The 144,179-nt window shown below is 43.2% G+C and overlaps 1 protein-coding gene across 1 annotated transcript; it reads right to left on the bottom strand.

Moving 5' to 3' along the window:
- Nucleotides 1-23,147: 23,147 nt before the first annotated feature.
- LOC147418579 (uncharacterized) lies at nt 23,148-93,026 on the bottom strand. The gene is made up of 10 exons (XM_086507360.1): nt 92,359-93,026; nt 92,183-92,261; nt 27,195-27,322; nt 26,960-27,045; nt 26,781-26,875; nt 26,574-26,670; nt 25,242-25,356; nt 25,002-25,156; nt 24,728-24,853; nt 23,148-24,443 (listed from the first exon to the last, which is right to left on the bottom strand). The coding sequence occupies exons 1-10, from the start codon at nt 92,468-92,470 to the stop codon at nt 24,216-24,218; spliced, it is 1,221 nt and encodes a 406-aa protein (XP_086363486.1). The 5' UTR covers nt 92,471-93,026; the 3' UTR covers nt 23,148-24,215.
- Between the last annotated feature and the right edge of the window lie 51,153 nt (nt 93,027-144,179).

The raw sequence follows: 144,179 nt of genomic DNA, 5'->3' as shown, positions 1-144,179 counted from the left end.
ACCGGGAAGGTCGGCTCAAGTTACTTCAACAATCACGTTTTCTCAAGGACACCAAGATCTGGATTGCAGAAGAACTCACTTCAACACAACTAAAACACAAAAGTGAAGAGCTCAAGAATGTATGCGTAGCTCGAGATCAACGCAAGTGGGCAGTTTATTGGGGGGGAAAGGCGATCATTCAGGAGTTTCGAACTTCCAAATCCTCTTATCCCCATTTGAACAATCCTCCCTAGCATCTAGGTTGTTTTCCTTTTTTTTCATGATGGACCCTCAGTCCTTAACTGAGATGTATCCACTTGTGACTCCCTCACTGGGAGGGAGGAGATGTTGTACTGTTTGCTCCGTGGACGATAATTGAATCTATCTATCTATCTATCTATCTATCTCTCTCACACGCACGCACGCACATTCGATGGTAGCTTAAAACTATGATTATGATAAAAGTATTCTTTACAAAATTACCTAGGTACCTTATATACTAAGGCTACCATAGGTTAAACCTAAAATAGAGTTCAAGGGATAAAATGGCTTTGTATGTACAATCTAGAAGTGCCATTGCACCCCGGCTTTTGCAACTAAACGGACTACTCATTACAAATGATGTTTATGACCATAATCCATAGTATTTCATAACTCTCAAAAAATAAGGCTTTGTTGAGTTATGTCATACTGTTGACCCTCGGGTCAACACTCCCCCCTTTGAATTCATGTCGTCCCTGACACGACCAGGTTGTCAATGTCAGTGCGGTCTTTGTTGTTGTTTTTGCTTTCTAGTGCTCCATTGCTTGTACTTTTGTCAAACCACAACAAGAACTGTGATCCATGAAAATCATAATTGATGACGAGCTTTTGTCCTTCACGTCCATGCCCCAAGATGCAACATATTCTCCTGTCATTATAGGGCTATCGCCATGTCTAAATTCAGAAAGAACCCAATATCGTTCAGCTTGACTCTTATCATCATGGATAGATAAAGTTCCATTCATGACTCACTCTAGGAACTCTGTCAGTTCTGAGTATTTGTGATTCTCAGAAACAAATTCTACAATTTGTAGGATTGAGTGATTGGCTTTCAGTTCTTGTGAGCCAATGACAATATTGTAATCATCTTGTAGAAATTGTCTAGCTAAATCTTCAACTTCTTTAGACCAAATTGCACTCCAATACAAAGTCTGTCTGTCATGCCAAATCTGGGAGATAATTTTTCTCATTTGAGGTTCAACACCCATGTCCAACATTTGATCCGCCTCATCAAGGACAAGAAATATAGCCCTACAAAGGTTGATTTATTGACCATTTGTGTCTGCGCTTCGTCGTTGGTGACTCCTTTGTTCCTGGATCAAGGTGATCAAAGTGGCATTTTCCACTGTTAGCTTTTGTGTGATGTCTAAATCATTATATTGCTTCTACTTGATACATGACTTAATTAAAGCCCAACAAACCCACCCCATTTAATTTCCCAAGTTAGTAACTTACCTCAAAAGGGCTTTATCCAACATCATTCATGATAGATGACCATCTATGAGCTATCATTGCTTATTTGTCTCCAAAGCTCATATACATGATGTACAGGGTATGTAAGTGGCTATCATCGCTTCAACTTTGAAAAAATTGCCTCTTTGGCTAGTTAGGGTTTTTTCTTATCTTAAAAAAAAACTCCTTAGCTTGTATTTTCTATTCATAGCCCCCTGACAAAGTTTGGCTTGATTTGGACTTGTATTTGGTACGTTTTTTGGATTTCTGTCTTGAAAATGATTAATGGCCATCTCTGGCACCTTCTGGCTAATAAAAATATGTAGAACCAATGATGATGACCAAAATTTGGCTTGACCATTGGTTGCTCCTGCAAACATCTATCCATTAGGAGAAAGTTTGACTCACTTTTGGGCCTTTCGGTTCTAGAGAGAGAGTGGCGCTCGACCAATGAGGAAGAGGCTAACGTTACGTTGAGAATCAACATTTTGGAGCCAAGCTCTTTTAGAAAAAAGGGAGAAAATATTACTTTTGTTCATCAAATTGCACAATTTCACGCTTTCAAGGCATAAATGCCACAAGTCATACTAACTCTGTACCGACGAATTTCAGAACTTTCATTGAAGACTCTATCTAGTATCTATGTTCCCGCCCAAATATGACTTTGAGTAGCTCTACTTCCCTCTCAAAACTTCTTTCCTTTTTAATATTTGCGCTAACCTTTCTGTGTATTCTAATGCACACCATGACTACTTCTCGAAGGCCTAGCCCTACCATTGACTTTGTTAGCATTTTTAACAATTATACTACAGATGATCAAGCATGGATACCATCTCGAATAATTATCAGAAGTTGGGTTCTACTCCAAACTAGGAGGAGGAAGAGGAGGCAATGCAATGATTTCGTGGAGGCTTTCAAGGGACAAGTTGAAGAGTTTAAAGTGTGTACACAAAGCAAGCGGGTGAAAGAGGTCCTCATACAACATGCTTTCCATGCAGACTTAAGGTTGCAAACATTTCCTCCAAGATTCCACGGCATCAACCCAACTATAAGTTATTTTGAGCATCTCACTTAGTGTATGATTATATTCAAAGGTTAAGTGGTGGATATCATCTTTGGTATGTTTCACATAATTATCCATCGAATAGGACAGATTGGTAACCAGTTGAAAGCATAGTTGGGATTTTTTATGCTTTCCATGCATTTATTGGTGAGCAAATGTACCGAGGAAGAAAACACAAGGAACTTGCAGTTAATGAAATATTCTTTTATGATATGTCATATTTGGAACCGAGAACTTTCTTTGGTTGGGATCGTATAGCTCCTTTATTACTTCCATCCTTTGACAGCAAGGATTGGTCTCTGCCAGCTTTGCAAACTAGTGAAAGCTTTAGGAATAGGTTATTTCAGGATATACAAAAGTCCCCCAAGTATTCAATTGCCACAAAAATAGTTCGGCTCGCACTATTTATGCCTCTTAAAGTGTTTTTAGATTTCTTCTTCGATGAGAAAATAAGAACTACCACAACAATGTTCATTTGCAAGTCTGAGGGTTGTTTGGACTTTTTAGATGATAATTGGGATAGGAATCAGTCACAGGGAAAAATCTGTATTTTGCAAAAGAAGTCCATAATTTGCAAGTTCATTATAAGCTCTCAAAATTTCATAGTGTCGTTTTACTATTTTAGATATCATCTTCTTAGTGGGCATGTTATTCCACTCGACCAAGATACAGAGTCTAGCCTCGAGAACAAACCTTTATCAATGGAGCTCTACTTTTGAGACAGCCTACTTACTATAATGGAGACAATGTCAAGCACAACTCTTGCACAGCTCATGGTAGATCTTACAATGTGAAGAACTTCCACTTTTGCCGGAATTATATGCATTCAGTCTCAACAATAGAAATGTGCTTACTAAATGGATCAATTTTGATTGTCTTTAATACATTAGGACATAGAATCTAACTCTTTCTTCTTCTCAGATTCCAAGATGCAAGGAGAAAACAACATTGTGCAAGGAGTCATTCTCAAATACACTTCACTTAATTGCTTCCACCGGAAGCTATGTAACATACCTTGTACACGCAATGAGCTTTGATGCCATGCAAACCATGATAGACTCTTCAAAATGACTAATACAGAGACATCTTGTGCCTCTCAAACAATGTTTAAAAATGTACACTTTTCATTGTCTCAAAACTTTACAAATTGTGTTGTTTTTGTCAAGATGTATACAAGTTATTGCTCCCTTTCCCTGCTCCTACTCCCCTGTCCTCTCCCCCGATTTGTGCCACTGGTCCCCTGTCCTCTCCCTCGGTTGGTTACCGCCACTGGTCCCTTGTACTCTCTCTTGGTTGCTGCTACTTTTGCCTCGGGGGACACTGGTCTCGGGCATCCATTTGCGTCGTTCGAAATCATGGGCCTCTTCCATGGCTTCCTATGCATCTTGCACCTGTGAAGCTTCCCTCTGTTCTTGCTCTTACCGCTGACGTGTAGCCCATTCCTCTACTTTTGTGGCGTCCGCATAATATTAATTTACTGCTTCTTGCATATTTCGAGCCTCCTCTTGAGTCTGATTGTAGCGCTACATCATTTTGTCAATGCGAGCCTGTTTGAACTCCTCAGCTCTCGCCCCTTCCTCTTTTGTACGTCTGTTTACCGAGATTATAAGATGTTGAATGACCATTACAAAAAAATGTCGCACATTATTGCAGGTGTAGTTATGTAATTGAAGTTCCTGTAGAAGCGTGATAATAGGAAAATAAGTAAAGATGTTGCTTCTTTTAATATAAACGTTGCAGCAAATAAACAATAAAATAGCACGATTACCTACGTTTGGTACATCCAAAATTTGATTGAGGAGAAATAAGTCATTCAAACAAGTTCGCCAGCCCACAGCTATAGTCATCAACCTGCGTGGGCACGGTTACCCGTTTGTGTTGGATGGTGGTTACCCGTTCGTGCCGGATGGTAGTCCCTAGATCATGTTCTAACAAAACATGCTCTACACAACATACAAGTTTTTTCGCGGCACTATATACGTAACCACTTGAGTCAGTAACACATTACAAAGAGACACTACTTTCAAATGTACCCAAATGTGCCTTACATTTTTACACGACCATGAAACAACTTGCTTTGCCCGGAGTTTGCGTAGTAGACAATATTATCTTCAATGTCAAATAACAACAGACTCCAATAATCACTACACCAAAACCATCAAAGATGAGGAGAAAGATCCTAAATCCAACATGGTTTTCACAAAGCAAGAAGAAACTCACGATTGATTGTATGCAGTGAGACCAGACAACGCGCTAGATCAAAATTGACTCTGCTAAACCAGTCCATCAGAGCCAAAAAGGAAACTCCGTTGTTCTACAGCATAGGCGAGATCAGCGGATCTATTACGTATATTTTGTTCTGAACCTCAGTGGGAAGAAGCGAGATAGCGTGCCTAACATGCATCAATGGAAGAGATTAGACTTAAGATATTTCAGCGGGTTGTCACTGCCACAAACCCATGAGTCAATACCGAGCAATTGGGGCAGCTATCGAATTCCATAGCCACTAACTCACTTGGTATTGACCCATGTCTTAGCGGTAGTGAGCCATCTAATGAACCAAGCGTGACTTATAAAGAAAAACTTGAAACATAACACATAGCAACGTTGGCTCACTTTTGCTAAGACATGGGTCAATACCAAGCGAGTGGTATCACTATCCAATCCCATAAGCCACTGACTCACTTGGTATTGACCCATGTCTTAGCAAAAGTGAGCCATTTAATGAACCAAGTGTGACTTATAAAGAGCTTGAGAAGTACCACAAAGCAATGTTGACGACCGCATCTGTTGCGTTGGAGTTGAAGAAACTACGCATGCACGGGAAGTCTTGTTGATCGAGGTTGAAAATGCAGGCCTCCTTTGACCTTTCAGGCAGCAGTATCTGTGCATGCAGAGGCGATGCACTGATCAAAACTTGCAACTCCTCTTCGTTCTCTTTGTTGATTTGCTCTAAAATAATCAACTCCTCTGATAAAGGCTCCCATTGGATGGCCCTTGCGAAGCAAAGCCTTTCCTATGCCTTTCTTGAGCTTTATCCGTGGCTACCTCATTCTCCTCCCTTAATGGCACACGCTCCTCCCTAATAAGTATAGGCTCCACCCTAACAGGCAAGGGCTCCTTCCTTACAGGCACAGGATCCTCCCTTACATGCACAAGCTTCGGATCCTCCATGCCTTGCTCATTTTCTTCATAGCTGGTTCCTCCATAGCTGTCTCTGTTTCTTCAATGACCACCTCAGGGTCCATCCTGGCCTACTCATGTCCCTCATCGACTGGCTCAGCCTGCCCATCTGTGTCATTCCTCTCGATCCGTGATCGTATCCTTCTGTTGTTTAATCCAGCCCTAGAAGGCTCTGTCTGTTGTGCACGAGGATGGAGAGGGGGGATGTTAAGAATATCCATGGTTCTACTATCCCGGATAGGTACTGGCTGAAGCAGCCCATCGTAGCAGAAGCGCAACCTCCGAAGAGTTTCAAAATCCCGTGGCATGATAGTAACGTGGTGTGCATGGGCAGCCAAGATATATCCATCGCTGAAGAATTCAACGAGGTGCAATTTCTTGGAGGCAGAGAAGTGCACTGCTGGCCCCATCACATGCCGACTCTCCACTGCTCGCAAATCTCTCGCACTACTTGCTAGAAAGAAAGATATGGAATGGCTGGTTGCATGTTCCGTTCAATCCTTCACAGCTCTTGCAGTACACCTCTGTGCGCCTCATATCGGCTTGAGCATTCAAAGAGTCACATGTTTCCCTTCTAGGCGTGGCCTTTGCAAAAGGCATCTCTACAAATAACATTATAGAAAACGACATGTCATTTGTTGCACAAGGGACTTAAGATTTCTAGAATCAGCACGAAGCAAAGAAGTGCACCAAATACGGTTGTATTGCCTCTACTCGCTTGGTACTGACCTCAAAAAAGTATAATAGCAAACATCATAAATAAAGACGATGGTCAGTACCAAGCGAATAGGTGCAACAAACAAAATTTACCTTCCCTCATTCGCTTAGTACTGACCTTAGAAAAGTGTAATAGCAAACATCATTTATATTTTTTGAGGTCAGTACCAAGCAAAAAGGTGTAATGAACAGAGTTTGCCTTCCTTATTCACTTGGTACTGACCTCAAAAAAGTGTAATAGCAAACATAATTTATATTTTCTGAGGTCAGTACCAAGCGAACAGGTGCAATGAGCAGAGTTTGCCTTCCCTTATTTGCTTGGTACTGACCTCAGAAAAGTGTAATAGCAAACATCATTTATATTTTTTGAGGTCAGTACCAAGCGAAAAGGTGCAACGAACAGAGTTTTCCTTTCCTTATTTGCTTGATACTAACGTCAGAAAAGTGTAATAGCAAACATCATTTATATTTTTTGAGGTCAGTACCAAGCGAACAAGTGCAACGAAACAGAGTTTGCCTTCCCTTATTCGCTTGGTACTGACCTCAAAAAAGTGTAATAGCAAACATCATTAATATTTTCTGAGGTCGGTACCAAGCAACAAGTGCAACGATCAGAGTTTGCCTTCCCTTATTCGCTTGGTACTGACCTCAAAAAAGTGTCATAGCAAACATCATTAATATTTTTTGAGGTCAGTACCAAGAGAACAGGTGCAACGAACAAAGTTTTCCTTCCTTTATTTGGTTGGTATTGACCTCAGAAAAGTGTAATAGAAAACATCATTAATAAAGACGATGATCAGTACCAAGCGAGCAGGTGCAAAAAACAGAGTTTGCCTTCCCTTATTCGTTTGGTATTGACCACACAAAATACAAGTGCACAAAAGTGTAGTAGCATACCTCTTCACTGTGTGTAGAGTTCTGCGTCACTAAAGCACTACAGAACAGGAGTAAAAGGAGAATGCGCAAAAAGGAAGAGCACTAGAGAGTAAGAGGAGATGCGCAAAAAGGGTTGGGAGCACAAAAGAGATGGTTTGCTTACCACGTAGCGTCGACGGGGGTAGAGTTAACATGCTGGGTAGTAGAGGATGCGAAAAGAGGTGGAAGCGCTCATCTGGGAGGGAGGGTATAGTTAAAATGTTTAGCGGGGATACTGCCTCTAAACTTACAATGCTTACCTCGACGAGGGTGACAACTTCACTTATGCGCATGATTACACCCGAGATTGTGGTTGGTAGATCGTACTGCATGGGAATCTGAGCCTGTTTGTTCTTTTTTCGAGTGACCGTTTAGAGTCAGACGCCGATCGTTGTTGCAGCCGCCATCTCCATCTCCAAGTAAAACAAACAGATCTCCCTTGCCTTCACCTTTTCTACGCTCTTCCCCTTGTCCACCTCTCGCGATACTGCGTTGAGCGACCTCCACTGGTTTGAGTCCTTTGCTACCGCGTTGCCATTGCCCTTGCCTTTGCCTTTTGTTCCTCTTCTTCCTGGCCACCTTCTGGTTCTTGCTCTCAATGACATGCGACATCACCATTCAACTCGACGCCATTGGATATTGCAGATACAGGTTCTTTCTCCCTCTCTCTCTCCCTCTCTCTCTCTCTCTCCCCCCCTGCATGTGTACTGTTAACTGTGTACGCACCGAAGCCATTGCGTTACAGGGTTAGAGCACAAGGGGAACAACACTCCAAGGGCCGAGAGTGGTCGTTAGGGTAAGATTAGAAGTCTCGCACCGCATGGTTGGAATAATTACTCCTTATGTGACCGTGCCTGAGTTGTTATTAAATGCTATGTTTGGGCATAGTGAGTGAGTAGGGCTATATATCTTTTATTGATAACATTAAATTCTCTGTTCCAATCCACCTTTTCCGAATGGACGTGGATACATTGTAAATTCAACTTGGGTCAGAACCAAGCGAATAGGGCCCTTCGGAGATTCTTGGGGACCCTATTTGCCTGGTTCTGACTCAAGTGACGTCACCTATTATAACATTAGCGCACGGGATAGTACTAAGTGAATAGAGACCTTGAGGGATACTCGAGGCTCAATATTCGCTTAGTTATGACACCAAATACCTACCAATTTTGAATAGTAGTTTTGGCTTGCTTTTTCTTTCAGTCATGGGGATCATAGTCTTAGATACAGACAATGTGGGCGAGGATACAGAGCATTTACTGATAACATTAAATGCTCTATTCCAATCCACTTGTTTCCAATGGACGTGGGTACAACGTAATGGGTCAGAACCAAGCGAATAGGGCCCTCGGAGATTCTTGGGGCCCCTATTCGCCTGGTTCTAACTCAAGTGACGTCACCTATAATGACATTAGCGCACGGGACAAAACCAAGCAAATAGAGACCTTGAGGAATACTCGAAGCTCAATATTCGCTTGGTTATGACACAAAATACATACCAATTTTGAATAGTAGTTTTGGCTTGCTTTTTCTTTCAGTCATGGGGATCATAGTCCTGGAGACAGACAATGTGGGCGAGGATACATGTGAAGAAAAACTATTCATGTTCTTATACAACGCCCGTGCTCATCACCGTGCACTAGAACTATCAAGAATGTTTAATGCAGAGTTTTCTATACAGAGGATCATATATTGTTCATTTGAGTACCTACAAACACATTTGCAACAGTATGAGGCAGTCATTTGTGACAATTGATTTCATGAGATATGTGCACCCAGCCGACCTTGACCCTGACAAGAGTGCTTCAAGGAGACTGAATCGCTGTCTAGAAAAGTGTCCCTCCAATGCACTGCTTGTACAAGACAAGTGTATGAAGCACTTAAAAATGTGTCGCTTAGTGAAATTCTACCACGGGTTTGTCTATTACTTGTACTTGCAGATGGATGGTGAGTCAAAGACTTCCCAGTCAAAAAATTTCCATAGTTGTCCATTGGCGCTGGAGGAAGAGGTAGAGGATGTGGAGGTGCAGTTTGACCTGAACAAGAGTGGGTAGAGGTATTAAAGGAAACATTTGATGCGAACTTAACTCTTGCTTCTCTTGCGGATGCAACATTAGGGTGCAAGCAAGAAAGCCCAAATAAGAAAGTGACTTTGCCTCTGAATTGCGCTTCCAGCTTGCTATGGCGGGCGACACCCACTACGTTCTGCTCACAACTATCATGCATGAGCTGAATATACGGATAACTACTTCCTAGCTACAATTGAAAATTTTTGTGAGGTAGACATGGGATTTGTGGATGATGATGGAGTGGACCAACATCTTATTGCTGACACAACTATCCACGACTCACAGTTTACTTCAAAGTGGTAACTGATCAAAGATACATTCAATGAAGCGAAGTCTAGAGAGGCCAATTTGCCAACAGATGAGCAGTTTCAATCGACAAAAAAACAACTCGGCTTGGGAAACATGATTAGGCCCGTGGCACCCAGAGCTCAGGTAATGAATAGTCAGTCTATTCACTTGTGGGAAAGGTCGATGATGGAAATGGACGAGAATCAGATGGTAATTTTTAAAGGCATTCAGATGGTATTGAAGATGGTCCAGTGATAAAATATAATGATCGATCTTTTTGTTGACAGGTGCTAGTGTATGACGATAGTTTCTTTAGAAGAGCAAGAGGCTCACGACAAGGGCTTGTCACTGGAGTACAAGGCAAGGATGCGGTGTTGTCTCACCACATCGTGCGTTTCAACCACAAAAAGGTTTGTAGAAATAATTCAAGTACTTGGCAATTGTACTCATCTCACTTACGGCCCATAAATGTTTTACTATTGTTTTGTAGATCATAATATACCACAAGGAATACTCCGAGGACAATGCAAAGTTTCCACTGTTTGCAATGAAAGTCATTAAAAGATTGTGTGGTGGGCACCCCCTCCCACTAAACGCAAAAAGACTAATTCTGATTGAGAAACAGTTTGCTCTACGCATCTTTTGGCATTGGGTATGGGTGCCAAGCACTTAGAACCCCCTATTTCATGTCCTACACAGTTCAGGCTCTAGCTGCAAGGATTGAAGACCCGGAGAGCTTAGATCCATACAACGAGCGGCTATTTTTTAGGGAAAGAAGATGCCTGATACCCATGGGGATGCTGCGATCAACAGAGGAACGAGCTCGTCTACAGAACTTGCACATCGAAGAGGTACAAAAGAGAAAGAAGGAGGTGCATCGAAGAGGATAAAAACGACGGGCTCAGGTCCATCTTCTCTTGCTCCTGACTCGTGACTGTCGCCACCTCACATGGCGCTCCCCCACATTTGAATTTCCCCAAGCCATTTGTTTCTTCTCTTTGCGGATGTGTTGTAAAGACCGTGTAATTTCTGAACTCTTAAGAAGCTCCTCTGCCTTGCTCTATGAATTAGTCGTCTATAAGTCCATTGGTGTAACTCTAATAAGCTATTGACCTTATCCTTTCCTCCCCCATGTCTAGTGTGCTTAAAGTAACATGTTCTTGCCATGTAGTGGGTTTTTTCCATGCCTTGTGTGGACCATATTGACAGTGAGCCATATGTCTTGGCAAAATATGGACCATGGTTGAACAGTATGTGCTGCATTGAAATAAAACAAAATGGTCAATAGAGTACAATTTTAAAAAAAAAATTGTATACGTAGAATAATAACCCACCATGTAATGTGTGATATGTTATCCACCCCACCCCAAATCCAGCAAGGCTGCTTGAAATGATGTGAGCTTACTTTGGTCCCAAGAATGCTGCTCAACATAGTGGAAATTTTTATCTAGTGATTTCCACACGTCCGCCTTGTGATTTTGGATTGTCTCACCACCAGCATTGTCTTTAACCACTTTATGTAATTGTTTTTATTTATTGAGCAGGTTTCTCCTCTCTTCTCTATCTGAATCTTTGAGGTTAAATCCAAAAAACCTTCTGGCCTTCACGTTGCCTATCGATGCTTTCCTAAGTACCTTGTAACGACTTTGAGACATCTTAGGGTCCTCTTCAATTTTGACATTGCCTCCATGCAAACCAATGTCTGAGAGCACTCCCTCTAATGCCTTGATCCTCTTTTCGACTCACTCTCTGGCTTTAATGTCCATGCAAAACATATGTACAAATGAATCACCTTTTCAATTACTCGACAGAGTGCATGATGTGTACAAACATGAACTCTACTCAGAGGAATATCAAGCACTGGCCTAAAAGTTTTATCTTGAAGATGTCTGTTGGGATCTCTATTCCATTGCACACTCTCAAGAGATTGTGCATCAGCCATGCAATATAAGCATGGATCTGCCACAGCTGCTCCGTGTGTTATGTTGTACATACGCTTAAGAGTCTTTAAGTCACCTACCATGTGCGATTCCACTGTATAGTCACCAAATCCTTCCACTGAAACAACGACTCCGTTTCTTTGTTCACTGATGATAGAAGGAATTTGGGTTTGACTAAAAACCCAATCGAGGATTTTAAAATTTTCCTTATCAACCTGCAGTAAAAAAAAAAAACACAAAATCAACAACCAAATAATCAATATTTTTGTTATTATAGAGTGAACTAAGTATACTTGAAATGATCCTAGAGTTAGAATGTTGTTTTCGGATTGCACGCTGAAGTATCGTGGATCCTCTTCGTTATTGATGGATCCAGAGCTCTGTTCATGAGGGTAATGGTGAGTCTCTCCAGCTTCTTGTTCTTCAGGACCTCGCACTTGTTGAGCTTCAAAAAAAACTTGAGAACCCGACAGCACTCCCCTCGACTGATGTCAAAGAAATGAACTGCATACCTTTGCAATGATTCAAGATCATCGAAGAGGCTGTTGTGCTCGTTAAACTGTACCTCTCTGCCGCCCTTGCCAAAGAATGTTGCTTCAATATGGAATGGTGACCCAAGTTTCTCAAACACCTCATCGTTTACGTGTTGAACGAGCAGCCTTTACATGTGATGGTTTTGGCAGCAATGATTCTCTCTGTAGTTTATTTTGAGGCTTTTTAGCTGATGCTTTGAAGAGTGCCATGTATCCCATCTGCGAGATGCCACTCTCATCAAGTATTGCTTGCACTTCCATTGGTTCCAACCGATTCTCGTTCATGAAGGAGGTAAGGAGCCTCCCTTTCAACTTATGAAATTTTTTCTGAGTTATCATCTCTCAACTACTTCTTTTGGAACTAGACGGCTGTAATGCACTCCGGCATTGAAGTCTACACCGTTCGAGTTTGGATGCAGTAAAGACCTGCCAAAAAAGCACCATGAGTTACGATCATGTATAGGAAAGTGTATCCGTTTCTTAGTGAAGCACATTGAAGATACAAAAGCAGAAACAAACTTCGAGTTACCTTAAAGCTCGTATTTGTTTTTTCAGGCCACCACTACCAATCTTCATGTTCTTAATGTTGCACAGATCTCGTTTTCTTTTCCGACTATCAAGCACGGTGTCTTTCTCTTGCAAACTTGTTCTCAAGGCCTTGGATTGTTTGGAACCCAAATTTGATTTGTGAAAGGTTGCGACTTTGTGATTTTCTTAGCCGCTCTTCCAAACTTTGATTGTTGTCCTTTTGGCATTGGGCCTTGTGATTTTTCATTAGAGATCTTCATCTTCTTGATCCATATCTGCTTTTGGCTTTGGTATCTAGATTTTCCAAAGTCAACAATACAAAAGGTTTGCTCGTATTCAATGCCACAAGAAGTATTCTCCAGTTCTCTTGTATGCATTACCTGCTAAAGAGGCTGAACTGCCTAGATTTTTTCCAGCCTTGTATCCTCATCATCCAAAACCAGTGGATCACCTCACTTACTTCAACATCACTAATGAACTTCAGGACTGGTATGAACGAGCCACTATGGAATGGAAAGCCTAGCAATCAGTGATCAATGACGCCCTCAAAATGGATATTGTCATGGATCTGCAGGGAGAAATGCAAAAGGTCAAACTTTGTATGAGACAGTGGAAGATGCAGATCCGTGGATTAACGAAGATCACAAATCAGTTACTTCAACTGACTGTGGAGTCTTCCAAGATTCCTGAAAATGATATCACTGCCAAATAAGGACTGGCACCACAATACAGAGAGATGGCTGAGATTCTCTTTGAAGCTAGAACTAAGACGAATCAGCCTCTTCCACAAGGATGGATCCACACAGCCTCGCATTGTCATAAATTTGCCAGAACCTATCTGACAAAGGGCAAACGCACTTTGTATGATCCGGACACCAAAACCTACAACGCCCTCACGCCTTATGAATTTGAGATGTCCATTGAAAGGCGGGATCAGCTTGAGCAGAGGCCATTTACAGACTTATCCAGAAGGACAATGCTAACACTGGGACTTCTGAGGCACTAACATAGAAGAAGGGCAAGAGGCAGCGGGTTCAGTGAAAGGATACTAGGTATTTCCATCTCACAATCAGACGGTGGATTTTCTCAATTAGGCATTGGAATCTCCTTGGCTGGACACCCTTGGAATTACAACTATAGGAGTTTCAAGCACTCAACAAGCATGAAGTATGGTATAAAGCTGGCAATATCGAAAGAGTACTATCAGAAAACCAGATGGTTTTCTTTGCACAAAATCAGAATCAGGCGGTGGATGTTTTTCAGAAATTTTGGAGTTATACCAAAATTCAAGAAAGGAGGGAAGGATGTAGAAGGCGAGGAAAGTCCCAGCAGGGAGAATTGTCCCTTGGGAGGCCGACCAGCGGGAACATCTACACTGACAGTAATTACCGCAGGTAGTTACTACAGTAACTCCTGAGAGTTATAAATAGGACCTGCTACACTGTAACTGTGCTTCTTGGCTTTTTGGCTTTTGGCTCTTTAAACACTTTTGGTTTACAAGCTCTTAACTTCTAGATTCACCCTGTAAACATTTACTTATGTAATCATCTGAGCTTAAATCCACTGTACACTGTATTGGTTATCTTTGAGCTATTAATATGAATCTGCAAATACCATTCCAGTCTTCCAATTTTGTCTTTATTTCAGAATATTTATCCAGTTCAGTTCTTTATTTCAATCCAATACTCTGTTCCAGTTATCATTAACTGAACTGCCGGCATAATCAGTAGCTTTGAACTCCACTCTAGAATAAGTTGTCTGAAGAGACCCTGACTCTATCACCGACACTGTTTTGTCACTTTGAGACTTTTCTATCACTGTTACTGGCTCTGGTACTGGTTGTACATGAAAGATGTTTAAAATGGTTGGGTCTGAAAGTCCCTGGTCATCAGTACCCAGAATACCAGTATCTTCTCCTCTAGAGGTCTCTTTTTCATTAGAATAATATAGCTTGATCTTGGCCCCATTGTAAACTCCTGGCAGCAGTAATCCGGATAAGTCCTTCAACCTTACTGTGCCATTGGAAAATACGCAATTGACTTCATATAGACCAGCCCAAGCTATCTTTAAATTTGGTTTCTTAGGGCCCAGTTTGGATTGATAAAGCGAAACTCCCTAACCTTGATTCTTCTATCATGCCAGTACTTTCTTCGTTGATGAACAATCTCCTATTCCAGCATGGCTCGTTGTCGTAAATCATCCAACTACACTAATTCTTCCAGTCTATGTTTAAGGTTATGATTAAAATCTAATCCATATTCCACCGCCATTTTGAGACTGGGAATCACGAATTCAATAGGCACTACAGCTTCAGTACCATACACCATTCTGAAAGGTTTCATTCCAGTGGTGACTTTATAAGTTGTTCTATAGGCCCACAGAGCAGTCTGGAGCTTAAGATCCCACTGGTGTGGCTCCTTCTGAACAATCTTGGTTAGAATATTCTTGATGGTTTTGTTACTGCTCTTTGCTTGACCATTGCACCTCGATAATACGGAGTTGATTTCATGTGCTTAACTGAGAGCATTTCCATCAGAATTTCCATGGTATCATTAATAAAATGTGTCCCTTGATCAGAAACAATCTCAATGGGGCATCCATAACGATAGATAATTTTTTCAAATAGGAACACAGCTGTGGACTTCGCAGTATTATCTGGAAGAGCCTTGGCCTCTACCCATTTAGTGACATAACAGGTAGCCATCAAGATATACCGGTTCTTCCTTGGAGTGACCTTCTTGAATGGTCCCATGAAGTCTAGACCCCATTTCATGAATACTCACAGTGGTTGAACTAGAGTAAGTGGAGTCATATCAGTTGTTGTTGATCTACCCATTCTCTGACATATATCACAAGTTTTGTAAAAACTTCCAACATTCGCTATCAGAGTTTGCCACCATAATCCAGCTTGCAAAATCTTCTTAAAAGTAATATCAATGGAGAAGTGGAAGTGTCCTTCAGAATCCCTATCGTATGCTTCAGAGATGACTTACGTCCTTCCTTCCATTGGCACACACCTTTGAAAAACACCATCTACACCCAGTCTATAGAGCAATCCTCCTATGATGGTGAACTTCAGACTCTTAATAATCAGAGCTTTCTTCTGATTCTAAGTCCAATTTTCTGGGAATCCTCCTTTTGAAAGGAACTTATATACATCATACCATTATGGATCTGTATTTTCCTCAGTTGTCACCTGAAACAGCTCTGCATCTACTAGCTCATCCCTCAAGGATATTTCAGAGTAGCCTTCAGTCTGGACAGAAAATCAGCACCCCAATGAGATTAACCGGGCTTATGGAATATGCGGAATTCAAACTCCATCAGGAACATCATCCATCTTATCAATCGTCCCTGGATAATAACTTTGTTAATAAAAAATAATAATGCCTGGTAATCCACATAGAAATGAAATAATTTGCCCAATAAATCATGTCGAAACTTGGTAGCACTGAAAACCATTCCTAAGGCTTCTCTCTCCGTGGTAGTATATCTTTGTTCAGCTTGATTGAATCTTCAACTGGCAAAATATACTGGATAATCAGTCCTCCCATCTGGTTGGGACCAGTATTGCTCCCATTGCCAGTCCCAAAGCATCGACATGCACGTGGAATATAACATTCTAGTCCGGTTGTCGGAGTACTAGCTTACTGATAATGTCATTTTTAAGACATTGGAAGCTTTCCTCACATTCAGAAGTTCATATGAACTTACTGTTTTTCTTGGTAAGCTTATATAAAGGTAATACCTTAGAAGCAAACATGTGGACAAATCTTCTATAAAAATTTATATATCCCAAGAATGAACTTAATTCAGATGTTGTGCAAGGTGCCTTGGCCTGCTGGACACACTAGATTTTATCATTGGATATCTCTACGCCATTCATGGACACTATATGCCCCAGTAATTGTCCCTTCCAAACAGAAAACAGATTTGAAAGGATTCAAACAGATCCTCTTCTCCTTACACCACTGGAAAACCATTTTCAAAAATAGTAGATGCTTCTCGTTGAGAATACAGTGAAGTCATCCATAAATATAGCTAAAAATCGGTGCAAGAATTCACTGAATATCTCCATCATGCAACGTTTGAATGTTATTGGAGCATTGCAATGACCAAATGGCATGACTAAATACATGAATACGTCCCATTCAGTAATAAAAGTGGTTTTACTACGATTTCAGAAGCAATCTTTAATAGATTATAACCACTGTAGCCATCCATAAAACTATACATATCATGCCCTGCAATCTCATCAAGAAGCATATCAGTAAAAGGTAATGGAAAATAATCTTTGGTGGTTTGAGCATTCAACTTTCGATAATCCACACAGACTCTGAGCTTTCCATTCTTCTTTGGTACTACCACACTAGGGAATAACCAGTCACTACTGGCAACTTCTATGATGAATTCAGCTTTCAGAAGGTTGTCAATTTCCTCTTTGACCTTCTTAGCATAGTTTGGATTCATTCTGTACCTTTGCAGACGCACTGGTTTGGTATCTGGCTCAGAGGTATTCTGTGTTAGCAAACCTCTGGATCTACACCTAGCAAACCTCTGGATCTACACTTTTAAATCAATATGTTCCCATGGAAATACGTCTTTGTATTTCTGGAACATAAGTCGGGCTTTTTCTTTCATTTTTGGATTTAGATGCTTATTCACTTTGATCAATCGAGGACTTTCTTCAGAACCCAGATTCCATTCTTCAATTTCTTGATCATCTGGAAGCAGCCAATTTGGCCCACCTCCCTTCCTTTTGGTTGACTCCTCAGCATAATCCCAGAACGGACCTATTAGTTCTGGACTTTCATTCTGAACTCCAGTAACTTCTTCAGAGTGCACCGCTTAATGGGTGTTGGTGTACTGGAATCTAAGCATTCTTCTTTGGAGTCAGCTGGTTTCTCTGGCCGTCGAGTTAACTGACTTGGTCTTTCTCCAGGATTCAGTTCAGTGAACTGATCTGGAAATTGCTTCCTCTGCTTTTCAGCTTGATCCTTGTCGAATAATACTGCATTCAAGTCTATTTCAGCCAATGGAAAAATATTCATTGCTACCAACATCCTCTCAATCTTCTTAACCCCATACTTCTAGCAAAGCTCTTCTAGTCGCAATGCCTTCTTTTAGCTTCTGGTGTTGTTTGTCTGGATCTAAATTCTCATACCGGTGCCTTGTATTGTCAAGGTCTTATTAACATAATCATGAACAGCCTGCGCCGTCCGCAACCATGGGCGTCCCAGTAGCATCCCATATGCTCCTTGAACATCCAGTACCAGAAAGCTAGTTTTTAATTTTTCTTTACCCACCCTTATCTACATATTCTCGATCATACCAGTTGCCTGAACAACTCTATGATCAGCCATACTAACCTTAAAGGGTGCTGGTTTCAAATCTGTGATACTCAGCCTTTGCTGAAAATGTGCCCCCGGGATATTTACACATGCCCCTCCATCCAGTATAACACCGGATAGTGGTTCCCATTGTTTCCTGATTTTGTAGTCTACTTAGATTACCGGCACTTCGTCATCTCTGACAGCTACCAAATCAACTACTCTGGCATTAGCTTCAGCCTTTCTTCGTTGTCTGATCAATTTTGCTGCTTCAGGCAAAGTCTTCCTGATATCTTCTAATTCAACTGTCAGTTTCTGAATTCTTTCATAGATTTTGACATGAATTTCTTCTCTCTCTTGGTCCGAATTGTTATCAAAACTCGAGGAATCAGGACTATCTTCACATTTCCAATCCCCTGTCCTGGTGTCTGCTTTCTCCAATTCAGTGTTTTCCTTTACAATCAAATCTGATTTGACGTTCCCTAGGTCTTCCACAGTCCTTGTACTGCAGCAAGCATAGTCTCAGAGATTCAAGATCCTGACTGATGTGGCTGCCTTTTTTTAGAAGACTGAGCTGGTATCTTCTGAATAACTCGAGCATCAGAACTCTCAGGCTACTCTGGTAGCTTCTTAGTTAGATCCTCTTTGATCTTAGCTGTCAATTCTCATTGTTCTTGCCATTCGTCGACTACCTTCTCCTTGCCCTTAGCCTTCCAGACTTCTCTCTATTGAGTCCATTTGCTAGTTTCAGGACTGACTGGTTTCACAGGCTCATTTGGGATTTCTTCAATGACTACCCCTTTATTGCGAGTGACTGCCCGTACTGGAACTGGTTCTGGGGCTTTCGCCTCAGTAGCCACAGTCTGAATTACCACGACCTCGGCCTCAGCCAGTACCCCCTTGGTATCTGCCGCGCCAATTACTAGTGCCAGTGGTACCTGATTTTTCCTCTTGAGGTACACTGGTCGTCTCTACCTTAGCTGGTTCAACATTGGTGAATGCCACTAGAGACAGATCCTTTCCCTTCTTAAAATGATGAATTCGAATGCCACAGTTCTTCCATAAATGTCCATTTGCTTTGCAGTAAGTACATTGTGGGCATTCATTGGAAACATGATCTTTAGATTTACATTTGGAACACTAGGTTTCCATTCTCCTAATCGGTTGTCTGATCTGGCTAATTTTAGCAATCTGCCTGGCCATTTCATCAAGCTTCCTGCACCAAGACCCTTTCTTAGCCTTATCCTTGCTCTTTTCATCTGAGTTGCTATCAGAGCTGTTGGAGGTCTCACTAGAATTGAAATTCTCAAGTAGAAGAATTGCTACTCCTAGATCTCCGCTTCTTATGGCTTCCCTCCTTCTTAGCTTGATGTTCAAGCTTCAAAGCTCTCTATACCAAGTCATTAAGCTTGTTTTTTGGTGGAGGTACCTCTTGTTCTCTCAGCTTTTTGCTACGGAACCCATTCAAAAACCATGCGCGTAGTCTTTTTTCTGAAGGTGGCTCCTGCAACCCCCCTGCAACTGCCTGGTTAACTCCTTGATCTTTTCAACATAACTTCTCACAGATAATTTTCCTTGTCTGATCTTGTCCAGCTCGCAAAGGATGTCTTCATCACCTCTGTTGTCTGAGTACTCAGTCTGAAAGCCTTGAGCAGTTTGTTGTATGACTTGAGCTGTCAAGCCGGATAATAGTAATACCATTTCCTTGCCGCATCCTTCAGTGTGTCTGAGGAAAATATTCTCCCCAATCATCTTCATCAATATTCTTCAACTCAGCATACTGCTCAAAAGCTTGAATGTGAACATCAGGGTCATCTTTCTTTCAGCCTTTGAACACATGAAACCAGACCTTTAATAAAGAAGTATATTTATGCCGGTCAACATCGTCTCTGCTTCTTCTGACCTTGGGAGCCTGACTGCGTCTAGAGGACTTCATGTAGCGATCCGTGTCAGCATCCCAGTTACCTTCCTCTTCAGTTTCAGTCTCTATCTCTTCTTTGGCTTTCCTGTTGGAACCGTGATGACTGCCCTTGCTGCCCTTGGCCTCAACTGCCTTGTGTGTGGACCGAGAACTCTTGGTTTTGCGTTCCTCACGCTCAGCCCTTCTCCTCCTTGAGTGATTGGAATGTTGAGAGTCTCTGGTCTCTTCAACATTATTGTGCTCCTTCTGAGCCTCAGTCTCACTCTCAGGGTCCTTCTTAGTATCAGACTCTCTTTCAGACACTTCAGAAATAGGGTCGACGCGGGTGGAATCCGTGCCCAACCGGGTTGACGGTTTGCGACCGCAAATGACTTTGGGCGGCATGTTTGTAGCTGAAAATTCTAACTGGGAGATAGAGTTCTCTGCTCGAAGAGCGATCAGCTCTAACCACCGTGATCGCCAAAATGGAATGGACGCTAGTCTCTTCAGACAGCTTATTCCAGAGTGAGTTCAAAGCTACTGATTATATCGGCAGTTCAGTTAATGAGAACTGGAACAGAGTACTGGACTAAAATAAAGAACTGAACCGGAATGATATTCTGAAATAAAAGACAGAGCTGGAAGACTGGAAATGATATTTGCAGATTCAGATTAATAGCTCAAGGATAACCAGTACAGTGTACAATGGGTTTAAGCTCAAATGGTTACAGGAGTAAATGTTTACAGGGTGAATCTAGAAGCTAAGAGCTCGTAAACCAAAAGTGTATAGAGAGCCAAAAGCCAAAAAGCAAAGAAGCCAGGTTACAGTGTAGCGAATCTTATTTATAGCTCTCAAGAGTTACTGCAATAACTGCCTGTGGTAATTACTGTCAATGTAGCTTTTTCCGTTGGTCGGCCTTCTAAGGAGCAGTTCCCGCCTGCTCCGACTGCCCTTGCCTTCTACATACGTACTGCCATGTCATCATCGTAAATTCCGACACAGATTTCGTCGCAAAATCCGGACAATCACGTCAGCACCCAATCAATTGTCCGTACTAGCTGACACGTCAGCGTCTGTGGGCACTGCCACGTCATCAATTTGTGATGCGTATGATGTCTCCTAATGAATTTTTGGCCAGAATTCATTCACAAGCATCCCCAAGTCTCTAGCACTAGTTTTCAAGCACTTCTACCAATTTTCATGCAAAAAGATGCTCAAAATCACAAGTTCCTTATTTTTCCATTTCCGACACTTCGTTTTTTGTCTTTTGGGTACCAAGAGTTGGTCAAAATTAGTGCAGTCAGATTTGTCAAATTTGGTCTCCAAATACCCCTTGAGACATCATACGTGTATGATGTCCACGTTTACAAAATTGTAATTTTTGTTCACAAAACCCTTGCACATGCCCTCTTATATGCACAACACCAATCAGTCGTACAAAAATGTCAACAGAAAGCTGTTTATTGTATTTTTTCCTCAAAAGCAGACTTTTTCGTGGAGTATATCAATGATGAATAACTCTAGATCAAAATCAGCATGTCCTACCTAAAGCTACTCCTACACATCATATGGGGTTTTGCATTTATGAGTAAAAAAAGGGTTCACTGCCACACACGAACTAGCAAACGCTTTTATCGCTTCACAAATCACTCAACCACCAAAAACTACTCCAATCTATAACTAATACTACACATTCTAACTAAATCTACCTAGTCACAGACCCTCGGCAAGACAGCCGCTTCTTGGCTATCCACTTGATCTCGGAATAACTTCTTCCAGATCCACTTAAGAAAAATGCTTTCTTTAGCCGAAACTAAAGCAAGCAACCATCACACAAGTGTTAGTAGGATTACCTACTCAAGTCCTTGCGTCCCCGCAACGGCGCCAATGTTATGAGAGCGAATCACACCACCTATAAAGTACATGCAACACAACCTAGATCAACATAAGTGCATGCAACACAACCTAGATCAACATAATGTCAATCAAGGACACAGATGACACGACAGGCGCACGGAGGCAATCTCTTTAGCTTGTCAAGCTGAGACCATCCCACACATACAACACTTTGGAAGGCCAACTAAACCACAATCTGGAATCTCACTCCTCTCAACTACACCACCCAACCCACATGCACACAAACGGAAGGAAACTCACTAAATCATACCAAAATCGTACGAAACTTAAGGAACACCATCCCCTCACTAGGATACACATGTCCCAAAGCCTCTACACTCAAAACCCTCACTTTAGACCCATCTGCAGAAAACACGTATGAAGACAGAGCCAAATTCTGAAAGTGCTCGAAACTGAAATCTATGAATACCTATGCGTAGCTTATGTCGCCACGATTCTAACGACTACTTGCATGCAAAAAACAGACAGTGTTTGATACACTTACGGCCACAAATAGCTCATAGATGCGTTAACGCTTGCTCCATTCCGCATGGAATGCTTGGCGTTGTTGCGTAGCTCTTGTCGAACCTAGCACAATCGTGTAGTCGAATCTCCATGTGATGAGCGAGCCGGGAGTTACGTCAGGATGAAGTTCACGCTCTCTCTCTCTCTCTCACACACACACAATCTCTCTCTCACGCTCTCTCTCTCTCACACACACACACAATCAATGGCAGCTTAAAACTATGGTTATGATAAAAGTCCTCTTTACAAAATGACCTAGGTACCTTATACACGAAGGCTACTGTAGGTTAAACCTAAAATAGAGTTCAAGAGATAAAATGGCTTTGTATGTACAATCTGGAAGTGCCATTGCACCCCGGCTTCTACAACTAAACTAACTACTCATTACAAATGATCTTTAAGATCATAATCCGCAGTATTCCATAACTCTCAAAAAATAAGGCTTTGTTCGTACTGTTGATCCACAGGTCAACAACATTTTTGTTGAATAGAGCCTCTTTTGGTGCGTGTGGCCAATTGACACTTGTATTTAGCCCCTTTTTGGCCTACATTAAGGCCTCAATAAAGCATAGACCTCTTGGGAGCAATTGTGAACCATTGGAAGCTTGCAAATTGGTGCCGCATGGAAAGTTGACGTAAGAGTGACATTGATTAAGCGTTGTCTTTTGTATATGTAAGCCATTGCGAGAGAGAGTCGACATTTGTTTTCTATTACAACAAGGAGAGGCATTGAGTAGTGGGTCACACACTTCTTGTGCGAGCTCCATGGTTAGCTAAGCTACTCACAAAAATATGAGGTGTCTTGAGTACGTATGTAGAAGAAACAATCTTCCCACATGGAATTCTCACATGCTCCAAGTTTGATGCAAGCCTCTGCAACAATCTTTCCATTACCCTTGAGTGCACATTATTCAAGTGCACATTTGCTAAGAAATGTTCTTCTGTTGTCATCCACATCACCCCTCGTGTTTCTTCCCACTCTCTCTTCCAAAGCCACTGAGGAAACTGAATAACCCTTCTATCAGCCAAGTGTGGTAGATTGGTTGTTCCAATTCCCTCTTGAATAACAGGTCTTGAGTGCAAGACTTGTCCAAGTCTCTTGGGATTGTTCCTATGACATTAAAACTTCATGCCAGTAGCAGTTAAAACACCAATACTTTTTAGAGATTTCCAAAATAGAATTCAAAATTCGTGTTCCAGCCAATGAGCATAGCTCAGTTGCATGAGCCTTCATGATTTACCCCAATGTTGACGGTTTGAGGCTCACAGGCTGCACTCTATGGGTGTTACCAACTTCCCCACTGGAAAAAGTCGTTCCCCCCTCATGCGTGTATTGTATATCGCAAGTCGGGATGTAAATACACAGATATGACTGCCTACTATCTTCCCCCATGATGATGGTTTTGTTTATTACCAAAAAAAAAAAAACTCAGATTCCATAACGATTGCTGTGAAATTTGAATGATGTGAGAGGCCCATGAATCATTCTGTTGGCCAAAATATTCACGCTTTAACGAATAACAGGTTAGGTGTCTTATGATGATGAAATGTAATATCAAACAGATAATCCAATGTAATAGCAGAAGAAGTGTAAATGTAGACTAAAAGAGTGACCATACCAGAGAGCTTGAAGCTCTGCAAAAGAAGAAAGAAAAGGGTGCTTGCCAATGGATTTGACAAAGATATGGAGGAAATGGGTTCTCAAATATGGCTGTCCGAACAGCACCTACTATTTGGATGGATGTGTCGATGATACACAGAAGAGATTTACAAATTGAACAATTTGGTTTGAAACAAAAAATCAAGGTAATTGAACATCCCACCTGATCCAAAGGAGTTGGACTGGTCATGACATCAAAATGAGCATGCCTGCCACGACTCTTTGGCGGATAAAAGAGTGGAAAAGTCTTTGCAAAATGCAACTCTCACATAGCGTCTTGTATAATCGTAATCGTCCTCAACAGACCCCTTCAGACCAAAACGGCCAGACTTATCAGCATGCCCAGTCTTATTGTGGAAAAACCCACAGCCCGGCACAATAGCAACACCTGCTTTCGCGATTAGTTCGGCAACATACCCCATCTGCGAAGAATACATCATTTGAATTACAAAAAACAACAGTGTCCATGAATCATACGAATAATAAAGCAGAAGAAGAAGAAGAAGAAGAGATTTTCAATGTTGCAGCAAACTATCCTAAGAGACCTCAAATATCAATCCAACGAGTCTTGAATTCAGGACCTGTTATTCAAAGAGGGCAATGGCATAACCGATCTAACACACCTGGATGATAGAACAGTTATACCATTTTCCTCTTCTTATTAACACACCCACACACACACACGAGGTGAAGAGAGGTTGCATACATCATCATTTTCGTAGGAGTCTGGCAACTCAGCAAAGACGAACACAGACCCCTGAGGCCTAAACTCAACTTTGAAACCCACATTTCTCAGCATTGAGCAGACAAGCTCTAGTCGCCTTCCATATACCTGGGGAGTTAGTGAAAGGAAGTAAGGACACCCAAGTGTCATTAACAGGAGGACTCTTCCTGGACAAAGCCATATTTTGTGAAATTCATGCTTGCATAAGCCGAGAAGAAGCAACAATACGAACAAATGCGGAGTCACAAATCGTCACCTGTCTTAAATTAGCAAAATAATTTGATGAACTTTGCAGCGCAATAACTGCAGCTTCTTGAAATGGGGCCGGTGCAGAATCTGTAAGTTTAACGTGGATATTGGAAACTGCAGGTGCAATATTAGGTGGAGATATTGCCCATCCCAGTCTCCAACCTGCACAGAGAATCGAAGCTCTAGTATTATTACTTTGTATTCCATCTGCCAATGAGACACTCTACAGCATGTTACTTTGCAGTACCTGTTACACTGTATGTCTTAGACAAAGAGGATGTTACAATGGTGCGGTCTAGCATTCCTGGCAAAGATGCCAGACTGATATGCTTAATTGATCCATACGTTATGTGTTCATACACCTGTAAGAGCAGCAGTGAAGGGTGAAAACATGTTAACATGACACTTTTTTAGTTATTTACCATATTCATCAGCCTAGCATAGTTTGAAAAACTTGGGCGTCCAGTAAAATCTTTACGAATAATATCAAAATTTCTCGGATTTTGTGCATTTGAATCCTTTGTTTCAAGAGCTTTCTATTGATATATAATACAACATAGACCTTGAAGATCTAGCTCATGTTATTGTGCAAGTTAGCAGTTACTGTGCACTGTCTGGGACAGCTTTTTTTGTGCATGTTACCATGCTACATACACACAAGCGGGCTGTCCATAGCTGCAATTATACAAACCTGTGCATCCTAAATAAATTTTTAAGTATTTTGCATAGAGGTGCACGCTACCTTTGATAGGTGAAAAACACAAGCAAACTACTCACACTTCTCAGACTTCAACTAAAACAAACAAAATACAAGCTAGTTACCACAACAACTGTCTGGCATATTGTAGAAGGCACTCGATGCATGATCACAACTTATAGTAGGGAGAATCAATTGTCCGATACAAAAGCATGATGAAATATGTGTCCTCTTCCTGCTATACAACTAGATCTTGAAATCTTAAAACTATCTATATAGATAGAAGAAACACCTCATTACTGGAACTTTCTGTTTCCGCATCAAACAGTTGACCAACTAAACTATATTTGCAACTAGTTGTCCAAATGGGACTGATTTTGCTGGAAAGTCTGGCCCTGTGCTACATACACCAGGCTTTAGTTGCCAGATACTAAATTAGCCAGCCATTATGATTTTCTTGACAATCCCTAGAATAAACACATCAGCCTTAAAATCAACCAAAAATAGAATAGTTAATTACTATATTCTGCTTCTATTCTACCCACCACCATATGCCTTTGCAGATGAGCTGAGACCCATGAATTGAAAATACAAAGGCACCATGTTGCTTCAAGCCTCTTTATGCAATCAGAAGTCAGAATGCAGTATAATACCTTGTAAGCCACGAAAAATGGTCCATTGAGCAGTATTTTAACTACTAAAAATTTCGCAATATTAACAATCAAAATGTTTGAATTGCTTTTGCTGTTAGTGCTTGGACTGCCAAGAGCTCAATTAGTCAAATTGGAACTCTTTACTATACAGTCATGAAATATTGCAAAAAAAGTCCTGAATTACACAGTAAACAGATTTTTTCACAATCATGCAAGCCTTCAGCTATACCTCATCTGTTATTGCCAATAAATTGTATTTCAGACAAATTGCTGCAATGTCTGACAGCTCCTGAATGCTAAAAACTTTGCCTGTTGGATTGTGTGGACTGCCCAAGAGAATCCATGTTAGAATCTACCTGTCCATAGAACATCACCATGCTTATAGTAGCCAATGCAAGGACACAATGAGAACATTTTTCATACGCAAAAAATTAACCTGTTTAACACTATGGCCTTCGTTCGAGAGCTGACACTTGCCTCCAGTTTGTTTATGTCGAGGCTCCAAGATGGGGGCTCCATCCTTACATAAACCTAGCCATAAACACACCATCATACATTTAGAAACTTCATACACTCTCTCACTACTCTTTCATGTCTTAAGACAGTGTGCTTAACTGGACAGCCTCCTGCCAAGGTTATGCAAGCTTCATATGTTTCATAGGCTGGATCCAATAATAATACCTCATCGCCCACATCCACAACTGATGTATAAAAAATTACTAAGTGAGTAGAGGCATTATTACATAGAAAATAACAAGAAGGTCGAAGAATCTTTCACTTCATGCTTTCACTGTGCCCTCAAAGAAGTTAAAGCTTTTGCTAATGAAATCCATATAGTAAATACATGTACCAGCCAACGCTGATGCAGCAAAAGCTTCAGATTGGCCGCAGCAAATTGTTATATTTGCAGGATCTATTTGCACTCCTTGGCTCTCACCAAAAAGTTCTGCCACCTTTTCACAAACAGATTGAACATGCCTGAAAATACATTGTTTTAAGCACGCAACATCAATTGCTCAGAATACAGTAGTTTGTTCATTGGATTTCACAAAGAAACATCCCACTCTTGTCGTACAGAAATTAAAGTATCATCAGGTCAAAAGAGGTTCTCCCTGTAAGTCTCATGAACTACTAGTAACTACTCTGAGAGGAGAATCGATCCTAGCCTCGGTAATCCTCTTGCTTATTGACACTATAATTATAGGATATGGTTAAATTATGTTGTGATGGAGGATTTTAAACCAACCTTTTTGCAACAGGCATCCAAATCCTGTCTTAGTAGACGCTAGATTTACAAAGATTTCTAATGTTCATGATTTTTCCCGAACTCGGCTGCAGTCTCACCCACAATAAAAGGATCTCGTTCATGAAGAAAGAGACCCTTTTGTGTCTCTCTTACAGAGGTCATTGTGCACAAGAAAACAAGGGAAAGTTCAGTCGGAATCCAGGAGTAGCAGAATAGAAGCCAATTCCTGCTGTAACTAGGAACAATAAAGTAAGTTCAATGGGCATCCAAAACAATTGAGCACCTTGAAACATAAAAACGGGAGGATCTCCCGAGTACCTGGACTGCCTATGGACACACAAACCACCCAACCATAGTGGATGTAGGCTAGCACTTGTAAGACCGAGCATCCCATACCACCCGGCCTCACACCCTCGGGGTGATCCATCAAGATAGTTCTTGGAGATGTATACAAGACCGCGTTCAAGACATCCTTCGGAAGGTATGAGTTTTTGGTGATGCCGTTTGGGTGGGCTTATTTATGCTCCTGCAACGTTTAACCAGAGGATGGGCTGGATTTTTCAAGAGCATAGGCAATATGGGGACACATTCTCTCCTAACTAGCGTTTTCAACTCACCCCTCAACAAAAGGCCGAGTATAGGGCTCAGGGGAGATGCTATAAGTGTGGATATCATGCACAAGACACACTTTCAGAGATTGTACCCAACACACCCACCCTACCCCACCCAATAGTATCCGTGTCAAGCGCCCGTATAGCTAGGACAGCAACAATGATAACAAGAAGCCTTGCCCTTCTATGGGATTGATTCCCGATCTCATAGGAGAGCCTGGACATGATACAGCAGGAGAACCTTGCAAAGCTTGGGGACGAACTCGTGACAAAGATGCGCTTATCTTCTTTGACGCAAGGTCTACCAAAAACTTCATTTCTACTGACATGGCCGCTCGACTAGGAATTGACAAATACGCAGAAGGCAACTCAATTGAAGCCTAGATGGCTAATGGTACTTACGGGTCTACTACACCTTTGGTGGGGTCATATGAGTCCATGTCCAAGGATTTCTAGATGCAGTTGATTTCTACGATATGGACTTAGCAGGAGGTGATGTTTTGTTGGGGATGCCTTGGTTCCACAAGTATGATGCTCTCCTTCACGCTTGCGATAGAGAGATCTTGCTCACCCATATAGATAAACATATCAAACTGGATGTGAAGTTTCAGGGTGAATCTATACCCCTTGTATCTACGTGTTCCGTCACGAGATTCATAAGACGACCTCTTTTTGCTTACATGATCTATGCACACTCTCACTCTCCCCGTGAATCTATCCCCTTGTCTTCTCTTGATCAAAGTCGACTTGATTTCTTATAATAGTACCCTGACTGTTTTGAGGAACCCCTATGATTTCTTATAATAGTGCCCTGACTGTTTTGGGGAAATTCCTATCCAAGGTATTACCACCCGTACGACCCGAAGATGATGAAATTCCACTCATCCCCTCCTAATAGACCAGTTTAAAGCACAACAAGATGACATTTTTAGCCAAGTCACTGAATTATTGAACAAGGGATATATACAACCAAGCTCCTCTCCTTATTGCTCCCTAACTCTTCTAGTACAGAAGAAGGATGGTTCATGGCGCATGTGTATTGATTACCGTGCCTTGAACAAGATCACCATTAAGAATCGCTTCCCTATACCACGAATCAATGACATCGTCTAATCGGCTTCAGGCCACTTCTTGTTTTAGTCATATCAACGTCAAGAGTGGTTACTATTAGATTTACATTCACCCAGCCTACATATCAAAGACATCCTTTCGAACCACTTTTGTGCTTTATGAATTTTTGGTCATGCCTTTTAAATTCACAAATGCCCCCGCCACCTTCAACCGAATGATGGGAGTATATTTTTAGAAAATACCGTGATTTTGTTGGCACTTTCTTATCTTCTCCAAGAATGAAGACGAACATCGACGACATCTACGCAACCATAAATTGGTTATCAACGGGAAGAAAAGTGAGTTCTTCATGAAACAGATTCACAATCTCAGACATATCATATCGGCAGAGGGGGTTAGAATGGATCCCGAAAAGGTAAAGGCGATATAAGAGTGGCCCCAGTTAACTTCCGTTCATGAGGCTCGTCCTTGCCTCTTATTACAGGCAATTATTGCACATTTTGCGTCTATCATTGACCGCTTTAGCAAACAAGCCCATTTCGTTCCTATGAGGAAAATCATCAAAGCAGATAGGATGGCAGCTCTGTTCTTTCGGCATATCTTTCGATTACATGGGATGCCCCAATCTATCGTCAGTGACCGTGATCCACGAATGACAAGTCTCTTAAGGAGAGCACTCTTTGATAGTATAAACACTACATTGAAGTTCTTGTCATCATTTCATCCACAAACAGATGGTCAATCAAAAAATGCAAATTCCACAATACTTGAACTTCTCAAGACCTACATTCGGATCATAAGAACTTGTGGAGGAAATATTTACCGCTCATGGAATTTGCCTACAATAACATCACTCATTCATCAACCGGAAAGGCACCCTTTGAGATCATTGAGGGAACTTGTAAAGTCCCCCAGATTCTACTCACAAAGGATAAGATTTTCAAGACCGACAAATTTGTACAAGACTTGGATATTGCATATTTGAAGGTTAAAGAAGCTTTACAAAAGTCCCAAGACAAGCAAAAGCGAGCTCCTGACAAGCACAGGAAGAGATTGGATATCAAAGTGGGAGATTGGGTTTTGCTTAGATTTGAAAAGGCACGATTACGGAAAAAGAAAGGCGCGGTTATATCCCGATACTATGGCCCATTCAAGGTCATTCACGGCATTAATGATGTTTCTTTCCGATTAGAATTACCTTCCCATTGGAAAATCCACAACGCTTTCCATGTCAACCTTCAAAGGAGATTTACCTACTACACCTTTAGACAACTCTCAACAAAGGTAGAAGAGGTTGAAGAGATTTTGATCCCATAACATATTTTGGTTCATAAAGATTGCACCACTCAAGGAAAAACAACACGAAGATTTTTGGTGGAGTTCAAGAACTATCCAATGATGGATGCTCAATGGATGACTTATGAGGAACTGGCAGATCATGACAATCTGATCCAATTGTACAAAGAAGCTTTTTGATAAGCTTGAGTTCTGAATGTATGAATTCTGACATGGTATGACCGATGGCATGCTTCCGTCATATCATGAGGTAGATGCTCACTTGATATACTCTCCATAAACTTTGGATGAACGATCGTATCCATAGAGACATCCGTTGCGAACTTTCCCTTTGATGAGATCCGATGACATTTTATAAGCATTGAAATGGCTTACACCCGTGACATACTTTCCATATTTTGGAAGTATGATGTGTTTAATTTGGCCAATTGAAAGATTTTTGGACGCAATCGAGGAGTCTGTTGCTAGTTTTTTTTTTCTATATGAGTATCGAAAGCATTGCATTAGTACGCATTCCTACCCGATAAATGTTGAAAGTTTTCATATTTTCTTACATCCTACAATCAAGGACGATTGCTTTGATTTTAGAAGGCGATATGTGACCGGTTTTAGGGTTAGGGTTTCTGCATCGAGGTCATAGACACATTTGATCCATGCGTTCATTTGGCCAGTCACAGACTCACTCTCCCTAGAAAGGTGGTTTGTGCCAATCTCTTGTTCAAAGCCAAAATCCTCTGTACCATGAAGGATTCTCTCTATGTTGCCTATGCATCTGTGAGTTTGTGACCATCTACGTGGCACTAAGATGTTTGAGTGACCTTCCGGTTTGGAACTAACTTGACTGTATTGATGGCGAAGAAAGAAAAGCAGAAAGAAAGGCAGCAATTGATCGTAAGTACCAAGAAAGAATGACAGCCATAGCACGTTGTCAGGAGTTTTTTGGAGTAACAGATTGTGCATATGTACATATCCATGCATGGTGTATCGAATAAAAGATTGCCCATTTTCCAGAGCCAGGTGGTTACGTGGAGCCCACATGTGTACAGGTAGGACAGCATGTACATAGTGCATCGATTTTCACTATTACCAGTACCAGTGTGTTTTTTCTACAATAATGAGGAGTTGGTAGTGCGTAAAACTTCTCGAGGAAGCTATCCGCGGGCCAACGACATGAGGAAAGCAGGTGCGTCAGATGGCATCTAGTGGCGTCAGGAGGTCGAACGGGGTCAATACTTGCACGTGGAGAAGTACGTACACAACGTGGGTTTTTTCTTGTGAGAGTTATGCAGAAAGGTCATCATTAGGACCACTTTTTGGGGCCACTTCACGTGGTGGCGGGATGCATTATTGAAAAAAGCTGAGTGCCAGGTGTGCGTATGGATGCAAAAAGGTGACAACTATGCATTGCGAGGTCAGTTTTTGGCCTGTTCGGGGTCCGTTTGAGGTCATCTAAAAGGCCAAGGGTGCCCAAGTAATAAAGCTAAGTGTGGGAACTGAAAAAACAGAGAGAAGACCAGAAAAAAACGTGGAGAAGAGAGGAGGAACAGCCGCAGGTGTGTTTTTTTTTGGGTTTTTGGAGCCTGTTTTGGCCGTAAACTGCTCATCCGAGGTCGGATTTGAGCACTGTGACATTGTAGGGTGGGGTTTTTGGGCGTTCCGGACGCAATGGCGCTGTCCATTTTGCCAAATTCCTCACAAATTTTCTGCTATTTTTCTGTGTAATCTTCTCCGATGAGTGAAGCCTCTGCTTAACTTTGTGGTTATATCTGGTGTATTTCCTCAATACTGTGTAAACTATTTGCCCCATTGGTGTTGGGCTGAGCTTCATTGAGTCTAAACAACAGCAATTTGCCTCCTTTGAGCTGAATTGAGAGTGTGTGTGTGAGTGTGTATGTGTGAGTGTTGAGTGGACAAGTGGGAAATCTCTCTCTTCTCACTCCGTCTGTGTGTTTCCTGTCTCGGCTAGGCTGGTTGTGTAAGCCGAGTGGTGCCCCATAATGTGTGTGTGTATCATCCCAAGAGTGTGTGTCGGGTCATTATAGAGGCGTTGTGTGTGTTTCCATCCCGCTCACATTCTTTTGGCGCCCCCACGGAGGATCTTCTTCGAGTATCTTCTGCTTCGAGCTTCGAGATTCGAGATTCGGGGCTACAGGTTACAGGTTACAGGGACAGGTACAGGTGATTCACACAGGTACAGAGAGCTGGAGTACAGTGATATACTAGCAGTGATGTCACTTGCAGTTGTTGTGGGTATGCATCACTTGGCGCCTATTTGAGCGCATTGTCTGCTGGATTGTACGTTACTTGTGGAAACTGCCATTGTACGCATTTGTGGAGCCATTCTTGGTTGTATTTGGCAGTCCCAGCCATTTCTGAGACTTGGTCTGGAAGATAGTCATTTCTGAGACTTGACTATACGCGATTTGCATTAGCCTTCCTGTGAGGGTCGATAGCGTGAGGTTTTTATTGAGCTGGGGGATTCTCAAATGTGGAGATCCTTTCGGTGATACAGGTAGCTGGAGCACCCTTTTTGTGACCTCGCCATAGGCTATGTACTAGTGAGTCCTACTTGATGCTCGAGTTCTATTGTTGACAGTTTATGCATACATATACAGTCTATATTTTGGGTTCCTACTGCTCTATTTCTGGGAAACTCTGCCAAAATTTTTCCAAGTTATGATGGCTGGTTTTTTGGTCTTTTGAGCCATTTATGCTGTTATGCTGCTGAAATTTTGGCAAAAAATCAGAGGTTAAGTCAGGTGTGCCTTCTTGGGAGCTTCATGGTTGGCTTTAATGGATGATCAAAATGGCCCTCAATTCACTCCATTTCATTTAACTCAAAGAATCCAGATAAATGTTCATGTGTCCAGGAAGATTTTTTTCCAGCAGCGCATAGTCTTTATGTTCGGGCCAAGAAGATTACGAGAGATCTTGTAATGTCCTTTGCCTGTTGTAATTCCGATGATCAACTATGAAAACTCATTTGATGTGCATGTGTTTGTCCTTATCTAAAGTTGAGCTCCATTGAAGTTTTTGGGGATTGGCTAGTCAAAAGTTTTGGGTTCTTGCACGTGTGTTCAAAGGGGTTCTCAAAGCATTGTAACTTGGGTAGCCATGGCTTTCTCTTATCCGGAGTTTCATGGAAGAAGTGATAAAGATGTGGAAGATTTTTTGGAAAAGATTTAGGTTGCCTGCATTAGCAACCAGATTCATGACCCTGTGCGCAGATGTTACGTCTTCTCCAAATTTGTTTGAAGAGTAATGCACGAGTCTGGTCCAAAACATTTGAAGAGGAGTTGCGTGCAGCGAATCCACCAGTAAGATTGAGTTGGGACAATCTAAAGCATGGGTTGGAAGTTGAGTTTGTGAAGATAGAAGATCCTGACAAAGTGTGGCAAGAAGTATAAGGTTTGGTGCAAAAGGAAGGTGAGCCAGTAGATGCGTACATACGTAAGTTCTCATTGGCATGGGAGCGGATGTGCAAGGCCTTAGCACCACAGATACCCCCGCCTGACATGATGAAGAAGGACAGGTTCTTGGCTGGTCTTTGGGAGAATATACGTTGGAGAGTGGAGCTAAAGAAGCCTAGGACATATGAAGATGCACTAGAGGTAGCAAGTAACAAAGAGTGGAAGCTGAGGAAAATGAGCCAGTTAGGGGTGGAGTCTTTGCCCATGAGGTCTGAATTTCAGCCTATGGACTCTTTACAAGGTCGCATGCCAGGGGTTCATCACGAACCAGTGGTTCCTGTTACTACTCAGGTTATGCCAACAGTGGTCACTACAGCAGTGCAAGATGATGGGCTAAGCCAAGACATGAGGCAAATGGTAGATTTGATGAAGAATCTCAGCCTAAACATGCTAGGTCAAGTGGGAAATAATCGAGGTCGAGGGAGGTTTGCAAATCAGCCAGGAGGTGAAGAAAGGCTTACGAATGGTGTTGGACAAAGCAATGGTAGGTTTTGGAGGCAGACGCCCACATGTTACAATTGTGGAGAGTTGGGTCACATCAGCCCGCAATGTGATAAGCCACCAAGGATGGGGGGAGACATGTATCCATTGCCAAGACAAGTGTTAACTAGGTCAAATGATTATGGCATCGAAATTAAGGGAGATGAAGGAACCAGTGGATTAACCCAAGAGGAAAAGGGAAAGAAAAAAGTGCTAAGTGTAGTCACCTTGGAGAAGGCATCAAAGCTAGAGGATACATTAGTGATGCCTATTGGGAAGAGGACCACAGAGGATAAGGAAGGAAGAAGTGCCCCAAGTCCTAGTAAGAAGAAAGGAAAGAGCCATGAAGGCGAGGATGTCAAGGCCAAGAGGAAAAGGAGAGCTCGTCGAAAGTTTCATGTTTCAGATTTTCCACTAGGGGATGGGCAATTAAGCTATGACTTGAAGGAGGATCTGACGAGCAGGAAGGCAGATGTTACTTTTGGGCAGCTTATAGAGATGGTGCCTAAGCTAAAGCGACAGTGGAAGAGGATGGTTAACCCAATGGAGAAAGAGCCAGAGAGAGGTTCAGTAAAGGTGTTGGCAATGGATGAGCTACCAGACATTTGTCCAATAGTAGATGTGTGGCATAAAAAGAAAAATTTGGGACAAGGTTATGTGGATGGCGGCCCAAATATACGTCATAACACCCTCATGCGTTGAGAAGATGGATCTCACAGTGGCTGGGGTGTCAGGTTTTCGGATCAGATTGGCAAACCATCAAAAAGTACAATGCTTGGGCGTTGTAAAGAGCTTAGAAGTGGAGGCATATGATGCAAAGGCAGTGGTTGATTTTCATGTGATGCCAACAGGGTTGGGAGCATATCCTATTATACTGGGCAGACCATGGTTACGTGCAGTGGGAGCTGTTCAAGATTGGCGACATGGTACGATTAGCCTCTATGGAAAGACAGGTACCAAGAAGCTTTATAATATGGACACAAGGAAACGATTAGAGGAGCTTTATGAAGATGAGGATGAGTCTAGTGATAAAGACTCTTCCACGGTGACAGATGAGGACAGAGATAGCACTACCAACAGTGATGAGGATGCTGATGTTGCATTTCTTTTGATGGACAAAGAAATCCAGGAGTTTGGTTTAGTTGCATTTGCGAATGAGGTTGAAGATGAAAGTGAAGGGCCTTATGAAGTGATTGAAGGGCTGATGCAAACCAAGGTTGAGTTGTCAAAGAAGCAAGAATTGATGACACAAATGATCAGTGGAGACCTCTCAGCTATGGAGAAGGATATATATTTGCACATGCTGGCTAGTTTTCCTGATTTGTTCATTACTTCATATGAAGAGATCAAAGGGTTCAAGGGCGAAGAGATGCATATAGAGCTGAAAGAAGGTGCTAAGCCAATGCAGCAAAGGCTAAGAAGGATGGGTCAAGAGAAAATGGAAGCCTTGCGAGAAGAGGTGGACAAGTTGTTGAAGGCAGGGTTCATAGTCCCTGTGGAGACCACAGAATGGGTGAGTCCAATTGTAGTCAGTCCAAAGAAGGATGGGAAGTGGAGAATTTCTGTAGATTTTAAACCCTTAAACGCAGCCACTAAGAAGAACCCATATCCTCTTCCATTCATCGATCAGATCTTGGATTCAGTGGCAGGTTATGAGAGGTACAGTGTGTGTGATGGTTTTTCAAGCTATTTTCAATTGAAGATTGCTCTTAAAGACCGCACAAAGACCACTTTTATTACGCCATGGGGCTGCTATTGCTACACAGTATTGCCATTTGGGTTGTCAAATGGACCTTCCTTCTATCAAGAGAGAGAAAATTGGGTATTGGCTCCATTCATTGGTAGTTGTGTTAAAGCTTTTATGGATGACTTCTGTGTCTATAGCAATAGGGCTGAACATCATGAGAAACTACAAATGGTATTGGCTCGATATGATGAATGTGGAGGACAACTAAATCCAAAGAAATGTCATCTAGCACAGCCAAGGGTGAAGTTATTGGGCCATATGGTGTCAGAAAATGGCATTGAGGCTGATCCAGAAAAGGTTAAGTCTATTATTCTTCTTCCATCACCTACGAGTACGAAGCAATTGGCAACTTTTATACACAAAGTGAAGTACATGGCAAGGTTTATTCCATTGTCTTCTCAGATTCTTTATCCATTACAACAAGTGGCAAAGTATGATCCATTGCAATGGGATGACAACTGTGACGAAGTGTTTCGAGAGGTGAAAGAGGTGTTAGGGGGGTTGTCAGCAATGCAGGCTCTTGATTGAAAGCAAGTGTTTTATGTAAATCCATCAGTAGGGGAGGATGCCATTGGAGCCATGCTATTGCAAAAGGGGAAGGGCAGCCATTATATGAGGCCAGTGTATTGTGCAAGCCGTGTGAAGCTGGTAGCAGAGAGAAAATTCTCGGAAGTAGAGCTAGTGATGGCCAGTGTAATATTTGCTTGTCGACGATTTCGTCATTACTTGCTACCACGACCTTTTGTTTTCTTGACGAGTTATGCCTTTTTGCCACAGTTAATTAATGGCACTAACATGTCAAATGTGGTCAAGAAATGGGTAATTGAGCTGCAAGAATTTGCGTTCTCTTTTCTAGTAAGATAGTACAAGGGCTACCCTAGCTGATTTGTTGACCTACAAGGAGAATCCCCTTATTGTTAAGGAAGAGGTGGTGAGAAAGGTAGTTGAAGAAGTGACACATATCAAAAATGCACATGTGTTGTTCTTTGATGGTTCATACAGAAAGAGCCATGATGCGGCTTCAGGGGGTATAGCACTTTATGATCCAGAGGGGAAGCTAGTATACAAGAGAGGGTTCAAATTGGATGCTCATAGTAATAATGAGACTGAATATGCTACTCTGGAAGCCGGATTACACATTTGTTTGAAGCATGGGGTTCGAAGGTTGAGCATAAAAGGTGATGCCTTGTTAGTGGTGAAGCAAGTGCTGGGTGTGTGGAAGAGCAAGAACACCTCATTGAAGGAAATGTGCTTCAGAATTAAAGGCCTGCTAAAAAAGTTCGAAGCATGGAGCATCAGACACTTTGAACGTGCTCTAAATGGAGAGGCACATGAAGCAGCTCAAGGCATGATTGGGGAGCTATTTGTGTTGAGGACCACTTTACCTCTTTATCATGGCCGGGAAAGTTTGACTCCAGAAGAGGAGTTTTTGCTAACAGGAATCATTCCAAAGGAGATTCAGAAGTCTAAGAAGTATGGTTTTGTGCGTAGAGCATATAGGTACAAATTGATTGGTGATGTCTTATACATGAAAGGGGCTGATCTCGTGTTGAGACGTGTACCTTGGCGAGAGGAGCTTTATAGAGTGTTGGAAGAGAATCATGAAGACGCATGTGGTGGCCATTTTGCTCCTAGCCTGCTAGATCATTCATGATGAACAGCAGCAAAAAGAGATATGAGGCTCTCCTCATCACAGGTCTCCTCATCCCTCACCAACACTCCTTGATCCACAGATAGCTCATCTTGCTCGACCATCATCAACCTGGCATGATACAATTTAAGACGCAATCCATTTACCCTTGACTTATGTAGAAACCCATCGAGGTTAGCCAACTGATATGTACCATTCGGGAAACACTCCACTACCTTGAAAGGGCCTTCCCACTTAATTTGAAACTTCTTTTGGAAGGTGTTGTCCAGCTTACTGTTGTAGCGCAAAACCAAGTCATGCTTCTTGATATCCTTACTTTTGACCTTTTCATTTATCTTTGCCAAAGCCCTATCTTGCATCTGCCCATAATGTTCCAATGCACTCATCCTATCCAGCTGAACCTCTTGTAGCTGTAAGAGCCTCTCTTTGAATGCATCACTAGGCGGCCCAAGCAACTTCTCTAACATCTTGACCGTAGGCAACTCTACCTCCACAGGCAATAATGCTTCCTTTCCATACACCAAATGAAATGGAGTAAACCCTGTACCCGTCTTCACTGAAGTACGGTAAGCCCATAATGCACTAGGCAATTCCAAATCCCAATTCTTTCCTTGGTGCTCTGTCCCTTTCGAAAGAATTTGTACCAACTCACCATTGAATCTTTCATTTGAGCCATTACACTGTGGGTAATAAGGAGTGGTATGCTGGTGCCTAATCTTCATCTTTGCACATAAAAAATCTAGCAGTTTAGCTCTAAATCCTGGCCCCTTATCTGAAAGTAGCTCTAATGGCACCCCAAACTTGCAACATATTTCATCATATACAAATTTTGCCACATCCTTTGCAGTGATCTGTTTTACTGCTATAGCCTCTGCCCATCTAGAGAGATAGTCCACTGCCGTCAAGATATAGCTTTTGCCCCTGCTTGTGATAGGTAACGGGCCTATTGCATCAATCCCCCACTTTTCAAACACATCAAAGGCCATAATGGTTTTTCGTAGCTCTGGCTTCAACACTCTCTTCCCAAATGCTTGACACCTATTGCAAGACCTACACCAATGGTGAACATCCTTGTGCAAACTAGGCCACACACAGGAGTTTTTTGGAGTAAGAGATTGTGCATATGTACATATCCATGCATGGTGTATCGAATAAAAGATTGCCCATTTTCCAGAGCCAGGTGGTTACGTGGGGCACACATGTGTACAGGTAGGACAGCATGTACATAGTGCATCGATTTTCACTATTACTAGTACCAGTGTGTTTTTTCTACAATAATGAGGAGTTGGTAGCGCGTAAAACTTCTCGAGGAAGCTATCCGCGGGCCGACGACATGAGGAAAGCAGGTGCGTCAGATGGCATCTAGTGGCGTCAGGAGGTCGAACGGGGTCAATACTTGCACGTAGAGAAGTACGTACACAACGTGGGTTTTTTCTTGTGAGAGTTATGCAGAAAGGTCATCATTAGGACCACTTTTTGGGGCCACTTCACGTGGTGGCGGGATGCATTATTGAAAAAAGCTGAGTGCCAGGTGTGCGTATGGATGCAAAAAGGTGACAACTATGCACTGCGAGGTCAGTTTTTGGCCTATTCGGGGTCCGTTTGAGGTCATCTAAAAGGCCAAGGGTGCCCAAGTGATAAAGCTAAGTGTGGGAACTGAAAAAACAGAGAGAAGACCAGAAAAAAACGTGGAGAAGAGAGGAGGAACAGCCGCAGGTGTGTTTTTTTTAGGGTTTTTGGAGCCTGTTTTGGCCGTAAACTGCTCATCCGAGGTCGGATTTGAGCACTGTGACATTGTAGGGTGGGGTTTTTGGGCGTTCCGGACGCAATGGCGCTGTCCATTTTACCAAATTCCTCACAGATTTTCTGTTGTTTTTCTGTGTAATCTTCTCCGATGAGTGAAGCCTCTGCTTAACTTTGTGGTTGTATCTGGTGTATTTCCTCAATACTGTGTTGGGCTGAGCTTCATTGAGTCTAAACAATAGTAATTTGCCTCCTTTGAGTTGAATTGAGAGTGTGTGTGTGAGTGTGTATGTGTGAGTGTTGAGTGGGCAAGTGGGAAATCTCTCTCTTCTCACTCCGTCTGTGTGTTTCCTGTCTCGGCCAGGCTGGTTGTGTAAGCCGAGTGGTGCCCCATAATGTGAGTGTGTATCATCCCAAGAGTGTGTGTCGGGTCATTATAGAGGCGTTGTGTGTGTTTCCATCCCGCTCACAACGTTAACACAAAGAAAGAAGGGCAGCCATAAAGCGTGAACACAAAGAAAGAAGAGCCGAATTGGATCGCGAGCGCGAGCACGAACGCTTGGCGGCCGAGCAGAGAGCCCAACACATGCAAGAGTTGGTCCTACTTTTTTCTAATATGCAGGCACAGATTGAAAAGAATTGGGAGAAGGAGACTCTCTCAATCTCTTATTTTCCAAAGCATGACAAACAAGATTTGGATGATAATGACAAGCATGATGAATTGCATGATGATGATGAGCATGGTGATTTGCATGATCAAGATGTGATTATTCACGAGCATGATGATTTGCAGGATAATGATGTGATTGTTCACAAGGATGATGGTTTAGTTGACACTTTGTCTCAGAAGCTAACCTCATTGCAGATTCGATTGATCACACAGTACCGATCTTTGCTCTCGAGTCAAGGTCCAACGGAACCCCCACAGGAAGTATTATGTGTTCGAATGATTGGTCAGCATGCATTGTTCGAGTGTTCCATCCGTGATGCTTTCCTGTATTTTAATCACCGTCCTTATGTGATCCCTTTTCATAGGCATGCCATATTGTACGTTGAACACAATTCACTCATGAATAAGCACGGATGTATGCGGATGATTCATGAAAAGATGAAATGTTTGCATTCAAGGAATTCACATTCCATGTCTCTTCCTTGGCATGACACAGTTGATGAGCGCGGAGCGGTGTGTGCAAGTGATAGAGCACGCGAGGAAGTGCAGGGTGTGTAGAGGCACTGAGCTAGAGAAGTTGACAGATCGAAAGAGGAGAGAGAGAGGGGCGTTGCACAATATTGGGGAAGGGAATAAGTGTGTGAGCAAAATGGCTCACTTCCCCTTTATTAAAAGTATAGGACCAATTTAAAGTTAGTGGCCAAGTTCAATGTGAACTTGGCCAAAGGTTAATAACCTTTAAAACTATACACAATGGGGGCCATTTGGGCCTTTAGCCCAACAACCTCGCACTTAAAGGCATAAATGGCGCCTTTAAGCTACGTGACTCCCACCATCTCTATACATAGATGATGTTGTGCTTTGTATAAGCACTTAATGAGAGCATATGCTGGATTTTGTGATGTATGGACCTTAACCAATGTAATAAGGCCATCCTCAAGCACTTCTCGTATGAAGTGATACCGCACATCAATATGCTTTGTGCGTGCATGAAACATGGCATTCTTTGCCAGACATATGGCACTTTGGCTATCACAACCAAGCATAGGTGCCTTGGTAGGCAAACCAAACTCACTGCATAGACGTGCTAACCAAATAGTTTCTTTAGAAGCCTCAGTGGTATATTCAGCCTCTGTAGTAGACAACGCAACGATCTTTTGCAATCTAGAACACCATGAAACAGCACCTCCTGCAAGAGTAAACACATAGCCACTTGTGGATTTCCGTGTATCCACATCACCAGCCATGTCAGAGTCACAAAATCCCTTCAACTCCAATGGTCCTTTACCATAGCAGAGGCATTTGTTTTTAGTCCCTTTCAAGTACCTCATAATGGACTTCACTGCATCCCAATGCAATCTGTCGGGATTAGCCATAAACCGGCTCACAACTCCCGCTGCATGGGCTATGTAAGGCCTAGTAGCAACCATAGCATACATAAATGAACCACAAGCTGAAGCATAAGGCACACTTTGCATGTCATTGGCTTCTTCCTTTGACTTAGGACAATCATCCTTGGAGATTTTGACATATGGCTGTAATGGCACACCAAGAGCCTTTGCTTCAGCCATGTTAAATCTGTCCGGCACCTTTTCAATGTACTTTTCTTGCGACAAATACAATAGGCGCTTGTCTCTTTTCCTTGTAACACGCACCCCAAGTATATGTTCAGCTGCCCCAAGGTCTTTCATTGAAAATGCAAATTTCAACTGCCCTTTAAGAGCATCAACAGTGCTTCTTTTCTTTGCAGCTATCAACATATCATCCACATAGGTCACAAGAATGATAGGGCTGCCATCCTTGTCACATGGCACATCCAACCCTATGTGTCCGTGGACAAGCTACAGCATGATCAGGGTTCAGTCAGTCCAGTCAGTCTAGATTAGAAGTGATCTGGCACTTTTGTGAGTCTATTCGTAGACCGTGCATGCCCAGTCACTTAGCATAGATGCATATCCTCTGGTTGCACACAACATGATCATCAGTATTCCCTTCAGAATCCATCAGATTCCATCAGGAGAATTTTCCATTGCATTTAGCCTATTTTCCCTATTTTTGACAATTTTCACTTATTATTTTTAAGTGACTTTCCAACAAAAGTAGGTAGGGCAATTTTGCTAAGTTTGTATATAGGCAAACCCAAGTTAGCACTAAATGGCAGAAGAAGCAACAGGAGCTCCCCGCTCAACAGGCATCTTTTCAGCAAGAACCCCTCAGCACCATCAAGTCCTTGGCGTTTTCTCCAAGTAGCAGATTCCCCTATCCTCAACATTGGCGTTTTGCTCCAGCATATCCTCGCCATCACCAACATACCTAGCGTTTGCATTATCAAGGGAATCGCCAGCAGGTGTTATCAGCCTAGCGTTAAGGAAAACCCAGCCTTGCTAGCGTTTGACCTCAAGTACACCAACGTTTTACTAACGCTACAGCAGCCCTAGCGTTCCCTATTTGCAGCCATTTCTGCAGCAGATGGACCAGCGATTTCAGCCTTTAGGAACCCAGCAGATTCAGCCCTAGATGATTGCAGAAGATCCGATTTCAGCCGCTCAATCAAAAACGCAGCCAAAAACACCCAAGTCATTTTCAGCCACCGAAATAGTCCCAGATTTCAGCCCCTAGCGTTTTTGGACAGCAGTAGAAAGACCGCAGATTTCAGCCTTTAAGTCGTTGTCGTCATCGGCATAGTCCCAAGTTGCATCAGTCCATTGCATCCGCATTGTACCACTTTGTGCGATCAATAAGTAGACCACTCTCGCCGACGAGAGTGGGGCCTTCAGAGGAATGTTTTACAACGTCTCTGGTGTCCGTATCTCCTCTTCTCTCTCTATCTCTCAGTCTCATACACTTGCAGCAGCACAGTGTCCATTCACTTTGTTTGTGGTCATAGCACTTTCCATTAAGAACGGAAGGCTCTACCTTCCATAAGAAACTAAAAGGAACCTTGAGCACAGGAGCGATCGGCTAGCATCTCATCTGGAGCAAAGCGCAAACATTCATTTCCGCTGCACCTAACATTGGTATCAGAAGCTTTGGCAGTGTTCTATATTACTCAAGGCAAGAATCCACAAGAATTTTTTTTGCTTGTTGTGGGGGGGGGGGCGGGGGGGGGGTAACAAGCGAACCCAAGTTTCCCCGCTTGGGCGTGGTCGAGATTCACCTAAACGGGTTTGTTGAAGAGTTGACCAAGAATCCAAGAAAGAAGGACTTGTCCAAGTTCCTCACGTCATACCCTTGTGTCTCTTTTCGCTCATTGAGAGAGCGGATACCCAAGACCCTCAAGAACCCAAGTTCCTCGTGAACTTAAGAACCAAAGATCATAGTGCATGGTCGTCACCCGAAGCGGAATGGATACTTCGCATACAGGTGATGAGCATGAGAGAGGCGATGAAGGATTCTCCCTACCAGGAGATTTTTCCAACCCTCCCCCTTCGCCATCTACGCCACGAGTTGGACTCACGTCTATGGAGGCGATGGTCAAGTCAATGTTGGACATGATGGCACAACAACAAGAAACGAATCGAGTTGCGTTGGCACAACTCGCAAGCAAAGCAGAACAACAAGAAGCTAAGGACCGTGAGTGCGACGAAAGAAACGCAAGACTAGCCGCACAACAAGAAGACAATCCCCTTGCTTTAGAACGCGAGCGCGACGCACGTAAAGAACGAAAACAACAAAGAAAGATGGAGGAAGCGGCAAGAAGCGCGGCCTTGGAGGCCGAGCGTGCAGCTCAAAGATTGGCTTTGGAGACCGAGCGTGAAGCTCAAAGAGAGCTACGCACTCAAGAATTGCTTCGACAAGTGCTAGCCTCGAAGACCGAACCACCCAAAGATCGTGGGAGTTCCTCAAGTGGCGCAAGCCACAAAGCAGATTCCAACCATCCAATCACAGAGAAGTTGACTTTCAATAAGTAGATGGATGCTACGGTTATTCATTCTTGGTTGCATCAATTTAATGCTTATTTTGCGACAACTAAGAAGACACAAAATAGCAAAGTTTTGACAGTAGCTATGTACCTTGCCAGTGATGCCATCAATTGGTACCACGCATGGCAAGAGGCACAGTTAGCCACGCACCTAGAGGAAGCCGACGAATTCACGCCCCTTTCCTTCAATTGGGCTGATTTCCAAGACAAGCTCAAGGCGCGGTTTATGCCACCTCAATACCTCGCACGATTGAAGAACGATTGGCGAGCTCTCAAGCAAAATGGTATGCCAGTTATGTCTTTTTCTAATCGTGTTTTGCAGCTAGGCACTCAATTACGAAAATCGGATGATGAGCACAAAGACACTTTTCTCTTTGGATTGGACGAGTATATCAAGTACGATGTCGAGGTGCTCGATCCAATCGATCTCAACAAGGTGGTAGCAATTGCTCTCACACAGGAGATGAAGCACAACAAGGGAAAGCCTAAGAAGAACAAGACTTCCACAAGTACCTCGCAGACTTCTCAAAACCCTCAGAACGGTAAGAATGGTAAGAAAGGTAACTCTTCTAACCAATCTTCCAACAGTCTCTCAGAAAAGAATTCTTCCAATGAATCTAAGGGTAAAGCTAACACAATTGCTAAACCTAAGCTTACTCCAGATGAAAAGGTAGCACAAGGGATTGTAGGAGGATACATCACGTCGGAAGAGCAAAGCACTTATTCTAAGGAAGGTCATTGTTTTCATTGTCACATTAAGGGTCACATAAAAAGAACATGTCCTAGGCCTGAATCGAAGGAATCTAAAGAATCCACAGAACCCACTTCCTCTGTCAATGCAATGAATGATAACACAAGTGTGCCCCAAGTTTCTCATGACCCTCCCATTGATGATTCTCTCATTAAATGTTATGGTCGTACGTCGAGGCAGCGTTTTGTCATATTGTTTGACCCAGGTAGTATGCATGATGTGATCGGTTCCTCTCTTGTTGAGAGAGCCCGCCTCGAAGTTAGTCCGAGATCTCCTATGGAGGTCTCTGGCTTTCGTCCCCGTATGGACGCTCTCATCACGGAGGAGTGCCTTGATGTGTTTTTTGAAATTCAACAAGCTGCCTTCACATGAAGATTTGTTGTTTCTCCTCTCTCAGGATGTGATATGATTTTGGGCATTAAATGGTTTCGTGAACTGGACGCTCTCATTGATTTTGAGGCTAACACTCACTTTACATGCCAAAAGTGATTCTCCCATTGTCATTCATGGAGAGAACATTGTTCATTCTCCATCTCTCATTGCTAATATGCAGGACAAGATTGAAAGGATTCATGAGAAGGAGACTCTCTCAGTCTCTTCTTCTCCAAAGCATGACACACAGGATTTGCATGATTATGAAAAGCATGATAATTTGATTGACAATGATCACCATGATGATTTCGATGATAATAATGAGCATGATGATTTGCATGATCAAGATGTGATTTCTCACAAGCATGATGAGTTGCATGAAGAAGATGTGATTGTTCACATGGATGATGTGTTAGTTGAAGCTTTTTCTAGCGAAGCTAACCTCGTTGTAGATTCGATCAATCACGAAGAACCGATCTTGGCTTTCGAGAAAAGTTCCAAAGAACCCCCACAGGACGACTCGATCATTCAGGAAGAACCGATCTTGGCTCTCGAGCCTAGGTCCAAAGAACCCTCACAGGAAGTATTATGTGTTCGCATGATTGATACACACGCATTGTTCGAATGTTTCATTCGTGATCGTTTCCTGTATTTTAGTCAGCCTCTTTATGTGATCCCTTTTCCTAGGCATGATATATTGTACGTTGAGCACGTTTCACTCACGAATGAGCACGAATGTATGCGAATTTTTCATGAAAAGCTGAAAGGTATGTATGTAAGGAAGTCACAATCCATGTCTCTTCCTTGGCATGACACAGTTTCCGAACGAACACATGAAGGTATGAGCACCAAGCGTGGGCATTTCCATTGTGTTTTGCCACAGTTGATAGCTCTAGATCATAAGAGAAAGATTCGATCTCATTGTTTGCGTGTATGTGGTGAACGGTTTGGCACTCCGTCTATTGGTTCATCTACCTTGCATGCACAGTCTTTGAGAAAGACGAGATTTTTTCCACTCACTTTACATGGAATAGGTATGTTCATGGTTTTGTGTTGGAAATGGTTTTAGGAATTTTCACCCATGGAGATTCTTGAAGAAGAAAGAAGCAGGACTCTCGACGAAGTTGAAGCATCGAAGGAAACTCAGAAGACTTTGTGTCGCTTTCGGCGCGGCCCAAAGAAGCAAGCGTTGCAGACCTTTATGAAGTTCAAGTACTGCACGACCCACACATCAGAGTGGGCCGGCGAAGAGTCCCTTCCAGGATTCCGGATGCTATTGGCAATCTCCCTCGATGCCATACAGTTCGGTACCAGTACCTCACTTTGAAAAGGAGGGGATGTCACGTGACACATCCAACCCTATGTGTCCGTGGACAAGCTACAGCATGATCAGGGTTCAGTCAGTCCAGTCAATCTAGATTAGAAGTGATCTGGCACTTTTGTGAGTCTATTCGTAGACCGTGCATGCCCAGTCACTTAGCATAGATGCATATCCTCTGGCTGCACACAACATGATCATCAGTATTCCCTTCAAAATCCATCAGATTCCATCAAGGAAATTTTCCAGAGCATTTAGCCTATTTTCCCTATTTTTGACAATTTTCACTTATTATTTTTAAGTGACTTTCCAACAAAAGTAGGTAGGGCAATTTTGCTAAGTTTGTATATAAGCAAACCCAAGTTAGCACTAAATGGCAGAAGAAGCAGCAGGAGCTCCCCGCTCAACAGGCATCTTCTCAGCAAGAACCCCTCAGCACCATCAAGTCCTTGGCGTTTTCTCCAAGTAGCAGATTCCCCTATCCTCAGCATTGGCATTTTGCACCAGCATATCCTCGCCATCACCAACATACCTAGCGTTTGCATTATCAAGGGAATCGCCAGCAGATGTTATCAGCCTAGCGTTAAGGAAAACCCAGCCTTGCTAGCGTTTGACCTCAAGTACACCAACGTTTTACTAACGCTACAGCAGCCCTAGCGTTCCCTATTTGCAGCCATTTCTGCAGCAGATGGACCAGCGATTTCAGCCTTTAGGAACCCAGCAGATTCAGCCCTAGATGATTGCAGAAGATCCCCGATTTCAGCCCTCAAAAACGCAGCCAAAACAGTCATTTTCAGCCACCGAAAATAGTCCCAGATTTCAGCCCCTAGCGTTTTTGGACAGCAGTAGAAAGACCGCAGATTTCAGCCTTTTAAGTCGTTGTCGTCATCGGCATAGTCCCAAGTTGCATCAGTCCATTGCATCCGCATTGTACCACTTTGTGCGATCAATAAGTAGACCACTCTCGCCGACGAGAGTGGGGCCTTCAGAGGAATGTTTTACAACGTCTCTGGTGTCGTATCTCTCTTCTCTCTCTATCTCTCAGTCTCATACACTTGCACGCACAGTGTCCATTCACTTTGTTTGTGGTCATAGCACTTTCCATTAAGAACGGAAGGCTCTACCTTCCATAAGAACTAAAAGGAACCTTGAGCACAGTTCGGAGCACTCATCTTGAGCAAAGCGCAAACATTCATTCCGCTGCACCTAACAATCCTCATCACGTTTGGTATACAAACAATGGTCTGCATGGCTTCTTTTGTAACCATGTTTAAGCATGAAGCGATCAAACTTCTTGTACCATTGTCTACATGATTGTTTCAGCCCATACAAGCTTCTATTGAGCATACATACCAAATGTTCCTTGCCAGAAATAACAAAACCCTCGGGTTGCTTCATGTAAAGCTCTTCTTCCACATCACTATGCAAGAAAGCGGTATGTACATCCATTTGGTCCATTTCCAAATCAAGAGCAACCACTATGGCAAACAATACACGCAAAGTGGTCATCTTCACAACGGGAGAGAACACTTCCTGAAAGTCTATGCCCTTGGTTTGAACATATCCTTTGCAACTAGCCTTGCCTTATACTTGGGTTTTGCATCAACTGTCTTGATTTTATATACCCATTTGTTAGGAATAGCCTTCCTTCCTTCGGGCAATTCCACCAAATCCCAAGTATGATTAGCATGCAAAGCTTAATCTCTTCCTACATAGCAAGCTCCCACTTGTCGCTATGCTCACATGTCTTTGCCTCTTTATACGTAAGAGGCTCTCCCTCATCTGTCAACATAATGTAATGCAAAGAGGGACCATATCTGCTCACAAGCCGTCTTTGACGAGTAGACCGCCTCACCCAATGATCCACATTATCCGGCAATGGTTTTACATCAAGTGGCATGATAAAATCATCAAAAATGGGCTGCTGTACATCATTTTCAGCATTGTTTCGTGGCTGCAAACGCCCTTCAGGAGCCTCAATTTGTTGCCAAACATCATCTGGCTCAAACACCACTGGATCATCTACATTTTCAGCCATATGTGGTGCATCCTGAGGGTCAAAAATAGGCCTAACAGGTGGCTGGTCATGCTGAAATTTGACCCTTTTATGGTCATGCTTTGAGGCACAATTGTTTTGAAGCAGCCTTGCCTCATTAAAAACAACATCCCGGCTGCGTACAACCCTTTTGAGCTGAGGTAACCAAATCCTGTAACCCATTTCGCCTTCTTCACCATATCCCATGAAAAGGTCTTTAATGGACTTGGCATCTAGTTTACTCCTCAACTCAGGTCTAACATGCACAAAAGCCTCGCAACCAAAAATGCGTAAGTGATCATATGAAGCAAGCTTGCCAGACCAAACCTCTTCAGGGATGTCACCTTTCAAAGACATGTGAGGGGATCGATTGCATATATGCACTGCAGTTTTCAAAGCTTCTCCCCAAAATCCATGAGAGAGATTACTTGTGGACAGCATACATCTCACCCTCTCACAAAGTGTCCTATTGAATCTTTCAGCCACACCATTAGAAGACGGGTTGTATGGCACAGTAAGCTCCCTTAATGCCCAAATTTTCACAAAATTTGTTAAATTCAGCACTTGTGAACTCCCCCCCATTGTCCGTACGCAAGCATTTTAGCTTTCTATCTGTTTGGGTGGTCACAAATGCATGAAATTTCTTAAACGCAGCAAAGGCTTCATCCTTAAATTTAAGCAAATAAACCCAAATTTTCCTAGAATGATCATCAACAAAGAAGACAAAATAGCATGCACCTCCCATAGACTTAGTAGGCATGCTACTTACATCAGAATGTACAAGATCAAGCACACAAGATTTACGAGAGACACCAGAGTAATAAGAACGCTTTACTTGCTTGCCATATTGACATTCATTACAAAAGTCAAGCTTTGTGCCTTTAGGATCAAGCTTGTTCAAAGTACAAAGCTTAGAAAGGCCCTTTTGGCTCATATGGTGTCACGTGACACATCCCAACCCTATGTGTCCGTGGACAAGCTACACCATAGCAGGGTTCCTTTCAGCCAAGTCACTTAGATTAGCAGTGATCTGGCACTTTTGTGAGTCTATTCGTAGACCGTGCATGCCCAATCACTTAGCATAGATGCATATCCTCCGGTTGCACACAACATGATCATCGGAATTCCCATCAGAATCCATTCGCATCAATTAGGGGAATTTTCCAGTGCATTTAGCCTATTTTCCTATTTTTGGTTATTTTCACTTATTATTTTTAAGTGACTTTCCAACAAAAGTAGGTAGGGCAATTTTGCTAAGTTAATATATAGGCAAACCCAAGTTAGCAGTTTCTGGCAGAAGAGGCAGCAGGAGCACCTTGCTCAACAAGTAACTTCTCAGCAAGACCAACCCCCGCGACTACTCTGGCGTTTTCTCCACAGAAGACCTAGCGTTTTTGCATCAGATCAGCCTTGGCGATTTGTGCACAGCAGATCAGCCCCGGCGTCATCACGGCACAGCAGATCAGCCTAGCGTTTTTGCATTTGCAGAATCCCGGCGACAGAAGGACCAATTTCAGCCCCTGGCGTTTTTGGATTTCAGCAGCAAATTAAGACCGGCATTATTCACCAAAAGTGTAGCAGATTCAGCCCGTAAAGACCATCAGTTTTCAGCCCTAAGAAACCTCATTTTTCAGCCAAGAAAACGCAGCCAAAACAATCATTTTCAGCCACCGAAACAGTCCCGAAATTCAGAGATTAGAAGATCTCAGATTTCAGCCATCGTCGTCGTCGTCGTCGTCACCGGCATAGACCAAGTTGCATAGTCCATTGCATACGCATTGTACACCTTTGTGCAATCAAAGAATAGACCACTCTCGCCGACGAGAGTGGGGCCTTCGGAGGAGGGTTTTACAACCTCTCGGGTGTCGTATCTCTTCTCTCTCCTTCTCTCGGTCTCATTCACTTGCACGCACAATATCCACTCACTTTGTTCGTGATCATAGCACTCTCCATAAGACGGAACGCTCTCTCTTTCCCTAAGAACTAAAAGGAACCTTGAGCAATAAAGATCACTAATCTTGAGAAAATACAACATTCATTCCGCTACACCTAACATATGGCCAAGCCTCTTGTGCCACAAATCCATGTAAGAGTTAATTTCAGCCAATGTGAGGCTGATTGTCCCTTTCTTTGTGCCCTTAACAATCAACCTCGAGCCTTAAGTCATTTTCCATGATCCTCTCTCAAACAAGATGCTGTAACCATGCATATCAGAAAGCAGACTCTTCTTGATTCCTGGCACATATCTAACATCATGCAAGACAAGCTCATTTGTGCCATCTATGGAGAGATGCACAGTGCCAATACCCTCAATGGAACATGCATGATTGTTTCCAAGGTATACATGGCCATGCTTGCCTGCATCAAGAGTAGAGAAACACTCCTTGATAGGAGTCACATGAAATGAAGCACCGGAATCAACTATCCAAGTCTGGGATAATGCATCATTGACAGTCAACAAAGCATCAATAAGATCACTCTTGGTGATCTGCATGTCCTGTGAATGAACATTAAGAGAGGCATCAAGGTCATAAGCATCATCATCTGACAAAGTGGCACACAAGATGTCCTCTACATCTGACAGCTCCTCAATCACAACACTAGAAGCCACATTGGCCTTCTCTTTGTCCTTTGAGCTATCCTGTGCATCTGTCTTGACTTCCTTCTTCTCTTTCTTTTTGTCTCCGCCATTCTTTTTCCGTTCTAACTCGGCTTTGTAGTACCTCAATCGGGTTTCTTGTGACCTTTCTTGCCACACTGATAGCAAGTCACATCACCCTTGCCTTTACTGGCATTTCCCCTTTCTTTACTCTTACTCTTACTCCTTTGTGCATAGACATTCTTCTTTTCTGTCCTGCCTCTAACCATGTTGGAAGAGCTGCCTCCTTCTCCACTTGCTTTCCCTCCTGATTTCCTCATTCAAGATAGAACCCCTAACACCATCAAAGGTCAAATTGGGGTTATTGGACAATGAAACCACCAATGTTTCCCATGACTCAGGTAAGGTCATAAGCAAGAAGATAGCTTTCAGCTTATCATCAAAAGGAATCATCAAAAGGAGGCAAGCCTGAATCCTGTAACTGCGACAAAGTACATGTGAACAACGACAAGTGCTCTGCAGCGCTCTTGGACTCATCTAGTTGCATGCCAACAAGTTTTCGCATCAAATGCACTTGGTTGACAGGCGTTGTATTCTCATACATCCCCTTTAACTTCTCCCACACATCAAAAGCACTTGTTAGACCTTTCACATCAATGACTGTCTCATCGGTCATGGCCATTTTAATGTATGTAACAGCCTTCCTGTTCAGGCTAACCCATGCTTCATCCGTCATATTCTGTGGCTTGACTTGTTCAAGTGCCACTTCACAATCCTTAAGAAATAGGATTCCCTAGATCCTGTCTTTCCAAAGGTCCAAACTTGTTCCATCGAATCTCCTAATCTCAAAGAGATTCTTCACATCCGAAGAAGATGAGACCATAGTTGCACGAATAAGAGGGCCAATACGCTGAATTTTTGGGCAAAATACACAAAAACCGGAGTATAGCCTCACAGAGGTGTGCACTACAGCTCCAAATGGTCACAGGAGCAATTTGGGGCAAAATAGGTCGATTTTGGCACAAAAAACAATTTCTGAAATTTATACGCAGGAAATTTCAGCGAGCAATTTTGGTTGTTTTTATCTCACAGAACATACATAAGGCTAATGCACAGCCAAAGAAGCATGTATGAGCAAAAGCCCCAATTTGTAGCATCAAATTGCACGAAATTGAGGCACAAATGGTCATACATAGCCAAAACTTGTCAAACGTGCGTAGATTGAATCAATTTGCACTTCCCCCAATGTAGTCGCATCATAAAAACACTTGCAAAAACCTACGTAAATCTGAAATTTGCTGAAAACACCTGTTTTGGGACCTGTTTTTCGGCAATTTCAGTGTTTTCGGGTAGCAGGGACCTAGCAAAGATGTTCCGACACCTAAATACATGATTTGCAAAACCTGTATTGTGCTGTTATAACCTGTAATTTGCTGATTTTGACCTAATTTCAGCCTGTTTTAGGTCAATTTGGCTTGCCGGGAGCTCTCTAGTGTCCGGGACGAGTCCTTTGGCGATGAAATTGCAAAATCTCGCGTGAACGTTGACCTCCTTGGCTGAAAATCAGCGTTTGCAGGTTTGGGAGCAAACCCTAATTTGGCTCTGATACCAGTTGATGAGCGCGGAGCAGTGTGTGCAAGTGATAGAGCACGCGGGGAAGTGCAAGGTGTGTACCTTGCAGAGGAGGCACTGAGCTGGAGAAGTTGGGCGCTACAGATCGAAAGAGGAGAGAGAGAGAGAGAGGGGCGCTGCACGATATTGGGGAAGGGAATAAGTGTGTGAGCAAAATGGCTCACTTCCCCTTTATTAAAAGTATAGGACCAATTTAAAGTTAGTAGCCAAGTTCAATGTGAACTTGACCAAGGTTAATAACCTTTAAAACTATACACAATGGGGGCCATTTGGGCCTTTAACCCAACAACAATATCTGAAAGAGCGCATCGGCATTTCCATTGTGTTTTGCCACAGTTGATTAATTTAGATCAGAAAGTCAAGATTCGACCCCATTCTTTGAGTGTGTTTGATGAACGGTTCAACACTCCATCACTTTGTTCATCTGCATTACATGCACAGTTTTTTCGAAGCAATAGTATTTTTCCAGTCACTTTACATGGAATGGGTATGTTCATGTTTTTGTGATGGAAGTGGTTTCAGGAATTTTCATCCTCGGAGATTCTTGAAGAAGGTAGACACATGACTATAGACGAAGTTGAAGCATTGAACGAGCCACAAATGACTGTCGCTTTCGGCGCGGCCCAAAGAAGCAAGCGTTGCAGATCTTTATGAAGTTCCAAGTATCGCATGACCCACGCATTAGAGTCGGCCGGCGAAGAGTCCTTCCCAGGATTCCAGACGTTGTTGGCAATCTCCCTCCACGCCATACAGTTCGGTACCAGTACCTCACTTTGAAAAGGAGGGGATGTCACGTGCACGTCTAACCCTATGTGTACATGGACAAGCTACTTCATGACATGGGTTCAGTTCAGTTAGCTTAGGAAGTGTTCTGGCACTTTTGTGAGTCTATTCGCAGACCGTGCATGTCCAGACACTTAAAGTAGATGCATATCCTCTGGTTGCACACAGCATAATCCCATCAAGAGCATTTTTACAGTGCATAGACCTGTTTTCCCTATTTTAGCCAATTTTCACTTATTATTTTTTAGTGACTTTTGTTGTGAAACTGGGTAGAGCAATTTGAGTCAGCAAGTACATAAGACACCTAGCGCTAGCATAATCTGGCAGAAGAGGCAGCAGGAACACCTTGTTCAACAGGCACCTTGTCAGCAAGATCCCCCACCAACAGCAAACCTAGCGTTTTGCAAACTGCAGGCCTAGCGTTTTTCAGCCATCACCAAGCCCTGGCGCTTTGCATTGCAGATCAGCCCGGCGACAGCAATACCACAGCAAGACACCTAGCGTTTTTGCATCTGCAGAACATTCAGCCCTAGCGTTTTTGCATCAGCATGGCAGCCTAGCGTTTTGTAGATTCTCCGCGACAAGACCACAAGTTGCACCAGCGTTTTCAGTTTTCACCAGTCAGCCACCACAGTAGAGGGTCCCGAACCTCGCAGATCTCACCTTCCCGCAGCAGATCCTCGCCGCACGATCGGATCCATCAAAGTTTGCAAATTCAGCCCGAAAAACGCAGATTTCAGCATCTGCGTTTTCAGCGCGTCGTCGTCACATCGTCGCCATCAACATCGTCACCGACAGAGAGTCAGGATTCAGCAGATAAAGATTTGCAGATTTCAGCCCTTAAAGTTTTCAGATTTCAACCCGTCTCGTCGTCGTCCTCATGGTCGTCGACATCGTCAGCAAGTCCAAAGCATTGTAGAGATTTGTGCAATCAATATTAGACCGCTCTCGCCATAGAGAGTGGGGCCTTCGGAGGAGGGTTTGACAACATTCTGGTGTCGTATTCTCTTCTCTCTCTATCTCTCAGTCTCAGCACCTTCATTCACAGTGTCATTCACTTTGTTTGTGTCCATTGCACTCTCTCACTAAAGGAACGGAAGGCTCTCTCTTCCGTAAGTAAAAGGAACCTTGAGCACAGTTCGGAGCACTCATCTTGAGCAAAGTTCAACATTCACTTCCGTTGCACCTTACAGGTGGTGTTGCAGCTTGTCACGGATGGGGAGGCATCAAACAGGGCAGCTGTCCCCATTTTGGAGGGCATGTATCCCCGCATCAAAGTGTCAGTTTGTATGGCACATTGCCTTAACAGCCTTTTAAAGAATATAGGGCGCCTACCTTAGATTGAGCCACTCATTACAAGTGCGTTCAAGCTAGTGTCCATCAACAATCACAATCTCCTTCATGCTGCATTCTTGAAGCAGTCAGGAGGCAAGGTTCTTTTGAAGTACTGTGAGACCCGCTTTGCCTACAACTACCTAATGGTTCATCGCCTATGCGAATGTTAGAGAGCAGTGCCGCAAACCCTCATCAATACAGAGTACACTTCCTCATCCTACGCAGATTCAGTCGCAGGGATCTTATGTGCAAGCAAGTCAGAGGATCCCCAGTTTTAAGAGTCATTGAAGACTACAAACCAAATGGTGCAGCCTGTACTCCACTTGCTTCAAGTAGTTGATGGCATGCAACCTTGCATTGGCAAGGTTTACGAGGCCATGGATCGCATGGTGGAGGCCCTCCAAACACTTGAGCCAGATGCAGATAGGTTTGAGGAGATTAGCCAGCTTTGTCAGAGCAGACGGGACTCCTATGCTTCCCCTTTCCATGGTGAGGCTTTTGTGATGAATCCAGAGTTTCAAGGTGCAGGACAGGAGCATGATGGGGAGGTGACTAAGCAATGAAACGAGACCTTGAGCATGTTTCACCCTGATCAAGAAGAATGCCACAAAATCAAAGATCAGCTTGCTATGTACAGGGATATGCGAGGATCATTTGGGCTTGCCAATGCCAGTTGATCGCACCAAGATCCCCTCAGTTTTGAGGTGGCAGGACTGTGGCTCAAATAGGCCAGAGCTTCAGCGACTCGTCATCCGCATCCTCAGCCGAGCAGTTAGCTCCTCTTACTTGGAGAAATTGTGGAGTGTTTACAACCACGTTGCATCCAAGAAGAGAAACCGACTTGCCGTGGAGAAAGCAGCTGATCTTGTATTTGTGAGTGTAAACTTGCGTATGACTTGCAAGTCGGCATCCAAAGTATCAGATCCCTTTCTGCAGTGGGAGATGGAGGCAAAGGCGGAGATACTTAGGGAGAGTGGATCTACAGAAGTTTTACATGAAGTGGATGATGCGGACAAGCCTGTTGGGGATGAGGATTGGGATGACATCCATGATCTCCACGCCACCACTACAGACTGGCAGGTTAGTGGCTCTTCTGGTCCTTGAGCCTTGGCCCTTGACATGTTTCCATTTTGGCATTTTGGCATCTATGTATTGAGCTCGAGTCCCTAGTGGCTAGTCTTGACTCTTGAGCCTCGACTCTTATCTTTTCTTTGAGTTCTCAGTACTTACCTTTTTGTAGCGCCTTGGCTGGCCTTATAAGCCACACTTGAACTTATAGTCATGGTCTTTTTACTCCCATCTTTCTGTCTATTGATCTCTTCAATCTTTACACTTCCTAGATAATGTTATTTGTGATGCGCTTAGTATGTTATGAGGTGTCTACAACTAACGCGCACAAGCGACATGTTGAAACTTGAAACATGCATGAACATGAGGGGCCAGAGGCGACAGGGCTTAGGGACGCATAACGGCCGTAACCGGGCCGGGGACAAAGGGGAACGGCAGGGAATGGCCGGATTCTCATCCGACCGGCGGGAATGCAGGCTACCGGACCAGGGACGGACCGGAACGGCCGGGATAGTTTTTTAAAAAGTTGAAAATATGACCGTTTTTAATAGACAGAGGCAGCCAACGTCTTTTTTTTGGGGGGAGCTTTGGCCCTTGGGAGGCTATAAAAGCACATGGCTGCCGTCAAAACCTTGCTAATTCCTGTCTTCTTAGTTGTCGCAAAATAAGCATTAAATTGATGCAACCAAGAATGAATAACACTAGCATCCATCTTACCGTCAATACTTATTGAACGTGATCTTCTCTGTGACGGGGTTGTTAGAGTCCGAGTCTCTACTTGTGCTACTTGATGAACTACCAACATCTTTGACCGGCTCGGGTTTCAAGGTAAGTATCTGTAGGACCCACTCTTGCATGCATTGGTCTCTCTGCGCTTCACGCCCTAACTCCAAGGCCGCTCGTTTGTCTTGCCGCCAAGCGTGCTCACGCTCCAAGGCTAACTGTCTTTCTTCGCGCTCACGATCCAATTTTGCATTTCTTTCTTTGCGCTCGCGATCCAATTCTGCCTTTCTTTCTTCGCGCTCACAATCCAAGATTGCCTTTCTTTCCTAGGCCGCCAAGCGGGCTTGCTCACACTCGCGATCCAAGGTTGTGCGTTGCGCTTCTTGTTGTAACATCATGTCCATCATCGTCTTGAGCAAAGCCTCCATAGGATTTGGTGCAACCCTTGGCGTAGATGGGAAAGGAGGAGGGTCGGAAAAACCTCCTGGTGGGGAAAATTCTTCTTCACCACCTTCATGCTCATCACCTTCATGCAAAGTATCCATTCCGCTTTGAGTGATGACCATACACTAAGATCTTGGCACTTTAGTCCGCGAGGAACTTGGGTTCCTGTGGTTCTTGGGTTCTTGAGGTTCTTGAGTCCTTGAGGTTCTTGAGTTCTTGAGTTCTTGAGGTTCTTGAGGTCTTTAGGTCTTTCTTTAGCTTGCAATCTGTGTTAGAGAAGGATCTTCTCTTACCCGAGCTCTACTCTTTCCTGCGGGCGCACCCCTTGGCGGCCTTGCGCTCACACCAAGGTTTCTTTTTCGCACCTCACGTCGATTGGCCGGCCGCTAAGTGCACGATCCGCTCTCAATGAGTGAAAAAAGGAAAAAGGGGAGGCCGGACAAGCCCTTCTTTCTTGGGTTACTTGTCACTCTTCAAAAACGCGATTAGGAATCGATACGCCCAAGTGGACTTGGGTTACGTGCGACCGCAACAAGCAAAAAAAAAAATCTTGTGGTTCTTTCCTTGAGTGATACAGAACACTGCCAAAGCTCTGTTACCAATATAAGGTGCAGCGGAAGTGAATGTTGAACTTTGCTCAAGATGAGTGCTTCGAACTATGCTCAAGGGTTTCTTTTTACTTGCGGAAGGGAGAACCTTCTGTTCCTTTAGTGAGAGAGTGCAAATGATCACAAACAAAGTGGGTAAACACTGTGAATAAAGGTGCTCAGACTGAAAGAAAGAGAGAGAAGAATATGACACCACATTGTTGTCAAACCCTCCTCCAAGGGCCCCCCTCTCTATGGCGAGAGAGGTCTATGCTATTGATTGCACAATCTTATACAATAGTCTAGATGCAATGGACTTGCCGACGATGTCGACGCGATGATGACGATGACGAGACGGGCTGCAATCTGAAAACGCTAGGGGCTGAAATCTGCAAATCTGCTATCTACTGAATTTTGACTCTATGTCGACGATGATGGCGATGGCGACGACCCGGCGACGATGCGCTGAAAACGCAGATGCTGAAATCTGCGAACAGCAGGTTGAAACTGAAAACGCTGGCTGATCTGACCACGTGGCGAGGATCTGCGGCGGGAAGGTGAGACCTGCAAGGTTTGGGACTTGATTTGCAGTGTCTAGATGCTGAAAACTGAAAACGCTGAAGCTAGGGCTGGTTCTGTCGCCGGAAATCTGCAAAACACTGATGTTGGTCTGCAATTTGCAAAAATGCCAGGCTGAACTTGGGGAGTCTGTTGACGCCAGGGCTGATCTGCAAATCTGCAAAACGCTGGGGCTGATCTGCTCTTGCAAAAAACGCTAGGCTGTCTTGATGGCTGAAAAACGCTAGGTTGTCCTGCCGGGTCTTGCTAAGAAGGTGCACTGCCAGACACTAGATTGGCCCCAAAGACTGGCACCCCTTTCGGTATTTCTTTTTGTATTAATCTTTGAGCAAAGTACAACTCCCGCGGGTCCTCAGCTCTCAGACTCTACGTCCAGATGCTCTGAGAAGTGAGGCCCTTGGGTCCTTTTTATTCTTACGAAGGGATGCTAAAGCCTAAAAGCAGAGCCCCCAAAAGTAGTGAAACTTAAAAACAAACTATCCCAAAAGTAACTGGCTCAAAATAATCTGCCAGTAAAAACAGCCAACGCAAAAAGCGGAATTCCGTACAGCAAGCCACGTCAACATGTCAACACAAAAAGTGGAAAATCTCTACGATGTGCTATCTACACGATTTACGAGATCCGTACGGCCTACCACGTCAACGTCCGTACAGCCTGCCACGTCATCATATGTCCGCGTGTGTCCGGGCATAATTGCCAGGTCATCAATTTGTGACACCAATAGACCTGCAAGTGTCCTGCCCAATAGGATCTGTGGTGTCTGTAGTCAAACCGTCCGGAGAAAATGGGGAAGCCCAGCAACCGTCATGAGAATGACCGGAAGCCTATCAATGCATGAACCTGCAACCCAGTGTGGCTAGGTGGCTAAGCTGTGAAAAACTCCAAGAAGGCCAGATATAGCAATCTGCGCCGAAAAAGTTCTCTAAAACAAGGAAAGCCAAACTAAGCAGTCTGCACTGTAGAAGCTACTGTAAGCTGCAGCAGTCACCGAGATAAAGCACAGACCACCACCAGATAATGTCCTGTAAGAAGGTAGGGTAATCCAAGATGAGGGGAAAGCCAGACTCAACAGTCTGCGCTGTGAAGGGCCTCTAAGAAGAGGTGTAGTCAAACCAAGCTGTCTGCACCGTAATCATCCTGTAGCAAAAGGGAAGCCAAACTGAGCAGTCTGCGCTATGAAGATCCTCTGAGAAGAGAAAAGGCCAGACCAATGTGTCCGCGCCGTCTTACCTGTATCTCTTGCCTCCAATCCTCCGATGTCAACCAAAACATAATCCACGCCAACAACGCCACCAAACCGCGACTCGGTGTGGCTCTCAATGTGAATGAGCTGGGAGTGGCCTACTGCCCAGGTCGGGGAATAAGTCTGTTGTAAGGTTATCGAGGGAGAGTGTAAGCAACTTTGAAGGTAGCAATCCAAATGATCAGGAGTGTAGAAGAGCAATTGCACTACCATCCAAGCCAAGCTCCGGGTGAGTCCGGATGTAGTCGCCGGATGCCTGATCTCCCACATCTCGTGGTAAACTCTCCAAGAGAGTCCAAAGCATTGAAGTCCAACTCCAGTCTGAGATCCAAGCAATGAACATGTCCAAGAAGAGATTCAAGATCCTCTCCCTAAGTCCATGTAGATGCTCCTGTGTAAGCAAGTCATCTGACATGTCGAGGTCAAGTGGTAAGTGTTTGTCCACCCAAGATGGTGGTGTCTTCTCTGGGAATGTTGCGGTCCCATATGCCATGAGCATGGCCATATCTCGTGTGAACTTGTCTAATGAGTGCATAGGTGTGTCCATAGAAAACCACAAGTCACCACCCCCTACAAAGTGCGCAAACGCTGAATGATGGCAGGAATGAATGGATCTCCCAAGGATCGTACGCCCGTAGATGATCAAGCCGACATAAAAGCTACCTTATATGCAACAGTCACTGAGAGATCGCATGGACCACCATCGGATGGTGTCCTACCGATGGTGTCCTAGCAGGAGATAACAAACCATGTGGCTGATGTCCATCCAAAAATGAAACTGCGAGGTGATGAAAACGCTGTTGTCCGGCGATTTTCAGTGTGCTCGAGCCTCATACACTCCCGGCATGGTCCGGAGCGGTGCAGAGGGTCTGGGGAGGGTGGGAAATCAATGTCACAATCCCAGGTTGGCTGAAAACAGAGAAAATAGCAGGGAAGTATGGCTGTAAACAGTGGTATATGGAGAGGATTAAAGCTCGGCAAGGCACCGGATGCTTTTTCATACCAATTTCTGAGCCCATCAGCTATCTGAAGATATCTCTGTTGGTCTGCTGGCTCAGTGTCAGGTGGACAAAGAGCTGAAAAGAGGCGAGGTAATTCAGCTTCTTTGACCGGGATGGCATAGAGCAATGCTCAAGAGTCGGGAACAAATTCCAAAAAATTCAACACCATCTAATTCTCCTGCTGCATCATTTTTCTTGTAATTTTGACCACGTGGAACAGACTCTTCAGCTTCTTTGACCGGGATGGCATAGAGCAATGCTCAAGAGTCGGGAACAAATTCCAAAAAATTCAACACCATCTAATTCTCCTGCTGCATCATTTTTCTTGTAATTTTGACCACGTGGAACAGACTCTTCAGACGCGTTTCTTGTTCTCTGCTCCTAGGTCCTCTACTTCTAGCTTCATTGCGCTCGAACAAGTCCTTAACCTTCAGATCCAGAACACCTCTGGCACTTCGCATTTGTACAAGCATCTCCTTAGTTGCTGCCGATTTTCAGTCATGCACTTGTACGTAGGTTTGCTGCCAAGCAACATTTCCACTTGAAGCCCAAGTGACTTAAGGTTTGTTGTGGTCAAGTTTGTAGCCATTGGATGCATTGCTCTGTCATTACTGGTGAGGTCCAATTCTGGAATTCTTTCCGGTACTTGGACACATGCAGGATGTGCAGGTAACTAACAAACTGCCTAGTCGAGGTAACTGGCCGACTTCCAGTCTGCAACCATCCCTCTTGCTCCCTCATAGAGCATCTGAAATCTTTCCAGATCCGAGTATACTGAGTCGTCGTCCAAAAATTGCTCGATCTAAAGATTTTAAGCTCTCCGCAAACTCTTGTTCAATGCGAGTAAATCGGTAGAGTGATTTTGGTCAGATTCAGAGTCAATGATTAATAAAATCGCTTTTCCTCTAGTCTGACTGTGGTCTGCCTGTCCTTTTTGTGTTCCAGTTTACTGAGGTGGTTCCTGAGTTTCTCAGGAGGGTGGGTTGTCTTCAGCTGGCTTACCTGAAGCCTGATTCGGAGGTGTACTCCCAGTTGTTCTCCCCCCGTTGAACCCGCATTATGACCACCTGTTCCATCCTCATCATCATCATCATGTTTCCTCTAGTTTTGATGATCTTGATCCTGATCTTTATTCTCATCATCATCTTCCTCATAATCCTCAGCCTGATTTTGTTGATTGTCAATATATTCAATAATGGTTTCATTGACCAGTGTTGTATGATATTGACCTGCCTTTTCTCTGAGCTCTGACTAGACTGTCTCAATGAAGGTCTCAAGATTAGACACGCTGAGGGTTAAATCCCCATTCTTATCCACAATCTGGACCAAACTGTGAAGATATATTTCTGGGATATAGCCTCCTTTGTCACTTGATGTTTCTTGAACAAATCCTTGTAGTCTGATTTCTTAGTCTTCAAAAGCGTCTAAAAACGGTCAACATCTCTCAGAGCATCCACCCTTCATAGTTACAGGGAATGGCCATTTTCAGGTCTCCGTTCCCCGTTCCCATCTCAATTTCCCGTTCCGGATTACTGTTCCGTGTTTCAGACGTGAGTATCCGAAACAAGGAATGGCATTTCATGCATGTAAGGTGCAGCAGAAGTGCATGTTGAACTTTGCTCAAGATGAGTGCTCTGAACTGTGCTCAAGGGTTCCTTTTACTTACGGAAGGGAGAGCCTTCCGTCATAGTTACCCAGAATGGGATTTTGGAAAGAGGAACGGGGAACAGCAATGGGCATGAAACGCCATTCCCTGTTACACATACTCAAGTTTCAAACACGGAACGGGGTATTCGGAACGGGAAGTTGGAAGGGGAACGGGGAACGGAGACCTGTAAATGGCCATTCCTTGTAACTATGCTTTCCGTTCCTTAAGTGAGAGAGTGCAAATGATCACAAACAAAGTGGTAAACACTGACAATGAAGACGTTGAGGCTGAGAGATAGAGAGAGAAGAATACGACACCAAAATGTTGTCAAACCCTCCTCCAAGGGCCCCACTCTCTATGGTGAGAGAGGTCTATGCTATTGATTGCACCAATCCTCGTACAATGGTCTAAATGCAATGGACTTGCCGACGATGTCGACAACGATGATGATGACGACGAGACGAGCCGAAAACTGAAAACGCTAGGGGCTGAAATATGCAAATCTTGTATCTGCTGAATTTTGACTCTATGTCGGTGACGACGGCGATGACGACGACGCGATGACGATGAGCTGAAAACGCAGATGCTGAAATCTGCAAATAGCGGGCTAATCTGACCGTGCGGCGAGGATCTGTTGCGGGAAGATGAGATTTGCGAGGTTTGGGGGCTGCGGTGCGGAGTCTATATGCTGAAAACTGAAAACGCTGATGCAAACAAGGGGCTTGTCGCCGGGGATTTTGCAAAACGATAGGCTGTCCTGTTGATCCAAAAATGCTAGGGCTGATATGATGTCCTGTTGCAAAACGCTGTGGTATCTGCTGTCGCCACTCGCCAGGCTGTCTGCAACTGCTGGAAAACGCTAGGCTTGTTCTGCAGTTGATGAAAAACGTTGGAGGTCTTTGGTGGCTGAAAACGCTATGTCTTCTTGCCAGTCTTGCTGAGAAGGTGCACTTCAACTGTGGTCTCCTGCCTCTTCTGCCAGAAATCACTAGCGCTAGCTTTTTATTTATAGATCCTTAGCCAGATTGCCCTACCCAGTTTCCCAACAAAGTCACTTATAAATAATAAGTGAAAAATGGCTAAAATAGGGAAAATACGTTTTCTGCACTATAAAATGTTCCTGAAGGAATCTGATGTTACTGCTGATGATCATGTTGTGTGCAACCAGAGGATATGCATCTACTCTAAGTGCCTGGACATGCACGGTCTGCGAACAGACTCATTAAAGTGCCAGAACACTTTCTAAGCTAGGCTAACTGAACCCTTGTCATGAAGTAGCTTGTCCACATGCACATAGGGTTAGATGTACACGTGACAATGCATGTTGTCGTTCCTCGTTCCGGGTAACTATGCCTCCCTTGACTTCTGCATTACTCGATTTTCGTAGATAGGGTTTTGAATCTTCTTTTCCAGGACTTCCTTCTATCGCTTACGTTGTTGTTCCTGTATCTGCATGGCCAGATTTGTAAGGTGCAGCGGAATGAATGTTGTACTTTTCTCAACATGAGTGCTCCGATGTTAGGTGCAACGGAATGAATGTTGTATTTTCTCAAGATTAGTGATCTTTACTGCTCAAGGTTCCTTTTAGTTCTTAGGGAAAGAGAGAGCTTTCCGTCTTATGGAGAGTGCTGTGATCACGAACAAAGTGAGTGGATTGTGCGTGCAAGTGAATGAGACTGAGAGAAGGAGAGAGAAGAGATACGACACCGAGAGGTTGTAAAACCCTCCTCTGAAGGCCCCACTCTCGTCAGTGAGAGTGGTCTACTTTGATTGCACAAATGTGTACAATGCGAATGCAATGGACTGAGGCAATGGGACTATGCCGATGACGACGACGATGGTGACGACGACGACTTGATGGCTGAAATATGAGATCTTCTAATCGCTGAATTTCGGGACTGTTTCAGTGGCTGAAAATGACTGTTTTGGCTGCGTTTTCTTGGCTGAAAATGGGGGGAACATCTGCAACCATCTAGGGGCTGATCTGCTACTGCGTCATAGGCTGAAAACTGCGAGAATCCAACTGCTGAATTCTGCATTTTTTCTACTGTTGAGCTGGCGTTTTTGACACGGCTGAAAAAACGCTGAATCTGCAATGATGCTGGCGTTTTTGTCAAGGGCTGAAAAACGCTGGCTGGGATGTATCTGCTGAGGTTGGAAACGCCAGGCAAGAGGACTTGTCGGCGATGGCTTGCTGGGAGGAAACGCTGAGGATGGGAACTTGCCCGGCGAGGATGGGGATCCAAAATCGCTGGGGGTGCTGGGGGGTACTGCTGAGAAGTTGCATGTTGAGCGGAAAGCTCCTGCTGCCTCTGCTGCCAGAAAGTGCTAACTTGGGTTTGCTTATATATTAACTTAGCAAAATTGTCCTACCTACTTTTGTTGAAAAGTTACTTAAAAATAATAAGTGAAAATAACCAAAAATAGGAAAATAGGCTAAATGCACTGGAAAATTCCCTTAACTGATGCTAATGGATTCTGATGGGAATTCCGATGATCATGCTGTGTGCAACCGGAGGATATGCATCTATGCTAAGTGACTGGGCATGCACGGTCTACGAATAGACTCACAAAAGTGTCAGATCACTGCTAATCTAGACTTGACTGAACTGACTCAACCCTGCTGTGGTGTAGCTTGTCCACGGACACATAGGGTTGGGATGTGTCACGTGACATCCCCTCCTTCTCAAAGTGAGGTACTGGTGTTGGGGTATAAAGCCCAATGTGGTCGTCCATGTAAGTGGGCGGGCCGCCAGGTATGTACACATATTCTTTTGTAAAAACCTAATAAGAACTCACTATGCTCTACACATTACAGTAGAGCGAGTTCACCATATCGTCGTGCTCTTCTTCTCGCACTCTCTCTCGCGTCGCACTTCCGCTCGTACTCCTTCAACTGGTATCAGAGCTGAGATCGAGGCTCGGGGCAGCATTTGCAGGTAGCCAGAGTCACCTGCTCAGATTGGAGTGAGATTCGAAAAGCGAAGACACGGCCCCAAATTCTGAGATCATCTCGGCCACCGTTCGGCTTCGACAAAGTTCTGCGCAGGCCATTTTCAACTACGTGGTCTTGGCGAGTGCAGATCCGACTCTACAAATTTGGGGTTTTCGGCCTACGACTGCAGGTGTTGAGAATATCGGCACTCCCAGAGTGTTGATTTGTGGTTGTCTACACATCGAAGGACGGCTCACAGTTCTTGGAGGCGTGTCACATACGACACGCGCGCATCTACACACAGACTGTAGGCGACATCCACTAGTTCATCAGGTAGCTTGTGTTTGCTGCTTGATATTCCAAATTTCATCCTGACATTGCAGGTACTTCCACATGGGATGTATTGTCAGAGATGATGTATGTCTGTTGAGGGTTTGCTGGCTGTGAGTCACGCAGCAAACAACCGCCGCAGCGGTTACAGCATACAGTGGGAAATTTGTGGATGTATGACTTTGTGGGAAGTCTATGTATTGTCAGATTTACTGCAGCCTTTGTTGAGGGTCGAGTGAGGTTTTATTGAGCTGGGGGATTCTCGAATGTTGAGATCCTTTCGGTGATATAGGTCTTGGAGCGATCCCTCGAGCACCCTTAGATAGGCAGCTAGGATGTATTGACTGTGAGTTAGACAGTTGGGATTGCATCTTTGCTTTACTGCCGTTGAGGCATTGTCGCAGTCTATGCTTACAGGACAGTGACAGGACAGTGAGAGACAGTACAGGTGCAGGACAGGTTTACCCACAGCTTACAGTGTTAGAGAGATAGTGGTTTTTTGAGCTGTTTTTGGTCTGTTTTTTAGTACACCAGAGCCATTTTACAAAGGAGACTCTGCCGAAATTTCTACAGAATTTGAAGCTTTCTTGGTTCATTTGACAGGTTGATATTGGTTCAGAGGTCAGTTTACATGGAAAACTCTGCCGAATTTTTCCCAGGAAAGTAAACTACTGTGAAGCGTAGCTATGGCTTGTGGATCACAGGACACTGCTCTTTACAATATCAAGAAACTGAATGGAACCAATTTCCCATTGTGGAAGAAGCAGATTTGGCACGTGTTGGTACAAAAGAAGCAGATAAAACCTATAAAGCTCAAGGGGATAAAACCAGAAGATATAGACGAAGATGAATGGAGCGAAATGGATGAATTGGCACTTTCTACCATTATGCTGACTTTGGCAGAAAGCGTTTACTTCAATGTAGCAGACGAGATGTCGGCTTATCAAGCATGGTTAAAGCTGAGTGATCTTTATGAGAAGCAGAGTGCAGCTTCACAAGTATACTGGCTTAAGAAGCTTGTTGACTTGAAGATGAAAGAAGGGACACCTATGTCCAATCATCTGAATGAATTCAACACAATCTATAGTCAGTTGTCAGCTCAAGGTGTCAAGTTTGATGAACCTGTTAGAGCTATGTTCCTTTTGATCACATTGCCGGAAAGTTGGGACACTTTTCGCACAGCTTTGAGTAATTCTGCACCTCCAGATGGTTTGAATATAGCAGGTGTAGAAGGAAGTCTGCTTACTGAAGAAACCAATAGAAAGACAATGGACGAAGGCAAAGGAACATCCTTAGTTGTCAAGGGAAGGACCAAAGAAAAGTACAAAGGTGAAAAGAGGAATCAGTCTCGTAGCAAGTCCCGCAGTGCTGAAGGCAAGGGTGACATAGAATGCTACCATTGTGGCAAGAAGGGTCACATGAAAAGAGACTGCAGAGAATGGAAAGCAACAAAAGGCAAAGAGAAAGCTGAAGACCATGGTGAGAAGAACAAGTCCTCAGTGAAGATTCAAGAAATAAATGTGACAAACACAGTTGCAAAGGATGATAGTCTAGTGTCAGGAGACATCTACTTCTTGAAGAATACAATGGACTCAGCTCTTCTTACAGCATTTGATGGAAATGCACTGAGTGACTGGATTATAGACTCAGGGGCATCACTTCATGTGTCTCCAAACAAGGAGTGGTTTACCTCTTATGTGACCACTAAAGATCATGTTCGGCTAGGCAATGGGCAGACATGTGAGATCTTAGGTGTTGGAGATGTTCAATTGAAGTTTCAGAATGGCTCTTCTTTCACGCTGAAGAATGTGAGACGTGTTCCCGCAATTACAAAGAGCTTGATCATCACAGGTTTACTTGATGATGCTAGCTACGTCACCACTTTTGGACAGAACATGTGGAAGATATCCAAGGGTTCTATGACAGTAGCACATGGAGTAAAGTCTGGAGGACTTTACATGATTTATGTATCAAATGTCTCTAAAAATGTAATCAATGTAACCGAGCAGCTGAACGTTTCTTTGTGGCATAGCCGGTTAGGACATATGTCCAAGAAGGGAATGGAAATCTTGTCTCGTTCTGGTTATTTGCCTAGCTTGTCATTTAATGATTTTGAATTCTGTGAACATTGTCTGTATGGTAAGCAAACACAGCAGCCACATAAGCATAGAAGCAGTAGAAGAGATACACAGTTGGCACTTGTTCATAGTGATTTGTGTGGACCTATGCCTAACCTATCTCTAGGGGGAGCTTCTTACTTTATGACATTTATAGATGATTACTCGAGGAAAGTATGGGTTTACTTTCTCAAGCACAAGGATGAAGCGTTTAGTGTTTTCAAAACGTTTGTGACACTTGTGGAGAATCAGAGTAGCAAGACGCTTAAATGCTTACGCACTGACAATGGTGGAGAGTATGTTTCAAAGGCCTTTCAGGACTTTTGTGAGTCAAAAGGTATAAAACGTGAACTTACTACTCCTTACAATCCTCCTCAAAATGGTTTGCTGAGAGGATGAATAGGACCATACAAGAGAAGGTCAGAAGTATGTTGTCTAATGCACAGCTGCCAAATGGGTTTTGGGCTGAAGCTGTATCAACAGTTGTTCATCTTATAAATAGATCTCCTAGCAAGGTTTTGCAGAAGGATTTAGTGACAGAGATGGTATGGTCAAGCAAGGTGCCCTCATACAAGCATCTCAGAGTCTTTGGCTGTGAGGCATATACTCACGTTGCAAAGGAATTTAGGAACAAACTTGAGCCAAAGAGTAGAAAGTGCATCTTTCTACGCTATGGTAATTCTGGTGAAATGGGGTACAGACTTTGGGATCCCGAATCCAGAAAGGTTATCCGCAGCAATGATGTTCACTTTAATGAAGCCAAATATCATTCTAAACCAGAGAGGGTTGAGGAGATTAGAAGAGTTGTCTTCCAAGAAGATGGACCTGCACGTGCAAGACAAAATGTCAGGGCTCAAGAGGAGCAAGGACAGGATAGACTGGAACCACAGGTTATGGCTGAGCCTGAGCCACCTATTGTGCGTAGATCTGGACGTATCACGCGACCTCCTGATAGGTTTGTTCCATCTATGAATTATGTCATGTTGACTGATTGCAATGAGCCTTCATGTTACAAGGAAGCAGTGCAAATGAAGGACTCCGGGAATTGGCAATTGGCCATGCAGTCAGAGATGACAGCTCTGCATAAAAACCAGACATGGAAGCTAGTTAAATTACCACAGGGCAAAAAGGCTCTACCTTGTAAATGGGTTTACAGGTATAAGATCACCACTCATGATAGTCAGCCAAAGTACAAAGCAAGGCTTGTTGCCAAGGGTTTTAAGCAAGAACAAGGCATTGACTTTGATGAAGTCTTCTCTCCGGTGGTCAAGATGACTACATTGAGATGCTTTCTTGCATTGGTTGCCATATTAGATTTGGTGTTGCACCAAATGGATGTCAAGACAGCGTTTTTGCATGGTGATTTAGATGTGGAAATTTACCTGCAGCAGCCAGAAGGGTTTGTTGAGAAAAGCAAGGCAGATTGGGTATGCCAGTTGTTAAAGAGTCTTTATGGCTTAAAACAATCACCGAGGGCATGGTACCATAAATTCCACAAGTTTATGCTTTCTCAAGGCTACAAACGTAGTGAGTTCGATCACTGTCTATATACAAAGAAGGCTAAGGATGGTAGTCGGCTGATCCTTATTTTGTATGTGGATGACATGTTGATTGCTGGCAAGCACTTGGAAGAAATTTCAGCTTTGAAGTCAAAGATGGCAAAATCGTTTGACATGAAAGACATGGGTGAGGCAAGTCATATACTTGGTATGCGCATTGAGAGAGACAGATCAAAGAATTTGATTTGGTTATCTCAAACAGAGTATATTGACAAGGTTTTGCAACGTTTCAATATGGAGAAGGGAAAGGCATTGAGTGTTCCATTGCCACCATATGTGAAACTTAGCAATGGAACACTCAATGCCTTTCCCTTCTCCATATTGAAACGTTGCAAAACCTTGAGTATTCCATTGAGTGTTCCATTGAAACTTAGCAATGGAACACTCAATGCCTTTCCCTTCTCCATATTGAAACGTTGCAAAACCTTGTCAATATACTCTGTTTGAGATAACCAAATCAACTTCTTTGATCTGTCTCTTTCAATGCGCATACCATTGCCACCATATGTGAAACTTAGCAAACAAGATTGTCATGTGTCTGAGGAAGAACAGGCTGAAATGGATAAGATTCCATATGCGTCTGCAGTGGGTAGTTTGATGTATGCAATGATTGCTACTCGCCGAGACATTGCATTTGCAGCGGGAGTAGTAAGTCGATACATGTCAAACCCAGGCAAGAAACATTGGGAGGCAGTGAAAGGAATATTGAGATACCTGAAAGCTACAAAGAGTATGCGCATATACTATGGGAGTCAGGAGCTAAGTGTAAAGGGTTTTACAGACTCAGATTATGCAGGTGACTTAGATAACCGAAGGTCTACGTCAGGGTATGTCTTTACATTGGCTGGTGGAGCAGTATCATGGCATTCTAGATTACAAGATTGTGTTACTCAGTCTACTACAAAGGCTGAATATGTTGCAGCATCAGAGGCATGCAAAGAATCAATTTGGCTTAATCGACTAGTAACAGATTTGGGAATCAAAGAAGAAATGCCTGTGTTATATTGTGATAGTCAAAGTGCTATACAATTGGCTCGCAATCCAGTTTATCACTCAAAGACAAAGCATGTGGATGTGAAGTATCATTTCATCAGGGAAATGCTCGAGGATAAGCGACTTCAGCTTGTCAAAGTTCACACCACAGAAAATCCTGCTGATCTACTTACAAAAGGACTTCCCTCAGAAAGCTTTGCGCATTTTCGCAAGCAGTTAGGTGTAGGGTAGTACATCACTTCTCTACATCTCTTGTATATTAGCTTGTATAGTAGCTTCTCTCACACTTAAAGTACCACATTGGACTTTAAGTGGGAGGTTGTTGGGGTATAAAGCCCAATGTGGTCGCCCAGGTAAGTGGGCGGGCCGCCAGGTATGTACACATATTCTTTTGTAAAAACCTAATAAGAACTCACTATGCTCTACACATTACAGTAGAGCGAGTTCACCATATCGTCGTGCTCTTCTTCTCGCACTCTCTCTCGCGTCGCACTTCCACTCGTACTCCTTCAACTGGTACCGAACTGTATGGCGTCGAGGGAGATCGCCAATAGCATCCGAAATCCTAGAAGGGATTCTTCGTCGGCCCACTCTGCTGTGTGGGTCGAGCGGTACTTGAACTTCATAAAGGTCTGCAACGCTTGCTTCTTTGGGCCGCGCCGAAAGCGACACAAAGTCTTTTGAATCTCCTTTCTTGCTTCAACTTCCTCTAGAGTCGTGCTTCTTTTGTCTTCAAGAATCTCCATGGCTGAAAATTCCTGAAACCATCTCCAACACAAAACCATGAACATACCCATTCCATGTAAAGTGAAGGAAAAAAAATCTTGTCTTCTCTAGAGACTGTGGATGCAATGTAGATGAACATAGAGACAGAATGACAACCCGTTCATCAAACACATGCAAACAATGAGGTCGAATCTTTTTTGTTTGATCGAAATCAATCAACTGTGGCAAATCACAATGGAAATTCCCATGCTTGGTGCTCATACTATCATGTGCTCTTTCGGAAACTGTGTCATGCCAAGGAAGCGACATGGAATGTGACTTCCTTACATACAAACTTTTCAACTTTTCATGAACAATCCGCATACATTCGTGCTCATCCATGAGAGAAACGTGCTCAACATACAATATGTCATGCCTAGGAAAAGGGATTCCATAATGATGTTGACTAAAATACATGAAACCTTCACAAATGAAACACTCGAACAATGCGTGCGTATCAATCATGTGAACACATAATACTTCCTGTGAGGGTTCTTTGGACCAAGGCTTGAGAGCCAAGATCGCTTCTTCGGGATCTATCGAATCTTGTTGTGGGGGATCTGTGGACCTCGACTCGAAAGCCAAGATAGATTCTTGGTGATTGATCGAATCTACAACGAGGTTAGCTTCGCTAGAAAAAGCATCAACTAACTCATCATCCTTGTGAACAATCACATCATCTTCATGCAACTCATATGCTTGTGAGAAATCACATCTTGATCGTGCAAATCATCAGGCTTGTGAGAAATCACATCTTGATCATGCAAATCATCATGCTTGTCTTTGGCATCCAAATCATCATGCTGAGCAATATCATTCAAATCATCATGCTTCTCATTGTCAATCAAATCATCATCATGCTTCACACAATCATGCAAATCATGTGGGTCATGCTTTGGAGAAGAAGAGACTGAGAGAGTCTCCTTTTCCCCGAATCTCTTGCATCGGTGCCGACACTGGAGACAAGAGTCGCAAGAACTCTTGCATGTGTCGATCGCGCTGTTCTTGTCTTGCCTTTCTTGCTGCTTCTCTTTCTACTTCTCTTTCTGCTTTTTCTTCTACGTGTCTACCTTTCATTTCTACCATTCTTTCCTTAAACATCTGCTTTAACTCCTCCATAAGAGTTAGTGCAACCTTTGTCGTAGATGGAGAAGGGTCGGAAAATGAAACCGGCCTGTTCAATCCAAAAAGGGCGGTAGACTTTACTTTAAACCTTGATTTAGCTTTCGCCCATTATTAGTCGTCTATTTTACCTGTACTTTCAAGACACAACAAAGGGGAGAGGGATACAGGCTGCTAGATTGCACTTGTATGAGTAGACGGACACCAGATTGGCCCCTAACTTAGGCGCCCCTTTCGGTATTTCTTTATTGTTCAAAAGAGGGAATAAACGTTGTGGTTCCCTACAAGCTGCCCCGCACAAACTCGGCTGAATTTCCACTGTTCCAGCCCGATTTCGGCAACATAACTGTACTAGAACCCTTCACAGTCAATATTCCCACGCATTGGCCGACTTTCCCGACGCATACGGGCACTTTGCAAAACCTGGCGCGAATCTGCAGCACGCTGAATTCTCTGTTTTCAGCCCTGAAAATGCGCCAGATCACCTGTGCAACGGTCCCCTTGCGTCCCCGAACCTCCTGGGGGTATTAGGGTCCGTTTAGGGCCAAAACCCTAAACCTGCAAAAATACACAGCAGGCTGTAATTTACTGTTTCGGGCTCCGTTTCGCATGCCGGTCGCATCCTTAGCAAGTCCTCGAGCTCCCGCACCTGTAGGGCTACTTGCCCTTTGAATCAGACGAGATTTCGAGCGTGAAACCTCTCCGAATTCACCTGTACCTGCGGGGGGATTAGCCGTTAGCTAATCCAATACCTGTGCAAGAGGCTCTTGCCTCGGCAATCGCACATGAACCCACACAACTGTACATTGGTCAAATGAAGAGCCCACCAGAGGGGCATAACATACTGCCAAAGGGGAGAGAGAGGGCAGTGCGTAGCGTGCAGGGCATCACTCCTCGCACCGCACTATGCATAAGAGGGAAAGCAAGCACTCCATAGCTCTTAACCTGTGACAAATCTGAAAATGAGGCTCTCCCCCTCCTAAATTCAGCGCCACTTCTTGTTGCATGAGGCAAGTGCACCAGAATGTGCCACTTGGCACATTTACAAGCATTTTCCCATTTCGGGGTTGCCGCCTAAAAATCTCCCAACCGGTTGCCCAGTTGACTTCACGGCAGAGTAAGAAAATGTTCCCCTTGTCATTCCGGAGGTAATGACGTCGACACATTTTCAGGTCCCAAAATAGCAATTCCCTAAATTTTAGGAGATACTGCCATTGTATCTGTCTGGGGCATCCGACCCTCTTTGTACACTACGGCCACATCCAGAACTGAAATGTAGCCTCTGTAGCAAAGGATTCCACTTTGGCTAGTCAATGACCCCACTTGGCTAACCATTGTCCTTGTCCAACCTTAGTGCTCTCTTGCCCTCAGGCCTGGACTCCCTCTGGACAGTTCCACACTAGCTATGCAATGCAGGGCAGTTAGATTTTCCGAGGGGTGTTTCCAAAAAGTGAAAGTAAATAGATAATAAGAAAGAAATCAACAAAAAGGATAGATAGTAGTCACACGCTGGTGACATACCCCCCCTCTTGAAATCTCAAACGTCTTCGTTTGCATCTATGTCCAGTGGGATGATGTAAAATTCTTCAGCATCTACATAGGACTGGATATGTAGACGCAACTTTCCAATGATGGGTGTCACAGCCTCTGTATGGCCAGGACATGCCAAACCTGCCTTTGTTGTATACCCCATCTCTTCAGGTCTGATTCCCAACTTTGAAGCCAATTCTGGGGAAATGAAGTTGGCTTTGGCACCTGGATCAAAGAAGATAAGCACTGTTTGATCCCTACCTTTCCCCATGCTCTGCAAAGCTCACTTGCATCTGAATTTGGCTTGTCGCCCGCCATATCTGGCACTAGATCAGCCATGGGCTTCTTTCCTTTCCTGTCCTCCTTGTCTTCAGAATCAGCTAGCCTTTTCTTTGTAGGACAGTTGTAAGCAATGTGGCCAGGCTGCTCACATATAAAGCATTTGTTCTCTGTCCTCGGGACCTTCTTTTGCTCTTCTGACTTGCGAGGAAAACGTCTTTTCCATTTCTTTGCTGGTCCTTTTTCTGATTCAGCCGTAGCTTTGTCTTTCCCTGTGTTGGCTGACTCCTGAGTCCCTTTAGGAGCCTCATTGGGAACGTGCTTCTTGGCTGAATTTTTCTTGCCTGATCCTGCCTTGACGCCAGTGTTAAATTCACAATCTTCTCCCTTGAGCAAACCATTGCCAGTGTTTGCTACCTCGATGAGCTGCGTCAAAGTAGTGACTTTTGTCTTCGTGCAATATTTTCTCAATCCTTTGGGTAGGCCACAACAGTATTTTTCAATATATTCTGTCAATGGCACAAACCTATAGGAAGTTACTGAAAGTAGAGCTTTCCAAAACTTCCGATTGTAATCATCCAGATTTCTGCAAGTGGCAGCATTAAGCCGGTGCCACTCTGTCATGACATCTGCTTCAAAGTCATCAGATAACCATGCTGCTGCAAAAATCTGCTTGAAGTAAATCCATGTGGACGGAGCTTGCCTTTGAAGCAATAAAGTTGTCCACCATTGTCCCGCATTCCCTGTCAAGAAAGTGGCTGCCTTGCGGACCTTTGAAGCCTCTATAAAATTTCCCCCTGCATAGGCCTTGTCAAACTGCTGGAGGAATGAGAGAGCCTTCTTCCTGTCATCAAACCCTGTAAAGGTCGTGAATGTCACACCTTTGCCACCTTCTTTGTACGGAGTTGGCCTCTCCAGCGGCGTTAAATTGTCATATGGAAGTGACTGAAACATGGAAACACTATTAGGGTTCATCTGTGTTCCTTGGCCGCTATTAACTTGACCTGGAAATGCCATATTTGGCTGCTGATTTGTAATTCCAGCCATACCAAAATTTGCCTGTGGCATCCCAACTTGGCCGTGAGTGCTCTGAAACCCTGGTAGCATGCCCGTGACACCATACATGGGGTTAGGCATCATCGTTTGAGCACCCCTGAACACTGTTCCTGGTGTGTAAAACTGATTTCCAGGTGCATGACCAGCCATGCTCTGGAATACCGATCCACCTCCAAAATAGCCAGGGTGTACTGAAGGTGGTGGGAAGACCTGTTGCATAGCCTGTAGGTTGCTTCCCTACCCATTAGAACCATCTATAGGCTGCTGAAAGGTGGCGGGCTGAACTGGTACAGCTTGAAAGACTGGCATCTCAGCCACCTGTTCTTGCACCTTAGGCATAGGTTGTGGAGACTGCATGTTCTCCGTCAAGTGTACAGGTGTTTCCATTGACTGTGCGGTATGAATCACCTGTGCTCGAGCCTTAACAGGCTTTTGAATATGATCCAGTGACCCAACTTGCTGAGACGGAACAGGAGGTTGCAGAAAGGCTAAAAACCTTGGGTTCTGCATTACTTGTGTAAACATAGCCACAGCAGTAGCCAACTGGGTCCTGAAAATATCGTCATCTGTCTGTGGTGGTCTTGACGACTCACCCACTTCATGTGTCTGTTGACCCTGTGAAGAGGAAACCTCTTCAGTCACATCATCTGGTCAGTCAGCCATAATTGCAATTCCCTGTGTCTGGTCTATGATCCCCTGTGTCTTCAAGCCCAATCTGACCAAGGCTCAAGTCTATGGGAAAAAGTGATTTAATCCCGTCGATGGAACCATGAAACCGGCCTGTTCAATTCAAAAAGGGTGGTAGACTTTACTTTAAACCTTGATTTAGCTTTCGCCCATTATTAGTCGTCTATTTTACCTGTACTTTCAAGACACAACAAAGGGGAGAGGGATACAGGCTGCTAGATTGCACCTGTATGAGTAGACGGACACCAGATTGGCCCCTAACTTAGGCGCCCCTTTCGGTATTTCTTTATTGTTCAAAAGAGGGAATAAACGTTGTGGTTCCCTACAAGCTGCCCCGCACAAACTCGGCTGAATTTCCACTGTTCCAGCCCGATTTCGGCAGCATAACTGTACTAGAACCCTTCACAGTCAATATTCCCACGCATTGGCCGACTTTCCCGACGCATACGGGCACTTTGCAAAACCTGGCGAGAATCTGCAGCACGCTGAATTCTCTGTTTTCAGCCCTGAAAATGCGCCAGATCACCTGTGCAGCGGTCCCCTTGCGTCCCCGAACCTCCTGGGGGTATTAGGGTCCGTTTAGGGCCAAAACCCTAAACCTGCAAAAATACACAGCAGGCTGTAATTTACTGTTTCGGGCTCCGTTTCGCATGCCGGTCGCATCCTTAGCAAGTCCTCGAGCTCCCGCACCTGTAGGGCTACTTGCCCTTTGAATCGGACGAGATTTCGAGCGTGAAACCTCTCCGAATTCACCTGTACCTGCGGGGGGATTAGCCGTTAGCTAATCCAATACCTGTGCAAGAGGCTCTTGCCTCGGCAATCGCGCATGAACCCACACAACTGTACATTGGTCAAATGAAGAGCCCACTAGAGGGGCATAACATACTGCCAAAGGGGAGAGAGAGGGCAGTGCGTAGCGTGCAGGGCATCACTCCTCGCACCGCACTGTGCATAAGAGGGAAAGCAAGCACTCCATAGCTCTTAACCTGTGACAAATCTGAAAATGAGGCTCTCCCCCTCCTAAATTCAGCGCCACTTCTTGTTGCATGAGGCAAGTGCACCAGAATGTGCCACTTGGCACATTTACAAGCATTTTCCCATTTCGGGGTTGCCGCCTAAAAATCTCCCAACCGGTTGCCCAGTTGACTTCACGGCAGAGTAAGAAAATGTTCCCCTTGTCATTCCGGAGGTAATGACGTCGACACATTTTCAGGTCCCAAAATAGCAATTCCCTAAATTTTAGGAGATACTGCCATTGTATCTGTCTAGGTCATCCGACCCTCTTTGTACACTACGGCCACATCCAGAACTGAAATGTAGCCTCTGTAGCAAAGGATTCCACTTTGGCTAGTCAATGACCCCACTTGGCTAACCATAGTCCTTGTCCAACCTTAGTGCTCTCTTGCCCTCAGGCCTGGACTCCCTCTCGACAGTTCCACACTAGTTATGCAATGCAGGGCAGTTAGATTTCCCGAGGGGTGTTTCCAAAAAGTGAAAGTAAATAGATAATAAGAAAGAAATCAACAAAAAGGATAGATAGTAGTCACACGCTGGTAACAGAAAAACCTCCTGGTGGGGAAAATTCTTCTTCGCCTCTCTCATGCTCATCACCTCCAAGCGAAGTATCCATTCCGCTTCGGGTGATGACCATTCTGCAATCGTGGGTTCTTGTGGATTCTTGGGGGTCTTGGGTTCTTAAGTTCACGAGGAACTTGGGTTCTTGAGGTTCTTGAGTCTTGAGGGTCTTGCGTTCTTGAGGTTTTCTTTCGCTTGCAAATCGCGTTGAGAAGGATCTTCTCTTCAAAAGAGTTCTACCCTTTTCTGCGGGCGCACCCCTTGGCGGCCTTGCGCTCACACCAAGGTTGCTTTTCCCACCTCACGTCGATTGGCCAGCCGCTAAGTGCACGGTCCGCTCTCAATGAGTGAAAAGAGACACAAGGGGAGGCTGGACAAGCCCTTCTTTCTTGGGATTCCTGTCACTCTTCAACAAAACACGATTAGGAATCGCCACGTCCAAGTAAACTTGGGTTCGTGCGATCACAAGAAGCAAAAAAAATTATTGTGGTTCTTGTGGTTCTTTCCTTGAGTAATGCAGAACACTTCCAAAGCTCTGATACCAATGTTAGGTACAACGGAATGAATGTTGTATTTTCTCAAGATTAGTGATCTTTACTGCTCAAGGTTCCTAGGGAAAGAGAGAGCTTTCCGTCTTATGGAGAGTGCTGTGATCACGAACAAAGTGAGTGGATTGTGCGTGCAAGTGAATGAGACTGAGAGAAGGAGAGAGAAGAGATACGACACCGAGAGGTTGTAAAATCCTCCTCCGAAGGCCCCACTCTCGTCGGCAAGAGTGGTCTACTTTGCTTGCACAAATGTGTACAATGCGAATGCAATGGACTGAGGCAATGGGACTATGCCAATCACAACGACGATGGTGACGACTACGACTTGATGGCTGAAATCTGAGATCTTCTAATCGCTGAATTTCGAGACTGTTTCGGTGGCTGAAAATGACTGTTTTGGCTGCGTTTTCTTGGCTGAAAATGGGAGGAACATCTGCAACCGTCTAGGGACTGATCTACTACTGCGTCATAGGCTTAAAACTGCGAGAATCCAATTGCTGAATTCTGCGTTTTTGCTAGTGCTGAGCTGGCGTTTTTGACAGGGCTGAAAAAACGCTGAATCTGCAATGATGCTGGCGTTTTTGTCAAGGGCTGAAAAACGCTGGTTGGGATGTATCTGCTGAGGTTGGAAACGCCAGGCAAGAGGACTTGTCGGCGATGGCTTGCTGGGAGGGGGGGGGGGGAGGGTTGGGGGTACTACTGAGAAGTTGCCTGTTGAGCGGGAAGCTCTTGCTACCTCTTCTGCCAGAAAGTGCTAACTTGGGTTTGCTTATATATTAACTTAGCAAAATTGCCCTATCTACTTTTGTTGGAAAGTCACTTAAAAATAATAAGTGAAAATAACCAAAAATAGGAAAATAGGCTAAATGCACTCGAAAATTCCCTTACCTGATGCTAATGGATTCTGATGGGAATTCCGATGATCATGTTGTGTGCAACCAGAGGATATGCATCTATGCTAAGTGACTGGGCATGCACGGTCTACGAATAGACTCAAAAAAGTGCCAGATCACTGCTAAACTAGACTTGATTGAACTGACTCAACCCTGCTGTGGTGTAGCTTGTCCACGGACACATAGGGTTGGAATGTGTCAGGTGACATCCGAACTATGCTCAAGGGTTCCTTTTACTTACGGAAGGGAGAGCCTTCTGTTCCTTTAGTCAGAGAGTGCAATGGACACAAAGTGAATGGACACTGTGAATGGAAGTGCATGAGACTGAGAAATAGAGAGAGAAGAGAATACGACACCACAGACGTAAAACCCTCCTCCGAAGGCCCCACTCTCTATGGCGAGAGTGGTCTACTTATGATTGCACAAATCTCTCAATGTTTGGACTTGCCGACAATGTCGACGACGAGGAGGACGACGACGAGACGGGTTGAAATCTGAAAACTCTAAGGGCTAAAATCTGCAAATCTTTATCTGCTGAATTCTGACTCTACGTCGGAGACGATGTCAATGGCGACGATGCGACGACGACGTGCTGAAAACACAAATGCTGAAATCTGCATTTTGCGGGCTGAATCTGTAAACCTTGCGAAATCTGACCGTGTGGCGAGGATCTGCTGCGGGAAGGTGAGATCTGCGAGGTTCGGGACTTCTTCTGCGATGTCTGACTGCTGAAAACTGAAAACGCTTGTCTATGGGCTGATTCTGTCACGAAGATCTGCAAAAACGTTGAGGTTGATCTGCAAACCAAAAACGCTAGAGCTGAAAACTCACCTTGCGGGGAAAACTGCTAACGCTAGGAAATTTGTTGTGTTGCGGTGGGAATCTGCTAACGCTAGGGCTGATCTGCTGTCGACTGTCGCCGGGAATCTGCAAGTGCAAAAACGCTGGCTGATCTGGGTTCTTAATGCAAAACGCTAGCCTCGCTACTGTGTAGCAAAAACGCTGGGCCTTGCTGGGGGTTCTTGCTGAGAAGGTGCCTGTTGAACCGAAGCTCTTGCTGCCTCTTCTGCCAGAAAGTGCTAACTCTAGTTTGCTTATATACAAACTTACTCAATTTGCCCTACCTACTTCCCAACAAAAGTCACTTAAAATAATAAGTGAAAAATGTCAAAAATAGGTCAAATACACTGGAAAATTCCCCTGAAGGACTCTGATGGATTCTGACGGGAATGCTTATGATCATGCTGTGTGCAACTGGAGGAATGCATCTACTATAAGTGTCTGGACATGCACGGTCTGCGAACAGACTCACAAAAGTGCCAAATCACTTCCTATTCTAAACTGACTTGACTGAACTTAACCCTGGTTATGTTGTAGCTTGTCCACGGACACATAGGGTTGGATGTGTCACGTGACATCTGAAACCGGCCCGTAGGGCGGTAGGCGTCGGCTTTCACCCGAAATTCTTTACTTTAAACACACACACAGAGCACTTTGCAAAGAGAACCTGTGACGGGAGTTAACACTTAATCACACACACGGCTCGGAAGCTAGAATGCTCCGAGCAGACGCCGACAACCTGTAGGCCCCAAAATTGGCGCCCCTTTCGGTATTTCTTTATTCTTTAGGAGGGTAAATTACAAGGTAAGGTCCTGGGAATCTTTCACGTGTATCCACCTAGATACCATTTGATTTGGCCAAATTTCGGCAGCATAACAGCCCCAAAACTTGCGCGAAACCCATTCCCCTGCTGGAACTCGTTTGCACTGACGTATACCCTCGGATTCCTGTCCAAAAACAGTAAATTCAGCACGCTGTATTTACGGGTTTTTGCCCTGTTTTCAGCCCCAAACAGTCCCCTAACTGTCCTTTGCCAGTGGGGCACGATTCCCAATGATCCTGGCGTCCGTATGGCTGAAAAACAGTCAAATTACAGCGCATACACAGCGCTGATTTTGCACCTGTACGGTGAGGTTATGACCCTCACCAGTGCCTGCTTTGGAGCAGCAGTTAGCTACCCCTGTTCCTGCTCAAGGAGGCTCTTGCCTCAGCACAAAAGCATGAACCCACACAACTGTACATCAGTCAAATGAGTAGCCCTCTTGTGGGGCATCACATAACTGCACGTAGGGGAGAAAGAGAGCAGTATGTAGCGTGCGGGGCATCACTCCCGTCACCATACTGTGCATAGAGGGCAAGGTAAGCATTCCATAGCTTCTGTACCTGTTGCAATCCGCCTGTGGCTGAAAATGGCGCCCCCTTTGTTGATATGCAGCTCGTTTTTGCCTCCCAGAGTGGCAGAATCGCTCACAAGCTGACACGTCGCCCAGTTTCCGAGTTTGGGCTTTCCCTGCTAAAAATATCTCAACTGGTGCGTCAGTTGACTTCGCGGCAGAGTTGTAAAGTGTTCCCCTAGTCATACCGAAGGTAATGACGCGAACACATTTCGTGGCCCAAAATAGCAGTTCCCTAAATTTTAGGAGATGCTTCCGTTGGGCTCCCACTGGTCTTCTGACCATCTATCCTCATTGGGACCGCATCCAAAAATGCAATGTGGCCCAACTGTCGGATACTTTTGGTTGGTAGTCCCACCTTGACTTTACGCCTTAATTGAGTTCACTTCCTAGTATCCACCAACTTGCTAAGTGCGACGGGGGGACCTATATGATCTTGCTCTGAGCCTAGACATCCTCTTACCATACGAATTCCAGTGCCGACCACTTCCCGTCTGCGGGTGAATCTACCGTTCACATTGGCCATACAATGTCCGACCGTTTGCTACTTCAAAAAGAGGGTCTCAAACAAATAAAATAAACCCCATTGGAAAGAAACCAACAACCAAGGTTAGCAGTTGCCACATCTCTGTGACATGGTTAATAACTGCCACGTCCTCGTGACATACCCCCCTCTTGAAATCGCAAACGTCCTCGATTGCATACCATAAATACACGCCACTGATGATTTTGTGCTATTAACACTCTTTTATCATCGCATGTATCCGCAAGAAAGGTCGTAACATACATAGATACAAATGACTTAATGAGGCCTTCATACTTTTGCCATTTCTATCTATGGCACTGAATTCGTATGTACATTCGATGTATTAGCTCTATCATTACCCCTCCTTTGCACACGTTGGGTTGGGGCATAAGTAGGATGTAACCCAAAGGCTTCAAGGTAAAGCTGCAATACATTTGGTGACTCTGACAGTTCATGCTCTTCCATCCACTTTGCATCCATAGGCGGATAGTTCTTGAACTTCACCAAATAGCGTCTTGCAACTTGTCCTTTAACTTTTCTGTCCTTATGTGCCAAAACTTGCTCAGGTACCAGGATCTCATCAAGTTCCTCAACTTCTGGCTGATCCTCAACTGGCATATCTTCTGGCACATCACCCACGAAGGGTCTTAGAAGACTCACGTGAAACGCATTATGAATCTTCCACGCATCAGGCAATTTCAGCCTGTAAGCCACATCGCTGATCTTGTCAAGCACTTGAAAAGGCCCATAGTAACGCATGCTGAGCTTAGGAAACAGCCGTTCCTTGCCCTTCATCTTCTTTAACCTTGCCTTTTCGAACCTTAAGAGAACCCAATCACCAGGTGATAGTAGCAATTCACGACGGTGACAATCAGCAGCCTTTTTCTGTTTTGCCTGAGTTTTCTCCAAGGCAACTTTAATCTTCTTATACATCTCATCCATGTTCTCAACATATCGATCTGCCTCAAAGATCTTGTCCTTTGTGTGCAAAATGGGAGGAACCTTTTTGCCGCCTTCAACAATTTCAAAAGGTGCTTTGCCAGTAGACGAATGCACCGTATTATTGTACGCATACTCAAGCATAGGCAAATACTGTTCCCACTTGCCCTTATTATCTGACACATAGCATTTCAGCAGATGTAAGACAGTAGAATTGGCCTCTTCTGACTGCCCATCAGTTTGTGGATGAAACGAAGACGAGAACTTGAGCGTAGTACCCATGTTCTCAAACAATCCTCTCCAGAACAAACTGGTCATGCGAGGATCACGATCACTGATAATCGATTGTGGCATACCATGGTACTTAAAACACATTGTACATGAACAAGCGTGCCATCTGATCAGATTTTATCTTCTTCCTGACAGGGATAAAATGGGCCTGCTTGCTGAACCTGCAGATAATGGTCCATATACCATCATTCCCTGTTGGCGTCCTTGGAAGATCAAAGATAAAGTCCATAGCAATGCTTTCCCATGGCTTATCCGGAATCGGCAGTGGTTGTAACAACCCTGGTGCCTTTTGCCTGTCAAACTTGACCTTTTGGCAAACTATGCATGCTCGCACAAAGGCATCCACATCTCTCCTCAAGGTAGGCCAATAGAAGAATGTCTCTACCGCTTTAACTGTTGCATCAATGCCACGATGCCCTGCATACGGTGGGACATGACTCTCTTCCATGACCTTATGTCGCAGTGGCCTAGTGACACAAAGTCTGCCATGCATCATCATAAAACCGTCTCTGAGGAGGTAGTGCTCGTGATGTTGCCCCTCTTGTAACTGTTCAAAGATCCTTGCAAAATCTTCATCAGCAGTATACTGTTCCTTGATGTCATCTAACTCATGATGATAAGGAATTGACACAGCTGAAATTTGTGGCTTTCTTGATAACGCATCAGCCACAACATTCTTCTTGCCTTCCACATGCATAATTTGGAAGTGGAACATGGAAAGAATGTTTGCCCATCGCATATGCTTTTCGGATAACTTTGACTGTGTCAAGAAGTATCGCAAGGTCTGATGATCTGTTTGGACAACAAAATCAGCACCTAAGAGGTAGTGCTTCCAGCTAGAAAGCGCATGAATCACGGCCAAGAGCTCTTTCTCATAGACTTGCATAGTCCTCTCTGGCCCTTGCAAAATTCGGCTTTCATAGGCTACTACCCGTCCATCTTGCATTAGCACTGCTCCGATGCTACTGCCACACGCGTCACATTGGACCACAAATGACTTCCTGAGATCTGGCAAAACAATAACTGGATCTGAAGTCAACTTTTCCTTTAAGAGACTAAAAGCTGAAATCTCTTTTTGGGTCCATCTGAAAGTGACCTCTTTCTTTTGCAATGCGTGAAGAGGCGATGCTATCTCTGCAAAATTTCTGATAAACCTTCTATAGTAGGAACACAATCCCAAGAAGCTTCTGACATCGTGCACAGTCTTCAAGTCTGGCCATGTCTTGATAGCTTCGACCTTTGCGGGATCCATTCTAACACCATCCTTTGAGACTATGTGGCCCAGAAAGTGGATCTCTTCAAGGAAGAATTCACTTTTCTTAGGATTGACAAGTAACCTGTGACTGCGCAGCTCTTCGAACACAATGGTCAAGTGACGCCTATGCTCCTCTTCATTCTTCGAATACACAATCATGTCATCGAAGAATGTTCCAACAAACTGTTGATGCGAGCGGAAAATCCGGTCCATCATTCTGTTGAACGTGGCAGGAGCATTTGTTAGCCCAAACGGCATCACTAGAAACTCATAAAGACCAAATGTCGTTCTAAACGCAGTCTTGTGCACATCCTCTGGGCTTATACGAATCTGATGGTACCCACTCTTCAGGTCTATCCTGCTGAAAATTGCAGCACCCTCTAAACGATCGAGAATATCATCAATGCGAGGAATAGGAAACCTATTCTTGATGGTATTCTTATTCAACGCACGGTAATCAATACACATGCGCCATGAGCCATCCTTCTTCTGCACTAGGAGCACTGGGGAGCAAAAGGGTGAAGAACAAGGCTGAATCAGCCCCTTCTCTAATAACTCCTCAACCTGGCCCATAATCTCTTTCTGCTGCGCCGCACTAACCCTGTAGGGAGGTCTATTTGGTGGGCTACACCCTGGCACCAAATCTATCCGATGGTCCTCAGGTCTCTCTGGCGGTAATTGCGACGGTAATGAATCAGAAAAACAGTCACTAAACTTTTGCAAAAATGCTGACCTTTCTTTATCTAACACAGATAAATTTGACTGATCCCTATCTGAGACATCACGTGCAAAAATCAAGTACACAGAAAGATGATTCTTTATTACAGAAGTGATAGCAGAAGCAGATACAATAGGGACTGACTCTCCTTTAAGCTTTACATCCAAGATGTGAGTTTTGCCCCTATGCTGTACAGTGATCTTTTTGTTGTAGGCATCCAAGACTCCATGCACTCGGAACATCCACGGGATCCCCAACAAGGCGTCACAACCTTCCAGCGGCATGATGTAAAACTCTTCAGTGTCCACATACGACTGAATATGCAGACGCAGTTTTCCAATGATGGGAGTAACACACTCTGAGTGGCCAGGACATGCCAACCCTGCCTCTGCTGTGTACCCCATCTCTTCAGCTTTGATGCCGAGCTTCATAGCTAACTCTGGTGAGATAAAGTTGGCTTTGGCACCTGGATCAAAGAAGATGAGTGCCGTCTGATCCCTAACTTTACCCCATGCCCTGCATAACTCACTGGCATCTGTGCTGGGCCTGTCACCCACCATGTCTGGCACTAAACCTGCTGTGGGTTTAGGCTTCTTGCCTTTCTGGTCTTCTTTATCCTCTGAGTCAGCTGGCCTTTTCCTTTGTGGACAATTGATAGAAATATGACCAGGCTGCTCGCATATAAAGCATTTGTTCTCAGCCATTAGGACCTTCTTTTCCTCGAGCGACTTGCGCACAAAAGGCTTCCTTTTTTGTTTCTTTGCCTGCGCTCCAGAAGTCCCAGCTGAATCCTTATCTTTGGTGGCCTGTTCTGACCCCTGTGACGCATCAGGAGCAGTCTTCACAAAGGGCTTCTTCGCTGAATTTTTCTTTTGCTGCCCTCCTTTATCACTGCTCGGAAATCCACTGTCCTCTCCTTTCAACAGGGCAAGACCAGTGTTCGCAACTTCCATAAGCTGAGTAAGGGTAGCCACTCTATTCTTTGTACAGTAATCGCGAAGCCCTTTAGGCAACCCACAACAATACTTCTCTATCTGCTCTGTCAGTGGCACAAATCTGTAGGAGGTCACTGAGAGTAATGCTTTACAAAACCTCCTATTGTACTCCAGCAAGCTCTTGCACGAAGCTGCCGTAAGCTGGTGCCAATCTGTCAGGACATCGGCTTCAAATTCATTTGATAGCCAAGCAGATGCAAACATTTGCTTGAAGTAAACCCAAGTGGCGGGTGCCTGTCCTTGCATTAACAATGTCGTCCACCAGGTAAGCTCATTGTCCTTTAAGAAAGTGGCAGCTTTCCTGACCTTCGAGGCCTCTGTAAAATTCCCTCCCGCATAAGCTGTATCAAACTGCTGGAGGAAAGTGAGTGCCTTTGTCTTGTCCTCGAAACCATTGAAGGTACTGAACTTTACTGCTGCACCACCCTCTTTGTAAGCCTTCGGCTTCTCTAGTACCCCCAAATTGTCATACGGAATGGTCTGCAACATGGGCACTGTACTAGGCATGATCGGCACGTGTTGGCCATTCACATTTTGCGTCAGAGGTGCGATATCTGGCTGCTGTCCAGAAAAACCAGCCATGCCAAAATGACCCTGTGGCACCCCAAACTGGCCCTGGTTGCCGTGGAAACCTTGCTGCATGCCGATAGTACCATACATGGGGTTGGGCATGATGCCTTGCATACCCCCGAACACTGTTCCTGGCATGTACGGCTGACTTCCAGACGCATAACCAGCCATACTTTGGAACACTGATCCACCCCCGAAATACCCAGGATGTACCGTGGGTGGTGGAAAAACTGAGTGCATAGCCTGGTATCCAGCTCCCTGTCCTTTCAAGGCAGCATGCTGGCTCTGAAAGGTGGCGGGCTGAACTGGCATAACCTGTGGAATAGGCGTTCTAGCCACCTGTTCAAGCACGGGAGGAACCTGCTTTGGAGCCCCCGACTCCGCAACATGCGAGTGTTCCCTTTCCTCCTGCGCCTCATGAAGTACCTGGGCTTGAGCTTCAACAAGCTCCGTACGCGGCGTAGGTTGCCTATTTTGCTGTTGCACTGGTGGCGCTTGCAAGAATTCCATAAACCTCGGATTCTGCACCAGCTGCGAAAAGACATTCACCGCGGCAACTAACTGAGTCTTAAACGCATCATCCTCAAGTTGCCCTGTCATAAAGCCCTGTACTACTGGAGGGACATTCACGTTGACTGGAGGTACAGACTGACGTGGCCGTGAGCTCTCGCCAATCTCAAAAACCATAGGAATCTCCTGCCTGTCCTTTGGAGAGGAACCCTCTTCCATAATTCCCTTCCCCTTGTCGGCCATAGTGTAATCCCCGCGTTCTTGCACTGTGTGTCTTTACCCTGAACAATCCAGGCTCACTCTTTGAGGAAAAAGTGATTGATATCCCGGCAATGGAACCATGAAACCGGCCCGTAGGGCGGTAGGCGTCGGCTTTCACCCGAAATTCTTTACTTTAAACACACACACAGAGCACTTTGCAAAGAGAACCTGTGACGGGAGTTAACACTTAATCACACACACGGCTCGGAAGCTAGAATGCTCCGAGCAGACGCCGACAACCTGTAGGCCCCAAAATTGGCGCCCCTTTCGGTATTTCTTTATTCTTTAGGAGGGTAAATTACAAGGTAAGGTCCTGGGAATCTTTCACGTGTATCCACCTAGATACCATTTGATTTGGCCAAATTTCGGCAGCATAACAGCCCCAAAACTTGCGCGAAACCCATTCCCCTGCTGGAACTCGCTTGCACTGACATATACCCTCGGATTCCTGTCCAAAAACAGTAAATTCAGCAAGCTGTATTTACTGGTTTTTGCCCTGTTTTCAGCCCCAAACAGTCCCCTAACTGTCCTTTGCCAGTGGGGCACGATTCCCAATGATCCTGGCGTCCGTATGGCTGAAAAACAGTCAAATTACAGCGCATACACAGCGCTGATTTTGCACCTGTACGGTGAGGTTATGACCCTCACCAGTGCCTGCTTTGGAGCAGCAGTTAGCTACCCCTGTTCCTGCTCAAGGAGGCTCTTGCCTCAGCACAAAAGCATGAACCCACACAACTGTACATCAGTCAAATGAGTAGCCCTCTTGTGGGGCATCACATAACTGCACGTAGGGGAGAAAGAGAGCAATATGTAACGTGCGGGGCATCACTCCCGTCACCATACTGTGCATAGAGGGCAAGGTAAGCATTCCATAGCTTCTGTACCTGTTGCAATCCGCCTGTGGCTGAAAATGGCGCCCCCTTTGTTGATATGCAGCTCGTTTTTGCCTCCCAGAGTGGCAGAATCGCTCACAAGCTGACACGTCGCCCAGTTTCCGAGTTTGGGCTTTCCCTGCTAAAAATATCTCAACTGGTGCGTCAGTTGACTTCGCGGCAGAGTTGTAAAGTGTTCCCCTAGTCATACCGAAGGTAATGACGCGAACACATTTCGTGGCCCAAAATAGCAGTTCCCTAGATTTTAGGAGATGCTTCCGTTGGGCTCCCACTGGTCTTCTGACCATCTATCCTCATTGGGACCGCATCCAAAAATGCAATGTGGCCCAACTGTCGGATACTTTTGGTTGGTAGTCCCACCTTGACTTTACGCCTTGTTTGAGTTCACTTCCTAGTATCCACCAACTTGCTAAGTGCGACGGGGGGACCTATATGATCTTGCTCTGAGCCTAGACATCCTCTTACCATACGAATTCCAGTGCCGACCACTTCCCGTCTGCGGGTGAATCTACCGTTCACATTGGCCATACAATGTCCGACCGTTTGCTACTTCAAAAAGAGGGTCTCAAACAAATAAAATAAACCCCATTGGAAAGAAACCAACAACCAAGGTTAGCAGTTGCCACATCTCTGTGACATGGTTAATAACTGCCACGTCCTCGTGACAACATCCCCTCCCTTTTAAAGTGAGATACTGATACGAATTGTATGGCGTCAAGCGAGATCGCCAATAGCATCCGGAATCCTGGAAGGGACTCTTCGTCGGCCCACTCTGATGTGTGGGACATACGGTACTTGAACTTCATAAAGGTATGCAATGCTTGCTTCTTTGGGCCATGCCGAAAGCGACAGTCTCCTGTGGCTCCTTCGATGCTTCAATTTCGTCTAGTTCACGCTTCTTTCTTCTTCAAGAATCTCCATGGCTGAAAATTCCTGAAACCATTTCCAACACGAAACCATGAACATACCCCTATTCCATGTAAAGTGACCGGAAAAAATCTTGTCTTCCTCAAAGACTGTGCATGCAATGTAGATGAACAAAGAGACGGAGTGCTAACCCATTCACCACACACGCAAACAATGAGATCGACTCGTCTTGCTGATCTAAATCAATTAACCGTAGCAATTCACAACGGAAATGCCCATGCTTGGTGCTCATACTTTCATGTGCTCGTTCTACGAATGTGTCATGCCAAGGAAGAGACATGGAATGTGACTTCCATACATACATACTTTTTAGCTTTTCATAAACAATCCGCATACATTCGGGCTCATGAGTGAAAGGTGCTCAACATACAATATGTCATGCCTAGGAAAAGGGATCACATAAAGACGCTGACTAAAATACAGGAAACGATCACGAATGAAACACTCATACAAGGCATGCTGACTAATCATGCAACACATAATACTTCCTGTGGGGGTTCTTTGGACCTAGGCTCGAGAGCCAAAATCGGTTCTTCATGATTGATCGAATCTTCTTGTGGGGGTTCTTTGGACCTCGACTCAAGAGCCAAGATCGGTTCTTTGTGATTGATCGAATCTGCAATGAGGTTAGCTTCACTAGAGAAAGTATCAATGAACACATCATCCTTGTGAACAATCACATCGTGATCATACAAATCATCATGCTTATCATCATGCAAATCCTGTGTATCATGCTTTGGAGAAGAAGAGACTGAGAGAGTCTCCTTTTCCCGAATCTCTTGCATCTCTGCCTGCACTTGAGAAAAGAGTCGCAACATCTCTTCCATGTATCAACCGTTCATTGCTTTTCTTGCTTTGGTCTCTCGATCAAATTCTGCTTTTCTTTCTTCGGCTTCCAAGCGCACTTGTTCGTGCTCACGCTCTATAGCTTCCATTCTTTCTTTGTGTTCTGCCTTTCTCCGAACTATGCTCAAGGGTTCCTTTTACTTACGGAAGGGAGAGCCTTCCGTTCCTTTAGTGAGAGAGTGCAATGGACACAAACAAAGTGAATGGACACTGTGAATGGAAGTGCATGAGACTGAGAGATAGAGAGAGAAAAGAATACAAGACCAGAGATGATATAAAACCCTCCTCCAAAGGCCCCACTCTCTATGGCGAGAGTGGTCTACTTATGATTGCACAAATCTCTACAATGCTTGGACTTGCCGACAATGTCGACGACGATGAGGACGACGACGAGACGGGTTGAAATTTGAAAACTCTAAGGGCTGAAATCTGCAAATCTTTATCTGTTGAATTCTGACTCTATGTCGGGGACGATGTCGATGGCGATTGCAACCACGACGCGTTGAAAACGCAAATGCTGAAATCTGCGTTTTTCGGGCTGAATCTGTAAACCTTGCGGAATCTGATCGTGCGGCGAGGATCTACTGCTGCGGGAAGGTGAGATCTGCGTGATTCGGGACTTCTTTTGCGATGTCTGACTGTTGAAAACTGAAAACGCTTGTCGATGGGCTGATTCTGTCACAAAGATCTGCAAAAACGCTGAGATTGATCTGCAAACCAAAAACGGTGGGACTGAAAACTGACCTTGCGGGGAAAACTGCTAACGCTAGGAAATCTGTTGTGTTGCGGTGGGAATCTGCTAACGCTAGGGCTGATCTGCTGTCGACTGTCGTCGGGAATCTGCAACAAGTGCAAAAACGCTGGCTGATCTGGGTTCTTGATGCAAAACGCTAGCCTCGCTGCTGTGTAGCAAAAACGCTAGGCCTTGCTGGGGTTTCCTACTGAGAAGGTGCCTGTTGAACCGAAGCTCCTGTTGCCTCTTCTGCCAGAAAGTGCTAACTCTGGTTTGCTTATATACAAATTTACTCAATTTGCCCTACCTACTTCCCAACAAAAGTCACTTAAAATAATAAGTGAAAAATGTCAAAAATAGGGAAAATAGGTCAAATACACTGGAAAATTCCCCTGAAAGATTCTGATGGATTCTGCTGGGAATGCTTATGATCATGCTGTGTGCAACCGGAGGAATGCATCTACTCTAAGTGTCTAGACATGCACGGTCTGCGAACAGACTCACAAGAGTACCAGATCACTTCCTATTCTAGACTGACTTGACTGAACTTAACCCTAGTTATGTTGTAGCTTGTCCACGGACACATAGGGTTGGATGTGTCACGTGACAAGATTTCTAGCTGACCAGGTAGTCTTTTCCTCCCTTAGCTTCTTTAGCTCAGTTTGGGCATGCTGAAGTTCCTCTTGAAGTTGTGTTGTATTAGCACTGGCGGTAGAAGTCTGAGCATCCATCATTTGACCAATGGCATTCACTATTGTGTTCCAACCAGGCTAAATAGCTGTTGCACACCCTTGAGTGATGACATCAGGACAATTTTGATCCATCTCATAGGCTGTCACCAGAAAGGGATATGGCAAAGCAACTCTATCCAATTTCTTTATAGCTAGCCTTCCCTTCAGGGGTGCTGTCTACAACCTCTGCAGCCGGTCCAACTTCACCATTGATAAATTGATGGTCTCTGGTATTGAGCCACTGTCAGATGCCTGGTTATTCGCTTCAGTTTGGTTGCTTGTATAGACTGGTTGATCTGCAGGTTTTTCCTTTTCCTGCGTACTCTGCTTAGTAGGAGTATCAGTGCCAGCTCATTTCTGAGTTCTGGCTTTGAACCCCTTGATCAGTTCAGTGTTCTGGGCTTCTTAGCAGCAGAGCTAGTGGCCGTGTCGGCACTAGGGCGTTTCTCCCCTTTGCCTGTGTCATCAAAGGGCTTTGTTGGACTTTCCTTTCTCTGTGACGTCAAGTTTGATGACACTTTGACTTTGAACCTTTTGCGCTTATAAAAGTAGCTTTGATTTTAAAAGCCGTTTTTGGGTGTGCTTTTGGAGCCGTGCCTATAAGAGAGAGGACAACCATACTTGGCCATGCGAAGCTGCCTCTGAGATAGCCCATGCCTTTACACGAGCCATTAGATTTGGCCAAAGCACGGATCAGACCCAAAGACTGCGACTCTCTGATGACTCAGAGGAGAGCGTGGCTCTTCAAGTAAACTGCGCTTCAGTATAATGAAATAAAGAAATCGCGAAGGGTAGCCTAGTTGAGGGGCCAATGCTTCTCAAACTCCGCCACGCCGTGTCTCTTGTCTACTACTATGTGGTGTTCTCTCTTTCAGTCCAGTTCGATATAGTTGTGGTCTCGCTAGTGGCCTGTCGGTCACAATTCTCAGCTTCACCATTGAATGAAAATCTAAGATAAGAAACGGAAACAGATAAAAGCTTCATATGCAGGTACCTATATTGATTGTAGTCGGCTGATATAGCAGTGATAGCGGCTCGTTTCACATTGTCAGGTGCAGGAAAATCAGGAAATCCTGAAAGTTCTCTCTCTCTCTCTCTCTCTCTCTCTCTCTCTCTCTCTCTCTCTCACACACACACACACACACACAAGCACACATATTGCATCGTCACCTTCTGCAAGGTTGATGGCGTTGCGCTCCTGTGCGAGGCGCGACAACTGCTGGATGGGTGAAGGCTTAAACGAAGAAGTGCGACGAGCTAGCAGGGACTGAGCCATTTCCATCCTATGCTGCTATCTTACTGCTAGTCATAGGATTAAAAATTGCCCTCTTATAGATGGAAGGGGAATAAGTAGATTCGTTTTTTTTTAAAGCCACAATTTGCAAAAATCTTGAGCAAGTTTCCCTAAATGAAGCTGAGAGCTGTTGTCTCACATGTTGTCTCTCTCTCTTCCCCGCGCGTGGTGACAATACCCCGATGATGGTTCTCTCTTTCTTTCTCTAGAATCCTCTTTCAAAGGCGGCGAGCGATGGCTCTCGCAGGCCTTAGGTACAGCTCTCGTGAGCAATCGGCAAGAGTGCGAAGGAGATCACGCAGGGGCAATACTCTCTCTCTCTCGCTCTCTCTCTCTCTCTCTCAACCTACACAGCTTAGGAGAGCGTGTTGCATGCAGTCTCTCTCTCACTCTAATTGCAACGCTCCGTGTCGCGCGGGCACAACTTGTAGAGAAAGGCTAACTCTCTCTCTCTCTCTCTCACACACACACGGGTCGTGACCTAGAGAAGAGGGAAATGGTGCATAGGAGAAAAGGAAAAGGGGGGGGGGTTAGCTTATAACTGGAGGGAGTATGTTGAGAAAAGGGAAGGAGGTGGCTAGCAAGCACGGCAGGCCTGGGCTAGGAGCAAGGTGAGGGCGTGCGACAGAGCGGTGTGAGCAGAGGGAGACCAAGAAGACACGTGGGGGAGGGAGGGGGGTCTGTGATGTGGGTTTTTTTAAAGGGGGTTGGGGGAGAGAATACTGGGGCATCATTTCATAAAGAAATTCAATTTCTTTACTAGTGTGCCAAAATATGGAGTATGGAGTATGTCCCAACGTCTTTTTTAAAGAAAGCAATAGGGGAATTTGTGACAAATGCTCATTGCGGAGTTGAAAAAAAAAAAGAATGGGAATGAAGCGTAGCTTGCAAGTGTCGCATATATGAGGCGAGGAGAAGGCCAGCAAGGTTGTGCGAGGCAGTGGAAGATCTTGCCATGTGAGGGAAAGACCAGCAAAGGGAGGCCACTGCCTTGGAGCTGATGTGGAGCGCAGAGGAGATTTGTTCTAAAATTAATGGCTTGCTGCAATAATCAGCTTGTTGCGTTAGCTGATCTAGTCAGGTAATGAGTTTACGGCTGAGGGTTCGTGACGGTCTCAGTTTAGATTCTCATCCTAACCTTTTAAAGCATAAGACAAATGGTAAGGTTGGAAGGGTGGGAGCCAAGAGGAATCCGGTGTAGAAATGAATATAATTAAAAAGGGGAGTATGTTAATAGATATAAGTGTATCAACAAGGTATGAGCACATTCAATTGTTGGCATCTACTCAACGGGAGATTTTAAACACAACCCAACGAGTAGGAAATGGGAGGGCTTATATTAGAGTATTTGGGTTTGCAAGTCCACTGCAAGAGATGGGAAACAGCCACTTAAGTTGAAAAAGCATATCGCAAACTACCTTGAAGGTAACGGCCTCATCATCATACAAAAAATAAGAAGATTGGGATGTCCTTACCGATAGAGAATGGTTGTTCATGCTTCAACCTTGAATGATTTTAAGGAGACTTTGCCCACTATCGTGTTCTATTCTACCAAGCAATCTCTCATACATTTGCAATTAACAACATTAAAATTTATACAAGTGCCAAGAGAGCTCGTCACACTAGTATATGGATTAATATGCTACTCAAAGGTTTGCCAAACTTACATGTAGGTTGATCTACAAATTCTTTAAGAAGCAATCAAGCTCTACTTTACAAATCCAAATGCTCATGTAGATTGGGCATGCTTCCATGGAGACGACATCCCTTCAAACTTTCAATGGATCATCATGGGAGTTGAGTGGTAGGACGGCAACCCATGGTGTTCCCTTTGTACAATGCAAAGGGAGAAAATTTTACATGATGCAAGGAGGTCCGCCCTATTTGGATCTGATGTCATCACTTGGAGATAAACCTTGATTAGCTTGGATAGGTGTATAGTATTCATAAGAGGTCTTAAGGTGACTACCATTTGGGAAATAACAAACTCCAAAATGCACGACGGATTAGTAGGTGCATGAAGTGAAAGAGTAGTCATGAAGAGTTTGATTAGTGTAGCATGTAACTTGGTTAAGTTAAGCAGTAGTAGTCTAAGATTAGGAACTACTGCAATCCTAAGAAGAGGATAAGTAAAATGAAAGCATGACCTTTGCGTGCTATATCGTTCCAAATACTTATAAAAATCAATCCTTTTGCATTTTCTAGAAAAATACGCAAATACATCCCATAGAATAAATGTTTTTTAGTTAGATGGGACTAAATAGCTCACCCAAACAAACTGCTTCGGATACATTAGTGATGCTACAATTTTTATGAATGTGTGCAATTACCCACATTTCAAAACTAGCTATGTTGATTGCGCCATGAATAGTTGTTGTATCATTTTTATGCGGCATTTCAAAGTCAATTTGATTGCCTACAACATCCATTTTAGCAAAGCATGCAAATACTCCTCTCTCTACCTTGATAGTAGTAAGTAACGTGTAATAGGTACAAAACATGGATGACAAGCTGTCATTATTCATCTACTTGCATTGCAAAACTATGTTCCACTTCCCTTTGATGTGATCTCTTTTTTTGTTTAACCCGTTTCTAATGCCTCGCCTTGCATTGCATGTTCCATACACCATATGTCTCTTATAAAGTGCGAAGCTAGATGCTGGCCCGTCCTACGTATTCTACAGTAGAAAACCTTCTGCCTTTGAAGGGGAGAATTCTCTCTCTCTCTCTCTCTCTCTCTCTCTCTCTCTCTCTCTCTCTCTCTCTCTCTCTCTCTCTCTCTCACACACACACACACACACACACACACACACACACACGCACACACGTAATATGTTTCGACTTTGAATCTGCTCATAGAATATCTCAGAACCTAGCCCTCTACCATGGAACCACCATCTATTGAGGCCTCTTACTATATACCCACTTGGCTCTTACTCTATACCCACTTGGCTTTCTATTTAAAACCACATGTAATTTGTTCCTCTTTGAGTGAATTCATAGAATCTCTCAAAACACACATACACATGTCATATGACCTACTTTGAACGTAGTCAAAGCTACTCTCAAAACCTGGCCCTCTACCACTGAGTAGCCAGATACTAAAATACTAAAGCCACTTATCGCATACCTACTTGACCTTATTATCTAGCACAACAAGGTTAACAAAATACCCTATCTTCTTAGTTTACTTTCCTACTACCAAGGTCCACACACGCACATACACACATGCCAATAACTATTTGAAACTTCCACCTAGGCATTGTTTGCACCTTTGGCTTACTTGGCCATGGAAACAACCCCTTGGCTCTTTTCTCAAATTTTCACGCATGCCTTGGATAACCCCTAAATTGGCTGTGTGTGGAGGCCATCATCAATTTAAAACCCCACTACTTTTTGCATGGCTTAGTACTCCACCACCGTGGGCTTACTGCCCCCAATACCCTACAGTTTCTGTTAAAGAAGGCTCCACCATAACCTCACCCTACACATGAGGGGCCATGGCCTTAAAAGAGGTTTCCTTCTTTGATTTTTGGTTTCACACTCTCTTGAAGGCTCTTAATGCTTTAGAGTGGACATCTATAACACGTGGATTTCTCTTTTAACACATGTCTTCCACTCTCTAACATCTTTTTTCTTTTGCTCTGATGGTGGCAAGTATAATAGGAGGAATCCTTACTCTAAGTGCCTAGGCATCTCCATCCAAGTTTGTCTGATTTCAAAACACCCCCTGCCTCTACTCTCTTGTACCTCTAAACCATATCAGAATTGAAATGCTTTTTCATCTTTGCTTCTTGTTGCATCTTTTCTAATTATAAGTGAAGCCGGGAGAATTTATGTTTGACAACCTACACACACACACACACACACACACACTAGTGGTGGTAGTGATATTCTCTTATCACCTACCATCTTTAACCTTTGATGTTTACTCGGCTTGCACTTTTTAATGATTGGCTTCAGGATAATAATGCTAGAGGATGGTATGCTGATCTTTTGGCTTTGGGTTATGATGGGAGCTTACCTGCTCCACCTTTTATTGTGCAAGGACTGCTTCTATGTATAAAGGAGCCAACCTTTAATTCCACTTAACGGGATTCTAACAAGGGAGCACTTGCTCTAGATGATTCAATTGAGCTCTTAGTCCTTGTCCAGTTGGACATACTTGCTTGGTTTAATATCTATGCTCTGTCTAGGGAGAATCTTGCTGCTGCAGTCACTCGGCTCATGAATATTGCTACAAATCTGCACACAATCCAGGATGATAATGTCAGAGAACATAGGGAATGTCTTGAGAAATCCCCCCACATCATGAAAAAGTTCATGGAACTGATTACATGGTAAAATGTTGTGCAATGATCCTTCGCTTAGGCAAAGGAAAAAGCATCTGCTGCACAGGAAGCCCCTTCTTTATCTTTGTCCCCCCCAACCACTACTACAAACATTAATACCAGATGGGTTGGATGAAGATGAAATTGCTATTACTACTCAGAACATCTCTGTCAGCCCCTCTCTTGGCATTGCTAAGAAGTCCTTTAAGACCTATACAAATCCTTATATCCTTGCTAGGCTTCTTGAAGTTTACCTAGGGGATGCCAATCACAAGCCTTGGCCTCTTGGGAACTTTGCCCTCCTTTCACCTCTTACATAAGGATTATTACTCACTTTGATCAATGAGAGGGAGAAGGAAGCACTAAAGATTGGGTTGCACAACAGATTTTACAAAACAAATACTCTACCATTATTGAGTCTTATTTGTTGGCTTTGTCCCTTCACTATGGGCAGTTTTGAAACTTAGTCATGCAATGCTAATGTGGGGTGTCTGCTTGGTGTCAAAGGACTCATTAGCACCACAAGGAGAGATTCTAACTACACTACACAAATCTGGAATGTGCATAGGCCCTTCATCAAGTGTGGATGTGAACATGTGGGAGAAGGTGATTTCTGCAAGGATGCCAATATTCTTTGGTTTGATCATGCCCTTTGGATGATCATGCATAATCTGTCAACCTTTTCCATGCTGCCTTCCCAAAGAAATACATGCTAACCTTCCTTTGTTGGGTAGCTATTGAAGCTCAAGAGGCCCTAAAAGCCCTCCTATTTCATGTCTACTATAGGGAGAAATTAAAAGATGTAGTCAAACAGCTTGCACTTTTTGGACAGTTTCATGCTCCTACCATCAACTTGACTGAAGTGGATACCTTCACTAGTATGGCCGGCCGCCTCCGGCGGCCTCTCTCTCTCTCTCTCTCTCTCTCTCTCTCTCTCTCTCTCTCTCTCTCTCTCTCTCTCTCTCTCTCTCTCTCTCTCTCTCTCTCTCTCTCTCTCTCTCTCTCTCTCTCTCTCTCTCTCTCTCGCACAGTCGTCAGGTCGCATGAGCTCTCTCTCCCCCCCCCCCCCCCCCCACCTCCACCGACCCACCCACAAAAATCACAATCTCTCCCTCTCACTGATGAAGGACGCTAATCCTAACCTCGATATATTGATGTAGACAAATACAATGTCGAAACTACAGGTTTCAAGTCACTTATAAACACCCAAGTCCCCCTATTCTATAGGCGAAGGTCCAATACCGATCATCGTCATCATCACCTACGATGACATCGAAGTATTGTAGGTTGTGCATACAGAATCAACCACTTTTAGATCTCTCTCTCTCTCTCTCTCTCTCTCTCTCTCTCTCTCTCTCTCTCTCTCTCTCTCTCTCTCTCTCTCTCTCTCTCTCTCTCTCTCTCTCTCTCTCTCTCTCCCTCCATCAAAGCACTGGAAGCAGTGTTCGGGAAAAATGTGTCTCAGCTTAATATCGTGTCGTTTTCAATTTCAAAAATGTCAATTGACGGCAAGGGGAAAGGGACAAATTTCGACCCAAAATAGTGTAAAAAACTGAAGAAAATTACCTAATTTTAAAAAAGTTCCTCTTGACAAAATTGAGGAAAGGAATTTTGCATGTTTGGATAAATGATTTTTCCTGAGCACTGGATTCCGCACTCTGGAATTTCTCTCTCTCTCTCTCTCTCTCTCTCTCTCTCTCTCTCTCTCTCTCTCTCTCTCTCTCTCTCTCCTCTCTCTCTCTCTCTCTCTCTCTCTCTCTCTCTCTCTCTCTCTCTCTCTCTCTCTCTATCAAAACACTGGAAGCAGTCTTCGGGAAAAACATCGTGCCATTTTCAATTTCAAAAATGTCGATTGAGGGCAAGGGGAAAGGGACAAATTCCGACCCAAAATAGAGAAAAATAGTGAAAAAAACTGAAGAAAATTACCTCATTTAAAAATAGTTCCTCTTAAAAAATTATAGATAGATAGATTACCTTTGAAATTTCTCATAGGTAGATTTGCCAAGTTATTAGAAAAAAGTTTTTTTCAAGCACTGGATCTACGTGTTGACTGAAGGCGGAGCCAGGTCCCAGGAGCCCTCACGCTCGCACGTGCTGACACAGAGACGCAGCCGCGGCGGAGCCCCAAGTTCCAACATCTCTCTCTCTCTCTCTCTCTCTCTCTCTCTCTCTCTCTCTCTCTCTCTCTCTCTCTCTCTCTCTCTCTCTCTCTCTCTCTCTCTCTCTCTCTCTCTCTCTCTCTCTCTCTCTCTCTCGCACTGGCCCGGGGGGTTGGGCCGGCTGTGGGTGCAGGGCTGCACCAGGTGTTCTCTCCCTCTCTCTCTCTATATATATCTCACAACGCTGTCCTGTCTCGCCGTTTTTGCAGGGCACACAGATGGACAATTCTCCTGTTGCCACGTGTCGGGGAGGGAGCCAGAATCCCTCCCCCTTTTATACTAGTATAGATTATAAAGGTCATATTCCCTAATAGGGAATTGGTCAATGATGGCAAAACCCCAAAGAAATCAAGAGTGGATCCCCATAGGTCAAACAGAGGAAGGGGTAGGCAATTGGGCAATAACAGGCTTTCTCACTCTGCCCCACCCCCTAACTTGAATTGGAATGCATCCTCTTCTATGGATTCTGTTGGCAGTTGTATGACCCCCCCTACTACCAATACACCTTGCTTCCCTATTAGGCTTGGCCAACCTTTTGAAACCTGCAGTGGTCGCGTTAGACAAGCCTTCACACATAGCTGTCTACCTAGTGCTAAATCTCTTCTCTACAATTAACCTCTATTCAGTTCTGCAAGTAAAAAAGGATGTTACTGAAAGACTGTCTCTAGTCCCTTAGAAAAAGCAGTTGGGTAGGATATTTTCCAGTGTTACTTACTGCAATCCTCTAATGGATTTTCCTTGTCTCAAGTCCTTTTTTGGTTTGTTCTTTTTTGGCTTGAACTTTAGGCTATCACCTTTATGGGAAGCCTACATGTTTACTTGCAACTTTAACCCTTCCTTAAAATTGGTACTTTGTAATCAAAAGGATGTTGTGTTTACTTCATCTAGTTCTCCTACATGCTATTGTCTACCCTCGAACCCTAGCTTTGTGCCCAAATTGGGACATGTGCTTATTGAAGTAAATTGCCTAAGTATTTCTTCGATGGTAAAGATGATTATTCAATATGGGCCGAATCATATCCCATCATTTACTCCTAACATGGAGGATTCTTTTCTTGAAATGTTTACTGTGATGGAGAAGATTTTGGTTAAAAAGATTGTCTGCCACCCCCCCCCCCCCCCCTCCTTTGTTTGGTAACTACAACATTAGGCATGTTTTTAAAATATTGTCGAGCCTGGTTTCCTAAAAAATATGCCTACACCCCTAACATTGATATAAATGTCATTTTTCATTCTCTCAGAAGTAGATTCTTAATCACGTGTATTGACAAGGCCCCTAATAACCCACTTTTTATTTGCAAGGCCTTCACCCACACTAAGATATTAAAAGTCCTAATTTCACCAAATGTACAGAGGACCCCACTACTATTGTAGATGCTATGCTTAAAAGGATGTGCTTACCCAACTCCTTACCCCTCCCATTCTTGATGACTTGTTACAATATTCATGAAAAAAGTTTCAGATGGCTTACATGTGGAGCTAATAGTGCTTGTTTTGAGTTATTCTTACTTATGGCTTGCTTGCTAAGAACTTGTCTCCCTTTGTTGAAAGACATACATGTGGAGCTAATAGTGCTTGTTTTGAGTTATTCTTACTTATGGCTTGCTTGCTAAGAACTTGTCTCCCTTTGTTGAAAGACAGAGCAAGCATGCTCCACATACATGTGGAGCTAATAGTGCTTGTTTTGAGTTATTCTTACTTATGGCTTGCTTGCTAAGAACTTGTCTCCCTTTGTTGAAAGACAGAGCAAGCATGCTTAACCAAAAGGCACTACTCTACCATGACATCAAGCTCCATTCTTGGTGGATAGTTATTCCATTTAATGCATTCACAACCTCCCAAAAGAAGCCTCCTTCCCTATTCTCAGCAGACTTTACGAAATGTTATGAGACCATCTCTCACTATGGTGAATTTGGGTTAATTCCCCTCATGATTGACCTTATCTCATGGGCTCTTAGATCTACTACTTTTGAGTTTATTTCTTTCAAGAGTTTCCCCTCTTCTTGCCAACAAGGGGTCCAGTCCAAAAATGGGTTTTCTTTCCAACTTGAGGATGTGATTGAAATCAATACTTGGTTATTAAACCATATGTACATTCAATGTTACCAAACCTTCTACAAACAAACAAATGGAATCCCAATGGGATTAGCATGCTCACCCATGTGGTGTAATCTGTACCTTCATGCCCTTGAGTATAATTACTTTAAAGAAATGCTATTGTCTCCTGTCAATAAGGAGAGATAGGTAGATCTTGCCTACCCTTTCAGATATTTTGATGATATCCTTTTGATAGACTGCAGAAACCTTGAATTTTTTCTTGAAAAGAGAATTTACCCTCCTGAACTCATTATTGAAGGAAAAAGGCTACTAGTACTACTTTTAATAACCTCATGTTGTCTATTCAACAAGGGATGCTCTTTAAATTTCTAGCCAAAAAAGAAGAACTTTTACCTTGTGTTCCTATCAGATACAATCATAGAGCTAGCAATATGCCTAACAATTGGGCCCATAAAGTAATCCTCTCCCAACTGAAACATATCCTCTTTTGCAATAGCAACTCGAAAGATGCTAGTAAAGATATCCAGCATTTGGTAAATGCCTTTTGTGCAAAGGGTTTTGAAAGGGAAAAATTGTGGAGACTAGTAAGGCATACCCTACTTGGGTTTAAATCCTCCCCCTATAGATGTAATCCTCAAGAAGTCTTGGTAAATTTGTGTCTCTTGGTGTTGGGCACTAGGACCCCTGAGAGGGGCCCTAGTACCCCCTCTCAGGCCCTAATGTGGGTGTGGATGGAGTGATCTTAACACCATGCCAATAACTACTTGAAACTTCCACTTAGGCATTGTTTGCACCTTTGGCTTACTTGGCCATGGAAACAACCCCTTGCCTCTTTTTTCAAATTTTCACACATGCCTTGGATAACCCCTACATTGGACTTGTGTGGAGACCATCATTGAAAAACCCCACTACTTTTTGTATGGCTTAGTACTTCACCATCGTGGGATTAATGCACCCACTACCCTACGATTTCTATTGAAGAAGGGCTCCACCATATCCTCACCCTTCACATGAGGGACCATGGCCTTAAAAGATGCGTCCTTCTTTGATTTGGTGCAACATGAGACATACTACCTCACAGTGGTAGTGCATGATATCAAAAGCTTACAATTCTCTGAACAGATTCTTGGTCCCTATTCATGCATGCACCTTAAGTCGGCTATGGAGGGCTCTACTCAGGTGTTTGGTTTCACACTCTCTTGAAGGTTCTTAATGCTTTGTGCTTAGAGTGGACATCTACAACACGTGGATTTCTCTTTTAACACCTATCTTCCACTGTCTAACATACTTTTTTTGGGCTATGATGTGGCAGGTAGAATAGAAGGAATTTTTGCTCTAAGTGCCTAGGCATCTCCATCCAAGTTTGTCTGATTTCAAAACACCCCCTGCCTCTACTATTTTGTACTTCTAAACCTTATCAGAATTGAAACGTTTTTTCATCTCTACTTCTTGTTGCATCTTTTCTAATTATAAGTGAAGCTTGGAGAATTTACATTTGATAACCCACCCACACACACACACATGGTACTTTCATATGTGCCTTACTACTTTGAGAATGGATATTTGTTGATATTTAACACTACATGGATGGTAGGTATAAGTTAAAAAGGTTTTAAGTAGGACACGAATAACAACTGATAGGTTTTCTGACACCTGTAATATGTATTCAAGTCTAACAAATAGGTTGTCTTGTTTTCATGGATGCACGTGACGACTCTATCTTTACTTAGGATCTTTTTGGCTAAGGTGATGTCCATCATTGTCGAACCTAGCCTCTTTCACTTCTGAATAAGTTGTTCTTGACTAACTTATGTACAATACACTAGAATCATACCTCATTCTCACTATGATGTACAAAAATGGATCAAAGATTGAGTTGTTTTTGTGCTAATCATTGTCCTTTATCTAAAGCCAGTTGTCTTTTGAACTGTTATATTCTTTTGTGTATAAGTATAATTCTAAAAATAGCAACACACATACACACACAAAATTTTGTGTTCTAAACTAAAGAACATACTTAATTTTTTCTCATAAATTCATTTCGTATCACCTATCTTCAAGGCCATATACCACTACCAAACTCAATATATTAAATTCACAAAAATAAAACTCCTTCTTATGTTCTAAACACATTCCCTAAATAGTAAAACTAGACTCTTACAACTCACAACATATTAAAAAATAATTTATCGGAATCTGATTGTCTACCATCCAACCGTCCTCTACCAAGACCACTTAATAAAGATACAGACACATTCCTTCCTCTACAGATACATTCCTTCCACACTGGAACTTTTTCTCCTCTTTGATCTTAGATATTTGTGAAATCAAATTAAAAAACCCCTAAACTCTCAAACATTGATGGTACTGATTACTTACCCATACTATGTTTTTTAGTCATTCTCTTGGTTTACTATGACATTATGAGACCTTCCCTAGATGCTTTCTCTTTATGGAATGATGGCTTTAGACAACTTTGGCATAGTTGACAATAAATGTAATGAATACCTAGATACTAACCCTTTTTGAATAACATAATGCTATGACACATTTTATGCAATGAAAGGATGTTCTATTTATCAAGACAAGGAATTTGAGGTTTCTTCTACGAAGACTTCATAGAAAATGAAAAAAGTAGATCATATCCACAATGAGTCGGAGGCAGGCACCTAGTTAATTATTGTAATACACGCTAGACTTCTAGTATTGAATCTCATCATATTTTCAATACAGCTTTTATTTTTCTATGACGAGTTTTGATGTTTTGTACAATAGAAATTGCTTACATAGTGCTTTGTTGTGGATTATTTGATGAGATTCAATGTTTTATTCACTATGACAAGCATGTCTTCTTAGATGGAGCGTGAATCTCTTACAAATTTGGGTTTCATTCTTTAAACTGTCTTTGTATGCAATGTTGGACACTAAAATCTAGCCTTCCATATGCAAGCCCAAATGTAGGTTTCACTGAACTATAGTACATGAAAGGGAACCAAACTAATTAGGTAAGTAGACAAGACCTAATAGAACATTCCAATGGTTTCAAACCAATGCATGGATAAAAATTAATTATTAATAGAAAACTAATTTCAGCATGTTGATTTCAATGTCTCATACACTCTATTCTTTGGAGCTCGATCCTCTCTTAGGCTCAGAATCAAAACAGATACATAAAACAAGTACAATGAGCTAAAATAACAAGAATATTGGCCAAACTAATGACACACAAACTTCACAAAAAACTTACATTAATTCAAAGAGCTTTCACCTGTGCTCGCAGTGCAAGTCACCGAATTGCAATAGCACTTCGTACAAGGGAGGATACAAGCACAAGAAGCAAAAAGAGAGACAACGGTACTCAAACCAACTGCACATCACTTTCATTATCAAAACTTATCAAGAACTTTAAAAGGGTTGGCTTTTATGCCTTAACCAAAGGTCAAAAGGGCTTTTTAGTCAAATCTGACAATCTAGTTGCCAAACGCAAATCAAATACAAAATGGAAGCCCGTGGCCTTAATTTCCCATATACATACGTAAAAATCAATAAATTACATAAGTGATTGCAACAAAACTAACCCCAAACCGTGGAGTCCACTTTTATAAGTGAAGCTAAAATTACAACTTAGCTACTCTAGATTTGGATTTTAGTGACTTGTTAGCTATTGCTACTAACAAAATTTAATCATTCAATCCATAAGGTGATAATGGTTTTGATAAAATATTTATTGATTACTGACATAGTAGGAAAGTATTGTAGTCTGCAAGCTTTCTCATGATGAGTCCAAGTTAAAATTCCTCCTTCAACAATATTCTATGTTCATTCATGTGAAAACTAATGTATGACTGCTACTTGAAAATGCTACATATGTTGATGATACAAACAAGATCCATGATGATTCAACATGGATTCCTCTTCTAGCTCATCACTGACAACCTTGATAAAGAATGTTCAAAAGATGGCTCCCTTCCTCTCCTTTAATAAAGGAGAAAAAAGGTATTTTTTGCAGCTTAAAATGATAGTCTTTCAACACAAAGTGATCTCAATAGTCAGTCAAGCCACTACCCTTGTACTCCTACTAGTCTATGTCAATGACCAAAACTATACCCACAGAGGTCAAAAGAGTGCCTCAATTTTTGGAAAAAAAATAAAATTTAAAAATATAATTATCCTATTTTTTGGAATCTAATGATCTTTCCTATACTTTTTCCTAGAACCCAACCCTTGGTCCCCATTTGGGCCATCAAAAGATCATTACTACCGAGTACCAAGTACACATATCCACGTTTTCAACCATCCATTTAGCGGTTCATGGTCAGCATCTATCAACATTGTCAGGGTCATCGTCATTAGTATTCAACTATGCGGATCAATGTTTTTAGCATTCAATAGTATCCCTGGCATTAACACCCGTAGTACCATAATCAGCCCTTAGATCAGCATCATCTACTAGTGTTTTTGCTATTCATCTACATCATCATTGAGCCTTCAACATTTCAGGATTGAAGCATTTTGTGCAAGTAATTAAAAGCAAGTTCATTGAAAAGGTAGAAGGATTTGCTAGATTTTTTTCCAAAGAACAAGTATGAAATAGTCAAATGGTTGCAAGAGAAGAAGCACATTTGTGGAATGATAGCCAGTGGTGTCAATGATGCTCTTTCTTGAAGAAAGCAGACATAGGCATTCTTGTTTCCAATGCAAATCATGCAACAAGGAGTGCATCCAATACTGTGCAAACTCAGACTGGTCTGAGTGTTATTATTAGTGCATTTCTTGTAGACGTGTTATCCTCCAAAGGATGAAGAATTATATGATTTATGCAGTTTCTATATGTATAGTGTGTAGGTGAACAAGTGTGTAGGTTTGCATTGAGAAAATAGGGGGCAATAAGGGGTTGAGTGTGCATGGACAAAGGAGGCATTGCAAGTACCTAATTACACGTGTGGGTGCTTGTGGGACATATGTTTTTGCAGTAGGATCATTATGACGCAACAATTTTTACAAACTTGAGGATAATGGATCTTCCCAATGCATTACACATCCAAAAGAAAGGTGACCCTCCCATATTGGAGGACAAGCAAACATGACCCTTCAATACTAAAGGATAAGCACATCATAACCATTCAACACTAGAGGAGGAAACAAGTATAGGGGGAAAGGGCCATTCTTTATAATAACTAAGTGAGGATGGTAACACCTCCCCGCCATATGTAATTATGGTTTTTCCTTTTTTATGTGAGCACGTAATGCATTGATCATGATATTTTGAATCCATGTCTCTTAAACTTTTATTATTACTGCCAACATCTATTAACTTCTAAGTTTCCATTCTTGCAAGGTTTGAATGATTAAGAGCTTTTCCACAAGCTTTGGGATTCAATTTTGACATAAAATATAGGTTACACTTCCATTGAATAAATTTTTATGGTGATTTACTTCATGAATGTGACTTGACTTGGTTCGTTGTTGTTGAAAAGTAGTCATGGCACACTAGCTCAAAAACATGTACCTAAGACAAGGGACGAGGAGGCAAGTGGGTGAGGGGGAAGGTGGATGCCAAGCAGGTAGCACACACAACTACAAAACAGAAGGGATGGTACTTGTACCTACACGGTCATGTCACCATTGGTAGGTCGGAGACATGCAAAATTTTTGTTTCTAAACTCGTCGCAAAGTTCACCACCTCCTTTGTTGATATTCCACTTCTCTTTCCTGGTCAACAAGAAACAGACAAATTTTAAAGCGTATGAAAACATATTCACCATTTGGATGCTAGTAAGCATACTCACATTTCTCTCTTATATGAGCACCCTGAGATGTTGTATCAAACCCTTCCAATTGAGGCATTTGGACACTTGACTCTGGTACAGATGTGTGTGCCCCTCCACATGCTCTTTACTGTCTATCCTTCACTGCATTGTTGTGTGCCTTCTCTTCACTCGGAGGGAAGTATCCCTCGCCATACTCCAAGAACCAAGGCAAATCCTAGTAGACTCTTTTCCTAAAGTTGCGTGCTATTTGCATTGGGTTAAAAATATGCTCTGGTTTTTCAATTTCAAGAATTTCTTGTAAGGTCCTGACCCCTTTTATGTTAAACTTGCACATCCGCAACCATCTAACACAAGCAAGTGAATGTTAGCGTTAAATTTCAATTATCGTTTGCAGTGCAATTGTCTACTGTGCATACGTACAAAGACACCTCTTTCCTACATCCTCCAATGATTGAGTTATATTGAATTTCTTTTTTATTACGCCTAGCTCATAAGCAAAGGTCTTGCCCTTATGTGTCAATTTAGCGTCCTTAATGAACGACTCCAGGTCCATACCTACAAAGACACCTTTTTCCTGCATCCTCCAATGCTTTGCTTGACTTAGATTGAGTTCCCTTTTTGATTACGCCTCGCTCATAAGCAAAGGTCTTGCCCTTATGTGTCAATTTAGCGTCCTCGATGTACGACTCTAGGTCCAATCCAGACATCGATTGTAAATGTATACTGTGGGTACATCTATACACATTCTTTACCTCTCTAATAATAGAAGACCAATTTTTTTAAATCCTCAACCACTCTTGAAAAACGGCAGACTCGTTGTGACAACGTAAAAATAATTATGTCATGATCTATCACCAAGAATAAATTGCCCAAAGACTAGGCAATCAAACACCCACCAGTCTGAGGAATGTCCAAACTCTTAACATCTCCTGGATCACCAGAGGCCATTGCACGCAGGATGAATGTATTTTTGTCCGAGGGAAGAACTACACATGCCAACCCATACAATCTTTCCTCTGTTATCCACTTTGGCCGACCACTCGATTGCCCATAATGTCCTACACAAAAGTCCAATCGGGTCAATGAAAATATGCAATTTCAACATTTGTCATAGCTTTGAGTGAGATCCAAGACCGATCCACCTCCAACGTTCATCTCCCAATGCAGGGTCAACAACCAACACATATCTTGTCATTTTTTTAAACTGCACGTCTGCCTCAAAGAAGTCTTTTTTGAATCTAGATTGAAACTTGATTGAAAGCATACTATTCTTCTCTGCCACAATTGTTTTCAAGGCAAGCGTATATTTTTCCTACAGACATGGTGCCAATGAGCAAACAAATTTATGAACACAATACTTTTTGACCAACAAGCGAATAATCCGAGAACACATACTGGATGTAGAATCTATGACATTAGTGCAACGGGCACATTGTACCAGGACTTCCTCCACACCCTTTTATTGATCTTTGCTTGCATCCAATTTTATACTACAGATGGTAGTTTCTCCATGATTGCTTCTTTTGAAGCAAGACCCATTGCCCCCACCATCCATAGCATGTCTGTGTGTATGATGTGGATATGTATCCTGTCTCATTCAATCTACAAAAATTGAAGCAATTCAACCCACAAGTCAATCTCACACTATTTCTAGACAACTATGCACTCAACCAAACAAGAGAGATCTTACTTGTTTATACGCATTACTATGCTCAACGTGTCGGCCTCATTTGATGAATCCACTTTCACTAGTTCTACTCAAACTCGAGGGTTCAGATCTCTTTGCAATTTTTTTAGATTTTTTAGATGTGGTGGCAGGTGGAGATGGTAGAACAATAGCTGGCATGCTATTCGATATAGTTACTGCAGCAGAAGTAGACATTTCTTGGGGACACGCTGATAAAAAAACGATACATGATTGATTAACTACTATCAAGCAATCATTCAACAACTATTTTATAGACCATACTCAAACATGATGTGATTTTGTCTCTAAAGATAGGAACATAGAAATTACTAGATCGCTTTTTGGCTAGGCAACAAGGCTTTTCTCTGCCTTCTTTAGAGTATTCATTTCATCATTTGTTGATGGAACATGAGGCAAAGGAGCATCCTTGCCATCATAAACTTCTAGCACATCAATGGAGAAACAAAATGAAGGCAATCTGCTTCCATGTAACTTAGCCAAGTTCGAAGTCTTCTCTATTTGACCTATACCAATTGCATCTGTATTGTAAATAAACTCAACAGTAGCACCAACATCAGTTTTCTTGGCCATCTTTAGAGAGTAGAAAAAGCTGAGCACCGAAGCTTTGATGTGTAAAAAATAACTTTTTTGGTTTCATGATTAATTTTCTGTCTTGCTCTCGAATTTCTCTCGCTCTCCCCCCGTCCCTCTATCTCTCTAACTATCTCTCACACTCTTTCCTCTTTCTCTCCATCCATATTTTTCAACTATATACCTTTTAATATTCTAATACACCCTCTCCCTCCCCCTCTTTCCCTACCTCTCAAGAACTTGCTATCCATCACCCTCTCTCTCTCTCTCTCTCTCTCTCTCTCTCTCTCTCTCTCTCTCTCTCTCTCTCTCTCTCTCTCTCTCTCTCTCTCTCTCCCCCCCCCCCCCCCCAAAATGATGTGATGTGAAATGAGAAAAACAAAAAGAATACCATGGATGCATCCGGAATGTCCAAAAACTTTAGGATAGCACTTTAAATTGCTGAAATCTGACGTCTCTAGCTCAACGTCCCTAGGGCCTCTATTTGCTTGGTTCTGACCTCATGAGGCCCTAGGCTTAAAAATGCTATATCTTGAGCTAGAAGCAAAGGGCCTCATGAGGTCATAACCAAGCGAATAGAGTCCCCAGAGACCCCTCAAGGGCCTCTATTCGCTTGGTTCTTGCCTCTTAATAGTCTTACATAGTACCTATCAATCCCCCATGCTCATCCAACTGAGAGAGCACTAGCGCTCACTCATGTAGAAGCTCGGGAGAGAAGACAAGGGAGGAAGGGAGAGAGAGGGAGGGAGAGAGGGTTGGAGGGTGAGAGGTGGATGCATGAGGTGGGAAATGATGTTGACAAGCTATTACCCCTATTCCTCACAATCTATCTATCATTTCATCACACTTGGCAAGCGCTAGCGCTCGACAAACCGATGAACAAGACCTTTTGCATTGAGCAAGAGAGGGAGAGAAAGATAGAAGAGAACGTGAAGGTACCTGTAGAGCTTTAGAATTCTCCTCGCTTGAAAATTTTTCTTTGTCAAAAAATTATTTAACATTACCTATTTATATAGCCTCTCATAAAAGCATACATGCTTTTAATTTTTTCAAAGCTTCATTGCAGAGCCTGAGCTCTAGTGCTCGTTGATTTTGAATCATGCAATGTTTTATTTTAACCTCATTGCAATGCTCACGCGGAATTCTGAGCGCTAGGGCTTGTTGAAAGAGTTCGTTGTCCATGCTTGATCGAAAGAGAGAGGGTGAGAGGCCTGAGTGCTAGCACTCGTTGAAAGGTGAAAATTTAGATAGATAGATAGATAGATAGATAGAGAGAGAGAGAGAGAGAGAGAGAGAGAGAGAGAGAGAGAGAGAGAGAGAGAGAGAGAGAGAGAGAGAGAGAGAGAGAGAGAGAGTATCAAATTGAGATCGACCATTGTTATATGGTCCATTAGAGGCCAAAAGCATCAAATCTCAATTGGTTTCCTGAGGAGGCATTGGTGAATGGTAGAGGGGGGAGGATCACAAGGGAGTTGTCGATGTCAAAATCAATGTAGATGTGAGAAGCAGTTGGAGGAAGTCACTTAAACTACAAATGTTGGCACGTTGTTCATAATAGACCTTGATAACTCTAGGGGAGTGGTATAGTGAGGTTCCAACCAAGCCAAAGTCTATGAGGATTGATTCTTTGGCACTAGTACCATTGTGGATGCGGCAAAAGAGTACATTTTCTAGTTTGATATCATGGTGGATGATACCACATGAATGGCAACTGGAAAAAGTGCAAGAGAGGCTGGAAAAGGTGGGAGCAATCTCAGGATCATCAATCTTATAGAGAGGAGGGTGAGCGTCAGTGATACCACATGAATGGTAGCTGACAAGCGCGCAAGAGAGGATGGCAAAGGTGGGAGCAATCTCACGATCATAAAACTTATAGAGAGGAGGGTGAGCATTGAGCTTGGAGTGCATATTTTTGCCATCATAAAAGGGGGTTGAGGAGATGGAAGCAGATGTTGTTTCCCTCAAAGGTGGATAGGAGAGGGAGGATGCTTGGTATGTTCCATAGATCTTGAAGCATGCTTGCCGTCCATCCAAGCTAGGTGTTTGCAAACACTTCCTTAGGGATTAGCTTTTGTGCTTGAAAGGAAGGATAGGGAGAGATATGGATTTACAAGAATTTTAAGAGAGAGAAAACTCAGAAGAGAGTTGTATAGTAATAGTGTCAAGGGTGAGAATTAATAGTATCTATCTTTAATTCTCTGCCTTCACTATTACTCTCTCTCAGTTAGTCACCATGGTCATATCCGTTGTGCTCAAATTACCTATATAGAATAGAGATTTATATTTGTTTAAGTGTTCCATTTTCCTATAAATATAAGGTAGGGTGTAAGCTAAAATATATCTTGGTATCTAGCTTCGTCACTTGATTTCCTACCAAGATTTGCCCTGGTCAGCCCTAGGGAGTATGGGTGTTATGGTGCCAGCAAGATGTTTGCCATCGTTTCCACTCCAGATGGCGATATCCACACTGAGGTGAAAGATGGTGTGATAGTAAGTCATCAATTTTAATTCGTTTTGGATTCAATCTTGTCTACAAGTTTTTTGTTGGTCATAGACAAAAGTTTGGAAATGTCTCCGAAGTAAAATGTGGCAATAATGGAGTTGTCAAACAGTCCCATCGAGGAACATGAAGGTTTTGCGATTGAGAATTCGACCAACAAAAAACAAGAATATTTTTCTATTTGTCATCAACCAAATCCAGACGGTTTAGAGGAGGAAGAAAAAGGATCCACAAAAAGGCTTTGGGTGCGGACCAATTGGAGAAAGATCAGAGTACCCTCTTCTATATTACTCAAAATAGCCACAAGAACCCCAAGTTGAGTTGGATGTTATCTAAATCTTCAATTAACAAATGCATTGATAAAGTTCCGCAGATGTACAATGGAGATTGTGTTTATGAGCTAGAGGTTGTGCTCGAGGGTGTCCCAAAAATGTTAGGAATGGAACAAAAGTATGATGGTCATTTCTAGGTAAAGCCTGTTTATTCTAGAATGAGGTATCCTGCATTGATCAAAAGAAGTAAATGTGGTGGACACCTCATCTGCAAAAATAGTTAGTGTCCAATTAATGTAATGAACGGCCAACCAAATGAGACTTCATGGACATGGAAGTTGCTAACATCAATAGCATCAGTAGGTATGTTGAGCTTCAGAAATGGAACACTTTGTTTCTTCCACTGTGGTAATAGTTCATTTCTGCTTTGAGATTGTCGCTGCACTGTATACTACGTGCTGGCAGAGCTAGACCCGATTGCTCATCCACATTGGAAGGCATATTCCCCTCGTCGCAAAGGGAGTTTTGCGATTGGCAACACAAAGGACGAGAGAATTAGTGTCTCATGTGGTGTCTGAAACACGAGTGATATGACTGAGGCATTTGCAATTGAATCTAGCAAAGCAGATGGTAATGGGGGCGGTGGTTTGAGAAAATGGAGAGGAGCTAAATAGCAAAGAGCTGCTCTCTATACTGAAGGAGATACGGCCATTGATCCATACACAAAGGTATTCATTTATTGATTTGGCTGCCAAACTAATTTGGCCCTTTGTTGAGACTGATCTACATGATTGTTAAACTCAGATTCAAACACTAGATGAGAGAAGCAGCTACCTCACGGGTTGGTATTGGTGCCGAGTCTCAATTACTACGACTAAAAAACAATTGTGGCTACAGGTTTTTCCAGAGTATGATTTTTTGGGGACAATTCATAGATCATAACAAACAATGTCATGTATTCAAAATGTCAATCAATGGCCCGGGTTCTGGTGTTGAGCTTTTTAATGGAATGCGTCAAGACGGATGTGGAGACTTGCAAAAAATCCGGGTTTTCTTCGATCACGTGCATAGAGTTGTGGGATGGACAGCAATGGCAACACATGTCTACGATCCTACATAAGTCCTCCTTGCATGGCATCCTTATTTTTCTGCATTTGTTTATAGCTTTCAATAATCTTCAAATTTTGCAGGATTCAAGAAAGGTAGACCATTGCAACCTGCAAGATGAAGGAAGAAGACACACAAGCGCATATCATGTTTTGGGAAATGTTGAATTTGGTACTGTTAGAAAGCGAACACCGACCAGGTAATTAGGGTGAAAGATGAAGTTGGTGAAAATTGGAAAGCAATCCGAATTGTGCTCAATGGAGGACTTGACAATGTTATGGAAGGAAGAGAACAATCATGCTTGTTTCATTGGGAGCAAATCTTGCACATTCATACCATGCAATACGAAAAATTTCTAGGATGAGCACAAGCATATGTGTAAATTATGGCATTGTGCAAGGAGCAAGGAGGAGGCAACAAGCTTGTATAGGACTATTCATGCTTGGTGGGATTCTAAAAACGTGTCCGACTGTAACTTGTTGCAAATGAATTGTTGGCTCAGTTGGTGGCACATGCGTTATCCTCGTTGGAGAAAGCATTTTGTTGGGGGTAAAAAGAATGCGAGGGTTTCTTTTAATGGAGATCGATGTTGCTTGAATGCAATCCCTTAATTACGATATGCTGCAAGAAGTGGATGATCTGTCTTACATTCCAACTACAAACCTTGCTAAAACAAAATACGTAAGTTGGCTAGCTGACGAGGGAAACAAAGCAATGCTAAGCTTGTACGATGTCTGCATTTTTTATCTTTTGAACGCTCTGCTACAAAGTGTAAAGATGCTAGCTTTTGTCGAAGATAGATATCATGGAGCTAGAACTTCAGATGAAAAACTAGCTCGAAGAGCTTAGCAAGGTCAAGCACCGGGTCCAACAGCTATTGCTAGTGACATTGAGGATAAGCTAGGAGGTACAACACTCTATCGTAAACTGACAATGGAGGGAGATAATATTACAGCTTCCAGGAAGTGAAAACATGCTGTGACACTTAGCTATGAGGAAGAGAATGCATCACACCATCTAGAATACGTCACACAAAACATCTCGCGAGGTCGTAGAGGTCCCTATACAGCATCCGTGCAGCTAGATAACGTGGCCGAAGAACACGAGGGTGGGGTGATGGTAGAGGATATAGATATTCATAAAACAATGTGGGCAATCCTTCGTATACCGAAGGGAAGCGGGGTTCAATGCCAAGGATGGTTAGGTTCTAGATTCGATAAATGCAAAAAAATATAAAGAACACAGGTGTGGGTGTAGTTGCACCGTCCTTCTGGGGGATTGTCACATGGGGGAGAGGGGATGACACTGTTCAAGGGATCGATTCAGGCACAACTCATGTGGTTCTGCAATGATAGTGTGGATATTCACACATGGGAGGATTTGTAACACAATCACCCAAAGCCCTGCAAGAGTTCCCAACACTCGGCCATTGAAAAGGGGAACAAACTTGAATGCTTCAAAGCTATTGGAATTGAGACAGGAGGCTTCACAGTCAAGAAAATTGCAGTTAAGGAAACCATCAACGTCTGTTATTGGCCCGATGTGTCAATTCAAGCCTCTAAGAGAATTGAATCGGTCGTAATAACCACAGAGGCTCAAATTGTTCAACACACTGTCGTGAAGGTGGGGAAGCATGAAAAATTCATGGTGGAGACATCTTCTTTGCAATTCCAGGGAGATAGGTATGAAGTACATATTGCCAGTAGCCCAATGTGTACATGTGGAGACTTTGCCAAACGAGTGGCGCAAAGCAAACCATATATGGCATGCAAACATATTTACTACATCTTCCTTTGCTATTTTGGCTTGGATTTGAACCACAATATGTTTATCCATCAGAGCAAGCTGACAAATGAGGATTTTTTGCGTGTGTTCAACTGTCGTCGTATGACATATAATATATTTTTCATAAAATCATTTTGGACGGATTTCGTGATGCACATACAATTTTGTATGGCACGAACTGTAATTGCCGACTTACTATTGTAATTCTTTTATTGAAAATTTGTGGTTTGAGGAGACTACTTCTGTCTTGCTATGAGTCTGATGTGTGCATGGTGTACTTTATGGGTGGTGGATGATATATGTTGAGTAAGCATTGTTTTGTTAGATCAATGTCATGGTACAATAGGGTGTCCAAGTGTTCAGTTTTCTTCTTGCAAATACAATTTAGTTTTAATTAAATTATTTCATGGTGCACCTTGTTAGTGCTCTCTACTTGCTCATTTTCCCTTGGGTAGTATGAGCAAGACTTGCAATGGAAGATCTTGTAGTTTGTTTAGCAGTGTTGAGATCAGCTTGTTGAAAAAGTGACTACCTCAATCACTGGTGATCTCAAGGGGGCACCCAAACCTGCAAAGGATATTCTCATACAAAAGCTTGGCCATAGTGCTACATGTGTTGTCAATGGTATTTTCCCATTTGGTGGCATAATCTTTAATGGAAACCATGCCATCGAAACTTGTAAACAATGGTTGGACTACCTTCTGGGTTTAGGTGCACACTGTTGAGGACAGACATCACAAACGTTCACAGGAGAAATTGCATCCCTAAACACGTAGGGCCACCATAAGCCAACATTGTATAACCATTTGTACAAGCCAGTGGAAAACAAATACAACACATTGCTATACCATTATGGGGTTGTGTCCAATTTAAAGATATTGCTATATGGGAAGTCATTATCAACACATGTAGCTTCTTCACCTAATTGTATGTGAGAGATATGGTTGGCCATGATGTGATGCTTGCCTAGATAAGGACCACCTAGAAATCAAACCTCTAGAATAGAAGTAGCCACCACCATACCCGGCCTGCAACTTGTGGCTTATAACACAAAGCATGATGATCAATAATAATGTGGTCAACCCTTAATAAATAATGTCAAAAAATTTGCAAGGCATGAAACAATAGCCAAATCTTCCCTCTTTGTTGTGTTGTAGTTTTGCTCAGCTCTGGTGAGCAGGCGACTTGCATAGTCAATCAGGCGATCAAGGTTGAATTCCTTGCTAGGCTGAGTTACAACAACACCCACAACAATCTGACTAGCATTACTATGGGCATGAAAAGTGAGAGACATGACCTAAAAGCGTACCTTGAGTTACCAAAAAGTGGCATTTGTTAGGGTTGACCTTAAGGCCGCCAGAGAATGTTAAGAAGTTGTCCATGAAGGTTTTGAGAGTACCAGTGAGCATTGGGAAAAAGATGAGGTAAACTATATGATTGAAATAGGGCGGGGCATTTTTCAGCCCAAATGAGATTCTCTTGTAGATAAAAATACCCCTTGGAGTCACAAAGGCGGTCTTAGTGATCTTCAGGATGGATGTGCAACTTATCTTATTTACATAACCCATTCATGAAATTGTAGAGTGTAGCCCATCGATATCTTCTATGACTTGTTTGATGAAGGGAGTTGGAAAACCATCAGGGATCGCTACCTTGTTGAGAGCATGATAATTGGTGCATACATGAATTTTATTTGACTGCTTCTTGGGAGCTATGACCATGGGTAAAAACCACTCAGAGTGCTCCACGGGGACAATGATACCTGCTTCTTGCATTTTTTCTAGCTCTAGTTTGATTGATTCTGCATACTTGGGGTTGAGCTTGTAAGCCCCCAACCTCTCACTAGCTTAGCTCCCTCAAATTGAGAGATAATGTGGACTCCTAGCTATGATGGGATCCCTTCCAAATCTTGATAAGACCTGGAAAAACATCCTTGAAAGAGTGCATAAAAGGAATTATATGGTCGAGTTGCGGGGGGTGATCCCACAACCAAGCGGCTAAAAGATGGGTTGAGGGCTATCAAGGTCATCGAGGCTGACTTCTCTGCATAGGTCAAGAGGTTTTGATGGTGAGGATGCATCAAAAGATGAAGACTTTTCCGCCTCTTGAATTTTGAGACATCATGAGCTGGTGTGTGATCATATTGAAATCGGCATATTCTTCTTGTAACCATCCTTGTGGAAGCTCGTCAAAGGGTAGTTCATCAGACATAGAGGAGAGCTAAGGGGAGCGCTGAGGTGTGGATGAACTCCTGTAAAGGAGATTTATTTCGCCTTTTATGGTCCTTTATAGGCTCATCAAGTCAAAAGGATTCATTTAAGGGGAAAATTGAGTTAGCAGCCTTTATGACCTCCACACCCACTTGCTATTGGCTTAGGTGGCACAGTGGGCTCAACTACCGTAGGAACATTGGAAGGGGATGTATCCTCAGGCAAAGTTTGAATAGAGACCACATAACAAGGCATTGACTTGGTAGCTGCCAACCACTCCAGTAGGTCTTCTTCTGGATTGGACTTGGCTATTCCAATTCAGGATTGGACTCCATTGACAGAGAACTATGTACCACTGGATCCAGACCCTTTTCAAGGGAAATTTGTTTCATTGGGGAGCCAGGGGTACATATTCACATTGTGCCATTTCCCCAATCATGCAGTGCTTTTATGTGTCATATCCATGGTCTATCACCAATGAGCAATGGGAAGCCACCCTCGACTTGGTGACGGTGAAACACACCAAAATACAAGCTAAATGTGAAGTCCTGTACCTATAGAGACATCTTGTCTATTATGCCCGAGGGGTAGATAGTCCTCTGGCTGGCCAAAGTCACCGTGAGTGGGGCATACCTAGTAGACTGGCAGAGATCCAATGCCAGCATAGTGAACTCAGGCATCAAGCTGATGCCAGATATACCATCCACTATTATACCTAAGAATCAGCACCCTAGAATAGACACACTTAGACGAGGACTCATGTAATCAATGAGATAAAAGATCATGTAGGACTCTGGTGGATACACCGAGAGGTGCCACCACTAGACCCTCCACTAGGTTATAGAGGTTGAATGATTGCAAGGGTGTCACTTCAAAAATTTGCAGAGTGACACTTGCTGAAAAGTATTCTTCCCGGGGGATTCACCATGGAAAACTTACCGCACCACGTAAGTGCAGGGGAGGGGTTTTTTATTACAAGCTACATAAGCGTATAAGCTAGGGGCAGGCCCCTAATAATTTATCTCCCAAGCTTAAAAATAATGGAGGGGGTATCATATTTGGGGGGGGGGGGGGGGGGGGGGAGTGAGAAAAGGGAAAAATGAGAGGAAGTTTTTGTGTTTCAAAATCATGGCTTCCCAAAAGAGACTGCCCTCAAACTTGTGAGTCAATAACTACAAAGATAGATGCAAGAACTAACAGTACTTTGTATCAATTGCTTGTTTTGTGATTATAGTTCATTTGTTGAGGAATGAAAGCTATAAAGAGTTTGTATAGATGCAAATTTACACGGAGAACCTAACACAACTTTATAACCATGTCTTTTGAGTAATTTAGATGGGTCAGAAATTGGACGAGTAGCCAGAATGTAGGTTGATCAAGCACATAGTTTGAAAGTCAAACTAAGACACACTCACTATACATCTAGTTATCAATAGAAGTGGTTCCTTAGTACGTTTCCAGTCACTATGCTACACACTCTTTGACTAGTTTTAGTCAATTAGATCATGTGAGACCTAAAGTTTATACGTAAGATAGAGATATGATAGTTTTTTTCATTGATTGTTGTATAAGCGTAGAAAGGGGGGTCATATTTCCTATTATGAGTTGTATATAGGGGTTTTATCAAAGTTGTCCGCTCGCAGGTGGCGTCCCGTTTTGTATATCGAATGAATCCCCCGGGGTATTCCTCAAGACACTCTTTGTTGTAGATTTTTCTCTTTGGATCAATGCATTCTCTAGTACCTTGATTTGCTGCAAGTTGGCCATTGCTTTCAAGAAAGCCCCATCAATATTGGAGAGCAGAGAGGTAGGGTGGCCCTCGACACTAGTGGATGGTATGTCAATTGCTAGAGGATGTGGACTAATTTGTGAAAGTAGAGATGGAAAAGTTGGACCTCCTAGAAGACTAAGGCTGAGGGCAGCTCTTTGTGCCCAAGTGAGGACACCAATGAGCTCCTTCACTACTGTTAATTATCTCGAGGGGCAACCATGTGAGCAGAAGGTGGGGGTTGAGAGATGGTGCTCACTACTATCAGGTTGATCTTTGGGAAATTAAACTCTTGTTGGTTTTGTCTCAGAGCTGAATACGTGTATACACATTGTTTAGGATAGTCCTTACTGTAGTGATCCTTAGCTTCAGGGAAATGTTAACAAGGAGGGGACCATTTTGGTAATAAAAATTTTCTTTGATAAAACCCATAGTTCCCACATCTGTAGCACAAAATGGGCTAATTTGATGGGAGACATGGTCTCTACTATTGTTGCATGAAGCTGGATGTTGAGGTGTAGAAGCTATGAGGGGTTGACGAAGCATTAGCATGATAAAATCTTTGAGATGTAAAAGTGCACTCTACATATCTTGCATAGGAGGTGTAGTCATGTGGTTTGGATGGCCATAGGGGGAAATTATGTTGGATGCATATGCCAACCCTTGCTAAAGTTTAGAGGGGCAAGGATCTATTGTAATTGCCGCAATCCTTTTAGATAGTAGCAATCTTTGCCATCATGGCCGGGCTTCTGATAGAAGTGGCAGTAAGCTCAAAGTGGGCATTCCTGTGGAGGATGCCCTAGAGAGTTGCACGAGCTAACCACACCATAGGCTTAGTCTCATGCTGAGCCGTGAGCTCTTCTAGCTCCCACTTGATTGGGTCCAAAGCCTCTTGATAAAGAGACTTCTCGTGTTGAAGGGAGAAGGATATCTCCTCTTAAAGAGCTTGTTGTAACTTCAATGCTTCAAATGTTATGTGTTTTTTGCAAGTTTTTAAACACTCTAGTTGATCTTGATCAATATCCTTAACTATTTTTAACTTCCATTGCATAAATTTGATTCTCTGACATTGGTATGAGAGGTCAAAAGAGAATTCTAGGGTAGTCCATATCTAATACTAATCAAGGATAAGAGAGTAATAGATTTCATGAGTATTGATTTGTTGAACAACACTATATCTTCAAATGGAGTTTGGGCTTTTGAATATATTTTATTGTAAATTGCAAAAGGCCATAATTAATCCTATTTTTCAAATTGTGGGGTAACCATAGATTTAGGACAACAATTCAAGTCTTGTTGTTCAGAAAGAGAATGTTGGCATATGCAAACACGTCGATTGACACCAACAACAAATACACATATTTTTCCATGCTATGTATAGTATATCTATTATATGGCATGTGCATATATATGTGAGATGTTGGGATCTCTATGAGTTTCAATTTATATGATTTTTAATAGATAGGCCTAAATGTCTAGAGTGATTTATGTTGCTTTGGACATCCCGAAACTTAAAAAAAAAACCCCTAGGTATATAAATAAGAACGCACTAGTATGAAGGGATTCTGGTCATTTTAAAGTTATGATTTGTGAAGCTGAGGAGAGCTACGGAGCTTGGAGGCTGTAGACCCTCTTGTTAGCCTTGTCAAATCATGAAATTGATGGTAAGTCTTTTTTCCTTTTACTTTCTCATTTCCATTTGTGTTATTGTTGATTATCTCTAAATAGTCAACGGCTAGAGATCAAGATTTGCATGAGATTGGAGTATGTGTGTATAGGATTTATGTAATATTAGGCATAAATATTGTTTTTTAGAGTTCCATGTGCTTGTATGCTCTTGATTAGTGTGCAAATATCAGGAATTAGTGAGAGATTATTGTCAATGTCCACATGTGTGTGAGGTTAGAGTGATAGATTGAGCTTGGGTGATAAGACACTCTTAAAGCTTTAAATTAGTCTCTTTCTAGGCCTCTCTAAACACTATGCTACACATGCATATATGCTTAACTAGAGGCACGGTAATCACTTTCTTGCTGCCAATTTGAGTCGATTTTACCTTGATCAAGTGATTTGGTTTGTTGCAAATAGGCTGATTCACTAATTGCTTGTGATGTTTTCACCACATATATGATTGGTTCTTGGCACGCATGGTTATCACTCTTTTGTGGTCAAGTTGCAAAGATTTTAAGTTAATCTTGTAAGTTGTGGATGTTGCTTTGTACATGAATTTGCCAGATTTGGGACATTTTGGGGTCACATTTAGCACTTTCATACAATGATTGTGTTCTCAATAGCATGCATATGGAATTGTGAGTGCCCATGTGAGCATTGATTTGGCTGTTTTATCAAAATGGCATGAATTCATGGCTTTGAATGTGATTACGAGCCAAGTTTATAGCTGAATATTTCTTGTCATTCACATGTGTATGGAATGAAGTCATAGCACCCTACATTGTGATTAATGTGTGATATTACAAATGCTATCGATTGGATACTAATTTTGTGTGTGTGTGTGTGTGTGTGTGTGTGTGTGTGTGTGTGTGTGTGTGTCTTCTCGATGTTGACATATGGGTGTGCATGTTAAGGTTGATAGAATTTGCTAATTTTAGGTGTATACACTAAAAATTAGGTGTATATGCAAATAATTAGAGTTGCAATCAAAAGTTGGATTAGCACCTAGTGTAAATAGTGCAAGTATGTGCAAAAGTTTATCAATTTTTGTGGCTAGTTACACTCATTTTTGTGTCAAAATCACATGTTTTTGGGATAAAAATGAGAAAAAGTTTCCATTGGGTTTCAAATTCAACTGTATGATGAATACATGAATAATTATGATTGCTAAATGGCCCATTTGAGCCAAAACATGGCAAATTTTTAGATTTTTCTTTTAATTTTTTAGTACTGTTTGCAAATTTTTAGCATTATTTGCTAGTGATTGGAGATAGTTAGCAATCAATTTGATAAAAGTTTGTAAAGTTGTGTGCAAGTTTAGTGTGAGTGTGTGTGATTGAGATTAGTACACATGCCCGTGAATTTTCAACTTTTTTTGCTATTCTTAGCTATTTTAGGACATTTCATAGTCCCAAGGAAATTATTTTTATCACGCGTATTCTGTCATACGTATATCTAATATTTGTCTAACACCCATAATTACATATGTAGCATTTGAGTTGAAGCGTTCTAAACTCAAAAGTTTTGGACAAAAAAGTTGTTATTTTCTTGGACAAGAATATGAATGTTGGAGGTTTTGAAAATCGGATATGTCTAGCTTGTTACTATTGCAATGTGTTTTTGTGGGCCTATAGGACCTAAAAAGATCAAATGAACGAATTTTTAAAAAATTGGAACCTCAAGAGGCAGATTATCATAAATAAAGTTCTAGGTTTTATACCTAGCACTTTAGATCATAAAATATATGTCCTACTTAAGATACTGGTTAGTCTAGGTGTTTTTAAGTTTGACATGGATAACAACTAGTAGGCTCTTCTGACACGCACAAATTGTATTCAAACCTAACTGCTTGGCTTGTTGCTTATATGGCCCATGCAAGAGTTCTATTCTTTCTTAAACACACTTAGTACAACCACTATTTGAAATTGAAGATGAAGACCAACGACGTCTTCTTTTTTAATTTTTAATTCTTGATGTATAGAAAAGCTAGAATGCATCTGCCATTTTCACTTTGAAGTACATATTTTAGAAATACAAAAGAAGGACCACGTGGCTTCACTTGCTGATGGCACTTCATAAGGTCAACTCTATGTTCACGATATTATTCAGTACCAATCTCTGCTAAATTATGTCTGAATGATTGGATTTTTTAGCTACCACTTTAAACTTGGTAGATTTCTTAGAATTTTCTTCCTAATGGAAAAGACCCCAACATTGGGATCTATGTCATAAAATCTAATATCTAACCAACCCAAATGATTTTCTCATATTAAATTGATCACTTAATATGGGAGAATAAACTGGAACAAGTGTTAAGATATAGATATGTGCTTATAGATCTATCTCAACAGGGGCCAATAGTAACGGGGCCCAAATGGGAGATGGTCTATCAAGAGCAAGGCTAACCAATGGAGCATAAGACCTTAGGGTTAGATTCATTGAAGACCTCCAATAATGTGTGTAAAAGTCCTTTGACCTTAGGTAAGCTAGGGCTGAGCTTGAGTTGGGAACCCCGCCCAAACTCAAGGTGCTTGTCGTGCTTGAGGTGCTTGTCCTGCTTGAGGTGCTTGATTAAGATGCTTGAGGTGCTTGGCTGGCTCCATGCTTGAGGTGCTTGACTTGGTGCATGATTAAGGTGCTTGAGGTGCCTTGAGAAGCTTGCCTGAGATGCTTGTGGGAACACCCCCTACTTCAAGTGCTTAGTCATGCTTGATGACTAAGGGGCTTGCTCATCCAAAGTCAAAAAGATCCCTACAAGGAGGGGGGTGAGCCTACAAGGGGGGGGGGGGGATGAAAGAGAACACACACACACACACACATACACACAAGGGAAGCCCCAGCTTGAAGAGGCAGCAAGGACACTTGTCAAGTTCCTCCTCATGTTGCCCTCATGGTGTGCCTGAAACCTATTGGTTGGCCACCCAAGGGGTCCAATGATAATAAAGGATATTTAATTAATTGATTTTGCATTTATCAAGTCCTCTCTCTCAAAGGGGAAAGGGGGACACTTGTCCCAAGGCTATCCCTTTTGCTTGTGATTGGCTAGGCCTGGAGGGGTCCAATGAGCTTCAAGCATGAGCTACAAGGTGGGTTCGACCCAAGCAAGCTAGGGGGGTGCTTATGGGGTATACTCACCCACACACACTCACAAACACTCTCATTGTGTACTATGCAAAGTGCAAGAGCTCCCTCTCTTTCTCCAGACAAGTAGAGGTTGAGAGCCTACACCAACACTCTTGGCTATGGAGTGCAAATCCATCCAAGAGCCATGCTTCAATGCTTGAGCTTGCCATATATTTCTTCTTCATTACTATGCTATTATGTATGCTAGCACAAGAGTTATGATAAGTGAGGAACTAGCTCTTTCTCGTATGACATGTTTCTTCTTCCTCTTCCCTACCCTCATTCCCTGCTAGCTCTCTCCACCTTCGAAGGTGTTTGAGGTCTTGGGACTGAGGCTTGGTATAGTTAAAGCTTTCTTCAAGTTTAGGTTATGCTATGATGGTGATGCATGACGCTTTCCATCTTCATTGCTTCACCTAGGTCACAAGGAACACAAAGAATGTATTGTAACAAGTCTCTCTTTATGGGAGAAATCATAATACAAATGCCTATTGGAGGGGGGACCGGCTCCACATAAATCCGGTCCTCAACTGTTGTCATGTTCTCTAAATTCTCTCTCTTGCAAAAGTATTGTCTATGCCAAGTTAACTAATTGCTATGATTATGTTGCTATCTTCAATTATGTCAACCCTCTATACTCACAAAATCATTTTTAGAAAGTACTCTCATTAAATTCCGCTACTCTCAAATTGAATAGGCAAATTCCATTACATTGGTATCAGAGCATTTGGTTTCTCTTTTCTTGCTTAAGAAGAGAGGTCGTTAAGTAGCCTATAAATGGTTGATGTTGTTAATTATAATAGAGTAAGTGGAACTAAGATCTAATATCGGTTTTGTTAAGCCCACTATGTGGGGGATGGTGCACACCTCGGGAGCTTTGGACTTAATAATGGAGTCTTTTTAGACTTGCCTACGGCTTTACCATTATTGAGCCATAAGAAGTCTGAAAGGAGCTAGCCCTTGGCAGCTCTGCTATGTTAGACCTACTCCTCTACTCTCTATAATTAACCACTTTGAGCCGTGGGTGTAGATACTTAAGAGCCGATTTTCAAAGGCTAAGAGGAGTGGCAACTAAGGTTTTGTATTGCCAAAGCATACACTAAGTATAAACATAAATTTTGTTAACATGGCTGACAATAATCAAGAGAGTAGAATGAACATTGATAGCTTTGATTTTGCACATGAAGGTGCTAATGATGATGCTCCCATGTTTGTGAATTATCTTGTCACTAGGTTGCAACAAGCTATGGGCAACCCTGCTTTGCAAGCCGAAGTTACTCAACAACTTCGTGCTTATGGAATTTCCCTTCCTCTCCCAGAGGAGAGAGAGCTTAGGAGGCCTCTCGAAGAGACCCCCAAAAGAAGACTCTCTCCCATTCGAGAGGAGGAATCCAAAGAGAAAGAAAACAATGACAGTCTAAGTTCTTCTGAAGATGTGGCTCCACGAAGACCACGGTCTAGACGATCGCCTACTCCTCCCAAGAGGAAAAGAGCAACCCATAGTCCTTCTCCTCATCACTCTGAAAGGCAAGAGAGGAAACAAAGGAAGAAAAGGGCTAGGAAGAGGTCACCCTCTTCTCCTTCTTCTTCACCTTCCTCCTCTTCCGATGAAAGTTACGGCTATTCTCCTAGAGAATACAAGAGGGGAGGACATCGCAAATCATTTCCTGCATGGTGAAGGTCACAAAAGCTAAAGAAGTTCAAGGAGGGAGGAAAGAGTATCTCTTTTCTCACCTATGATGGCACCTTTGGTGCTATCGACAAAGTGTTGGCCTTCATCCAGCAATTTGATGCTGCCTTTGGGGACGAGGGCTTCACAGAGTCCTCCAAGCTACGCCCTGTAGCTATGCACTTCCAAAAATAAGCTCGTCAATGGTGGGATAGCCTTCGTGGCAATGGAGAAGCCCCAAAGACATGGAAAACTCTACGAGTTTCCATCATGAAGCAATTTCTTCCAAGTGATACTAAAGATAAAGTTCTTACCGAATGGCGCGGCTTGAAGCTTCTCTCTCATGAGTCTATCAACAAGTATGTAGACAAGTTTTGGGATTTACATCTCAAAGCTACTGTCTTTCAAAAGATAGAGTTTTCCGAGTAAAGACAGCAATTCTGTGCGGGATTACCTGAAGAGATGGCCGAATACATCAACTCTCAACGGCCCGGTACTATTACCGAAGTAATCCACCACACCATGGTTGCTTCACGCATCAATTTCCATCAAGGGGCTAGACGTAATGTCAAGCCCATGGAAAACAAGGATAAAAATGATGCAAAGGGGAAATCCAATGCTCAAAATAATTCCCAAGGCACTTCCAACAACAACAACAACAATCGGTCCAAGGAGAAGGGAGTTTACAAAGGTAAAAACAAACTCTCTCCTGAAGAGCTTGAAGCTTTTCGCAAGGACCATAAGTGTTTCAAGTGTGGGGAGCAAGGACATGGCTATCGTTCTTGCCCCAAGAAGAATACTCGCAATGAGACTCCTAGGGCTTCCACCATCGAAGCTCCAAAAGAGGATGCTCATTGCAAAGGATCATCACTTTCCTATGCGTGGGGAAAGGTAAGAGAGCATGATGCCTTCATCTTGTTTGACCCAGGCTCTACTCTCAACTTCATATCAATAGAGTTGGCCACCAAGTTGGGCATTCAAGCTTTTGAGATGGGAGATATAGTAACAGCTGATGCAGCTTTCAAGGGACAACAAGCCTCCGTTACTCCCTTGATTGGGAAGTTGAGGCTTCATGTCCAAAGCTATGTCGACAAAGAAGACTTCTTCATCTCTCCTCTCCAACATCAGGATGTTATCCTAGGGGCACCATGGTTTGATCGCATGGCTGCCAACATGAAGTTCCCTGAAAGGAGAATTTACTTCACCTACAGGGGAAAGAACATGTATATAGATGCTAGTGAGCGTGGTCGCACTATTCCACTTGTAAATCCTCTTTCTTTTGATAAATCAATGAAGAGCTCAGTTTCTGCGTACATGATTTATGTCAAAGAGTCTCTAAAAGCTAATAATGTTTCATCAAATGAAAATGATAGGAATCAAGAAGAGTTAGACTTGTCTACTTTTCTAAAAGGATTCCAAGATGTGTTCATCGATGATATCCCTATGGACCTACCTCCAAAACGAGGGGATGATGACCATCGTATTGAGATCCTTCCAGGAAGCTCACCAGCTAACAAACCTCCTTATCGAGTCTCACAAGCTCAACAAGAGGAGATTATGAGGCAAGTACAGGAATTGGTAGACAAAGGGATGGTGAGGCCTAGTTCCTCTCCCTTTTTTTCTCCAGTCCTTTTAGTGCAAAAGAAAGATGGTACATACCGTATGTGTGTGGACTATCGAGCACTAAACCGTATCACTATCAAAAACAGATTTCCCGTGCCTTGGGTAGAAGATCTGTTTGATAAGCTACAAGGCTCTACCTACTTCAGTCAGATTGACCTTAAGAGTGGTTATCATCAAATAAGGATAGTGGATGAAGATATCCTAAAGACCGCGTTTCGCACAACATTTGGTCTTTATGAATATCTAGTCATGCCTTTTGGCTTGACTAATGCACCAGCTACTTTCAATCGTCTCATGGAGAAAATTTTTAGACCATATCATAAATTCACTGGAGTGTTCTTTGATGATATCATCATCTACTCCAAGTCTTTGGAGGAACATAAGCAACATCTCCAAGTTATTTTTCAAGCCTTGAGGGAGAACAAACTTTTTCTCAACCAAAAGAAAAGTGAATTCTTCCTTCAAGAGATTCAATATCTAGGTCATATTATCTCTCATGATGGTATTCGTATGGATCCATCAAAGTTAGAGGTAATAAAATCATGGCCTAACCCAAGGAATCTACATGAGATAAGAAGCTTTATTAGTATGTGTGCATACTATAGACGCTTCATAGAAAAATTCTCTCAAGTAGCAGGACCACTACACGACTTAACAAAGAAGAACGTTAAGTTTGTATGTACTGCTAAGGAGCAAAATGCTTTTGAAAAACTCAAAGAGAAGCTTACTTCCCAACCAGTCCTCGTGCTTCCGGATCTCTCAAAGCCATTTGAGGTCCAATGTGATGCTTGTGGTGATTGCCTTGGAGCGGTTTTGCTTCAAGAAGGGCATGCCATAGCATATTAGAGCCGAAGGCTCAATAGTGATAAACGAGTCTTGGGCATTTATGAGAAAGAGCTTTTAGCTGTTCTACATGCCCTAGACACATGGAAGCACTATCTATTGGGGACTCCATTTATCCTACGAACCGACCACCAAAGTCTCAAGTATTTCATGACGCAAACCAAGCTTTCCGACAAACAAATGAGGTGGGCAAATTTTCTTTCGCAATTTAATTTCCATATTGCTCACATAGCTGGTAAGCACAATCAAGTTGCCGATGCACTTTCACGACGACCAAAAGTTAATGCGGTGTCTATAGCTACTCACAATGATCTATCCTCTATGATAGATGAGTATACTACTGACCCTGACTTTAGAGACATAATGTCAGCCCTTGCTTTGGGGAAGAAAGAGGAACCATTCACCTTGCAGGATGGTTATCTTCTCCACGGCAATAGGCTATGTGTTACCCATTCCCTTCGTGAGAAGGTTATGTATGAATCCCATGCTCCTCCATATGCAGGGCATAGAGGTATTCAACCTACTCTCCGAGGAGTAGAGACGTATTTCTATTGGCCTACCATGAAAGTGGACATACAAGAGTATGTTTCAAAATGTGTAGAATGCCAAAAGACCAAGTATGATAGAGGGAAGCAACCTGGATTACTCCAGCCATTGCCTATTCCAAATTCACCATGGGAGAGTATATCCATGGATTTCATCTTTGGATTACCCAAGTCTATCCATGGGAATACAAGAATATGGACAATAGTCGACAGGTTTAGCAAGCAAGCACATTTTATTCCTGTCAAAAAGACTATTAAGGCACATCAAATGGAAACTCTCTTCATATCTCAGATTTTCAGGCACCATGGATTACCCACATCCATCGTGTCAGATAGAGATCCTAGAATGACCAGTAATTTTTGGAAAGGTCTCTTTGAAAATCTAGGAACAAGATTGAATTTCTCTTCGGCCTATCACCCACAAACGGATGGCCAAAGTGAGATAGCCAATCTTATGATACTCGATGTACTCAAGACTTATGTTACCGAAGTAGATCAACGCTCACAATGGGAAAAGTATTTACCTCTAGTAGAGTATGCCTACAATAATACTGTCCATACTTCTACGGGCAAAGCACCTTTCGAGATCATAGAGGGAAGACCTGAAAGTCCCTTGCTACTCAAAGTACATGGGAAGATCTTCGTCGCCGATGAGTATAGCCGTGACCTACAAGAATCTTTTCAAAAGATTAGGGAGGCTATAGCCATCTCTCAACAAAGGCAAAAAGCTGCTGCTGATAAGCACAGAAGAGCCTTAATGTTCAAAGAAAATGATTGGGTCTTACTCAAGTTTTCTAAGGCTCGATTAAGGCAAACGACGGGAAAAAATCCTACGGGCCATCAAAAGTATTATGCTAAACTAGCAAAAAGATACTATGGTCCTTTCCAAATCTTGAAGCCCATCAATGAGACGGCTTATCAACTCAAGTTGCCCAACCATTGGCTTATACACAATGCCTTTCATGTAAGCCTACTTAAGCCCTACAAAGGAGAGCCACCAACTGAACCAATTATTGAAGACCCTCCCAAAGTTGAAGACCAAGAAGAGGTGCTACAACCCGAAGCTGTCCTTCGGCATGAAGACAAGGTACTACGACATGGTAAGATAATCCAACGGTATCTTATTAAGTTAAAAAATTATCCTTTTGAAGATGCTAGATGGATGCAAGGAGTACAACTTAAGGATAGTATGAACCTTGTCAATGCTTACAATGCTACATTAGAGTAAGCAAATGTACAAATTTCTTTTAAATGACTCATTTTTTTGTCTTATAAGACTAGTCCTCTTTTTAATTGTGCACAAATTTAACTAATATGCATGCTTAGAATCATGTTTGTGATGACGACGTCTCTCAAACACCAAGTAGAATTTGTCACTCTACTTTGGGAGAATGAAATGGACTAAAGAGCAGACATGCTTGCGGCAGCTATGTCTCCCAAGCACCAAATGGATTAGTCATCCATCTTGGAAAGATGTCATAGGGTAAAAAAGGGATCCTCTACCTGCTAAGTACGATTGACTAATGACTAAGGCTTTATCTCTTCTACCTCATAGTCGAGGACGACTATGATTTAAAGAGAGAGGTAATGTCATAAAATCTAATATCTAACCAACCCAAATGATTTTCTCATATTAAATTGATCACTTAATATGGGAGAATAAACGGGAACAAGTGTTAAGATATAGATATGTGCTTATAGATCTATCTCAACACGGGGCCAATAGTAAAGGGGCCCAAATGGGAGATGGTCTATCAAGAGCAAGGCTAACCAATGGAGCATAAGATCTTAGGGTTAGCTTCATTGAAGACCTCCAATAATGTGTGTAAAAGTACTTTAACCTTAGGTAAGCTAGGGCTGAGCTTGAGGTGGGAACCCGGCCCAAACTCAAGGTGCTTGTCGTGCTTGAGGTGCTTGTCCTGCTTGAGGTGCTTGTCATGCTTGAGGTGCTTGATTAAGATGCTTGAGGTGCTTGACTGGCTCCATGCTTGAGGTGCTTGACTTGGTGCATGATTAAGGTGCTTGAGGTGCCTTGAGAAGCTTGCCTGAGATGCTTGTGGGAACACCCCCTACTTCAAGTGCTTAGTCATGCTTGATGACTAACGGGCTTGCTCATCCAAAGTCAAAAAGATCCCTACAAGGAGGAGGGCGAGCCTACAAGGGGGGGGGGATGAGAGAGAACACACACACACACACACACACACACACACACACACACACACACACACACACACACACACACACACACACACACACACACACAGAAGGGAAGCCCCAACTTGAAGAGGCAGCAAGGACACTTGTCAAGTTCCTCCTCATGTTGCCCTCATGGTGTGCCTGAAACCTATTGGTTGGCCACCCAAGGGGTCCAATGATAATAAAGGATATTTAATTAATTGATTTTGCATTTATCAAGTCCTCTCTCTCAAAGGGGAAAGGGGGACACTTGTCCCAAGGCTATCCCTTTTGCTTGTGATTGGCTAGGCCTGGAGGGGTCCAATGAGCTTCAAGCATGAGCTACAAGGTGGGTTCGACCCAAGCAAGCTAGGGGGGTCTTAGGGGGTATACTCACCCACACACACTCACAAACACTCTCATTGTGTACTATGCAAAGTGCAAGAGCTCCCTCTCTTTCTCCAGACAAGTAGAGGTTGAGAGCCTACACCAACACTCTTGGCTATGGAGTGCAAATCCATCCAAGAGCCATGCTTCAATGCTTGAGCTTGCCATATATTTCTTCTTCATTACTATGCTATTATGTATGCTAGCACAAGAGTTATGATAAGTGAGGAACTAGCTCTTTCTCGTATCACATGTTTATTCTTCCTCTTCCCTACCCTCATTCCCTGCTAGCTCTCTCCACCTTCGAAGGTGTTTGAGGTCTTGAGACTGAGGCTTGGTATAGTTAAAGCTTTCTTCAAGTTTAGGTTATGCTATGATGGTGATGCATGAAGCTTTCCATCTTCATTGCTTCACCTAGGTCACAAGGAACACAAAGAATGTATTGTAACAAGTCTCTCTTTATGGGAGAAATCATAATACAAATGCCTATTGGAGGGGGGACCGGCTCCACATAAATCCGGTCCTCAACTGTTGTCATGTTCTCTAAATTCTCTCTCTTGCAAAAGTATTGTCTATGCCAAGTTAACTAATTGCTATGATTATGTTGCTATCTTCAATTATGTCAACCCGCTATGCTCACAAAATCATTTCTAGAAAGTACTCTCATTAAATTCCGCTACTCTCAAATTGAATAGGCAAATTCCATTACAATCTAAATCTACTTTGTTACCTCTACAATATTCTCTATTAAGGAACTCTTCCTAGCCAAATGTTTTTGGGTAAATTCTCTTTAGGCAAGCAAATCCTCATCGAGTATTTATTAAGGATGCTACCCCTGGTAAGATTTCGTGACACTAGCAAGCAAATCTCCTCTCAAGACTGAGATCTCGGATCTATCCTGATATATCTCCTTGTACTCAAGCTCCTAGCACAAACCGCTCACCGTATGAGCACGAGAACAATCTACAAGCAGTGACATGCCAAAGAGGGTGCCTACACGACGAGGGAAGGGAGCGCTAGCAAGAGGGAGAGGGATTGCTGTGGAAAAACGAGAGAGAGAGAGAGAGAGAGAGAGAGAGAGAGAGAGAGAGAGAGAGAGAGAGAGAGAGAGAGAGAGAGAGAGAGAGAGAGAGAGAGAGAGAGATCTTGATGGTGGAGAGAGAAAATTCTATAGAGAGGGTGTAACCCAAACTGCTGGATCTCTGCATTGAACATTATGCCAAAAGTACAAGGGGGTGGGTTGGATATATAGGCAAATTGCCAATTTTCCCTACCACTACAAAAATCGATGATCTTGATAAATGGCCCTAAAATGATAATAAATATGTACCTGACACACATATTTGGTAGCAAAATTGCAAAACACTTGAGACTATGACCCCGAGAAACCCTAGGGACGGGGATCCCACCTCATACCAGCTAGTCTATTGGGTGAGCAAAATCGTGGAGTACATCACCAAGAAAAGGTACGTCTACCTCAAGTACGGCCGAGCATAGCCACAAAATAGCCTTCTCTCCCTAATTTGCTCATGGGAGATACTAGAGCCACCACCAGATAGGAATTTGAACTCTAACACCCCCTCTCAGCTCCTGGACGGGAAACAAGTCCAGGGTAGCTGGCATGAGAGGATAATTCGCTTGTGGTAGAGGCTTGGTGAATATATCAGTAGGGTTATCTGAAGTCGGAATGTACTCTGGTCGGATGGAAAAATCCTTGGTCTTCTCATGAACAAATGGTGTTATATCTCTATATGCTTGGTCTAGGCATGGAACACAAGGTTCCTCACAATGGCTATACAAAACTGGTTGTCAAAGTACGTGATGGTTGTTTGTTGGGGAAATCACATCTCCGAAAGTAGTCTCTGAATCCACATTGACTCACATGTAGCACCGCAAATAGCCCTATACTCAACCTCTATGGAAGAAAAGGCAGTTATAGGCTGCTTCTTGATGTTCCATGAAACTAATCCTGAGCCAAAAGAAAAGGTGTAACCTGTAGTTGAGCATCATCCATCTGTATCTCCACCCCAATATGAATCACTTCATCCTTGTAGAATGATCTGGGAGTCTGTACCTCCAATCGCATAGTGAATGCCTAATGACTTGATCGCCTTTAAATACCACAGAGTTTGAAGAGCCTGCTCCAAATGTGACTTGGTAGGTTTCTGCATGAAAGAACTAAGAAGTCCCACCGGGAAACTGACATCAAATTAAATGTTGAGAACCCAAATAAGAGAACCGACAAGTTTTTGATAGTTTTGGTATCTCCTATATTTGAAGAATCATACTGTGATGATTTTTGATTGGGATCCATAGGGATTGAGATAGGTTTGCACTCAATCATACCAAATGCTTCCAACAACTCTTGGATATAGCACTTTTGGGAGAAAAAAACCTCTGTTTGCATATTTCTAATCTAAGAAAGTAGTGAAGCAAGCCAAAATCTGTCACCTCAAACTCCTTAGCCAAGGTCTTCGTAGTATTGCGTATGTGCACAAAATGGCTACTTGCAATCACAAGATCATCCGCATAGAGGATAGCAAGTGTCACCAATCCTCCCTCATGGTAAATGTATAAATTGGGGTCTACAGAAGATTGTCAAAAGGAATGTCGTAGGAAGAAAGAGTCTATCTTCTAGTACCACACTCAACGGGCTTGCTTCCGACCATAGAGAGCCTTTTGCAACTTACAAACCATGTCGGTGAATTCAAGATCCTCGAGCCTTGGAGGTTGCTCCACATACATGTCCTCTAAGTCGACATTGAGAAATGCCAAAACAACATCCATATGAAAAATCGACCACCTGAAAAAGGCAGCAAGGGAAAAAACTATCCAAATGGTCGCCATCCTTGTAGTCAGTGCAAAGGTCTCATCATAGTCCACACTAGGTTTCTAAGAGAAGTGCTTGGAAACTATTCTTGCCTTGTGCTTGTTCAAAGAACCATCGGATTTGTACTTGGTCTTGTAGACCCATTTGACACTAATCACTTTTCACTTGGTATACCGTGGAATCAACTCCAAAGTGTTGTTCTTCTTGATGGATTTAAGTTATTTTTGCATGGCCAAATTCCATTTTGGTTGTGAAAGAACCTCCTTTAACTATCAGAGGATCTTTGTCCTTGATCACTCTTGACATCAAAGCATAGTTCAGTTGTAATAAAGTCCCATCTGTCTCAGCAAGTTGAATTCGTTAAGATCGTTGTGTAGTACCAGATTCATGCCAATCAAGTGGAAATCAAAAGTTGTTGAATCTCATAAGGTCTCCAATAGCCACTTTGGTAACTTGTCTGACTTGCTCCTCAGGGGAGGAGCTACTAGTATATCTAGCTCTAACTCTACTTTATGATGATAACCACTGCTATATGCATCATCTGGAATGGGTACATTCTCCTCTAAATCCTGAGGGACATCGGTAGAAGAAGATGGGTCATCAGGAGGAAAAACAAAATTTGGCTCTCCAAGTATCGACAAATCAAGGGTCATCATCATGGAAGACTTGGAAGCGGGAGCCCCCTCTAAAGATAAAAACTTGTTGAAGAAAACATCACGACTAAGTACAACATTCTTCTCGTTTGGATCATAAATTCTATATTCCTCTAAAAGAGAGTTGTAGCCGACAAATACATTCTCCTAAACTTGGGGTCAAATTTCCCCCTCTGCTCCTTTGGTACATGGACATATGCAACACTCCGAAAGATCCAAAAAGGGAGACATTCGGCTTCTTACCAAAAGAATCTTTTGGGGGGGGGGGGAGTCTTACCTGGAACTAAAGAGGTTGGAGATCAGTTTATGGTATGAACTACCGTTGGTACAGCCAAAGTGTGTTGACCAGAGAAGATGGATGGGCAGATATGTGCAGGCTAGCAGAAGCATGGCAAAAGGCTGGAGCAGCTAGGAAGATCATGGGCTGATAGGTAGCAGCGGAGATGTATGACTGATGCGGTTTATAGGCCAAGGAAGTCTCCAGAAGGGGCTAATTTGGGGAGCAAGTGAAGGAGATTCAAGGAGCAGTCTTTGGGTCTAGATGTGTAGAGCTTGAGATGCTGAAGGAGCAGGTCCAGACGGCTCATCAAACAGAGCTATGGGGCCCAAGTTATCGAAAGTTGAAGGTAAAGTGTGTTGCAAGTTCTTGCCGGACAGGCCAGTTGGGGACAGGTGGCCCAAATGGATGTTGGTGTATAGGCCCATAGTGCTTGATTTATGGAGCTTGCAGGTCTTTTTAGATCGGCAATCTGAGGCCCAGATGTCAAGTTATTAGCAGTCAAAGTTTTGCCGGGGGCTAGGTTGGTGCCCACCAACCACGTGGGGAGTCGTGCCATCTAGCATTTTTTGGGTTGCGACAAGGTTCGAGAAGGTGCTATGCAGTGTACGGATTCAATAAAAGTTGACTACTCATCAAACGGATCTTGGAGCAAAAAGTTACAACAGTTGGAAAGATCCGAATTGGCCACAGAAGGTTTTCTTGGTTTTTGCGGTCTCAGCTGCTCGGGGAATTGTGAAGCGCGGCAAGGACCGGACATTTTCGAGTCGATGCAATGAGTTTTCGATCGGGTTTTGCGACTTGGAAAATACATTACCAGGTGACCATTAGCAAGCAGGACTTTGAAGTTGAAGGGGGTTATTTTGCATCCAATGGATTAAAAAAAAGAAGAGTTTGGGGGCTGGCGTCACCAGAGGGCGCCACATGGCAGCCCAAAATCCCACATGCATAGACCCGGGCGAGGACTCAATAGTATAAGGGCTGGGGCACTAGTCCATTATAGAGAGTGTGAAGGGAGAGAAGCTCCTTGGCGTGCAACGATGGCGGCCCGTATCGGGTGTTGTGCGTGGTGGTGTGCGCCCGAGTGGCGGCAATGCGGTGGTTTTGGCCGACGGCTCTGAGCGAGCGCTAGTATTGCGAGTTGGTAATGGTCGACGGTGGCGCTCATAGACAACAATGACATGGCAGTCCGTAAGGGCTTCTGCCTGCGCCTATTGGGCCAAAGTTTTTTTGAAGGTAAAATGCCCCCCCAATAGCGATGTCGCTATTGCTTAGGGAAGGGGTCCCACGACGGACAGTGAGCTAGAGGGAGAGAGAGCACAAAACCATCACCATCCGAGGGAGAGATAGAGAGACAGCCCGAGGCCTTAAAGATCAGTCAAAGAGGAGGCAAGGGAGGTGTCCTGTGGAGATAAAGAGAGAGAAAGAGAGAGGCAGTTCAAAGGCCCAAGAGGAGCAAGCCGGGCGGCCGAGTTGGCCGGACAAAAGAACAAAGAGGTGTGCACCATGCAAGGAGTTACCAAAAGCAAAGTAAGCCAAGTGCAAGCAATGCAAAGCTAATTCTAAGGAGCTCAAAGAGAAGTGCACGAGCAAGAGAGCTCACCTTGTTTTATTTTTTGGGTTTAGTTCCCCCTATAAAAGTATGTACAAGTTCATTTGTTGGGGTCTTTTGGCCAATGTTGCTTCTGGCTCTTGGAGCCTTTTGTCATTAGGCTTTTTGGCCTGTTGAGGTTTTTACAGAGGTTCATGCCGGGCAGTGTGTTGATTGTATATGGTGTTGTATATGCGAGAAGGCTTTTCACTGATGTCTTTGGATGTCATTCCCCTTTCCCCCTTCTCTTCTCAGGTTGTGTGCGTGTGGAAGGTTGTGAATTGAGCAGAGCAGAGTGGTTGGATATGTCTGGTGCATTGCAAGGCGTGTGTGCGTATGGTTGTGTGCAAGCGGTGGTTTGCTTGCGGGTAGTGTCAAGTATTGAAGGTGAACTCTAGTGGATTGGGGTGCTTTGTATACCCTGGGATATAGTGAGGCATTGTGTTGTGCGCTGGGTGCGTTCCACTTTCCCCCTCTCCATCTTTTGGTGCCCCCACTGAGGAGGTGTCTGATGGTCCGATAGATGTGCGATTGAAAGTGGTGTTTTTTAGTCGCCAAAGCGATTGGATGATGGTCGACTTGTTTGATGGTTAAATTTGAAGCTGGCAGAGATAATGGAGCCAAGTTTTGGCCCCATATTTGTAGGCATTAAAGATCGCGAGGATTTGGTTAGCAAATTTTGAGTTTTGGCTGTTGTCGATGCGTATGTTGAGACAGATGCAAAAAAGTTGCAGACGGTGCCGCTGTTGATGCGCAGACCAGCCAAGGTGTGGTTGGATGTTCTAAAGAGCAGCGATCGAGAATCATGGCAAAGATTGCAAAGTAAGTTTCTCGAGCGGTTTTGAGAGGTGATTATGCCGAAAGAAGGTGGTGCAAGGAGGAAGGCGGACGCTAAGACGTGAGTAAGGATTTCTCTATTTTCATTGAACAGTTTGAAGCCTGTTGGAAGCAGTTAGAGGTTGCTACTAGGGAAAAAAGCAACCAGTATTTGAAGCTGTCAAAGCTGCTAGAGTGCTTGCATCCGAGGATTAGAGGAAAGGTCGAGGACAGTGCTGATACATATGAAAATATGGTCTATCTGGCTAAGACGAAGAGCAGAAAATTAAAGCGGAAGCTGGAGTTGGGTGTGTTGAAGCCAGCCGATTAGATGTCTGTTGCCGAGGTAGCAAAGTGTTCTTTGGTCCCAACCAAAGGCAGCTCCAATTATTCGAAGTGCAGAGCCTGTTGAGGTAAGGCCTATGGTTGGTTATGTTCCTTGGAGGTTTCCAGTTCATGATGTGCATGTGCCCAGGGTGGACGAGCTTGTCAACAAGGAGAAGCTCCATATTGAGGTGAACATGTGTGCAAAAGTGGTAGCAGATGTGGAGGTTCCAGTGCAGATTGAAGAGGTAAAGCCTGTTCTGGTGGAAAGTTTGCATGAAAAGATAGCAGAACGCAATCAGGTTGCAGATATTGAGGGTTCAAAAGCTGATAGAGAAAGAGATCAAAGTCATGGTGATGGTCAAGCTTTTGTGGAGCAGCAAGCGGATGAAGATGCTGGTACGGAGTCAGTATATGATGATGCTGATGATGATGAAGATACAAGCTTGATTATCTTGGAGACAAGCGAGGAGAATAGTGTGGATGAGTCCACATCCTATGACGAGGAGACGGAGTCTGATGAGCCTGAGTGGGTAAAGGTAAATTTGCCTTGTTATGTTTTTGATGATATGGTAGTAGCCCATGTGCAGCAGGGAATAGAGCAACCGGAGATGCTTGATGAAGACCAAGTGGAGTGGTCTAGGCCTACAGGTGATGATATGCAGGTAAAGGTGGTGTGTGGTGCCATGCTAGTGACCATTCTAATGAAAGTACCGGTGGAATGTGCCATGGTGGTGCAACATGTACAGAATCTTGCCAGGAGAGATAGAGAAGCTGTGTCTATAGAGGAAGTCGAGGTGGATGCAGTAGAGAGCGAGTTTCTCTCTTCCTTGGTGGAGCATGATGCAACGGTAGAAGAGGTGATTGAAGAGCAGGTGACTGAAGTTGATGAGCAGATGGTGCTGATCGACCTTGAAGGGCCGGTAGACGAGGAAGGGCTCGATGATGTTGGAATTGAGTGTGTGGCCAAAGAGGAGGTTGTGTTGCCAGAGATGGTGGAGATTTTGATGCAACAAACACGTTCAGTGGTGGAGAAAGGAAAATCCCAAACACTGGCTTTGCTTCCAGATGGAGGTATGTAAGCTATGGTTGATGAAAATGATGGTAGATACAGCTATTAGGTGGATGGTTTAGCAGATGCAAGGATCTATGCTTGAGGCCTGTACTTTACTTGGTTGGGAGGGAGGGTCGGACATGTGTTGGAGCTTGGTGTCAGGTACATGTTTTCTGGATGGTGGTATGCTTGGTATGGAGTGGATGTTTGTTTGCTGAGGGATGCATGGAAAGTTGAAGGTGGCCTATGGGCAGCCTACACACGTGATGGTCTATGTGCTGGGGTACGAAACTATGGTGAGCAGTTTACAGATGGGTGGAAGATATCCAAGGCAGGTGTTTGATCCAGGTGGAGGCTATGTGATGTAAGGGGTGGGGAAACCCACTTGAAGGTTTGACAGTAGGATGCAATAAAACTGTGTACATATGGTTTTGGTTTTCTCATAGTGTGTGCCAGGTTTTGCATCTAGAAAGTGAATAAAGCTCTTTTTTGGTTGAGCAGGATAAATACTCAACAAGGGGGTGGGCAATGATGGTACAACCAAAGTGTGTCGACCATAGAAGATGGCAATGGCAGATATGTGCAAGCTAGCAAAAGCATGGTAAAAGGCTAGAGCAGCTAGGAAGATCATGGGCTGATAGGTAGTAACGAAGATGTATGACTGATGCGGTTTATAGGCCAAGGAAGGCTCAAAAAGGGGCTAAATTTGGGGAGCAAGTGAATGAGATTCAAGGAGCAGTCTTTGGGTCTAGAAGTGTAGAGCTTGAGGTGCTGAAGAAACAGGTCCAGACGGCTCATCAAACAGAACTACGGGGCCCAAGTTATCGAAGACTGAAGGTATAGTGTGTTGCAGGTTCTTACCGAACAGGGCAGTTGGGGACAGGTGGTCCAAATGGATGTTGGTGTACAGGCCTGTAGTGCTTGATTTATGGAGCTTCTTGGTCTTTTTAGATCAGAAATCTGAGTCTTGGATGTCAAGTTATTAGCAGTCAAAGTTTTACCGGGGGCTAGGTTGGTGCCCACCTGACCACGTGGGGAGTCGTGCCATCTGGCATTTTTTGGGTTTCGACAAGGTTCGAGAAGGTGCTACGCAATGTATGGATTCTGTCATAATAATCAATATCTAATTCTCCTAAATGATTTTCTCATGTTAAACTTATCATTTAATATGGGGAAGTGCCAGGGGAGAAAAAGCTAGAATATTGGTTAAGCTAAGAGATCGGCCACAGTAGGGATCCAAAGGAGGGAAAATAGGGATCCAAAGGGGGGGCCATCTGCAAAAGAGCCATGTGCAACAATGGGGTAAAAAGACCCTAAGGTTCAGCCCATTAAGACTTCCAAAATGCTAAGGTTCCAAAATTCAAAGGTTGTGTCCAAAGGTCAGCCATGGGGGAATTGGATGCTTTGTGTGTGACCCAAAAAGTCTTTACAAATCCCTACATAGGAGGGGGCGAGCCTTGGGAGTAGGGGATGAGAGAGAAATTCACACACACACACACACACAAGCTCCCTTTACACAAAGGGAATGAGGGACACATGTCAGCTCCCTAGCCCAGATGCCCACAAGGTGTATCCAATTCCTATTGGATGGCCTTGGAGGTGGACCAATGAGAATTAGGCTAGAGTAAATCTAGTTTAATTAATTTAAAAACACTTAATAAAAGAACCAATGAGAATTAAGTCCTCTAGAAGACTATTGGACAGTCTCCCAAGTGGTCTGTTGAGCCAGCAGAGGATCACACCCACATTTTTGCTCACACTCATCATTTCTGTAACCATTGATTGTAATAAATGTCTTTTCGACATTGATTTTGATTGGAGCCATTCATTAAGTAACGGGACTCAATTGAGTTTCCAGCTTGTAATTCCGAAGTAATTTCACTTGTTGATGTAATTGGTTAGAGATGTTCTCACCTCCAAGGCTGAGGTATATAAGCCAAAGGTTTGTAACCTAAGGGGATTCAGATTATTAATCAAAGTGAGTTTTTGAGCGCCGTGACTGTGTCTGAGAGAGAGAGAGAGAGAGAGAGAGAGAGAGAGAGAGAGAGAGAGAGAGAGAGAGAGAGAGAGAGAGAGAGAGAGAGAGAGTCTTATCTACTTGCTACGCGAGCTACGGAGCCGCCATTGGAGAAGCGACACCGCCATTGTGTTAGCAACGGTGAGAGCTACGCACAGATACCAAGAGTGCGAGCTATCGGCTTCTATGTGTGGTAAGTTCCTACGAGCTTCGGTGTGAGTTTTCTTCCAACTCGTGTGTCGGAATGGAGCGTGCAGCATATCTATAGAACCGCAACGAGTAGAGCTACGCATTCGTACCATCGGGGTCAAGTTTTGATCACCTGTATTTTTCGGCCTGTCTTCATACGCGTTTACCGCACAAGGTGGTTATAGGTTGATTTTGCAGTTCAAGTCTTTAGGGTGTTGTTCTTACCTAGTGTATAGACTTCCCCTTGAGTTTGAGATCGATTCAATGATTCTAGATCCTGTTTCGTATAGCATTCGTTCGTAGTAAGGATTTCAGTCACTTGCGTATTTTAGAACTTAGATTTGATTTCCTTAGTAGTGATTGTCTTAGAAGGTCGAGTAGGTGATTTGACACCCACCTAGTTGTTTCCATGCGCCTGCGGGTCAAGCTCCGTCCTCGTCTGACAAATTCTGTTGTTGGTTGAGTTCTCGCTATTTAGCTTCCGCTAGCGACGTAACCGCCTTAACATTTGGCGCCGCTGCCGGGGACGAGAGCCCTAAGTGGGTGACCTTAGACTAATCCTACGAGGTGAGTCGTATAAACTACTTTGTATATTTTAGTTAGAAAAGATCTAGGAGTGGTGGACTCCGAAGATCTCGAGAGATACTAGGAAGTGGGGTATTCCTGGGTCTTCCGTGTTGACAGTATTTTTAGTTTATCTTAGATTTGTTGTTGTTTTGTTGGTGTTGAGTAGTTGTTGATAGAAGAAGAATTTGCTAGTCCGTGAGTGGCAGTGGATCTCTTTAAAATCACAATTACCAAACCCATTTTATGATTAGGAATAGCTTAGGTAGGACTTCATTTGATCCTGATCTGGAGCTAGTAATCATTGGAGTATTTGCTTGATATGGTTGATTGCATGTTAGATCACTAAACCGTCGAGTTAGTAGTGAAACTTGCAATAAACAAAAGTCAGAGAAATTTTCTGTGTATCTGTGAGTTGCTGAGCACTAGAGAAAGCTTTAGGAAGGATTTTGTGCCAAAAAACTGGAAATCTGCAACTTTAGACATCATATGCGTATGATGTCTAAATGACCAAACAGAGACCAAAACAGAAATTTTGACTTTACCAGAGTGTTCAAAAGGGGGGTTATACCCTAATTTCAACTTAAAACAAGAGCATTAACACTCAAAGAAACCCAAAAAGACAAGTCGGAGTCCAAGAAACGCAAAGAAGAGGAAATGTTGGATTCAGATCTTGTTTTTACATTCAAACCTGACAAAAACACTTGAAACTCAATTATAAACATTGGAGAAGGCTTAAAACCAAGAATAGTCAAAATCTGGGACAAAAGACATCATACGCGTATAATGTCTTTTGGCACATCCACTGCTTATTTTTGATATCTGACCTGACAAGATTGTTACAAGCACTGTAGGAAGCATAAATATCAAGTTTTGACCCAAATTGATGAAAAAGACATCATACGCGTATGATGTCTTTTACCTAATTTTGGACATATTTTGATACTTTGCCAACACAGATCCATTGTAATAGCTGTCTAGAGGTTATATTTCAAGTTTCATCCCATTTGGATCACAATTGACCCAAAACAAGTCAAAAGCGGAAAATTGCCAAGAAAAGCCTAAATTAGCCATAACTTGCTCAAACAGAGTTCAAACTAAATTTTGTGAGTGGACAGAGCATAAGGGGGCTACTGAGAGTGAGCATGACCAAAATAGTCTAAATCTGTGAAAAAAGACATCATACACGTATAATGTCTTTTTCAGCATAACAGCAACAAAATTCTCACTTGATGAAACAGAAGTTGTCCAACTGACAAGATTAAACAATTGACCAAGTATCAATCAGTTTGGATCAATTCTGACCACAACAACTTGGGAAAACAAATTGCCGAGACGGAAAAGTTAAAGTCCTTTAGGGGAATTGATGAATTTGAGATCGGGCAGGAATCTCCAGAATAACCAACCAAAACAAGGGGAACAAGCAAGTGTCATATCAACCGAGGGAAGTGTAAACCAAAGTTGGGTGCAACCATTAGAGCCGATCTTTGAAGGAAGTGTCTCTGATACTTCTTCGGAGAGATCTTACGAGATTTTCACCGAACACTTGGAACACTTGAACCTGAACAACAGAGAAAATATGGCAGCAGGATCATCAAACCCTTCCGCCACAATGAAGCTATTGTTCATAAAATACCAGTACGACAATGAGCAAGGTGCCAAGATCTACAAAGATGGAATGGAACGCTATTGTGTAAAGATAGAAGAGAGACCTAGTGAGTTCAAGGACTTAGTGCCTGTGAGCTATAGCGGAGATCGATATCTAGATGACGAGGGTACCATGTACTTGGTAGTCCTAAACCCTAACATTGTGGACAAGTGGGGATTGATGGGCACCAAAGCCAAAGTAAATGAAGAACTTGAGGAGAAAGCACCAATAATGAACTTCCCTGATGCGAGGTTAAGAAGAGAGAATGAAACTACAAGGATCAACACTGATAACATCTATGTGGGGCTATACAAATATAATAATGGGGAGCAGGATCTCTATTATAGATGTGAAGAACCCTACACTGGAGAGTTGACAGACCGAAAAAGACTTTATGTCTTTACCTACAGAGAGGGATCGGAAGTGAAAATTGCCGCTTACGACAAGTATGGGAGGCAATACTCAACAATGGGCAAGAAAGAATTAGAAGGATATACATACTTTGGGGGACCACTACATCATTATTATGTTACTTCTAGCTCACAAAGACCAGCACCAACAAATGGAGTGTAAAACCCAATGACAACAGGAGGACAAAGAACTCAGGTTGCTGACTCTTTCAATCAACCTCAGTACTCGAAGCCCGGACCAATGGGATCATTACATTCCAGAGAGTCAATGGATACGAATCGAGGTAGTGCAGTTCCAATCCACACATATACCACTCCAGATCCAAGGTTCGAAGCGGAACCATCCAATTTACCTCCTAGTAGTAGATTCAGGGCAGGGGAACCGACAAGGGTAACCCATGAATTCCATGATGCTAGAGAAAGCTTTAGCCGGGACACAGGAGCAATGAGATTGGTAGCAGACCATAGACATATGAGACCATCTCAAGTAGCGAAGTGTACGCCAAAGAAGTATGGTGGTTCGGGAGATCCGTATGCACATGTGTCACTCTTTAAGCAAGTCTTAAGAGCTGAGCAGATAACAGATTTCCATACACAATACGAGGGATTTGGTCTTACTCTAGAAGGTACGGCATTGACATGGTTTCAACCACTGAACATAGGGGGATTCCATGACATTGAACATTTGCTAAGAGAGTTTGCTGAGGAATTCTCAAAACGAGGGATTAAGCACAATACGGTCTCACAAATATATGCTTTTAAACAGAGAGAACACGAAAAAGTGAAGGAAGCTTCACTTCGCTTCAAACAATACATTGAGAGATGTCCAGTACGTGAACGACCACAAGATGACAGACTATCTGTTCTCTTTATTGAGGGACTGAGAAACGACACTCTCAAGAAGGACTTGCACTTGAAAGCTTGTACAAGTTTCGAGCAAGTAACGAGAGAGGCATTGTACTTAGTGGATAACTGTACGGTTTATGGAGAGGTGTCAGCGGATACAGATTTCGCATCCAGTAGCTCTTCCTCCGTAGCGAGCGAGACTA

Source organism: Adiantum capillus-veneris, chromosome 30 (genome assembly GCF_014529385.1).
Source record: "Adiantum capillus-veneris isolate H3 chromosome 30, ASM1452938v2, whole genome shotgun sequence".
In the NCBI taxonomy this organism is placed as follows: domain Eukaryota; kingdom Viridiplantae; phylum Streptophyta; class Polypodiopsida; order Polypodiales; family Pteridaceae; genus Adiantum; species Adiantum capillus-veneris.
This window is presented reverse-complemented; position numbering and strand designations above follow the sequence as displayed.

Coding starts and splice junctions, on each gene's coding strand:
- LOC147418579 (XM_086507360.1), bottom strand. CDS start 92,470: ATGGAAATGGCTCAGTCCCTGCTAGCTCGTCGCACTTCTTCGTTTAAG. Junction 92,262..92,358: donor CGCCATCAACCTTGCAGAAG/GTGACGATGCAA, acceptor GAGAACTTTCAG/GATTTCCTGATTTTCCTGCA. Junction 25,357..26,573: donor TATTGGCAATAACAGATGAG/GTATAGCTGAAG, acceptor CTGCTCTTACAG/GTGTATGAACACATAACGTA.